The sequence below is a fragment of the Elgaria multicarinata genome, chromosome 10, assembly GCF_023053635.1.
Source record: "Elgaria multicarinata webbii isolate HBS135686 ecotype San Diego chromosome 10, rElgMul1.1.pri, whole genome shotgun sequence".
In the NCBI taxonomy this organism is placed as follows: Eukaryota; Metazoa; Chordata; class Lepidosauria; order Squamata; family Anguidae; genus Elgaria; species Elgaria multicarinata.
Genome location: NC_086180.1, coordinates 28,808,807 through 28,952,985, shown reverse-complemented (window position 1 = coordinate 28,952,985; position 144,179 = coordinate 28,808,807). Strand labels below are relative to the sequence as shown.

At 42.1% G+C, this 144,179-nt stretch overlaps 1 protein-coding gene across 1 annotated transcript; it reads left to right on the top strand.

Annotated features, from left to right (window-relative positions):
- The first annotated feature begins 73,174 nt into the window (after positions 1 to 73,174).
- DKK2 (dickkopf WNT signaling pathway inhibitor 2) lies at positions 73,175 to 139,804 on the top strand. The gene is made up of 4 exons (XM_063135663.1): positions 73,175 to 73,506; positions 136,165 to 136,315; positions 138,509 to 138,649; positions 139,030 to 139,804. The coding sequence occupies exons 1-4, from the start codon at positions 73,240 to 73,242 to the stop codon at positions 139,278 to 139,280; spliced, it is 810 nt and encodes a 269-aa protein (XP_062991733.1). The 5' UTR covers positions 73,175 to 73,239; the 3' UTR covers positions 139,281 to 139,804.
- The last annotated feature ends 4,375 nt before the right edge of the window (positions 139,805 to 144,179 follow it).

The window sequence follows — 144,179 nt, the reverse complement described above, 5'->3', positions numbered from 1 at the left end:
AATATACACAGGGAGGTGAGTGTAAATGGATATTCCTTTGAAATTCCCAAGTGGTGAGAGATTAATCTCTATCATTTATAAGGGGCAGTATTTGCCCACCAGAGTTGTGCTAGACTAGGTATCTACCACCATTGTCAAGCTGTTTGCCTACGAGTGTTGGTGTGTGTTTTTTTACAGGTAAGGCAAAGTCAAGTCACACCTGGTCCTGATACCAAGAAATCCTATTTACATTATGATGTCTTCACGATTTATGGTTTGGGGATTTTGGACCATGTGGGTTTAGGAAAATATCCCTCCAACATCTTGTGGACTTTGTCTCTTTCCTTGGTCGACTTTATAAATATAAGGGCTTGCAACAGCCACTGATATGGGAGAATATTCATCATAGTAAGAGTGATCATTTAAGAACACCCAATAAATGTTTTCCCTTCATCCTGGGGTTTAAAAGATTGATTTGAACTTGGCCTGTGTTGAAGTCAACATGTGGTGTCATTTTTGGTGCATTTGGCTTTACTTTTGGCCATAGGGAGTGGATTCAGTTCAATCCTTCTTTATATCATGCACTGACCATACACAGAAAACATATATATGAATGAGATGATTCATAACACCAGTTCACGGTTCTCAAATCTGTTCCAACAGTCAAATTTACCTCATTTAACAAAATATCTTATCTACACAAAATATGAGTATTAAATCAGCCCTGACTTTGGGTTTTTCAGATTTGCAATGTGTGTTTTTTAATGGATAAGGAAAACTCAACTTTTCCTTGACTTTTCTCAGATCCATATCTGAGAAAAGTGCAAGGAGTTTTCCTTCTGGGTGCTTCCAGACAGAGAGCTCCTAGAGCCACCCATTAAAAATAATTATGCAGCTATCCTATCTTTTCCTCGTTAATGCATTTTTATGGAAATAAAAATAATGGAAGAAGCAACCAGAAAATGTGGGAGGGTGACAAGTGGAAGACAACCACATCTGGGTCCCCTACAAAATTCCATGAATTTTGTCTGGAATGCCCACTTTCCATATTTGCTAGGCACCTTGTTTTAAAATAGATATGGTTTGCCTTACACTCTTGTGTCATCTTTAGCTATTGGTTGATTAAGAACTCTGGATTATGTGGATTTATTTTTGATCCAACCCTATAATTTTATGGAACACCAGGACCTGAATAGATACTTGCAGATTCATCCAAGGCATAGGACTATCTCATAGGATGCTTGACTGCTTTCATAGAATACCAGCATGCCCCTTCTTCAGTGCTGTCTCAAAAACTGCTGCTGAAACCCCCACCCCTCCCTGTTTCAAAAGAGGACAATGGAGAGGAGTGGGGGAACAGAGATCCTGCTGTGCTACATCACTGCATTTGTGTCTCAGCTTCTGTCACTTCTTTCTTAGTTGCTGTAGATTTTAGTTTAGCAAAAAATGGTGCTAAGGTTCCTGAGCCTCTTTGCTTCTGAGAAAACATGCATAGAACATGCTTGGCTTGGTGGGTGGAGAGGGTTGGGGATGCACTCCTGTCGCTTGCTCCTGAGTAAACATGCAAAAAATGGGGCTTAGGTCCCTGTGCCCCTGAATAAACCGATATAGAACTCAGCTGCCTTGCTTGAGGTATGGGGGAGGGGGGAGTGCATTCTTGTTGTTTGCTCCTGACCCTAATAACTCTTAGTTATTAGTTAGGTAGGGTGTTCTTGTTTTTTAAAATAAAAATAAAAATTCTTATGGGGGATTTTAATCTCCTTTTCATTATTTTATTTAATATCTGTTTCAAAAGAGGTTGACCATGAGGCATGTGGAGATCCTATTTGAGAATTGCAAGCCCACCTTGAGCTTGCAGAACTACTTGCACAGGTCTTTGGATCCTAACCTATAGTTCAAAGCAATGCTAAGCTCACAATCACGAACAAAGGGAAAACTAAGGGCTGGTTAACACGTCTTTTCTTCCTAGTGACAAAACCATCCCTGTTAACACACTTTCAAGAAACTTGCATGAGCTGTTCTGGAATGGTGGCAGACCCTGTTGAACAAACAAATGAACAGCAGTGTGCCTTATAGGACAAGAATGCCGCAGATTTATCGATGATCTATTATAGCTTCATAGCAGACTGCTGGACGTTAAGGCAATAGCTCTTGGGATGTTCTTTTTGTAGCTACATTTGATGAAAGGCTAGGCAGCCCAAAATATGTTACGATTCTTGGCCCTAATAAATCATCTGCCACTTTCAAGTCTTCCTTGCATCAGTGTTTGATCGCATCACACTCCTTAGTAGCTTTGAACTGAATGGTGCATAGATACACTGGTCAATAGCAATAGCTGTGATCACATTATGAACTAGAAAGACTGTTGCCATAATTGCGTATGTTATGAGCGGCTATGTCCTCTTGGCAAAGAGATATGGAATAAAATAAAATACTCAATAAAACAAATATTGGTAATAATGTTATGGTTATTGAAATACACTAAAGATAAAGTGCACCTTACAGATAGACAACTTATTGCCTATAGGGTTAGCAATTGCAGAGCAATATCTGCTAACTACTGGGAGCATGAAAAATATCCTAACAGTTTGTTTATTTATTTATTTATTTATTTATTTATGGCATTTCTATATTGCATTTCTATACTGCCCAATAGCCGACGCTCTCTGGGTGGTTCACAATGCACGATTTGAGAAGCTGATGGTAAAACTATCATGTTGAGCAGGGGGTTGGACTCGATGGCCTTATAGGCCCCTTCCAACTCTACTATTCTATGATTCTAGAAGTGTGAAAGAAAAGAAAAATAGACAGAGATCAAATGCACTCTTCCCAACAGAAAAAAAACCCTTTATCGAATATTGTGACTGCAGTCAGTTGTACAATATCATTGAGTTTGTTGAGAATTTTTATTTTTAAAAGAAAAAAAATGTGGATAATATTGCCTGCAGCTGCTAGCTATTGTAGTCATGTACTACTCTATGCACACTGACATTTCTCCATGTCATGGCAGGCACATGTAAGCTCATGCTTGAGGGAGAGCTAAAGCTGCTTCCATTTAGGAGCAGAATCCCTGTGTGAATAGAGCCCTGGGGTTATTTTATTTTGGGTTCATCTGTCCTAGTGTTCAGTTGAAATACTGGGGACTGGAACCAAAGAAAAAGTATTTTGTCTGTCTCCCTCGACTGAAATTTGCTTAGCCGTTTTAAAGATGTAAATACTGAATAACATCAAGTTGGACAATTTGCAATAGAAAGCGATGATATTTCCCTGTCACTCCGTCAGCTAAAAGACACAACCAGGAGTAATAAACGTGTATTAGAGTTACAGTCATCTTACTGCCTGTTGTAACTGTCTGCATGAAGGCAATGTTTCAAGACTCAAATAGGCGATGTTTTGACAAGATGCTATCTTTTATTTTCCTCCTACAAATCTTTATGCTGATTCCTCCTGTATCCTTCCACTCTCTGGGGGACGCTGAGTTCACACACATGTTGCTGGACAAGAGACAAAGGCAATCTGTCACACACGTGTAGAACAGATGCTTGCAAGAGGGGAGGGAAATCAGTTCAATTGCTGTATTACTCATTTCCGTTGTCTTGCTGTCCAGGCAAATGTTGACCCACATGGAACTGGTCTTTGGGATATTTCCACGTCAGAAGCAGACAGACAGCCCACCCAAGAGATCATCACAGTCAATATTTGTGAGCCACAATCTGTTTAATGTTGGGTACCACCTGCTTTTAAAGAGAGATAGTTTAGGAGAAAATGTACAATGTGAATATAATAGGGGGGAAATATCTTAAAAGGCATTGAGCAATCTGTGTGGAGGAGAAATAAAAACCGGCTTCTCATGATAATCTTTCTCAGGTTGTTACTTTTGAAATTGCCATTACTTGGATTCCTGGAGGACTGTGGATTCATTAACAGCTTTCCCTACATAAGGTTGCTTTGGATAATAATAATAATAATAATAATAATAATAATAATAATAATAATAATAACAACAACAACAACAACAACAACAATAATAGTAATAATAATAATAGAAAGGGGAGAGCATCCAAGTCAGGACAGAAAAAAAAGGGAGAAACAGGTTGTCAGGATGCAAAAAATTATTTATTTCAAAGCCCGATGCCTGAAGACCTCCCTTATTATCTGCTTGTCTGTCCAATTTATGAAGATTTAAGGACAGCCTTGTTTAGTGATTTAGACCTGCTGTCAGGCAGATCTGATGGGTATTTGATCAATTTTTTATTGGGGGATAGAATGCCCCAGGTTTCTGAAAAGGTGGCCCACTTTGCCCTCAAAGCAGCAATTCTAAGGAGGAAATTCTTTGACAAATCGAACTGTCTTGATGAGTAATCTTTTACTGTTAGGTTTTATTATTGTTTTAAACTGATGTATATCTTGCTCTTTGTTGTTGTTGTTAATGTGCTTTGTTTATGGATTTTGCTACACAAATAAACTATCTACTTATTTAAAGCCCGATGCGTTTCAGCCTGTGTTCTTTCAAAGGCCTTCCTCAGGGGGTTGATAAGAGATATCTGCAGAAATACGCCTAGCAAGGTGATCGTCTCCTATGATAATCAATGGCGAGTCTGCTGCAGTCAAAGCAGGAGAGTTGTGGCCCCTGATGGGGTATAGGAGCAGTGTGCAGCCTGATATCTGGGTTTTTCCCCATCCCTGATGTAGTGTCAGCTTCCTGTACACTTCTATCTAATGGAGTGACAACGGGAAGGAAACTTCCATTCATTCTCCTGACTCCACTTCTCTACCTGTTCTCTCTCACACTCTGGAATTCTCAGCTCTGGCATGAAATGGCAGTGAAGAATGCAAGCTATCAATGGTCTGTTTAGGCAGGGAAATATTGAGAATGTAAATGTCAGTGGCTATTTTCTAATGCCAGTAGCTTGATTTACAGTTCCCTAGTTCTTGAAGGTGGTTTTCAAAGTGTTTTGGAAACTGTCCTCCAAGAGCTTCTTATGGATAAGAATTCAGCTTTGAAACTTGGCAAGGAGATGTGACTTGTTTTCGCAGCAGGTGGGTTGTTGGTTTTTTTTGCCTGTGTGAGGCTTCAGGTATCAGGGCTCCAGCTATGTCCAGTTAAGTCCTCCCCAACAGCATCATGTGCTTACACAGGGCTCATCTACACCAAGCAGGATATTCCACTATGAAAGTGGTATGAAAGAGGTATATAAAAGGCAGGAGCCACACTACTGCTTTACAGTGATCAATATCACTGCAGGATGTACACTACTGCTTTATAGTGGTAATGAAGTGCACTGACAACTGTTGAAGCCCATGACACATCTACACCATGCAGGATATAACACTATGAGAGAGCTTCGGCTATGGGGTGGTATATAAATGTAATAAATCAAATCAAATCAAATCAAATCAAATCAAATCAAATCATGAAAGTGGTATGAAAGCAGTATATGGAACGTGTCAGTGGGCCCCAACACTGGTCAGTGCATTTCAATACCATTATAAAGCAGCAGTGTGGCTCCTGCATTTTATATACTGCTTTCATACCACTTTCATAGTGGAATATCTGCTTGGTGTAGATGAGCCCACAGTGTGATATCGTCACCTCAGCACTAATGAACTGGGTTTGCTTTTTATTATGAACACATCATAATCATTGCAACACCTCATGAAGTTGTGCTTTATATGCCATTGAGCCATTTTGGGGCAATAAATTGGCCTAAAAATATACTATAAGGTTTGCCAATCATGCAGAATCAAATGGTGGAGCTGTACCGTTTTAGATCAGTTGTGTGTGTGTGTGTGGGAGTCTCAGTCAAGTTTGAATGCTCTCTCATGGGTGAGGGAACTCTGTGCACATAGAACACTAGCGTATCAGTGAGAAGGCTTCTAGGCTAATGTTTACTCGCTTGACATGCTAGTCTTCTAGGTTTAGGGAGCCCTTTTTGATGGGAATTATTTAGTATTGATGCCAGCTGTTAAATAGGCAGTTAGCAGAGAAAAACAAGAAGCAGAACAGAATGAGCATTCACCAGTCCCACATGCACAACAAGACTAAAAAGGAGACTACAGCCTCTTCAATGAAGAAAAGGTAAAAATAATTTGCTCACAATATGTTTGCATATAAAATGCAAGTACAGTATACAAAAAGGCAGGTTGTTCAGTCCATTTGTACTCTAGGAGAGAGCAAGAGCAAACACCAGCAATGGTGGAGGTCAGAGAGAAGGAGGGAGGAAGGAGAGGAGTTAAAGGAAGAAATCACAGGGAATCACACTGTAGGTTATAGAGATCCTGTGGCCTAAATTCCCTGAATTAACTAACTCCCACACTATATCCTACCAGTAACTTGCAGACGAGGTTGCAATATTCCCAGCACTTTTCGTGGGGAAGCATTCAAACATGCAATCCCTTACCTACAGTCTGAAGTGGTGTTGCCTGGAGAAAGCTGGATTGTGTAATACTGCTCTAAGAATCTTATCTTGTTCAAGCAAAACTTGGTTTCGACCAAGGAATACAGATCATCAAATGGATAATTAAAACAGTCACTAACTAACATGGCAAAATGAAATGGAAAGTATTTCTGTAATATGGTAAAAATGCTGAATTGCAGCAACAAATTAGACCTGGAAGTTCAAGTTGTTGCATTTTTCCTTTGAAGGGATTCCATATAGAGAGAGGAGCAATCTAGGCATATAATTCCATCTTCAGGTTTTTAAGGGCCCTTGGGCAAGACACCCACAATGAGCCTCACCATCAGTAAATCTACATTCTCACTTCCGTCTTCACCAGCTGCTCTTGCTCCTTATCCTTTTTCTTATCATTTGTATCACTTCCTTGCTTGACAGGCAGAGAGCCAGGGAGCAAGAGCTTTTGTACACAAGGCATTTATTGTGTGCTCATCATTTCTTACCTGTTGTTGTTTTACAGGTTCTTTAGGTGGTTCTTCTTTTTAAGAGCACTTGCCCAGTTTTTAATTTAGAGTGGGGGGAAATGGAGTATTATTTCTGAAAGCAAAAGAAAATGAATTTTTCTACATGTGCAATGGTGTTGTTCTGCTACAGTACAGTGCCACCTAGAGGTTATGTACTAGAAAATCAGGAAAAGAAAAGCTCTTTGTGTAGAGCTCGGAACTCAATTGTAGATGAAACTGAAAATAGATACAGTGGATTAATGGCTCCAAGTAGGCAGTGGCATCTAATGCTCCACCTTCTCACTACCACTGTTGTCTGGGTCAGAGCAAGAGGAAATGTCAGTTGCAATGGTGAAAAAGAGAAGCAACTGTTACTGAGCCCCTGCTGGGATAGGCCCTTGGCAGGTATCCAACCATTCATACCCTTGATGTCAGCCTTGTATGCGTAAAGCCTTTCTGAAAATATTTGCATGACATAAATGGCTTTATTTGTTAATGAGTTCCTAAGGCTATTGCTTTTTAAAAAATCAAGATTAGTTCCATTGCAAGTCTCTTATTTCCTGTTTTTATTATTCACACTAAATATGGTGGTTTAGGTTAAATTACCCATTTCAAATTTTGGAAAGGCATTCCGGTCTGTGCAATGCAGCGAGTTACTATGTTCTGATCAATCTCTGTAGGTTTAAGCTCTGCAACTGGGGTTGAAGGAGGAACAGGATGGGGGAGTGGAGGCTGTTTGCTTATGTTTTATTAAATGATTAGGCTGTTCTTTGACTACAGCTCCCATCACCCCTGACCATTGCCTATGCTGGTTAGGGCTGCTGGGTGTTGGGAGGACAATAACACCTAGGAGGCCACTGGTTCTCCAGCCCTACTTGATATACTTGAACCTAGTTTGGCCAAGCTTTTCTCAGTCCTGCAAAATCTGTTGCACAGGTTCAAAACCTGGGTGCTCCTGTGCCTATTTTTCCTGCTAAAGAAGAGGTGGCCACCATTGTCAGAACTGAAGTGTTATTTTAATCGACTTGTGTTAATTCCATTTAATTCTTCCTGGAACATTTTCCTGGAAAATTGGGGACTTGCCAAACTCCTCCATACTTTTCTTTGTTCCCTCAAGGAGTGACTATTTTCTTGGGCTTTATGGTGTGTGTGTGTGTGTGTGTGTGTGTGTGTGTGCGCACACACCCTTGAAGAAAGTTTAAAAGAATATCACAATCCATCACCTCACTGGTTGGGCAGATGGGAATATATTAGGGACATCTATTGCCAGGAAATCTGATTCATTTTTTTACTTCCAGGGTGTGTACAACTAGCTTTGCATCTGTGAACCAAACTGCAAACTGTTCCCTGAACTGTGGATATATTTTTTTTGCACATTTTGGGGGGAAGGTTCTGCAATTTGTGAATTTTTTGAGTAATTTGTGCAAATCGTGGCCATATTTGTGCAAATTACACAAATTTGGCCTTAATTTGTGCAAATTGCACTACCTTGAAAAAGAATCTATGAACTGTCACGATTCGCTACAGATTAAGCCTGGTGCCACAGCAAGATCCGAAACAAACTCCAGTGGGCTGAGCCTATGAAATTTCATTCAACTCCACCCTACAGATGAATTTCTCGGACATCCCTAGAATATAGCATCAAAACTGCTGGGTTTTATTTAGACCTATGAATACACAAATTATATTATGTTTAAAAATACTGCAATGGCCTATACTGATAATTGTGTTGTATGTGTTCTACACAGTGAGTTTCTATGTGTGTGTGTGTGTGTGTGTGTGTGTGTGTGTGTGTGTGTTTGCTTTTGGGCATACGTTTTATACACTAGACTAGGGTGACCATATTTTGGAAACCAAAAAGGAGGACAACATGGTCACCCCCAAGGGGGCATGTCCAGAACCAAGGGGCCCACCCGAACATAGCCTTGGTCACATGTCTGATTTTACAGCACACATTTAAGACAAATCTGTTCTACATAACATCTTAATGTTAAAATCACTGAAATAAAGAACAAGTGAGAGATTCAATGTATCTGAAATTCACTCACTCCTACTTTTGTAGGTTTTGCTGTACTTTGAAGCTTTTGCTATACTCTGTGTGTTACATTCTCCCCTTCCCTCAAATATCTTTTCTGACTGTATCTTCACTCATTGCAAGCTGCTGTTGTTGTTAACAAGGTTTACCACTGGCCCCAGATCTGTTTCAAATTTGGTATGGCTAAAGCTCTACCTAAATCTTTTCATGGTGCAAAGTTTCATCTCTTTATCTTTAAAAATGACAATTTAAAAAAATAATAATTTTAAAACCTCAATTTAAAAAAAAATCCTAAAAAATCAATGAATGAACAGATCTGTTTCAAATTTGGTATTACTAAAGCCCTTCCTAAGAGCTACCATTGTGCTAAGTTTCATGTCTTTATCTTAAAAAATGACGGAGTTATAAGCATTTCTGTTAATTCCCATTAGAGCTGTACTTTGAAATCCGGATTTCCCCTCCCACTCCCGGATTTGCCATCAAAACCCCGGACATATACTTAATACTAGACCATTGAGAAAGCCTGTACATCGAAACACATTTGGTTTATTTGGTATTTGGTATTTTGGTATGGTTAGGTTTTATAAAACAACAATATTATATTCTCCCTCATTGGTTTGATGTATATATATATATATTTACAGCACAATAACAGTGCATACTTTCCCATTGTTTTCATGTATATGTTTTAAGTATATAGATAAGCAAATTCATTATTACTTTCTGTTCCAATTATATTTACTTTCACCAGTATGCTGAACCCAGTTGTTTTGTTGTTATATTTCTAAGGGGGTGTTAGAAATCTCCTGTTTTGGTTGGATCCCAAGACTATATCCAACATTTTTTTCAGGTAATGCTTACACTGCCTTCTAGTTACCAATCCAAGTACTGATTCTGGCCTTTAAAGCCCAATACAACCTGCATATTTCAGGGCAAACCATTTCCCATATGAGCCTTCTGCCCCTGACATCCATGCACTGAGAAGCCTGTTCCCATTTCCACATATCCTGCAAGATATTGGTAAGGAGTGTTTGTGCATGGACAGGTGTGTGTGTGTGTGTGTGTGTGTGTGTGTGTGTGTGTGTGTGTCTGTGTGTCTGTGTGTGTGTGTCTGTGTGTAGGATCTACACCTGATTGTGACTCCTGCATGCTTGGGGTTCCTGATTCAGTGAAGACCTTACAGACACTGAGCTGTAAACACATAAGCTCTCCTTGCCAGTAATTCCACTGGGCTGAACGCACAGATGTTGGGAGAGCATCTCGGGGGTGGGGCCAGCAGCATTGTGTCACACTCCACATGTGCTGCATACATATGGAGGGCTTACTTGTGAGCAGCTTGCTCACTGCTTTCAGGAGGAAGGGCGGAAGGAGAAAAGAAATACAAGTTCTGCCTTTTCTAGAAAGGTTTCCAAAGCTTGTGATGTGCTGTTGATAGATTTCTTTTTGTTAAAGTTTTAGTATTACTTATCACCCCCTTTTATTACTGGTTTTATTGCTGCTGTTTATTTCCTTGGTTTTTTAATTGCTTGCTTTTAGATGTTTGTTTTATTTATCTCAGATATACATGTACAAACACACAGTGGGCATGTCTACGCTGGGCGATATCCTGGGGATCATCCCAGGATCGTCCCTGTCCGTCCACATGATGCACAGGGGATCCCAGGAGCAGGGAGGGATCATCCCTCCATTTCCCCGGGGATATCGTCTTACCCTTCCTTCGCAGCTTTTCCCATGGTCCCAGGATGATCCCGAGGACCACGGGTGGTGTGGCCGGTTGTCCCACGTGTCCCGGTTCTTCCCTCTTCCCTGTGAGTAGCGGGGGTCATCTGAAGGAAGAAGCCAGGACGGGAAGAGTCCAGGGCCATCAGTGGTGGGGTGTGGAGCGGGGTTGGGGCAGTCTTCCACACGATGGTGAGACGTACTGCAATTCTATTTAAATTATAATACTAATTTCTAAATGCGCATGTGGGTGATTCACAAATGGCCATCTAGGAAGCTGTTGTGGCTAGGAGAACTCTGTGCGCAGTGGCAGATAAACACTTTGCCATACACCTCACCACACCCCTGTGCCTGATATGTGACAAAATTATGTTTACCACTTGGCAGAATGATACAGAATGCACACATTGGTATGATAACTGGATGGTTGTGTTCACCCTTTGCCGCACTGCTAGGATACTGTTTTTAATTTGGCTCCCCGCTTGTATAAGCCAAACTTTCCATGTTTTGATCCCAGGAATGTTTATCGGGAGCAAAATTCCAAACCCCTGAACATCCCAGGACAAAGTGGCTTGAATGGGGCAAATCATAACTCTACCACATATGTGCCATTAAGCAATGTTATGAGGTTATGCACTTTGAACCCAGATGTTTTCCATCTATAATTCTGTTTCCCATAATGTGACACCATAACTATCAATGCATGTACATGTTTGATGTTAATAATTGGGTTGGTCTCTGGTGTGTGTGCGCACGCATGTGTTTAGGCCCTATTTCTTTGTCATTTAGGACTGCTTTCTGTTGTTATTTTTTAGTAAAAAAAACACACCCCACCCCCAATAGTTAAAAAAGAAATGTGTCCTAAATTAAATGGCATGGGTTTTTTTCCACAGGAAATGACACAAAACATAATAAAAGCATGCCTTTACAGTTACTGGGATCTCTGTATCTCACATTCTGAATGATTTAACACGTTTTCTTGGCTTGTTGACTGTCCTTTGTGTACCACTTTTTATTCTCTCTGGTTGCGATGGTCTTTTATGCTCTCTGGTTGAGATGTTATCCACACGTCTCTCTGTCAGAGTTCTAGTCCTTCAGGATTAAGTCTTATGTCTTGGATTGAGGATGAATTTTCAAACATACAGAAGGATTTTTTTTTCCTGATGGGCTTGGTGGCTCATTGAGTTGGGTTTCCTTCCTATTAAGCTCAAGGCCATGAGATTAAGGCCCATGGACAGCCTTCCATGGGGAAGGGCTATAGCTTAATGGTAGACATATAGGTCCCGGGTTGAATCTCCAGAAAGAACTGGGAAATACCCTGGTTGAATCTCTGGAAAGCCATTGCCATTCAGAATAGCCAATACTAAGCTAAGTAGATCAATTGGCCTGATTCAGTATAAGGCAGCTTCCTATTACATATAGCTGATGGACACAGTGGTTGTCTTTTCTGTTGGACTACCACCAGTGGCAAACAATTTTTCCTAGGGTTCACAGTGCTTTTGGAGAATACCAGCCAAAATCTGTAACCTCTCTAGAGGTGAAACCAGCACTGTTGCATTATGGATGTGTGCATCATCATCATGATCATCATGATGATCATCATCATCATCGAGGCTATGGGTCAGTGTTTCGTATTAGGAAAACTTCACTGTTCTCCAGTGCTTTTCACACTAAACGTGTAAATTATGAAAGGAAAATATTAATGTACCAGATCTTTAATCACCCATGTACACATGTCTGGGAAACATGATTGTGCCATACTTGTTTGTCATAGAAAACAACGTAACAATTGTAAATTCCCATACCAATTGTAAAACATGATGCTGCCTTCTTATGGGAACCTACTGGACAGTATCCATGATATTTGGAACACAGGAAGCTGCTTTATGCCAAGCCAGACCACTGGTCCAACTAGTTCATTATTGTCTATCTACACTGACTGGCAGCAGTTGTCTCAAGCTTCAGCTAGGATGTCGGAGGATTCCAACCAGGGGGTTTAACCTAGCTTTCTGCAGCTTGGCCCCCCAGACTCTGACTTGCCAGCCTGCAGGCTGATCTGACTTCTTCTGTGCAAGTTGGGCCAGTGCATGGACTTCCACAGCCACCACAAACAACCTTCCTTCTCTCTCTGCTGGTGCCTACAGGAAGAGCAGGAGAGTTGTGCACAGTGATGGCGATAGTGGTGATGGCAGGGAGGGAGGGAGGGGAGCTGTGGATACCTTGGGTTCAGCCAGGGTCATTCTCGGCCCTCGCTGGGGATACCAGAGATTGAACCTGAGACATTTCACATGCAAAGCAGGTGATCTACCACTGAGCTACAGACACAATGAGCAGGCATCCATCCCAACCCCATGACCTTGCTGTCTGGAACTGTTCATCTCCTGAGCACAATCCAACCGAACTTAAGGAAAGTCAACCAAACTTAAGCAAATTGAAATACCATTCATTTCAACTGAAGGAATTTATGCTCTCTCACTGAGTGCTCAACATTGTGCATTTTTAAAAAAAATCATTTAGACTTGTTCTTTAACAAGCAAATAAATTAGCCATAGATACCAGCTTTCCATACAGCAAAACTCCCCCCTACCAATTACTATGATAGCACTATTCAGGTTGCTCTGAAGGGGAAAAAAAATCAACTGTATACAGTGCTGGCCCTACCATTAGGGGGGATGAGGTGGTTTCCTCAGGCATTGGATGCTGGGTTTGAGGGAGGCATCAACCCTGTACTTTCTGAACCAACCAACCTATGACAGCTGTGAAGCAGGAATGCATTTGTTAAGGATGTTGCACTTAACAGTTGCAATTTCCTGACATATTCGAGCCTGAGTGAACGTGGAAAGCCATCTTATTAAACCATTTTTGTTGTTGCACATTTAATCTCTAGGTTAGACAATGACTTGGACCATGATCCTTCTGTAGTTGGGATCTGGATACAATCTTGAGACCCTTGATGTAACAACTTGGTCAGTGCAATCCCCCCCCCCCAAAAAAAAAATTCCGCTAGGCAGAATTCACCATCTCCCACTTGCTTATTTTGGTGCAGTTCACAAGGCTCTCACACAAACTTGAGGGGTGGGGTGATATTTAGTCTTTCTCCCATACTTTGGATGTTCCTTCTGCATCTGGAGGGCCCACAGTGGCTGCAGAGACATACTCAGTCCCATTCTCCCATTGTAGTGGAGCTCCTGAGGCTCCAATAGAGACAGAGGGGTGGGTGATGTTTAGGGCTTCTTTAGATAAAAGGGAAATCACTTTGCCTTACTGGGACATTGCTTCCTGCTTTCCTCATGCAATTGTAATGGGCTACATTACATGGCCAGGTGTGGCCATGTGGCCTATAATGGAAAAAATTCCCTCCTCTTGGTGCTCATAGCCATGAATGGGAGAGTGTCCTCTAGTAGGTGCTTTGTAGCACAACTTCCCCTGCACATGGTAGGAAATCCTGAGATATTTCAGCGTAATCCACGTTTTTTTTTAAAGAATGGAATTACCAGGGGAAGACATGCACGAGGTTAATGATGTTGTCAAAAGGATCAATGAATTTCCATGAGTGGCCAGTCATGAGTGTGCCTTATTTCATTTGTGGGAAGAAGCTCTTTGTCTCGTTCCTGTGCTCTGGATCTTCCTACCGCCTTCAGAATTATTTATCTCTAACTGACTGATGGCAGGGCACAGCCATATTTCATTGTCTTGATGTAAAGTCAGAGAAAACAAGGAAGGCTGGGGAGGAATCCCCCATATAGTGCTGGATCCAGGCTTTTGAGGGCCCTTTGACAACACATGCTCCCTCATTGAGCCTACCTTCTAACCACCATTGCCACCAATTGCTATTGCTCCACACCTTCTTTCTCATCATTGCTGCCACTTGCTTGCTTGACAGGCAGAGATCCACTCAATAACTAGGCAGCGGCATCTACTATTACTCCTTCTTGCCACCACTGCTGTTTGGGCCAGAGCCAGAAGTAGGTCAACAAGTAGGTTTCAGTGGTGAAGAGGAAGTATGAGTCCAGGGGTCTCGTGTCAGTGGGCTCCTAATGAGGTGTGGGACTTGGTAGGTGCCAAACTATACCTACCTTTGATGCCATCCCTGCCCCTGTATATATTTATTTATTTATTACATTTTTATACCGCCCAATAGCTGAAGCTTTCTTACATATATCCCTGTATATGTAATCACTCCTCAGGGGCAGCTGTTTTTTTGGCCAATTCTCTAATTCCACAATGTCCATTGTTATAAACAAAAAATAAAATAAGACCCTATAATCACAATAGAAAGCAATCAAATGGAGCAGCACCATGATATCAATTCTACGCTAGGGAAAGCTTGTATGAACAATCGGAGGACAGGGCTCCTGTATCTTTAACAGCTGCATTGAAAAGGGAATTTCAGCAGGTGCCACTTGTATGCATGCAGCACCTGGTAGAATTCCCTCTTCATCACAACAGTTAAAGCTGCAGGAGCCCTGCCCTCTTTTGTACCTGGTCATGCTACGCAGCGCTCCTACATGGCAAGAAGAAAGCAGGTCTATATCGAAGAAATCACCCCACCCCACCCCACCCCACCCCAGTGAAATCTTTTTGCCCTTCCTTCCTCTAAAACCTGCAATGGTGCCTCTGAGGGAGGGATTGTGAGGCCTGCAAGCAAAAAGTAAGTTATTAAAAGAAACAGAAAAGGAACAGAAGGAAGGAGGAGGATGGGGAAAGACGCCTTTAATGGCGAGGAGAAAAAAGGACTGGAAACTTTGATTTAATTTATTGATTTGCTGTTAAGTGATAGAACAGATGTTTTTCATTGTATCCCTGAAGGAAGTTCAGCAGGCGCCAGCAAGCCTTATGGACCAGAGGCCTCTGATAAGAAGGAAAATCAATGTCTGTTCTATCGTTACGAAGTGGAAGTGGCAGGTTATGCTGCCGTAGATCGCTCACGTTTCCTACAGTACTTTGAACAGAGAGGCAATATCACTTTTCCTATGGGGAGAGGACGAAAGCAAGCACGATTTTGCCAATAGAGTAGTGTTCCGTTCCAAAGAAGTGTCAGGGCATGATGCTGAAAAATCTTTCTGGAGGAGCTTTAACATTTACAGTAGTAGGCAGCGTAACGCTGCAGAATGACTTTGCTTTCATACTGAAGGATCCCTGGTGCCTTGAGGAAGGCATATTTTTTTTAATCTTCGTTTGCATCTTTCTTTTGTATCAGCCAACTCTTTGGTTCCCCGAATTATCTCCAATGGAGCTCTAGGACATATATGGCTGTATTGCCAAAGTGTTGGAGCCGGGTCATATTAATGAAACAAGCCTCCCCCACTCCCCTAAACCAAATGCACAAACATTAACCAGACCACTTTTTAATGGAAGTTCAAAGCTCCATCGTATAATGCTAGCACTAAAAAGAGGGTTTCGCAAGCCTTTCTTCACTTTCAGATACACGTTTCTCTTTTCAGACTTCTTGGAACCCACTTGAAGGAGCGTAATTGCAGAACTCAAGCTGTCTGCTGCTGCCAGTGAACGAGATGGTTCTTCAAAGCTCAAAGCGCAGTCAAAGGGGCAAAACACGCTGTCGATTGGAAGGGCTATAGGTAGGTTGCTATATAAAAGAGTGGGGGGGGACTTGATAAGTTCAGACTTTGGGAGACATGCGGAAAACCCCATGGGGGTATCTGTATGTTCTATGAACCCCGAATTGGCTGTGCAGTGGCGCTGCATTGTTTAAATGACGGAGCCGCCACCTCAGGGTTTCACCTTCAAAACTGCACTTTTTCACACTGTCCATTTACCGTGACTTTTCTGATGCCGCCGTGTTGTTGTTTCTCCCACCTGTCAGTGGTGGTTTCAGTTTGGGGGCATTCCTAGGGGTAGTTCCCAGTGCAAGGTAAGCCTGGGGATGCAGGGCATTGGGCGAGGGGGGGGGTTGGCAAGTGGGACGGCTGCTGGATAGCCTCTGCCCCCTCCTGCCATCTAGATTTAGTGTTCCCATCCCACAGTGTCGCTGCTGTGGTTTTTTTGGGGGTGGGGAAGGGAAACCACCTGCAAAGTGGTGTCATACAGACATCCCCAGAGACTCCTTGGCTTGGATTCAGCCTTAGGCATGCTTAGGGTAGAGCCACTGAAATCAATGGGACTAGAAAGATCTATTTAGACAGAGAATCTTAGCACTTTTTGTAGGAGAAACTCTGTTTTTGGTGGGTACGTCGTAGGAATCTGCCTTATACTGAGTCAAACCATTGGTCCATGTAGCCCGGTATTATCAACACTGGCTGGCAGCAATTCCCCAGGGTTTCAGGAAGGAGTTTTTCCAGCACTGGAGCTGCTGAGGATTGAATTTAGGACTTGGTGAAAAGCATTTGCTCTACCAGAGAGCAATTCCCTATGAATAGTCGGTCTCAATTCATACAACAGACATGCTCTCTCTCTCTCTCTCTCTCTCTCTCTCTCTCTCTCTCTCTGTGTGTGTGTGTGTGTGTGTATACATGTATGTGTGAGCACAGCCCTTTATCATACACTTATATCAGTTTTCTCCATGCTGTTTCAACCCCATTGTGAGGAATAGGGGCATGGAGTAAATAAAAGGATCCATACAACACATGGCCCTTCCTTCCCTTCTCTCTCATGGCTTCTCTTGTTTTGTCCACCGAGGGCACAATCCTATCCATATTTAGACAGAAAAAAATCTTGCAATTCACAACATGGGCACTGTAGGACTGCTTTTGTTTTTTTGTCTAAACATGCATAGAATTGCACCCTGAAGTGGCAAAACTATCATTGTTCAGTTCCCATGTTATGTGTTCCCTTTTAGTGTATACACTTCAGATATCCCTATTTATCAGAGACAGTCCCTAGGTACCTGTCCCAGGTAAATCACTTTACATATTCTCTCTCTCTCTCTCTCTCTCTCTCTCTCTCTCTCTCTCTCTCTCTCTCTCTCTCTCTCTCTCTGTGTGTGTGTGTGTGTGTGTCTGTCTGTCTGTCTCTGTCTCTCTGCCTTTTGGGGATATGCTGCTAAAAATCCCATTAGTGCATGTTGCTAGTATTGTCGTTTTCAAGGCTCACCTTCCTCTTCATGCTTTCTAGAAGTTAAATCTCTATGCGGGTAGATGCCCCTTGAGGCCAGTGCATATATAGGCATTTCTGTGCATCTTTATGGCATTGTGCACAGCACGGCCTGCAATTTCAAACAGTGTTGCTGAGATATATTCTGAACCATAGGGCAATTACAAGTATACTTAAACCAACCTCGGATGGGTTCCCAAACTTGGATCCCTAGATGTTGTTGGACTGCATCTCCTGTCACTGCCAGCCATGACATCAATTGTCAGGGATGATGGGGGGTGCAGTCCAACAATGTCTCAAAACCAAAGGTTGACAGTCACTGATCTGAGGAAAAGAGCCACCATCTCTTCGGCCTCTAAATTAGTGGGAGTGTACTGCAGAGCTGTAAATGAATACAACAGGCAGTGCAGAACCTAGAAAACTCTTTGATATAAAATCAGACTGTCGGTCCATCTAGCTCATTATTTATACCAGGGGTGCTGAACCTCAAGCCTGTGGGCCACATCCTGCCTGTCTATGGTGCAGGATTTCCCAGAGGGCCATGTCCCCTTCCCTAGCCCCATTCCCTTTCCCCTAATTGCTACTCGTTTGGTGGTTCCCTTCCCCCACATTCTCAAAGGTTGATATTTGTTAATTTGATTTATACCCTGCCTTTCTACCAAACAGTGGTACTTGTGGCGGCTTCCCAAAACAATTTAAAATAGATTAAAAACAATAAAACACATTACCATACAATAAAAACATACCAATCACAGAACAAAAACCAGCATCCAAACCGAGATCCATTTATAGGCCAAAGGCCTTCTTGAACAAAGCAGTCTTTGCTTGCGGCTAAAGGACAGCAGAGAGGGAATGAATCCCGCCTCCTTTGAGAAGGAGTTCCACAGCCTGGAAGCAGCCACCAAAAAGGCTCTGTCTGATGGCAGCAGGCTTGAACTGACTCTCCTAAGGTTTCATTACTGGTGGTAAGAAATTTACAGTAAAATATACTGGTATTTTTTTGGTATTTTGGCTTCAGCCCCTTTAGCCTTCACCCTATCACTGGAATGCAGCCACTGAAAGCCTTTCCACAACTGAATTTGGCTGCTGGGCTCAATTTTATTTATTTATTTATTTATTTATTTATTTATTACATTTTTATACCGCCCAATAGCCGAAGCTCTCTGGGCGGTTCACAAAAATTAAAATCATCATAAAACAACCAACAAGTTAAAAATACAAATACAAAATACAATATAAAAAGCACAACCAGGATAAAACCACGCAGCAAAATTGATATAAGGTTAAAATACAGAGTTAAAACAGTATAATTTAAATTTAAGTTAAAATTAAGTGTTAAAATACTGAGTGAATAAAAAGGTCTTCAGCTGGCGACGAAAGGAGTACAGTGTAGGCGCCAGGCGGACCTCTCTGGGGAGCTCATTCCACAACCGGGGTGCCACAGCGGAGAAAGCCCTCCTCCTAGTAGCCACCTGCCTCACTTCCTTTGGCAGGGGCTCACGGAGAAGGGCCCCTGTAGATGATCTTAAGGTCCGGGTAGGTACATATGGGAGGAGGCGTTCCTTCAAATAACCTGGCTCAAAGAGTTTCGACATTGCTGATTTATACTAAATGGCAATGCTTTTCAAGGGTTTCAGATAGGAGTCTTCCCTCGCTCTACCTGGTGATACCAGAGATTGAACCTGAGACTTTTTATATGCGATGCATGTGCTCTAGTATTGAGCTACAGCCGTTCTCCATATATAATACTGCAGGGTGTGAAACTTACTAAATGTGAGAATAGTCTCTATTGTCATCTGTGAAGTGTTGGCAAGAACAATAGTGCATAACTAGGAATGCATGGGTATGAAATGTATTGAATAATAATAATAATAATAATAATAATAATAATAATAATACATTTATTTATTTATTTATTTATTACCCACCTCTCCCCTTTGGATCGAGGCGGGGAACAACACTGAATACAAAAAAATACTATAAAATACATAAAACTGATTAAAACATATAAAACTTATACATTATTAAAATAACAGCCAGATATCTTAAAATTCGACTGGATAGGCCTGCTGGAAGAGATCAGTCTTTATAGCTTTTTTAAATTTGGAAAGACTGTTAAGTTGGCAAATCTTTCCCGGCAGGCGATTCCAGTCTGGGAGTGGCAGAAGAGAAGGTCCTCTGGGTAGTTGGACCTGAGAGGTCTGGGGGAAGAGAAGAAATGTTGTCCATAGGCACTGGAAATGGTTAATTTTTGAATCCAGTCCTATATACTTACATATGAGTAAGATCCATTGAACTCAGTGGGTCTTCGTGCAGAATAAAGACATATAGTTCTGCATCATTAAAACAGGCATCCTTACTGCTGAATAGAGACACATAGATTTGTACCATTAAAATAAGCATCCTTACTACTAAATAGAGACACATAGATTTGCACCATTAAAACAAGCCTCCTTACTGCTCAATAGAGACACACAGATTTACAACATTAAAACAGGCATCCTTAACGGTTAACTTTAAAGTGACATAATTAACTCCGACAGCCTGAGAACATTTGCCTCTGCAAAGCTAAATGCAGGATCACTTGAAATGCAAATTCAAGCCATTTGAATTTCATAGAGCTTAAGAAGTTATGGAACACGAAAGAGCTTGGGGAATTACAATAATTAGATTAGCAGCAAAAATCAGAATATGTGATATGTGTAAGAAAGTGAATTCATTAAATAATGTATAAAAACCAAAACAAAGCAATCCAGTTATATGTTGGATTACTGATTCCTTGTCTTTTTCCATATTGACTGCCATCTCATCCCACAATTTCCATGTTACTGATATCTGTACAGAGACAATATTACATGTACAAATATGGGTTTCAAGAAGAAGAAGAAGAAGAAGAAGAAGAAGAAGAAGAAGAAGAAGAAGAAGAAGAAGAAGAAGAAGGCCAAGCCCCACACTAGTGGGTGACTGAGGCCTTACCTAGACCAGGCTTTATCCCGGGGCGAACCCTGGGATCGACCCTGTGCGTCCAGATGACGCACAGGGGATCCCGGGATCAGGGAGGGATCATCCCTACCTTGCCCCAGGATACAGCCCTCCCTTTGGGCCTGCCTTTTCCATGGTCTCAGTCTGAGCCCGAGACCGCGGAGCGTGTGGCCTGTTTCCGCTGGTTTACTTGCGCGGAGCCAGGAGCCACAAACGGGGCGCAGCACTGCTCAGGGGGTATGAGTGTGTGTGGGGGAACGGGGAAAGTAGTTAAAATTGGGGGGGAAATGGAGGGTACGATGCCTCTCTTCCTGAGGTCATCGCGCCTTACTTGTAAACTGAGGAGGGATCTCGCGTTAATCGCAACGTGAGATCTTCCCTCTTCCGACCCGGACTTTCAGGTAGGTGTAGCCAAGGCCTGAGCCTCAATATAGGAAATGAACATGTTGTGTAATGTGCCTTTTGTGGTATTGGAAGAAAAAAAAAGACTCTCCAGATGTGGTTGTATACAGTGAGCTGTTTGTAGGTTCACTGTCTCATGTTATCATACAATTTTTTCTTACCATCTGTACTATGCTGGCAGGATGTGGGATTTTGTCTATGTACACTAGTTGCTGAGGGACATGGCAGGGGGGTGCTATTGCATTCATGTCCTGCTTTTGGGTTTCCTGTGGGCAGCTGGTTGGCCACTTTGTGAACAGAATGCTGGACTAGATAGACTGTTGTCTGAGCCACAGCATGGCTCTTCTTATGTACTTAGTAGCAGATATTCGCAGAGTTGCTTGAGTCCTTGAATAAATGTTAATCTGTTTCCCTCAACTTATCACTGATGCTGCTTCTCACTGTTCTCTCGAGGAGTAACATCACTGAGGAGTGGAGAGAAGCAGCTCTCAGTGGATGTGGGCAGCTCCAGGCAAGTCATGCTGGGAGGTGTGGGCATTTCAGAGATCTTGGGCGATTGCCCACATTGCCGCATGTGACCCCTCCTCCCTGAGATCCCTGAAATGCCCACACCTACCAGCATGCCTTCAGCACACCACAGGTGGCCCTGTACTCTGAGAGGCACTTCCTTGACAGTTGCTGGGAGTTGTAGGTGTCAGAGTAGGATTTGTTTTAAATAGTTTAAAAATAGTTAAAAGTGCAAAAATTGGGAATTGTGGATTTTTTGGGGGGGACATTCTACATGAAGACCTTTCAACATCCCATATTTAAAGCTTGTACCTCATAAGTTATATTTATTTATGTATTTATTATTGCATTTATATCCTGCCCCTTTTTTTCCAAGGAACTCAAGGCGGCATACACAATACTCCTCCTCTGCATTTTATCATCGTAACAACAGCCCTGTGAGGTAGGTTGGGCTGAGAGTCTGTGACTGGCCCAAAGTCACCCAGTGGGTTTCCATGGCTGAGTGGGGACTAGAACCCGGATCTCCCGGCTCCCAGACCAACGCTTACCCCCCCCCTCTAAGTATAAAGTCTCACATTTATCAATGAGGCATATTGCCAAGTAGGTGTGCATAGGATTGTAGCCTCACAGGTCAGTCCAAGCCATTCCCCCCCCCACCACCAAATGGGGCTCATTTCCAAGTCAGTGTGCGTAGGATTACAGCATATATCACCTAATGTCTATTAAATTCAGCACCACACAGCCTTCCCACCAAATACAGGTCTCTTTCTGTGATCTGAAAGAGAAATGGCTTTGCATTAAGAGTTATGATAGAACTACTTTCAAAACTTTGCCTTGATATATAAGGATGGATTTTCTACATTATTTAGCTTAACAAGACACTGCCCACTGATTTAGGCTGCAAACTAGCTAAGAGTAAGTCCTACTGAACACAGTGGAGTTCCATTCAGAGTAAATGTGCACAGAATTGTAATGTTAGTAACTTAAGCAGATAAGTTGGTTTAATGTATAGGAGTAATTTGTTGCTGACTGAGGTGTCAGTATTCAGTTGTGAAGGATTCACTGTGCAAAACCCCAGAGTCCATCCTTACTATCTTTAGAGACCCAGAGAGTTCATGTCTACCATCCCAAAAATGCTGGCAATTTAAGGAAGCTGTACTGAATCAGGTTTCCTCACAGAGGTGCATAAATATATCATCATAAGCATCCTAAAGTCACTAGGCATAAATAAAACACTGCTCACTTAGGCAGCTGACAATAAATGTAAATTTTAACTGCCATCTTTAAATAGGCAATGGCTTTTGGATGCATTCACACGTTCACTTTTCAGCCAAAGCCCTCTGTTTACCTTAAGTGTGTTAACATAGGAAAGGCACACTTCCATCTTTTCTAAAATAATGCATGAAAGGTTATACGCTCACCCAACAAAACCCATGTCTCTGTTCTTTCGGGTGTGGTTCCAGAAATTGCCACCTCTCCTGGGCACCTGTAGGTGCAATGGGAAAGAACATTTTTAGGGAAATGAAAAGCAAAGAGTGCTGGCAAAGAAACAGTCTAGGCAAGCTCTTTCACATAGTGAGAAATGAGTCCAGGCTTGAGGAACATAAGAGCCATGCTGAATCAGACCAAGGGTCCATCTAGTCAATCACTCTGTTCACATAGTGGGCAATGAGCTGTTGACCAGCTTCTGGTGTATATAGCTTTCTGCCTCTGATATTGGAGGTAGTACATAGCCATCAGGACTAGTAGCCATTGATAGCCTTCTCCTCCAGGAGCCCTAAGGCTAGGCCCAGGGTGTCATATGTCAGCTTGTTCAGCTGATATGTAGAACTATCGTAGAGTCAGGTATATAATGCACAATTGCCTAGCTCTTATGCAGAGACATCAATGTAATGGTGAGTTTAGGGTGGCCACGTATGCATTGCCAAAAAAGAAGGAAAGCATCACCCAAAAAAGAGGCCCAAGGAGGATGCCAATTTGCATAAAATTTCCACATGCTAATTCATATGTCTAGGTGCCCATTCAGAAAGAATTACTAGAATTTAAATAGAAATGCAATATATCTCACCAGAGTGGGGGAGTCTGTGCCACCTCAGCTCAGTCTGCTGTCCAGGTGCTAAGTGCTGATGGGCAACGTCAAGGCCCAGCTCTCTCACCTGCATAAGGTTCTGTATCTTTAAACTGGACATGAATAGGACAGCCTTTCAAATAGAGGATGCCTTCATATATAGGAGTGCCCCCTGACAGCCCTTAAAATCGAGGACTGTCCTCTGTAAAGTAGGACACATGGGGTAGAATCCAACTAAAGTGCTACTCAGAGCAGACCCATTAAAATGAATGGGCTTAAATTAGTCAGACTAGTAGTGTGGCAAAAATTTCAATTATTCAATTTTCAGCATTTCGTGGGGGTGGGGAAAAATAAAAACTCTGGTGAAAGAAGCTGGGATTGGTGAGGATTTTGGAGAATTTTCTCCTTGGGGAGGGGGACAGCATTTCCATATACTTTTTTAAGTGTCAGAAGTTTTAAGGGGGTCTTCTTTCTATTTTTTTAAAATGTTTTTATAAAATACCCCCAGTACTTGTATGAGCCCAGGAGTTCTTCCTGAATGCCTAGTGGAGAGAGAGAGGTCACATGGTCTACAATGGGCATTCACGAAGAACTGTTTGGCTCCTCCAAATGCCAGGGTTGTTGTTGTTGTTTAAATAGAAAGAGGACCTCTAAACAACCAGCTACACTTTTAAAAAGTAGGTGGAAATGCTGTCCCACTCCCCAAGGAGAAAATTCTCTGAAATTCTCCCCCCTCCCTGTGAAAGAGGCAGAAAAAACAATTCCTTTTTCACAAGGAGAGAAAATGTTCCCAAAAATATGGGAGCAGGTTTCAGTGTAGCACTAGCTCATGACTAAGTTAAGTCCCATTGATTTCAGTGGCCCCATTCAGACAACACCGTTAACCCTGCTGGTTAAGCAGCAGGTTTAACGGTGTCATCTGACATGTGTTTTCTTTAACCAGGTGCCTCTGCTAACTGCATTGTGGTCGGTTTCACTAACCCTGTTCTGCAGCAGGGTAGTGTCACTAACTTTGGCTTAAGGTGTCTTATGCAATGCATCTGTGGTTAAGGGGCCAAAATCATAGAGCTAGCAGAATAGAGAGGCCTAAATCATGCAACTGCCGGTTCTCTTAGCACAAGGGCTGATGGGATCCGGGGTGGAGCATTTGGAGGACTCAGGTATTCATCTAACTGCTTTGTGGATAGCGTGTGGTTAAGGAAACTGGGAACCAGACAGGGTTAATGGTGTTGTGTGCAAGCGTACAGCTTGTGGTTAGTGCTAACCACAAAGAAGCATGGTTAAGCTAACCACGGAGCGCTCAGTGTCGTCTGAACGGGCCCAATGTGTGCCCTAAGTCGGACATTAGTTGGATTCTACCATGGCCACCTTAGGTGTATGTGCTCATTCCCACAGTGGGGCCTAATCCCTTCCATGTGAAAAGGCTTTTACCAGGCTACATGGCTCATCCAACCCTAAGTGGCTGTGTACCCTTAGTTCCCTGTATTCCCTGAAGCAGAAATACAACAAAAAGAGACAGCAGTCATTTAGCTAACCTCCCACTGGGTGTCAGTGTTTACTGCACACAAATGAAAGTAAATTAAAGTCTACAGTCTTACATGGAAATATAACCCCCCTCCCCACAAGATTCTACCACCAAGCATTAGGGAATACCAACCAGTGTATCAGATTAAATGCTTCACAATCATGGCCAAAGATCCCATGATTTTGTATCAAAGTTCACCAAGGACCGATTCTTAAGACCTCCTTCTCTTCCCCATGAGGTGATTTTTTTTGTGGGGGGGAGGGAGCCATGGAGAATGGTTTTGTGAATGGGACCAACAGTCATACAGCACCTGTTTCAGTAAGCCAAATTCCAGGTGCAGTCTTGCACTGAATAAAATGCCTTCAGATGTAATATCTCTGGGACATTGATAGCCTTGTTAATCTGAACAATAAAGGCAACATTAACAGAGATTTTGCTGGGTGTATGATGAAAGAAGATCTGATGTGCTGTAAATTGGACCCAGTTACAGCACTGTGGATTTAAAAGTTTCCTTTTCTCGTGGAGAACTAGAAGTGGCCATGTGAACGAATCCCAACTTCGATATTGTAAAGGATTTATTCTGAATGGCTCCTTTCGAAGGTATGTTTGCACAGGGCTGTGCATTCCTCTTTGGATATGACTTCAATCTGTTTTGATGTAGCTGCTTTTGGTCTCAGTAATGAAGCCCCAACACTGATAGTTCAAAAGCGAACACAACTCTGCAGACGTTTGTTACATGCCTTTGAAACTGAGCACTGAGATGATGCTTCCCAGCTTGAGGAGGCTCCATGCTGTGTTGAGTTAACCCAGTATGTGCAGCAATGTTGTGTGACAGTGAATTAGCTCTTTGGGTGTGCTTGCACTAGGAAACCAATTCTCAGTGCACCATACTTCATAGTGTACTAGTGGGCCAAAAGTGTTGCTCATCCACAATCTTATGCACAGCTTTTACATGGAGATAATTGCAGAGTTTGTATGCTTTACTGGATTGGAGATATAATCTGCTATGTCATTCCACGCAGAGTTGGAAAAACTCAAATGTGCATAATATTGGCTCCCTTTGTTGATATTAATGTGGAACCCAGTGCAGGCAAGGGAACACTGTGCAAGTATTAGAATTCTCCTGTCAATTATATCCCAAATTGTTTGATAGGGATGATTATGCACCAATATACTGCTGTGGACCAAAAATGAATTGCCATTCATGCCTAGAAACCCAAAGCAAAGTGAAAAAATAGCTGTGTAAAAGTAACTTCTAATTTTACATTTTTCCCCATTGTGAATTTTGACAGCATAATCCTATGCACTTATTCCATAGTTAGTGTGTTTGGAATTGCAACCTAAATCAAATTTCAGAGCAAAATCGTATTCTCCCGCTTCCAACGACATTCACATCTCAAATGGTTCAAATCAAAGTAGACTTTTTTCTTCGTCATTTTGTTGCTGTTGTTCTTTGAAGAAGAGGATGCCAGAAGTTTACATGCCATTGTGCAAAGTTTTTGTTATGTTTAGCAGCCTTTTCCAACCTGGTGCATTGGAAAAGACTGGGAATGATGCAGTTCAACAAATCTGAAGGACACCAGGTTGGAGAAGGATGGTGCATTGCCGACCAAACTGACATCAGTTTAAAAGAGTTTGTCAGAGTCAAAATTGCAGCTGGAGCCCCGTTAAAGGAGCATGCCAACTGAGGTGTGAAATTCACATAAGCATTTGCCTCTTGGATCTGGGCGGGGGTGGGCGGGGGCTCTCTTTCTGAATACATACTGTTCTGAGTTCTGCACTTAACTGACAATTTGGTTTTTAAAGTGAAACACAGAGGAAAACTCGGCTTACGCTGCCCCAGCTGTATTCACTTTGCTGAAAGTAGTAAAATCCCATCACTCCTATATGCACCAGTTTATTCTTGTCAGTAACATAAATAGCCAAGACTACAAAAACAACAACACTAAAAGCAGATGTCTTAGGCATGACAGTCTCAACTTCGGGTTGGGCTGAGCTCAAGTGCAATGTACATTTTTATGGTGTTTTGAGACAAATTCATAAAAACGTGATTAGCTCACATTTTCAGAAGGCTGGCAAGCGCCATTTATTTTGTGTGTGGGGTGCGTGTTGTGTTTGTTGTTTTCAATTTTCAGTTGTTCCAGTTGTATCACACCTCTTTGTAAATTACAGAAATTATAATATAGTTTGTTGATCACATTGATTTTCTGCCAAGGAGGTCACAGTGGCATACGTGGGATGTATCTTTACAATGATCATCTAAGGTTGGCTAGGCTGTGAAAATGCCCCTGGGCCAAGATCACTCAGTTATGTCTGCGGCTGAGCAGCAGAGCCAGCTGAAGATGCTTTGCCAGCTGCAATGGAGCAGCGAATGCCAACCTCCACCCCACCCCCAGTCAAAATAACCAGGGTTTGTTGGCACCGGAGACAGAAAATCACACCAGCAACTCTCCTCCTCCCTAGCAGTAAAGATACAGTAAAAATAAATGAAAAAAACTAAGCATTTTCTCTCTTTTCATGACATCAAAAATCTGCCCAAGGTGGCTACTTCACGCTGTCAAACGATAGGACCGGCCCTGGTGAGTAGCAGGGATTTGAATCCAGATCTCCCCAGTGTTTACAACACTCTATTCACTCCAAGGAGCACTTCAGAAAGTTATGAAGCATGAATGTCTCCAATATTTAAATATTTTCTCAGTTTTGTTTCTTATGCCTCTAGCTCTTTCATTTCCTGTTAATACAATAATGGCAAGAAACACAACACACCTTACTAACACCTTCTGAATAATACATGTGTAATACATTTCCTTCATATAATTCCTTTTGTATAATTCCCCCTACAATTAAGAAAGATAATGTTTGACCTCTGCCCACATAGGCATCCACCCCAGCCAGTACAACCATTGCTGTATGTCTGGGTTCCATTTCCTTTTCCTGAATTGCAATGCTAAGGATTTAAGTTAAAAAAATAAAACCAGGTTTCTTAACTACAGGGAGCACCTCCACGCATACAGCAGGTGCTCCTCTTCAGACGATTGCCCTCCATTTGTCCAGGGTGACAGATCTGACAGTGGAGGGATGTGTGGGGCTGGAATGCTCCCTCGTGGTTTGGTTGAATCCGTCTCCTTCTGCTACCCTCACACTGGCCTAGAGGGACAGTGCAGGGGAGTCATTCAGAAATGGGAAAATCTGCAGCAAAAGTGGTAGGGTGTGAGGTGGAAGAGAGGTGGAAAGGGAAGCCTGTCCCCCACACACCCCGCCAAATTACTTCTTACTCTGCCTACTGAATTGACAGGCCGTTATCTAGCATGTGTCTGTTTGATTCTCTCGCTCCTCCTCCCTCCCTACACACACACACCATCCCTAAGTGCCATGTTGCATCTTTTTAAATTAACTATTCAAAAAAAGCCTTATGGGAAGGCCGACTTTGGAAATCCCTTGAATTACTTAGTTTATGAATCATGCCAACATTTGGTTTGAGTTGTTTTAAGTCAGTTGATGAAAACTACCCAATAAAGGAAGGACTTTAAAATGTCTGACACATTTCTCATCATTCGGTTGTGAGTGGGGCCCCTTTAGATGTTATCCTTGCCTCATGGGAGACACTGTTCTGTGACTGGCTCCCGCACAGCTGGGATGATGTTTTATTAACTCAGCCACATAGTTGGATGGGAGGTGATGGTCTGGAAATGTCCATAGAATCTGCACAGCGGGTGCTCATTCTGTGGTTGGGACCCATGTGACCTACCTCACCATGTGGCTGGGTCATCCCCAGCTGTGAGGATGACACTCGGGAGAAGGAGGCTCTGTTTCCAAGGTTTATGTTTCTTGAATTTTAACGTTAAAAAGATGTTAGAAATAAGTAAAAATAGATGCTATACAAAACAAAAAGAAAACATCTAATAAATGCTTAAATGAATGCCAGTACTTCTTGCCTAACTTTTTTTCTGGTTATTTACAAATGCTTATGAAAATGAAAAAAAATCAACTTAAATGACAGATCTATTGAGCAATGACAATCCATCATTTTGTTCAGAACAAAATGAGGTATTGTTATTGCTCAATAGAAGTGTAATTTAACTTGATTTTTCATTTGCATAGGCACCTGAAATAGGGCAATTTAGTCATAAGCATATTATACCATAGTTTATACACTTCTACAGTTAGTAACTGTTTTCCCCCTCTCATATTTTGCTAGTAGAGTTTTGCTAGCAAACCCATGGATCCTCTACTCCTTACTTAACCTGGACATAGGTACAATCCCACCATACATGTAAGAAAGTGCCATTTACTTGATTCCATAGCAAATACTGGTAATAATCCAATTCACTTTCTGAATTCTTGTTGGGGTATAATAGTACTAACTATGTATAACATTTCTCTTTGGAACTATTATCTAATGAATATCTAGGGGATTCTGAAAACGTAACTTTCATTAGTTTACTGAGAACCTTGCTCCCAATTTACTTTTTATTTAAGATCTTTTGGTTCAAACCCCATAAACATCCTACAGACTTCAGAAAGAAGTCCCTTGTGATTAAGGCTGCAATCCTAAATACACTTAGGCCTGATCTACACCAAGCAGGATATTGCACTATAAGAGTGGTATAAGGTATGTGTCAATGGGCCCAACAGGTGTCAGTACTGCTATAAAGCAGTAGTGTAACTCCTGCCTTTTATATACCACTTTCATACTGCAGTATCCTGCTTGGTGTAGATTAGGCCTTAAAGTCAATGGCCAGATCTACACCAAGCAGGATAAAGCACTTTGAAAACATTTTGAAAACTGTATATGGAGCGTGTCATGGGCCTTAACAGTTGTCAAAACTGTTATAAACCATTTTAAAGTAGTAGTGTAGATCCTGCCTAGGTCTTACATCTGAGTAGACATGCATAGAATGTAACCAGCTTTCAAATAAGATAAATATAATGTGGATATGTCAACATTTCTTTGTATCCCTATATGCAATTTCTAATTCACAAGTACCAGAAAACAGTAAGTATCTCAGTAAACAATGCCATTCTTAATTTACTTTATATAGGGTGACCATATGAAAAGGAGGACAGGGCTCCTGTATCTTTAACAGTTGCATAGAAAAGGGAATTTCAGCAGGTGTCATTTGTACATATGGAGATCCTGGTGAAATTCCCTCTTCATCACAACAGTTAAAGGTGCAGGAGCTATACTAGAGTGACCAGATTTAACAGAGGGCAACTCACCTGCAACTTTAACTGTTGTGATGAAGAGGAAATTTCACCAAGTTCCCCATATATACAAATGACACCTGCTGAAATTTCCTTTTCAATACAACTGTTAAAGATACAGGAGCCCTGTCCTCCTTTTCATATGGTCACCCTACTTTATATGCTGAGACACTGTATTTTATTAAAAATAAAAATCAACATTCCCTTGTGGTAGGTAACAAATGTTATCTGTAGTTATCCTATGCTTTAATTACTACATTCTGGATTTCACTTCTCTCTAGTATTACCTGATGCTTTAAAAACAAAACAGAAAACTACAACATGCCTCCTGTTGGTCTACAATCCATTGCAAAATATTTACTGACCCTTCCATCTATTGGCACATAAATAAATAGTACACATGCTTAATAATTTGTAATGTTAGGTCAGTGCTGCCAACACCCCTTCCCTCCGCCCAAGTATATCTTGCTGTATCAAATTATTCTTTATTCCAGAGGACTTATAATTCCACATGAATTTATTTATGTAAAAATAAATTCATGGCATGGCCTGAGTGCACATGATGCAGCTATCTGGTTCTGGTCTAGACCTGGTTAGTGCCTGGGGAGGAGGCCATCCAGAAATTCCATGTAGACCACCTTGTGTTCCATGATAAACTAAGGGCATGATAGAAACAGACTTTGGGGAACTTTGAGAATATTATCATGAACAAGTATTTTTCCTTGGGTTGGTTTATTGCTACTGTGTTTCTAGATGATTTATGTAATTATAAAGTTCCTGAGATATGTTTCGATTTGAGTCCTAAATTTTGAGAGAGATTATTTACTGCAATATCTTTACCAGTTGTAGATCAAATGTACAATTGAGGTTATTCATATCTACTATAGGATTGGTCCCCAGCTTTTTTTTCTTTTTCTTTTTTCCACTTGTGGAGAAGACATATCTGGACCTTTTCTTTCCAGCACCTAAATTTGAAGTGATTCCTATAATTATTTTGGGAGTGAGTTTAATGATCTCCTGTAGACAAGTTAGTAGAAATTAAATGGAGCCATTGACCCAGTTCACCTGATAAGATAGCCCACCATTGCTTAATTTACTTATGGGGTGGGGGTGGAGGGTTGCATCACGCCAGGAGGGAAGAGAAAAGGCATCTTCCACATTTCTGCCCTGCCAGCATGTGCTGGGCAGTGCTTTGGATATTTTACAGACTCTGGCATTGGTGCTTCTCTGCTAAAACTGGTAGGATTGTAGCCTTAATGTATCTTAATGTATATATAATATATTTTCCTGCAATTTGCACTGGGAGCTTCTCTTCCAATATAAAAAAACAGCTTCACAGTGTACTCTTAGACATGACAACTCAGATGTAAAACTCATTGAGCTTAATGAGGGTTACTTCTAGATAAGCGGATTTAAGATTGAAGCCTAAAGAGGACCTATTTTTTAGTGGCGGCTACTGGCTCTAATGTCAATGCAGAGGTGAATCAGCTCCAGATTTCAGTCAGAACCAGTCATAACTCTAAAAGTGTGGAGCAACCTGGACAACTCCTTTAGAGTACTGACTGATTCTAACTGAAACCCGGAGAAGATTCACTGCCCAAGTGACATTGGAGCCCCCACTGCAGTTTTTGTCAAGACTTCAGCAGAAGAGGAATGGGTTAACCTCCCTCTTTCCTGCTTGCCTCAACCCTCGCTGTCTTCCCAACAGCTGCTGTTTGCATTCATTCTCAGTACCTTCCCCAGGAGCTGCTATTTGAATTTTTTAAAATGTACATGTTAAAGGCAAATTTGCATTTAATGTCATGGCTATTTTGGCCTTTTCACTCAATTGTTCAGCCCACTGTTACACAGTTATCTATGTGGAACCATGAAAACTTTATAAACCTTCTGCATAACTGAGGTTTCCATGTCTGAACAACTTGTAAATTCAGACCACACAGAATCTGATCAAAATAAAAAGTAAACAGCTATCAAGGTTCTTTCTTTATTTGGAGCATTTTCATCCCATTCCTTAGCCAAAAAGGCTTCTAGATCATCTTACAAACTAGAGCTGTGCACAAATGGCCTCTTAAAATCCTCCACCCTATTTGTGGGTAGAGAAATGGGGGGGGGGGAAATTCACTGAATTTCTCCAGGGGGAGGAGAAATTCTGCAATAGTTTCTCACAGGTAGGCATCACCATTGCCAAGGGTTGTAGAACAGCTCCTTTCATTTTTTCCTAAAAGTTTTTGGCTTTTTGCACTTCCACTGCACGCCACAGCACCATCAACTGTGTTTGCAGCCTGGCCCCCATTTTGCACCCTCCACAATGCCCCATATGCTTAGCATAAGCATCACTCTAGGGCATTGAGGGGAGGCAATGCAGCCACCACAAAAATAGTAGTGAAGAAAATAGCGTTTATAGCATCAGCGTTTACATATTCCTCTATTCATCTATCATTTATTCATTATAAAAAGGAAAGATTGTTTTTTAAGTGCAAAACTGTTCTAGCGAAGGGGGGAGTTTATTGGTGACATCACAGGGGGCAGCCAATCAGCAGCATGCACAGCCAGCATTTGCATTTGGCCCTTCCAGAGCACAAAGTGTTAGATGTATCTTCTGTCCACCCCATGTGTCAAGATAATAATCTACAAACAGTTCCCATTCTTTAAAAGGAAAATGTCTGACCTTTCAGCCTGTTTAGAAACATCTGCACTAATCATAAACATTTGTGCCCGTTTAATACCCATTAAGAAAAGATGCATCTCGGATCATATTTCACCTGTAATTGCCACAAATATAACAAATATTTAAGTAGTAAACAATTTCAAACTATTCAATGGAACTAGCCCGCCTACTCACTACTTCTTTCCCTTTCTGTTCCCAGGAAGAAAACAAAGCTGTATCACTGATTGCATTTTCCTCATTGTCCCAAGGTCATTCAGAAGACATTCACCTTGGCCTGTGGTTAGGAACAAATGATTTAATATTGGGCTACAATACCCTAGCAGAAGTGGTAGGAATCACAGAATGAAAGTGTGGTACAAATGAAATTCCATTCCTGTCTCCTGGAGGGAACAGAAATTCCATCATCCTGGAGCCTGCTCCCTTGTATACTCCCACCACCACCAGGTTTAGAAAACCCCATTAGAATCCACATTCCACAAAGATATCAAAGTGATATTAATACATTCTTCACATGACTGGGCGAAAGGGCAATAGGCTAGAGGAACAATCGTATTTATTGTCTTTCCAAAAGGAGACACAAGATAATAACATAGATATAACATGGGAAATGTTATCTGAAAATATGGATGAATATTGTGGCTCTAGCCTGGTAGGTTGTGACTGGATCATTAGACAACAAAGTTCAAGTCACACAGAGGGCATAGCTGGCTACATGAGGCCACAGTGGCAGATTTAGCATGGTTACCTGTTTCCAAGAAGTACCATGAAAAGGGAACGTCTAAAACCAGAGGGTGAAGATCTGTGTATGAACTGTTATGACTTCCCTACATTCTTATTCTTCGAATTCAGTGATTTAGAACAACTCAGTTATAATTACTTGCATATAGACACTTGTCCTTTTACTACAAAAGTCTCTCTCCCCACCCCAATATCTGTGATCTTTTTCTTCAACCAAAAATTGTCAACTTGGTTGGATAGGGCAAGCATCAAGGTTGTTCTTTTTAAAACAGAGACCACAGCATTCATGTTCGTGTGTGTGTGTGTGTGTGTGTGCGCGTGCGCGTGTGCAAAAACATACAATTCAAAACCGCAAAAACATACAAAAACAAACCCAGGCTAATTGCATATTGCTAAATGCGTGGGAGAAGAGAAAAGTCTTGACTGGTGCTGAAAAGATAACAATATCGGCGCCAGGCAGGCCTTTTCAGGGAGCTTGTTCCATAATTTGGGGGCCACCACAGAAAACACCCCCTCTCTTGTTGCCATCCTCCAGGGTTCATTATTTACTGGCTCCCCCAAAAAATAATTAAAAAAGAAAGTGTGGTAGGTCAGTCATATTTCCTCTGATATCTCTGAAATTGGGACAGCTTGTACAATTATCGAAGAAGATTCTTCATACGAAACTTCATCATTAGAACAAATCATATCATTGCTACAAGGATTCAGATTTCCATGATTTGATAATGAAAGAACACGAAAAAGTGGTCATACCTTAACTATATATTCACCCCATGGCTGTATGACAAGAAAGGGTGGGCAGAATAATGGGAGGGCAAGAATATAACTGAGCATCACTTAGGGGATGAAAAATAAACAACAAAATGGAGAGAAAAGGGGTAGCAATAGAAATAAAGAAGAAAAGTTTCTGAATAGAAAAAACATACAGAACGTAGAGCTATAAGGAAATGGTATTAGTTTAGCTTCAGGAACAATAAAAATGTTCAAATGTGCAATGATAAAACAACAACAATGCTAAATGTAATTATAGCCAATAGTTACACAAGTCTGCAAAACAAAACAAAAGTCAGTATAAAAGGATGTTTTTAGTTTTCATTTCTTACTTTCTTTTCTCCCCTCCTCTCTTTCTTTTTTGCTTTTCTTTTGGTTCTTTGAAGGGGCAGCTGTCCTAACCTGTCTTAGCTCAGCATGGCTCTCACAGTGGTGGTACTGTCTGGAAAGGTTGGAACACATTTGGCACAACAAGGTCACATCTATTAAGGCAATGTAGGTGCTTCACATGCAAGTCAAGGGCTGTCAGGACCCTGGTCAGATCACTGTCTGAAATTCACACACAAAGAACACTTATCTCAGCAACATGCAGAGGCCTTCTAAAGCTTTATGAATGGCTGGCAGGTCTGAACGTGCTTTAACTGAAAGATATCAACTGTAGCTAGTTATAAGAATTGGAAGTTGGGAAGTATCTTGTCCCTCTAGCCTTCTTCTGAATATCAACCCATTAGTTCATCTGACAAGCAATGTGTCTTCTGTTAAGAAAGAATTCAATTCAAGAATCCTGTCAGTGGCTTTTCCCTTATAAGCCAAATGCTCTGTGAATCTTAAATTACATTTTCCCTTGTTCTGGATTTCTTCATTTTAAGAAACAATTGCCCTGAAATTTAATTCAAATGTATGTCAGTCAGGCAAAAAATACCCATTAAAATATGTGTAGCCATTTAATCTAATTATTCTTCCCTAGTAGAGCTATAATACCACTCTCTAATTCATATTTTTATTTAAACAATATGTTGACTTTAAAAAAAGAACTAAAGAAAGAGCAGTAGTTGCATATTCATGCATTTTAAATTCCCTTTTGAAAATATGCCATGTCAAGAACCTTATTGTTGCCATCAACAGCAATTGCAGAGGGAGATGAGGTGGAAAGAAGGGCAAATCCAACAATCCTGTTGAAGACCACTTCCTTTTTTCCTCTTCCTTTGCCATCCCTTTTTCATTGTGTGTCATGTCTTTTTAGATGATAAGCTGGTGGGATTGTCTTGTTTAATGGCTGTTCCTAATAGTGCTGTGCCGAAGAATTATCTTATGAAAATTTCGACCGTTCTCATTCAATTCGATAGAAAAAAAAAACGCATTTGAAAAGAAATTCAAAGGAGAAGAAATTTTGGAGAAATTCTCATGGGTTTGTTTCAGGATTCTTGTACTTCTGCCCCCTGCTCTTCCTTCTTATGGTTCTCTGTCTTTCAACCAGAATTGGACTGAACACCTCTTCAAATAGAGGACTGTCCTCTATTTGATGCACTTTAAATAGAGCATTGTCCTCTGTAAACATTTGGCCACCCTAGAGCTTGACTGATGGTAATCGATGCAGCCAGCTTCATGGTGGCAGGATGTCTGACAGACTTAAAACTGCACTTGACTGGCTCCTTCTCAAGAAACCAGAGGTCATTATGATTCCTCAAGCACTTAGCACTCCATCTCCAATATTCCCTATAAGCTGTGGAATGGATAGTTGCCTAGATTAACTCTAGGCTAGGGACGTCCTTAACTTGGAAATCCGGTCCTTTGGGGCCTCAACAGACTTCTGCTGCCCACCTGAGTCAGCTTGTATTTGTGGGCTAAGCTGCAGGTTTTTCCTGAAATCCAGGAACTTTCTCCATATGTTTTTTTATTTGTGCAAATAGAGATTCTCACAAATTTTGGCTGCAATTTGGGTAATTTGGTTTTAGGTCATCTCTGGGAGCTTTAGCTCCTCCTCAGAGGAGGATTCCTCCAGCAAGGGCACTACAATGCACTGTGATCCTGTTATGCCACAGATCCCGCTACTCATCGCTACACTGATCCTGCTACCTAGGGCTACACTGATTGTGCCCCCCCACCCTGTGAGTCACAATTATCTGGTGGGCACATAATCAGGCCCAAGGAAGGCAACAAATCCCCTGCCAAAGAAGCTAAACAACCAAATTGGCCAAGGTGTTAGAGGTGGGGGGCTTCCCTTGCGTCTCTCCTCCATCTCAGCATTTTGTTCCAATGGGGTGACCCACTTTGAGGTTTCTCCCTTCAGGGGTCACCACCACCAGGAAGTTGCTGTTCTGCTTCTGGCATGGCAAATAATACAGGCCTTTCCCTAGAGTCACCCCCCAAGGGGCTCATGTTCTCAATCAATCTGAGGGAGGGTTTCTCCTCTTTAAGTCTTTCTATTTAAATTATAGTAATTATTTCTGAGTTTGCCTCTATACATATAAATAAGCATGTGCACATTATATGCAAATCCACATCCTCTTTTGTCTTCTTTTTTTGGGATTTGTATGTGTGTGGGGAAGATGTGTTTTTTTTATTTTGGGCTGCCCTAATTAGATGCCTGAAAGAATCTTCTTGTGACATTTACAAAGTGTTTGTCCTCATATTATCAGTAGAAGGCACATAAATGTAAACGACTGGTGGCCATCTGACTCGGCTTTGTTTTTGAAGCCCTGGAAGTTCTTTGAAAAGCTCTCGAAGTAGTGATGTTTCTGAACTTTTATTTCAGTGTTTAGCTATCTGTCATCCAGAAGTGCAATGTTTACTTAAATGCTACAAGTTCAGTGTTGCAAATTAACAAGCACTGTCGTAAATTAGACGCTTTGGCTTTAAACTGTTGCGTTGAATGTTATAATTAAGAACAGCTCCACAAATGTTTTGCTCTCTGGGACTAGATTTACAGAAGTATCTATATTTTTAAAACACCCAAGTCCCCAGAGAAATGGAAGATGTGTACAATGCTAAACCACAAAGTGTATTCCCCCCGCCATATAGGGAGGGGGAAAATGCCAAAACAATTTGAAGTGCCTGAAGAAAAAAGGTCATTGTTACACATCTGTTGACCTGAGTTTCTCTTTGGATTTCTGAGAAAAAGATCATCTTGGAAAAACCGTTATTAATGAATGTTTAATGTGTACTCAGGCAAGCACACTGATCAGTTCTCTTGAAGGATCCAGGAATAGTTGCACTCAGTGGCCCAGATAGCCTATTAAGATCCTCATTGTTACCAGCATTGAGAGATGAATGGAAATGCTCACCTTCACGTACTTTGGATATCTCATGTACAGCTGGTTGACCACTGTGTGAAGAGAATGCTGGACTAGATGGACTGAGCCAGCATGGTTCTTCTTGTGTTCTCATGAGTGCTGCTGCCACTTGTTGCTGCAGCATTTGACAGAGCAGGGGCGTGGCCCAGTGGAGCTCTTGGAGGGCTCTCCAGAGTGCCTGCCTTATTCCTCACTCTGAGGTACAGTATTATTATTATTATTATTATTATTATTATTATTATTATTATTATCATCGCTTTCTCGCTCATGGCGGTTTTTCTAGATGGTCATGATGGGCATTGCCAAGTCATGCTGTCTTTTACAGATTCAGGAATTTCCTGACCACTGAGCATGTTTTAAATATGGCTGTTTTCTGGATATTGGTGTAGATGTATTTTGATAGGCCCAATTTCTGAAGGTTTTCTGTATAGTTTTTTGATGTGATGCCAGTGACTGATGTGACTAACAGAATAATTGTGACCTTTTCCTGTTGTGATAGTTCTTTGACCTCCATGGCCAGTGTTGTATATTTTTATCTCTTTTCCTCTTCCTTTTCAACAACATTTTTGTCATTCGGTATTGCTATGTTGATGAGGTACGGGTGTTTTTCTTTTTTGTCTATGAACATTATGTCTGGTCAGTTGCAAGGTATTGTTTTGTCAGTATGAATTGTTCTGTCCAAGAATATTTTATGATCAGAATTTTCCAAGATTGTTTCGGGTGAGTATGTATAGTATAGTGTAGGTTGATTATTTATTATTATTATTATTATTATTATTATTATTATTATTATTATTATTATTTCCCACCTTTTCCCCAGTACTAGGACTCAAGGTGGTTTACAATGGTCTTTCCATAGAGCAAGGTATTATGAGTGAGGTGGTTTGGCCACAATGGCAGCGAATCCAGTTTAAATTTACTTTAAACAGCATTTGCTGCCATTGCACCAAAACAATGGCACTATAGGTGTTCTTGCTGGCCTCCTCATCACCCACAATGCCTCACTCTGATGGAGTCCTTCCTCAGAGTGTGGCACTTATAGGCAAGATCACCTGTGTTGCTGGAACAAAAAGAATTTGTCCCAGTTGAATTTTAAGATGCCTTTTTAAAATAATGTGCTGCTTTTAATAATGTATTAGTTTTAAATGTTTTAATTAGTTTTATGTATTTTAAAGTGTTTCCATTTGTGTTATACCCCACCTCGATCCAAAGGGAGAAGCGGGTAACTATTATTATTATTATTATTATTATTATTATTATTATTATTATTAATATAATCTGGGGAGGGCACAGGAGGAGGAAGGAGTTCCTCCCACCTCCGGTAGCCCAGTGTCTTTCACTGTCCCTTGCTGGATAGGTGCGTTCTTGATTGAATATTCTCATTTGTGAGAGTAAGGCCGTAGCTAGACCTAAGGTTTATCCCAGGATCATCCCGGGTTCATCCCTGCCTGAGTGCTGGATGCCCTGTGTGGCACTTAGATGAACAGGTTTGACTCCAGGACAGTCCTGGGATAAACCTTAGGTCTAGCTATGTCCTAATTCTAATTTATGGGCTCTACCTCCACATAATAACAATGAAATAAATAATGTTTAAGATATAATAATTATCTAACTAAACATGATGAAGCCATCAAATGTGGCTTACTATGTGGCCAAACATAGGGATCTTCTGTGAACATGTCAGCTTTAAACATGGCAGATCTTTCATTTAATTGCACTTCCACAGGGCAAAATCAAGTATTTCCTAGGAAAGACCAACGCCATCTTCTCAATTGTTGTAATTACATTCAAATGATATATTTAGCTCATGCACTTTTACAAGACAAATTCTCCTTGTGGCAACTTTACCTTTAAAGTGCTCATTTGTCTGTAAGTTCAACTGTTTAGCCCTGAAAATAGTTACAAATGTATTGTACGACAAAGAAGCAGTTGCACATGTAAACTCTGTTCCAACTGTACTTTCTCTCATTAGCTGAAAAAGGCCCCACGGGTAGGCAAGAATTAACTAGTACCAGTGTTCAGAGCCTTAACGAAAGAGAACAAAATGAATGAGTAGTGGAACAAAAGTTTGCTCACACATAACATTTTAGCAATCCCCTGAAGGCAGAACTACAGAATGTCTGAACGGCCACTGGTCCATCTTATCCAGGTTTCAAGCAGAAGTTTTCCCCAGCCCTATCAGGAGATGCTAGGAAATGGGACCTTTTCCATACAATGCATACACTCTGCCTCAGAGCTACTACAAGCACTTCTGACAACCTTACATTTAATGGGTTATGGGAGGTTGTTTAACCCATGCACAGCCCCTGCTGCTGCCCAGGTTGCACAATACGACTAACCACAGCTGGGTGTTGAATATTCAAATCCTGCCTGGCATGCATGGTCACATACTACAACCCACCGTGGCTTAAACCATGGTTGTTTTGATTGTGTGAACAGAACCAAGTCAGATTGTGGAAAGGGTTCAGCCCACAAAGGAATCTCAGTATGCTTTGATCAATACAGATGACCAAGTTATTTTCTCAGTAGAGATAACTAAGTAGTGGGAAATATTTACATTTGGTGAGTCGGTCTTCTGTTTTGAGCTGATGTCACAGAAGACTCTATGTTTTTGTCTTAGCATTTCACCCACACTTATCACCATGGTGTCCTGGGAGCCTTGAAGATATTGCATAAAATAAGCACGGATATTCTTTTCTTCTTCTTCTTTACTTGCAAATTATGTGTTAGGGGTTTGGGACTGTGGATATTTTTAACTTTTATTTGTAGTAGTTAAATTTAATGGATGGTAAAATCCATGGTCATTCTCAGCTCCTGAAGAAATGAGTTCCATACTCAGTTTCTCCAATTACTGCACTTCAAGTTAGCTATAAATTCTTAGGGTGAAATTCCTGGTTTTGGTGGAGGAGGCTGCAGAAAGGAGCCTCACTGAAAAGATAGCATTGAGCGTATGAGCCAAGCATATTAAATTTAATGTAAAAATGTTTCAATGGATGTTCTGCGCTTCCTACATTTTTTGGGGTGGGGGGACCGGTTGCATTGACACTATGGAAGAAGTCAGATCACAGTGGAGGGTCATGACAGGGGGCTGCTAAAACTTTTGCCGCTCTGAGAAACATGGCAGGCAGCTTGGACTATCCAAGCAGGATAAAAGTTTCCTGTAAAAAATGAAAATGGTTATCAGCAGGAGGGGAAAAAATCTGTATCAGTGTTAGTAAAATGGCCAAATTTAGATTCAGATAACAATTATGTCCTATTCAGGCATTTGCCTCCATGCATTCTAGAACGCCTGGCGGAAGGAGTAGGACTTTGTGCATTGTCACCATTCTAACTTCTTCATCCCTGCCATCTATAGTGCCAGATCTTCACAGAATCTTCACCTGTTTGACTGAATGCACTTACAGTTTGCCATGTGACTGAGAAACCCAACCATGCAGGGTTTCTCAGTTGCAAAGAAGATTCAGCTACATGCATAAAGATTCTACTTTAGATCCTCCACAGGGAAGCTCAGAGGACAGCAACAAGGGAGAGGGCCTTCTCAGTGGTGGCCCCCCAATTATGGAATGATCTCCCTGACAAGGCCCACCTGGCACCAACATTGTTATCTTTTTGGTGTCAGGTCAAGTCTTTTCTCCCAGGCATTTAGCAGCATTTGTTGAGTTTTTAATCGACCCCAGATCTATTTTTAGGTTTGGCTGAGAGCTCAAAGTTGTTTTTAAATGTATGATTTCTTTGTATGCTATCTGTTTTATCTTTTTATGTTTTTAAATTTCGTATATTGATTCTTAATGTTTTTATCTTTTGTAAACCACCCAGAGAGCTTTGGCTGTGGGGCGGTATAGAACTCATCGTCATCTAAATGTTTGGGTAATCACAATACTGAATTCCATGTATCGATTAAAAATAATCAACCAAACTTTGCCTGCAGGTCTCTCATTATTATAACAACTGGTATAATGTTATTTTATCATAGTTGATTTCTTTTCTTTCCCTGAGAATTCACTTTGGCTTTAGAGGAGGCCATTTCAAACCAAGAATAATGGGGAATAATTTGGAAAACTAATTCATGTGGCCGGATTCAGATTGGGACCATAGAGCTCAGGGGAGGGGTTTTTAAATGTTTTTTCTTGAAATCCCCCCACCATGTGTGTGGCAGTTAAAAGGGGAGGGGGAGCTTCCATACACCAGTGAAGACTGTTTTCTTCTTCAATGCCCCCTGTCAGGGAGAAGGAATTTCAGCATTCTTGATCACAGAAAGAGCTTCCACAGATACAGAAGGCTCTCCACAAAGTTATCATCCACATGTAGAGGGTGAGGAAAGTGATGGTGTGTAAGGGTGGGGCTAAGACACTCCTCTTCCTTGCGTGTTGTCTTCATTTTCCTAGCACCTGAATAGGGCTTTAGACAAGAACAGAAGAGTAACAGAGAACTCATGAATCCACCCATGTACAACTGAGTCCAGTGCCACCTAGTGATTAAAACATATTATGACAGTATCCACACACCAGCTATATCAATCTACATCTGATCTTTCCCCACCAATAGAATATGCTACTCCAGCAATTTCCCTAACGGTTGATCCTGGTGGACCCATTGCTATCTCAAATTCAACATGTGCAGAGTGTCCAGGCTGGAGACAGAAGACCGTTGAAGGCAGATAATATCGTTGCTCGTAATACGAACCGCCCAGAGAGCTTAGGCTGTGGGGCGGTACATAAATGTAATAAAATAAATAAATAAATAAATAAATAAATAAATAAATAAATAAATGTCAGGGGTGAGGAACCTCAGGCCCAGTGTTCTAATTTGCCCATTCTGGGTTCCTATTGTCCATGCCCCCTTCCCTAGCCCCACCCGTTTTCTTCCAGCCACCATTCAATTTGTGGTTTCTCATCTTTTGCAGGTTTTCCCCTATTCTAAAAGGCCGAAGTGCTTTTCCAAAGTTACTGGCAGTGAGACAGTTAAGCTACAATATGATGATAGTTCTTGCATTTTAGCACCACCCCTTTACCTTTGGCTCTGGCCTCACCCATCACTGGGAAGCTTCTGTGGAATTGAATTTGGTCCTCAGGACTGGGGCTGAAAGAAGTCCCCTAGTCCTGTAGAATGTTTTGGACATTCATCCAACTTTGCCTGTGATAAACAGGTCCTTGTACTGTTTGTTCTGAGGTGTCTTTGGGACTAAAGAAATGTGTCTGCCTATGCACTATGGGATGAGAATCCCTTTCTAGTTCAACTATGGAAAACTCTGGTCTGTCTCCAGCTTTATTAATGCTTTCTTCTAAGAAACCAAGTGAGGTTGTGTTCAGAACTCTCTGCTTCTGCTTGTCTCTCTGCTTCTCTCTCTGCCAGAGACAAGGAAGAATAGAATTTAGCACCTAATCAATTTGAAAAGGCCCATTGTGAAGTCATCCTCTTTGGAGTGGAGCTGACCTGAGGACCACTGGCTGATGAAGAATGGAAAGCTAAATTATATTGCAGCTTGGGGGCAGAACTTACCCCTTATGCTTAAGTTATCAAGACAAGCCTGGTTTAAGACAGCTGGCAAATGAGAAACATGCATACCACGTTGTGGTGGGTGTAGTACACTATCCTTTGTGAGGCTTCAAAGATAACAATCCATTCCCAGCCCACAAAAAGCATGATTAGAAAATAGAACACAAATTTCACTAAGGCGCTCACTTGTTATTCCAGAAGCTGAGTCTTGGGCACACAAAATGGCCACTCTGGAGATCCTCTTGAAATGATTTGTGACCCTTCTGCTGATAGTAATAGCTGTGTTCAAACAATTGTATCTTGGCACTGTGCTCCCTCCATGTTGTGAGAAAACAAAACAGGAAATCTTAAATTTGCCAGTTTCCCATTCCATCCATATGTGAAAATTGTGATTTCCAGCTTCAGAACTACCCAGGATATTAAACCGCGTTTTGAAATGAGTTTAATATCTTGGTTTGTTCTGGAATTGATGGTAAACATAGTTTCTCAGTTTGGACAAACCAGGAAACTATGGTTAATTAAGCCCTGTTCAGGAGTGTGTGTTTGTTTCCCCCACTTCCCCCTGGTCCTTTCCTTTCTAAAACCCTTTTGTCTGTGAGTGTGTTCTTTCTGTTTATCTTTCTTCTTCTTTATAACCCTCCCAAAAATACAAAAAATATATATCTATCCCCTCTCCGTCTCCCTCTCTTTCTCTTTCTCTTTGACAATTTGTGTGTTTGCTTTGCTTATATGGTGTGCACCAGCATAAATAAACATGAGGGCAAAGCACCACACAACAACAACATCACATCCCAATTTCTCCCCAAAATAAAATGATTATAATGAAATATGGCATTAGTCCTTTCTCGTCATGAAAAGGCAGCTGCGTTTTGTACATGCTGCTGCCATCATGAGTGAATCCTCTGTGGCTCATCATTGTCATTGTCATTATTATTATTAGTATTCTTGTTATTCTTATTCTTATTACTATTATTGGCTGGGCTTACCCTGGAGTAAGTGAACTCTGAGGGACCCTGAAAGGATCATCTATTCAACGGCATCTCAGTTTGATGAGTGTATCTTGAAAAACAAAAATGTTATAGCACTTTGAAATGAGTGGATGGCATGAAAAAAATTAAGTTTTAAGAAAGTATTGCGACACAAGCATGGCACTGCAAGGTCTGACTTTTTTTCCACATGATAAGCTATGTGCTGTACGCTCACCCAGTTTCATATTTCTGTCTTGAAGTTCCCAGTATTCCTTTTCGAAGTGGTTAACCTGAGAGGAACTGTAGATAATAACACATACAAACGAGGAAGATTCTGATTTAGGTTTAACTTTAAAAATTCCCCCCAAATCAGGGGATGATCTCATTTCCTTCAAAGTGGCCATGCCTAAGGCCCTATGTGGAAGCTATCATGGTGCCCAGTTACATGTGTTTATCTTCAAAAATGATAGAGATAAATGCATTTCTGTAAATGGGGAGAAATCTTTAAAAATTCCCCAAATATCAGGGGATGATCCCATTTCCTTCAAAGTGGCCATGACTAAGGATATATTTAGAAGCTATCATGGTGCCCATTTTCATGTTTCTATCTTGAAAACTAAAAACGTTACAGGCATTTAACTTTTCAATGTAAGTGTATGGGGGGAAATCCGGAGCTCCAGATCTCGCTCCTGATTTGGATCCGAATCAGTTCGGGAGAGGTCTGGATCTATCCAAAGTGGTTTGGACCCGGTTCAGAAGGTCTGGATCAGGATCCAGAGCGGATCGGGGGTCCCTACACAGCCCTACCTCCAGCTATTAGGGTATTTAAAACTAAAGCTGCAATCCTATGCACACTTAAACGGGAATAAGCTTGACTGAATTCAATGGGCTGCTATTCTGAGCAGACAAACATCTGATTGTGCTACCATTCATTGGCTCAATACTGTATGGTATTTTCTTATGGACTGAGGTAACCAATTGATATAGATATTAAAAATGTTCAAGCAGTGTAAGAGGCAGTGTAGTGTAGTGGTTATAATGTTGGACTGAGACTCAGGACATCTGTGTTCTATTCCCCACTTGGCTATGAAGCTGACTGGGTGACTTTGGGCCAGTCACTGACTGTCAGTCTAACCTTCCTCACAGGGTTGTTGTGAGGATAAAATGGAGAGGAGAACCATTTAAGTTGCTTTAGTCAGGATATAAATGCAATAATAAATACATAAATATTATAATGCTGTATTATTTTATGGGTATCTAACTGTATAGGATATGTGCTGTCCATGTGTTTAGAGACTGGAGTAATTTATGGAAACCACAGCTTGGAATCAGAACTTAAAATTATGGCTACATCTTAAGTTTTGTTTAACAACATCTAGATCTTTTGAAGCCCTTTTCTGAGCTCTAGAAGAGCCAAAAGAGCTAATGTTTCTTACTGCAGATTAGCTATTCAGTGCCCAATAGATAACAGTCACTCTCAAACCCATAACAAAAAAGTATTACAAGCTTCTTCTTTTTTTAAGGAACACACACACACACACACACACACACACACACACACACACTTACTTCCAGGAGGCATGGCCTGCCCCACTGATCTGAAATTATGTTTGACAAATGAATAAAGAGAGACAAAGGACAAGTGCTTTTGAAAATAAACCCGGAAAATTTAGAAGAGAAAGATCAAAGCTCAAGAAATATATCCATTGCACAAGCATCAGGAGTTTGTGTTCTCTTTTCAGAACATGAGCATATGTGGCAACGTGCGGTTAGAACTTTTAAGAAAAACAGAGGACTTTTTTCCAAATGGAAGCCAATCACACAAGGTTCATTCTGAAGAAACACAGACACATTGGGGTCAAACTACATGTGATACTCAGTTGCTTGTAGTCTTTCTGTCTTTTCTTTTTTAAAATAAATAAATAAATAAATAAATATAATCCGTTTGTAAAGGCTGCACTCTGCAATAGATCAGTCTAGGCAGGAAGGGTTTCTTAACCCCTTTCCCTCCACCTGATCTTTTGCTAAAAATTACCTCTCCTTTTTGACCATGGTAGTAAATTTATTGGCATCTGTACCAGAAGAAGCAGATTCTGCATCTCTCTCTCTCTCTCTTCCCCTCTCTCCCTCTCTGTGTAGATTTTAGCTTGATTTCCTGCTGCAGTCTCTACAGCTGTGTTTTTTATAAATAAATAAATAAATAAATAAATAAATAAATAAATAAATAAAAAAATAGAAAATGGCACCCTGGGGCAAAATTACAGGTGCCCAAATGTCTGCTGTGTAGCATTATTGCTCTGTTAGAATGAGGGGGCAAAAAGATATGCAAGCCCCTAATGAAATACAGAAGCCCTGCCTTGTGACCCCCACTCCATTTTAGCATGTTATGCACCCCACTTCTTCAGTATAACTTTCTCAAACAGGAGCTAAGGGGAGTGATGATTTTATTTATTTATTTATTTATTTATTACATTTTTATACCGCCCAATAGCTGAAGCTCTCTGAGCAGTTCTATTCTAATGGAGGTGGGCATCCATGTGATTGTGTATCTATGATTCAGGCTCATAACAGCCTTTGCATGGTGGAGAGAAGTGCTGTGTGCTTCAGGGCTTTTCTAAATAAGACATTTATAATGTGTTCATAATTTCCTACTCACAGTTGTTTACAGGTTCTTTAGATGATGTCTTGACCCTCCAATTTCACTTCTGTGTCTAACCAGCACTTCTGGTGAGTTGTTTTTTTTAAGAGCAAGGAAAATGTGGTATTTCATTGTGAAAGTGAAAGAAACCACCTTTTTCATTTGTGTATCTGTGCTACAATGCTATTCCACAGTGCCACCTAGAGGTAATTCAATGGAAAAGCAGGAAATGAAACACTCTCCATCTGGTGCTCATATCTCAATTCTGCAACAACGAAACTGAAAGTAGGTACAGTGAAGTAACAACCTTGTGTAGAAAAGCTCTCAGTCTTTTTTATCCCTATTGTAGCTAAGTGGTTAGGAAGCTGTCATTAAATGGAGGGCAAAACTAGATGTGACAAATGAAATTAATATGCAGGTTTTGTTAGTTAAATTGCAGCCATATGGAAGCCTGAGCAGCCAAAGGAGCATGGATGTGTGTGTTGGCCCGGTCCACATGTCATGGATATCCAGGGTTTAAACATACCCTGGGTAGTCCTGAACAAGTGGGAATGAGCATTGAGCTAAGTAACCGAGGGATGCTCCATCCCTGGTTTCTTGTCTGTGATATCTGAATCTGGGATTGTAAGTTGCTGAGGGAGGAATAACCCATACTTGTAACCCAAGAACATGCCTTTCCCAACAAACCATGGGTTGTTGCAATGTGAGAACAAGGTCATTCTTTCCCTCTCCTGGTCCTGACAAGCATCACCCCTCTGAAGCTGCTATTTGCCAATAAGAGCTTCCCATGAAATGTAAATATAACAGCTTTAGCGAGGAGATTTTTGGTGGGACTGTGACAGAGAGAAACAATTAAACTTCCCCACCTCACAGTGCACAGCCCACCAGATAATCCTCAAGAGGGAAGGGGGAGGTCATATGGAATGGCCCAGTGGTTTTTACTTTGGACAATCAAGCTGGAGGAGGAAGCAATGGCTCAGTAATGCTAATATTAGCTACAGATGTTAACCATTAGATATGTGCTAAGGCTAGCAGTCCTCTTACATGATGCAAGGATGCTTTCAGGGCCGATTTCAAGGGTAAGCATGATTGAGCACCTGCCAAGGTGTCACTGAGAAGTGGCCCTTGGACTTGCTCCTCACCACCGTTCACCTGCCTCTCCCTTTGTCTGTCTGTCTGTCTGTCTGGCAAGTAAGTGGTAGTAATGATGAGAAAGTGGATGAGGAGCAAGACCAGCTGATGATAATGGCGGTGAGAAGGTGGACTCACTGAGGGAGAAGGTCAACTGAGGGTGTCTTGCTCAAGGATCCTCAAAAACCTGGATCCAACCCTGGAGACATTCCTCAAATCCCATACATAACTATTTCAGTGTTCATAGGATCTGACCATCAGCTCCTCTTAGACCACTAAGTAGGTGAATCGTCTTTTTCAGTGCTATTTATGCATGAGTACAATTTCTAAGTAGTCAGCAGTAGGGCCACAGGGGGAGGATGGGAGTTCTTAAACCTTGCCAGTGTCACTCAATGCAAACCTTAAAGTAACCATTAGTACGGAAATTACAAAAAGATGTTCCTACAAGCACAGGGAGATAGTGCCAAAATCACACAGTCAGCAAAGCACATGACTGTAATAGATTTTGACACGAGGGCTACTCAACCATGGCTTCTCCAATCAGGGAGAAGTAAGAATGGGAAACTTTTGCCTGCTTCTGGAGATGTTCACTCTATTCTACGTCAAAAAGGGACTGGGAGCCCCACACTGCTGACATATTTATGGCTCTTCATCCCCACATGTGTGGATATTGGCCCATAAAGGGAGACTGTGTGTGTGTGTGTACAATTAATCTGGCTTCTGGTAAACAAACAAATAGGGATTCCTGTGGTTTTATCCCTTGGCTGTGATCCACAGGGGCAGTGGTCAATGAGGGGATTTTATCTGTTATGTCATGGATTGTTGTCGCTCCCCCGCATATATATGATTGCATTCACTATGGAGACAAGCAGGAGTTGGAGGAGAAATTAATTATGTTAATAGTGTGAGATATGGAAAGTGTTGAACCATTAAGGATGCCCTTTCCAGTTAAAATGGCCTGCTTAGAGTCCAGCTATAATAAGTTATACAACTTAAGGGAATTGGTGCATTTAGATATCAGTTCCCATACACTTTTAAGAGAAAGGATTCTCTCTCTCTCTCTCTCTCTCTCTCTCTCTCTCTCTCTCTCTCTCATCTGGCTCCGTGGGCTCATTACCCTTGCAGGAGCCATTTCCATTGGGCTAAGTGACATGCAGAGGAAAAGAAAGCATGGCAGAACAGAGTTGTTAACATCATTTTTAAAGGCTTCCCTTGAGGTGGGGGGAGGGTCATTTGACCTGAAATGCAGCAAGAACATTTCCAAGTGTGAATTAATGGAGTCATTTTCATTCAGCCTTGAACTTTTTACCAATACAGCTGTTGGGGTTTTGTACAGCAGATCTCTGAGGCAGCCTCATTTCCCAATGGGGTTAGTCCCTGCCAGGTTGGTAGCAGGTGAAGCAGGGTCCAGGTCAAGGGTAGGCATGATTGGGCATCTGCTGAGGACCCACAGCCCAGCAGCTCCTCCTTTTCACCATTGCAAACCATTTGTGAACCTGCCTCTCACTCTGGTGGTGAGAAGGAAGAGCAGTAAATGCCACGGCCCACTTGCACACTGGCTCTTTGCCTCTCAAGCAAACAAGTGTAGTAATGATGAGAAAGACAATGAGGAGCAGTAGTGGCTAGTGGCAATGATGGTGAGAAGGTAGACTCATTGAGGGAAGGGTCCCATAGTGGCCTGCGAAAAAAAACTGGAGTTGCCACTGTGATGAGGTAAAGGGTAGAAGGGACCAATGGAATGGACCAATGATATAACTGCCTAATACTGAGTTGTATCATTGGACCACCTAGCCCAATATTGTCCATTGTGATTGGCAGCAATGCTCCAAGTTCTCAGGTGAAATTGATCTGTTTACTAGAGATGCTTGGAACAGGACTTGGGACCTCCTGCATGCAAGTGGAGGCTCTACCATTGAGTCATGGGGCCTCCAGGATATGGGCTGGGTGAGGTTCTAGGGCTACCAGTTGGCCACGCCTGCGCTAGACAATATCCTACTTGAAATTAGTGGGCCCATACACACAACAGAGGAATATATGTAAGCAACAAATGAAGTCTCAATTCCCAATACATGGCAGTTTGCCTAGCGTTAAAAGCAGATATACGTAAGCTTTGCTTGTTTGGTACTTTCCTTGATGAGAAATTAGTCCACAATACCATGGGAATCTCAAGTCTGGGAAATAGCGTTTTACGCTGGAAATGTAATATTTGACATTTAAGGGAAATGCACATGGAAAACAAATGCTCGAAGCCCAGACACACGCCATGCTGATTATTATCATATTGGACTAGTCATCTACAGTTTGTTTATTTTAGGGGGAAGGTACAGAGATCCAGTCACATGTTATTGTCGCACAGCAAAGCCAGAGCGGAATAAATTCAATGTGTCTAAAATTGAGTGAAAACCACACTGGCCAACAATAGCAGCAGAAAAGAATTAGATGTGATCTGGGGCAGCAGAATGGTACAACTGACTACCTTACAGAAGCGCCCTAATGGTGGTTTCATAGTCAGGGGCAAAATGGTTCTTAAGTGGGAGACATGAATCCACATTTTCTCCAGGTGTAGACTGCATTTATACATATCGTTTGAGCTAGGTAGATAATGGCTCTAAATTTCCTGTCTGGGCTTTAAAGACTATTCTGCGGAGCTTCATCAAGGCTATTGAATCAGTCCTGTAAATGTTCAGCTTTTATTGAAACCCCAAGGGTCTAGTCCTCAAGGCCATAGAGAAAAGCTGAAATGCATTAACTGCCATGGTTTTAAGTTCCTTGTTTATTCATTTATTTGTTTAAAGTATTTTTCCCTCCACCCTTCAGCCAGAAAGGCTCCCAGGGCAGCATACAGATCGATAAAAATAAGACAGCCGCTGCCCTTGGGGTTGGAATATAAAAAGACATGGCACAGAAGGAAGAGGGGAGGGTGAAAGAAAGGAAAACAACAAAACTCAGCCACCATTTCTTAATAGTAAAAGGATTTTAAAAGTCCTTCTCATAATTCTGAGGCAGATTTAACTGTTTTGAACATCTGAAGACAGCTAGATTCAATGTACCATTCCTGCCCCCCCACTTGACAAAAATCCTGAATATGAAATGTTGTAGAAACTAAAAACAGAACTGCTCCCAATCAGTAGAAAGCAAAAGCTGCGGCCTGGTTCAGACAACATGCCAAACCATGCTGCTTAACTACAAAATGGTTAAGGTAATGTGGTTAAGCAGCATGGTTTAGCGTGTTGTCTGAACCAGGCCTGTGGGGGTGGGAGAGGAGTGCAGCGCCCTCCACACGCACATGGTTTACCGTCTTGCACTTCTTTTGCCTCACCTTCATGCCCCGTTTGCTGTTAAGATTGGGCACCGTCTTCCCTTGCCAATTTCATCAGAGCCGTTTCATGTTCAAACACAAGGAACTCAGAAGCAGATGTGCTTTAATGTTCAAAATCCTTAAATAGGCCCTTGATATTATGAGATGGGCTTTGAAATTGGCAGAGCAGGTGTTTTTGTTTATTAGAGATGGATGGCCACCGCTGCTGACCAGGTAGGCTTCGCCTCATTTGGCCTGAAAGTCCATGCTAATTAAGTGTGCATGGAATCATGCATGGCTATCAATGGCTACTAGCCCTGATGGTTGTGTGCTATCTCCAGTATTTGAGGCAGTAAGCCTGTGTGCACCAGTTGCTGGGGAACATGGGTGGGAGGGTACTATTGCACCATGTCCTGCTTGTTCATCCCTGGCTGATGGCTGGTTGGCCACTGTATGAACAGAGTGCTGGACTCCAGCATGGCACTTATGTTCTTATGTTCTTAATATGGCGTTCTGGATGACAATGCATTTGTAAAGCAGCCAGAAGTGAGGAATGAATTATGTGAACAAGTTCTAAATAGTATTAAATTGTTTGTCCTTCCTAGAAGTATAGCCAGGAGTGTTTGGAATTTGGGCTCTTGCTAAACACTGTCCCCAGCAATCCAAGCCTTTGCTGTTAATAGATATATTTTAGGAAAGCAATATACCAGTAGGCAATTAAGGTAGAAAAGCACACACCTTGAGTTAAACAGATAGATAGAGCTATTTTGGTGGAAAGGCAAGATACAAAATAAATAAATAAATGGAGACATGGGGTTGGATTCGGATTTCATCTTATACAAGCAGAAGGCATTTTGAGTGATGTCGTACTCTGTCTGGAGGAAGATGACCTGGAGCCTCCTGACCCAAGCATCACAGTGGAGCTACCTATGTCTGAAAGATCCTGGGCCTGTGGGGGACCGTTGACCCTAATCTTCAAGACCTAGCTAGCCCCCTGCAGACTCAGTGGCAGATGCTGAACTTTTAAAATGTATTATTACATTTCCATATTGCCCAATAGCCAAAGCTCTCTTTATATTGCCCAATCACCAAATACCGCTCAAAGCTTTCCCATAGTCAATGCCCAATAGCCAAAGTTGAACAGTCACCTAGCCATTGGTAAAGAGTGGCCTGCAGGGCTATTGCTCCAAATCTTTTGCTCCATACTCCAATTTGTGAATGGGGAGCAAAGCACGGGGTCTGCCAATCAACTGTGCCGATCGGCCAGGAAGAGAAGATGTGCCTCTTTATTTTTTAATTAATTAAGCAATGGCAAGTTGACAGCTGAACTACTGCTCCCAGCTCACCACAAGTGAAACCTCAATTGATCCCGGGGAATGGGAATGACATCATATATCACTTCTTTTCTGGAGACATTAGACAGAAAAAAGAAATTGCTATCCTCATGTTTGTTGTTTGCATCTCCCTCTCCCAGTGTTTTAAATTGTAAATAACCTTGGGTACCTAGGCAGAAAGCTCAGTATAAAAATGCAGTAAAACCATGAAAGAATAAATAAATTTCAGCAGCACTTTTACAGCATGTAGAGATTGTTAATTCTGCATGATTGGAGTTCAAGTATTTTTAGTCACTTCTAAATAAGGATTCAGGTGCTTTTTATGCTGCAATTTATTGTTCTGTTGCTTTCTTGTCAATTTGAGCTTCTGAAGAAAAAGGTATCTTTCTTTCCAGGTGTATGAAGTCAATGGCCCCTGATCCAAGTCATTAATGACGGTAGTCAATATCCTGGACTCTACAAAAGAGACTGGGAGGGGTTCTATGAAGAAGGTCTGCTTAGTTGTATCGGGCTGTTTGGGTACAGCAGTTCATTTAAGAATGACAGAACATAAGAAGAGCCATGCTGGATCAAATCAAGGGTCCATCTAGTCCAGCATTCTATTCACACAGTGGCCGACCAGCTGTTGACTAGGGACCCACAAGCAGGACACGATGCAACAGCACCCTCTCACCCACCCACGTTCCCCTGCAACTGGTGTATATTAGCTTACTGCCTCTGGTTTCACTTAGCCATCAGGACTATTAGCCATTGATAGCCATCTCCTCCAGGAATTTATCCAACCCCTTTTAAAGCCATCCAATTTGGCGGCCATCACCACATCCTGTGGTACTGAATTTCATAGTTTATGTATATGTTGTGTGAAGAAGTACTTCCTTTTATCTGTCCTGAATCTCCCACCAATCAGCTTCATGGGATGACCCCGGGTTCTAGATTATCTTTTTTTTTTTTAAAAAAAAAATCATTAGCATGTACTACTGATTTTTCCCAGTTTACTGTTTTGTTTTATAAAATTGCTAGTCTGATTAACCATAGTCTTTGACATTTGCTCAGATGCTATAACTCGGAATCTCTTTTTCCCTTGCTTGTCACAAACATTTCAATTACCATTTTTTAAGGAAGCTGTTTGTATTTCCTCCCTAGTTTTCACTTCCAAACAAGGAATGCGTTACATTGTGAAAAGCATATAAAGATTGAGAGAGAGAGAGAGAGAGAGAGAGAATGAACTGAGAACAAGGGAGAGCATGTACTAATTTATTTACCTCCATATACAGATATGTTGATGCACTATGAATCTTTGTGTTAGGTCTTTCATGGTAACATCCAACATGATGTATTTTAAGGGGTGTTTCTGGGCCGACCCTATCATTAGGCAGAGTGAGGCAGCAGTCTCATGCAGAGGATGCTGGAAAGTAGCAGCAAGGCATTGGAGGGGAGACCTGTGTCCCATGTAGTCTACTGTGCACCTCCTTGGTGCACAGCTAGTACCAAATGTCAGGAACTGCTGACCGCTGTCCATGTGGAGAAGCACATGATTCAACCTCCTTATGAAGTGTGGTGACGTTTTGAACTGCAGGTGGCTTTCTCAGCAAAGAACTTTCCAGACCTGCCTCTGCCCATCCAGGCTGGCCATTGAATCCTTCTGAGGAGGAAAAGAGTATAATGGGTTATCTACTACAGCCAGTGGAGGTTGGTGGCTCCAATGTAGGTGGGGCAGTGAATCCACTCTAGGATTCGTACCTTGAATAGAGCTCTCACTGATTCTGATGGGAACCCAGAGTGGACTCAATGCCACCAGCTTCTACTGGTTAAAGATGACACCTGCTTGAGCAGTAAGGTCTACTTGAGCTTTGATGTGTCTTGTGTTTCCGGTCTTGCCCTTTGGTCCTGGCTTGTTCTCTTGACCTGCCTTCTAGCTTGCCCTCTGATCCTGACTTAGGGTGGCCATTTGTCTTACTTTATAGAGGACTGTCTTATATTTGAAGGGTTGTTAGAGAACAGTCCTCTGTTGGAAGGTATCCTCTGATTGAAGGGCTGTCCAGTCCAGTCCAAGTTAAATATAAAGACAAAAAATAACCATCAGGGAGAGCATCAAGGGCCTTGAAGTTGTCCATCCAGAGTTAGCACCAGGGCAGCAGACTGAGCAGGTACACATGTCACCTGGTCACAATCTTCCTACTAAGGTGAAATGTAGTGTATTTCCATTTCAATTATAGCAATATTCTTTCAATTTGCATCCCTACATATAAATTAGCATATGCAAATCTGTGTCCTCTTCTTTCCTCTCTTTTTTTTGGGGGGGGGGGGTGATGTGCAAGTAGCCACCACATCTTGGTTGTTCTTCAGTCTTGACTCCTGGTTCCCAGATCTTGGCACACACCAGACTGCTGTCCATGGTCCAGCTCTAAGAATCACTCAATCATCTGGCCACCATGTTCTAAACTAGCTGAGATTTCTGAGTAGTTTTCAAGGGCAGCCCCATGTACAACAGATGGAATATAAAACTAATACCCAAGTTAATTCTATTCTCTGTTTTCATAAGTAATCCACTAAATCATGGGTGGGGAAACATGTGGCCCTCCAGATGTTGTCAGACAGCAACATCTTTCAGCCCTAGCTGGAATAGCCAGTAGTATGGGATGATGAAAACTCCAGCCCAACAAGGGCCACACATTCCCCCATCCCCACACTAGATGGTACTTCTGCACACAGTGTCCAGATATTTCAGTAGGCTGGCCTGGGACTTGGGACATGATGGCTTTTAACGGAAAAAACACAACCTCTGTATTTTAAGGAAAGGCAAAGAGCTACAGTAATGATGGACTGGTCACTCATTAGGCATCTCACAATTGGCTGTATCCAATGTTAGTCCCATTGATTTCAATGGGTCTGCTCTAAGTAGGACTAGCATTAAGAACGTAAGAAGAGCCATGCTAGATCAGAACAAGGGTCGATCCAAACCAACGCTCTGTTCACATAGCGGCCAAACAGCTGTTGCCAGGGACCCACAACCAGGACATGTTACAACAGTACAAATCCAACTACAAAATATTGTTAAATTGTATAATTTAAGTTGTGTGTGTTGTTTTCATTTGTTGTAAAAGAAAGAATTGTTTTGTTTAACAAGACCAGAAAGCCTCCTTTCCATCTGATATTAACGTCTGATGGCGGCTTAAGATCACACAATAAAAGTCAGGGTGGGCTCCATCAGAAAAAGTTGCCTTTCACAGAACATTTGCTATTGATATGTTGGGAAAGTGGCAGACGAGGTTGGGGTGGGGTGGGGAGTGCTTGCATGATCCATTAATAAGAAACAGTTTGGCACACTAGATTACTAAAGCATGGCTAATCTTGAAGCCAAAAACCCACGCATTCTTCATTTTGTTTCCCAGCCCTTTGGAGCTGGTATATGCATACAGTACAGAGGAACTGGCTAATTAAAGCTTTGAAAGTAAATTTAGTGTTTAGAAATTCTGAAATGTATTTAAAAGCACAACAGATTGGATTCAGAGATGCTGATCTTTCAAATGGCAGGGCGGAAATATGAAGGCACTTGTCTCTGTCACCTGGAATTATGCTTGTAGGAAATATTACAGTGTGGTGTGTGTTCTCATACATGCTACCCACTTCTCAACTCCTTTCCATCTTGTCCTACGGTATATTCCTTCTATCTACTGAAACTTCAGCTATCATTCAAAATGCCTTACCTTGCCTTCGACTTGCCTGACCACGGGGGCCCGTTGCAGGTATGGAGGGGGAATAAGAGGACACGCCAGCAAGCTCCAGAATTGGTGCGTCTTGTGTTGTCCCCAAAGTACTAAAATGTTGGGTGGGATCAGGGAGCTGAAAATAAATTATTTTCAGGGTTTGAAGACAATGGTGATGATACTATGGAAAACTGGTGGAAACCGAGTGGTGGCATGGGACGATTTCTTCATCTATATATTTTAAAGTTGACATATATAAAGATGTAAATTTTTGCAATTCTCCCCTTTAAAATAGACCATTCCCCATGCTGACATACTGCTTAATTCCAGTGATGAACTGCAAACGTATGCTTTTAAAATTATGCTTCCGTGCTCCCGTCATTACCATGCTGCTGAAGTTTGGCAGGTATTTGGCAGTTCGGGGGCAGGGGTGGTGCAATATTCCCTCCTCCGACCCTTGGGAGTAGAGATGTGCAGTTTTTCTAAAATCGGTTCCATCTGCATTTCGTGGATTGTCAGATGCCTTTCATTCCATCGTCAATTCATTGCTGGATCCCACCCCCCAATCCCCAAATTTGTGTAAATTCACACTTGTATGAATGCGCAGATCTCTCAAAAATGCACATTTTCACACTTTCACCTATGGGGTAAATGCATATTTTGGGCCTTTTTTTTTTTTTTAAATGTATTTTTCTACATCTAAATATATGTAACATCCTGGAAGGTAAATCTGTGGAATTCATGTGACTTGGGAAAAGCTACTCTGCTGCAAAATTCCTGTGCCACATTCATAGAAATCCAAACTAATTTGATTTATTACAGATTTTGTGACATTTCTACCTGGAAGTTGCCCCCTCCCCCTGGTGTAAAACTTTAGTTGCGTGCTTCCCTTCCCCCAGTGTCCCCCCTAAAAAGATTATATTACTAAAGGTGAAATTCTACATCGCCCAGCATGCCCCAGCCAGGACTTTTTTTCTGTCCAAACATGCATAGGAGTGCACCCTAAATGGCTTTGTTTGCCATCAGAAATTGATTCCATGAAACAGCCTTTAAAGGTTTCCAAAAGAACTGGTTTAGTCAGTAGTAGCAAAAACTACGAAGTCCATTGACACCGTAAGACTAACAAATTCATCAAGGCATAAGGTTCTGTGGATTAAAGCCCTCTAGCATGGATGCCATGGGACTTGGGTCATTGGAGTTAAGAACATAGAATCATAGAATTGCAGAGTTGGAAGGGGCCTACAAGGCCATCGAGTCCAACCCCCTGCTCAATGCAGGAATCCACATAAGAAGAGCCATGCTGGATCAAGGGTCCATCTAGTCCAGCATTGTGTTCACATAGTAGCTAGCTAACCAGCTGTTGACCCGGAACCACAAGCAGGACACGAGTGCAACATCACCCTCCCACCCATGTTCCTTGGCAACTAGTGCACATGGGCTTTCAGCTTCTGCTACTGGAGGTAGCTACCTGCTACAGAAGGCTATCAATGAAAAGTTTTTCTTCTGAAAACATTTGACATCAAGGGATTTGATATTTTAAAAAATGAGGTCTGCTTGCTTCTCCCTTATTTCCAGCAGTCCTACAGGCAGATACAGGTGAAACCTGAAACCACCACATCACCTGGTAGAGCTGAATTTGAATACCTGCAAGCTTTCCTCCCCCATTTTATCTTATGACTCTGGCCAAGCATGCTTCCAGAGTGGAGGGCTCCTAGCATAATGACTTAGGAGGCCTTGTGCAGCTATTTGGGCTTTTCCTTCTTAATGGATTATCTGCCATAAGAGAGAAGGTGGAAAAACCAGTGGAGAAATATTGGAGGATTACAAGTTGAAGATGTCATTGTCTAGACTGCCTCCCCCTAAAATTCCATGAATGAGGCAGGGCAATGGCAACACGAAAGCACTCCATGATGCCAACAAAATGACTTCAACAGCAAGTCAGTCTTTCCCCCTTCTCCAATTCTTCCCCACTCCACCACTTGTTGTAACATCCTGCCTGAGGATGAGATCTCAAAAGTTTGCACGTTTTTGACAACCTTTGTACTTGCTAATAAAGGTATTATACTCCAAAGGACCTGAAATAAATACATCCTCTGTGCAAAATTGGATTGAGGCACTTGGGGGAAATATGATTCCCCCAGGCAAGACTCATCTGTATGTCATCAGGCATTCTGAACTGAGCTTGGATCCAGACCTGTAGGTGTGGTGGAACATGAAAAAGCATGATTCCGTTATGGCCATTGGAAATACAAATTCAGAATGGATGGAATCAGTGGGTGGTATCCAGTGCTGTGCGACTGCAAGGACGTTCATGAACAGGGGATTTCCCCCCTTTCTCTCCACTGCATCCCTTCCCAAACCTGTTTTTCCTGAAAAGTCTCTCTGGAGATTCAGGTCTTAGGGAAAGACATGGGAGAGTGTGGTAAATCAGGTAAAAAATGTGGTGGAGGCAGCTTGTCCAAGTATATTACTTTTGCACACTGTTGAATACCATCTGCAATAGTTAACCATTTCCATTTATTTTTAAATTTTGGTGATAGGTCTAATAAAATTCTTTTAAATTAATGCAGTGATTAGCAGTCAAACTGAAACGATCAAGCATTAAGTTATGTAAATATAACTATAAGGTTCCTAATGTCCTATATGGAAATTAATGCAAGTAACTCATTTTGCTTTCCTTCAAAATTTTAGTGGTCTACTAGTCTCATAGATTCTCTGGCAGATTTCCTATTTCTAACATTTTTTTTGTATTGTTCATTTTTATGTCTTTTTTTTTAAAGCTGGTTACACCAAAAATTCCCTCTTGACCAGCTTTATTATAGGATTTTTTTTTCATTTAACTTGCCAGAGTTTATGCTCCCTTCTGTTTTCCTCATTTGGAATTGACTTCCAGTTTTTTTTTTTTAATTTGCTCTAAAACTTCTAGTAACACTTCAATTTGCTCCTAAACCACATCTTTCTAGACTGACGTAAATTGGTCCCTCTCTCCCCGCTCATATGGGCCATTTCCCCAAACAGGCAATTCAGCCAGCCTTCCCTGATGTCCCATTCATTTTATTTTTTGAGAGGACTGTGAAGAGCCATAAGCAAGAAAACACAGAAAGATGTACTTGGGGGGGGGGGGAGCACACAGAAAAATGTGGGGAAAGGCGTAGAGAGTAGAAAGGGGAAAAACAAGTGAGCTATTGCAATAATATTGTTTTCTCAGGACCTAAATCACTGCCTTTAAGGTTTGGGCAGGAGACCTGGCGTTCATTAGGCAGATCATATTGGTCTAACATGTGATAGGCACCGAAGAAAGTCTTGGGCTCTTGGGTCCTTCTCTATTCACACTGAACTTTTAATATAAATTGAACTTTTAATGTAAATTGTAACGTTTCCATAACCATTATTATTCATAATTCCCTAATACTTAATAATTTTATGTGAAAATGCTCTCCTAATATAATCCATCTGTCCTGGAAAATAAAAGAGATTTGACACCAACTAAAGCCTTCTCCAACCTGGCTCCTTCCAGATGTATTGAACTTCAGCTCCCAAGATTCCTGAGCATTTGTGATACTGGCTGATGCTGATGTGAGTTGAAGTCCAAAATGCCTGGTGGGTACCTAATTGGGGGAAGACTGGAATTGGGTAGGGACTACAAGCAACATATTTATTTATTTATTTATTTATTTGATCTCCTGTGTTTCTGCAAACAAATGGCACTCAAGGCTAACACAGCTGACACATGGTGGCTAACAATAAAAAGCTGGGTTAAAATCAAAAATCTTAATTACTTGCATCAGAGCTTGTTGGCTGTATTGATGCCAGGCGGATGAATAACACAATTTGATGCATGTTTACTTGGGATCATGGCCCACTGAGTTCAGTGGGACATCCTGCTAAGTAAGTGCACATGGCCCGAAATCCACAAGCCAGTTCATTCACTTGAATATCAGGCAGGGCTAACACCATGATCCTAACTGATTCACAAATATTTCCAGGTTAGTGTTTAGGACTGAGGTGTCTTCATGGCTAGCTGGCTTGTAGCACAGACCATCAACAAGCTTGAGGACAAGCATGTCAGCTTAAATTGTTTGTGGAATGCGCTGCACTGATGATTATGTTGCACATTTGTCAACGTATTACTCCTCTTTGTAGAGTGACATCATGAAGCGCTGCCTTTAACATTAAGGAGCAATGTCCCTATTCTATTATGTAGAACTGCTTTGATACATAATGCAATTTCTTTTATGTGGGATGAGCATAGTTGGTGGTGTCCTTCTGCAAATTAGTCAGAAATTCCTGGGTCCTCACCAAGAATGATGGTGAGAGTCCAATGCTGACTAAATTGTCCTAATCATGCCATTTTTGCAAAGTGGAAATTTCTAATAACAACATTTATGTCCGCTACTGAGTAACGCATATCATGAGAAGAATCAGGAAATAACCATCCTCTTCGTAGCAGCTTCATAGCCTGAAGGATGAGTAACATGGCAACTTTATAAAATGTTGCACAACTGTTGGACAGTGATTGACTAACATTGCAATCCTATGCATGTTTACTAAGAAAGAAGTGTGATGTGACTTACTCAGAAGTAAGTGCTTACAGGACAGCAGCTCACAGGATTTGAAACATCATTAGTTAGGGGAGACATTTTGAACAAGGTAGAATAAAATTCTGTACACGGATATTGATGGGAAATGTCCTGTCATGTGTGCAGTAGGAAAAATAGAGGGAGTAAAAGTAGCTTCAATAGGACCATATTTGCATTCTTTCATTTTCTACCTGTTGCAAGGAACAAATTGAAAGAACCCATGGAGTTGTTTGAACTTTCATTAGATGGCCTTTCTAGGGCTGTTGATAACTCTGCTTCTCACAATATCTGTAGAACTAAGCTAGGGTGACCATATGAAAAGGAGGACAGGGCTCCTGTAGCTTTAGCAGTTGCATAGAAAAGGGAATTTCAGCAGGTGTAATTTGTATATATGGGAAACCTGGTGAAATTTCCTCTTCATCACAACAGTTAAAGCTGCAGGTGCCCTGCCCTCTTTTACATTTGTTCACTCTAGTATAGCTCCTGCAGCTTTAAATGCTGTGATGAAGAGGTAATTTCACCAGGTTCTCCATATGTACAAATGACACCTGCTGAAATTCCCTTTTCAATTCAACTGTTGAAGATACAGAAGCCCTGTCCTCCTTTTCATATGGTCATCCTAACTAAGCAGTGTGAGTCCTTGTGGTAACCTGGTCTAAATCTAGAGAGAAAATGGCACGGTGGAGGTGGTGCCTACACTGACCACTGGCTAAGCAGATCGTATGTGGTGTATGTTGAACTTTTCTCAAATTGTGTTTCAATTTGCTAGTCATATACGTAAAAGTATCCTTGGGTTTTTTTTGTAGAAGTAACCATGACTTCGTACTCTTCACACACACTGTTCAGTCTGCTCTTATTATGGACAACCAGGGAATGTCTTTATGATCCCTAATATATTTTCCAATAGGTAATTAAATAAACTGCCAAGGAAGGCCTGTGGGGGGAATACAGAAAGGGATGATCTCTTACTATATTTGGCTTATAAGAATTGCTGCATGGGGTGGCAGAAATTCATTGCAGCTGGACAGGAGAGCTGTAAAAAGCCTCTGCATTACTGAACAATACACCTTTATTTTTTGTATAAGGTCTTTCATTCAGTCATTGTCTCTAAAGCTTCACCTAAAATTAAAAACAGGCTTCCTTTTTAAGAGCAGGTAATGTTGTTTATTTAAAGTGGGGGGACCATGCAGGATCTGAAAATGACCTCATGCTCTTGCAAATTAAGGCTGTTTGCATTTCAGTTATTTGTGTTACAAAAGGTACGACAAGTGAAATTAGTCTGAGTGTACACATGTAGAAAAAGAAGGCATTACAGTCTGGAGGTGGTGCAATAAACTAGTGCTGTGCAAAAAATAAATTTAAAAAATCTGATGTTTTTTTCTACCATTCTTATTCAATTTGATGGAAAAGAAATTGCTTACAAAAAGAAATTCAAAGGAGAAGAAATTTCGGAGAAATTCTCATGGATTTGGTTCAGGGTTCTTGTGCTTACCTTACTGATGAGATGGCTGAGGAGTGTGTGCGGGTGTCCTGTTTTTCATTGTACAACCATTTCTATGGCAGCTTGTTGCTTCCTACACTTCAATTCATTTTATAGAATGGCCACCTTCCCTCTCTTCCCCCACAATGCTCTGGAACGAGCATACCAGCTAGGTATGGGACATTGTGGAGGATGGAAAATGGGGGCCAGGCTGCTACCACAGTTGCTGCTGTTGTGGCTTTCCTTCCCCCTCCCCAAATGAACCCTTCTGAAAGGAGCTGTGCTACAACCCCAGCCAATGATAAGCCCCACCTGTGAGAAACTGTTGGGAGGATTTCTTCTCCCTCTAGAAGAATTCGGTGAAATTGCCTTCCCAATTTTTCCACCCACAAATAGGATGGAGAATTGTGAGAGGCCATTTGACCTTCAATAAATAGAGGGTAGTCTCCAACACTAGAGTTCATGATGCTTTGGTAGTGAAAAGCAGTGCTTATACAATGTAACAAGCACTTGCTACACCAATGGGAATAGGCAATGATTTGCCACCAAAGTTGCCCCCGTTACCCTGGTGAGCACTAGATATATTGAGCAAGGACTGGTTTATACTAGCCCAACATCATTAATAATGTGCTGCTTTTAATAATGTATTAGTTTTATATGTTTTAATCAATTATATGTATTTTATGGTGTTTGCATGTGTGTTGTATCCTGCCTCAATCCAGCGGGAGAGGCGGGTAACAAATAAATAAAATTATTATTATTATTATTATTATTATTATTATTATTATTATTGCTAGGCCTTAGCACACCTGGATACTTTCCAGTGTGTTGACCTTCAGCCTACATATGAAGTATACTGGTGTTGTTGTTTTTTATGTCCCATGTTAAAACAACAACAACAGCAGCAATTCCTTGTAAGATGAAATCTACCATATCAAGGAGAAGATTGTGCTGAACTCTTCTCCCTAATGTGCTACTTTTTTACACTCAAGTTATTTACATGGAGGATAATTCCAATGTGGCATTTCTCATCTTCAGCCTGAAGTGATAACAGTCCAGAATATAACCACCTCACTCTACCACCTTAGTTTAACTTGGGCCTGGTCAACATATTGAGGTGGTTGCACAGGGATTCAAACCCAGGTCCTTGCAGCCTACCTTAAATTCATTCTCCACAATACACTGGCTCTTGATATTATCTGTGCTAAGCTCCAAGAGACCTCCCTTTCCCATCTTCTCTGTTTAGCAGCGGAGCTTGCATCTGGCTAGGATTTCCTGGTAAAGTGTTCTGCTGTTTCTGCATAGCGGGAAATAATGTCAGTGTTTGTTCTGATCAAATCTTGCTATTGCTCCTTCAGAAATACTTAGAAAGCAATAGTTTGAAAAGTCATTTTTACATATGGTACAGCATTATTCAATGGAATTCACCCTCTAGGGCAGGAAATCCTTTCTAGAGAAAAGGGGATCTTAAGGCTCAAGGACTCTAGCAAAGCTATTTAATTCACTGCATAATTTAGATCCCGTTGAAGAAGAATGTTGGTGCCAATGGGCAGGTGATTAAAAATTGTGAATGGAGATAACAGCAGGCATTCCCCTGCTCCCCCTCCCAATTGAATCCCATCCACCTAGACTTACAGGTGTGGGGCTTTGGGGAGGCCCCATGGACCAGCCAAAGTTGGCCCATGCCCCAGAGGTTCCTGTGGTGTTACCCCACAATTGATATTGTATATGTCTGGCTTAGGCTGTAGCTAGACCTAAGGTTTATCCCATGATCATCCCGGTTTTGTCCCTGCCTGAGTGCTGGATGCCCTGTGTGGCATTAGATGAACAAATTTGACCCCAGGACAATCCTGGGATAAACCTTAGGTCTAGCTACAGCCTTAGTATGTCTGGTAAGTATGGAACGTTAGAACTGAGTGGGTGTGGTTTATGATGTAATAGGTGAGGGGGAAAGGAGTATATAAGGAGAATGTTGGGAGTTTGTGAGGGGGATATGGATGTGTGTGAGTGAGAGAGTTGTTTATTTGTCGAGTAAGAAGAGTTTGGATTCTAGGGATTTAGGATTGGTGTAAAAAGTGTGAGGTGGTTGGTGTGTGGAGAGTTTGTATTAGGCGGGATTGAAAGTATTATATTTTTATTTAAAGCTTTTAAATAATAAACTTATTATTATTTTGTTAGCTACTAAATACCATGTGTCAGCTTGGCATTATTTACCTGCCTTACAGTTATTAAACACCCACACTAGAGTATTCCCACAGTATATTTAGAGCAGATCCTATATTAAACCTGTTTCCCTCATAGCTATGGGAAAAGTTTTAATTAACCCTCCCTCAAGTTTTCAAGTGGTAGTGCTAGGCCTGAAAAAAGCTTTATGCAATGGGCCTAGTGTAAGGTTCTGTTACGTCGCAGTTCCCTATCTCTGGCCTTAGATAGACCAGGCTATATCCCAGGGTGAACCCTGGGATCATCCCTGTGCATCCACATAATGCAAAGGGGATCCTGGGGCCCCGGGATTCAGCCCTACACTTTGGGCCTGCTTTTCTGCGGTCTCAGGCTGAGCCTGAGACTGCTGAGCGTGTGGCCCATTTCCGCGAGTTTACCCAGCTCCACGCGATTACCCGCACAGAGCCGGGAGCTGCACACGGGGCGCAGCACTCCTCAGGAGCGCTGCACCCATCGGGGTAGGGTGGGGGGAGCGGGGAAATGAAATGAAATTTTTAAAAACACTTACCTTTGCACACGGCCATTTGTGCGCTCCTCTCCCTTTAAGATTTTTTTTTTTAATGGAGGGCACGACACCTCTCTTCCTGAGGTCGTCGTGCCTTACATTTAAACAAGGGTGAGATCTAGCATTAATCACAATGCGAGGTCTCCCCTCCTTTCCCCTGGACTTTCAGGTAGGTCTAGCTAAGGCCTCTGTCCCATAGGATTATAGCCCAAGAGATGTCAATGACAACTGCACCTATAGTGCAATGCAAATAGATGTCCTAGTCCAGCAATCCTTATCCTATTATTCAGAAAGGAAGTCAGGCACATGGAACAAAACCTGCAGGGCATCCTGACTGACACACACACACACACACACACACACACACACACACGCAAATCAGTGTTTTTCTGTCTTCAGTGCTTGGAAACCCACATGGAGGAATTCCCTGCAGTTCGGCAGAGAAATCTTCAGAGTAGTTCCCACTGCGGTCAGAAACCCCTTTCTCCTTGCCCTTCTGTGCTGAGCATGATGTAAGCAAGAAGGCACAGTTGTCCATTCTGAGGTAATGAAGACTTGATCTTGATATCATGGATCTACAAGCAGTTCTCTGAATATGTCTGTGTGTGTTGATGTCATTGTTTAAATGCTGTGAGCCACGTTATCCTCCCCCCAAATCATGATATCAATAGGAATATAAATAAACAAAGAAGGAGAAAAATGCTCTTACAATGACTTAAGGGATACCCAAAACCACTCATCTGGAAAACGAAAAGACAGGCTTGCTTCTTCACTCCTTCTGGAGAAGATTACTTGTCAAGCAGCAGCAGCCCAGACCTCCAAATCCTGGCAGATACAACAAGGCATTCTAAGTCCTCCCTGCTCCCCCATAAAAGAAATACCACAAACACCACCACCATTATAAGAACTGTATTGTAAAATGTCTTGCTGCCTTTCTGTGTCTATCAATTGGTAATTCCATATTTTGATACAGCTGCTTCTGGGATGTACAGGTGTTGTTGTAAGTTTATTGCCCCTGGTGACCTATGGGAACCTGGTAGTCTACACATGCAATAGCCTGAAGTGGTAGAATCCTGAGGAGATAGAATGGACTACACTGTTCAGACTGTGCAAGGTGTGGGTGTCACCTTTGTATGCTCGCTCCTGTAAAATCCCCCTGAAAGTAAAAGAAAAGCAAAGCTAGCATATCAGGGAGAAAGGTTCTAGCTCAGTCTTCTCCCTTTTGCACTAGCATTATTATTATTATTATTATTATTATTATTATTATTATTATTATTATTATTTGCATTTTTATACTGCCCATCAGCCAAAGCTCCCTAGGTGGTTCACAAAAGTAGCTTTCTACTTGTAGACTTGCTCTCAATTGCCTCTCCAGGGGGGCGGGGGGCATGACTCAAACTAATGGATGGAAATGGCAAGGAAGCGGATGTGAGTGAAACAAAAACTTTCCAACAGTATAAGCTATTTATTTGCCAGTGGAGCACACAACCTTGCGAGACAGTGTGCTCTCCTTGGCTGGAGGTATCGAAGCAGAGAGTGGATGGCCATCGGCCAGGGATGCTATAGCTGCATCTGGCTCTGAGAAAGGGGTTGGGTTTGATGAAGGGGTTCTAGTAGGAGGACAGGGCTCCTGCGTCTTTAACAGTTGTACAGAAAAGGGCATTTCAGCAGGTGTCATTTTCATCACAACAGTTAAAGCTGCAAGAGCCCTGCCTTCTCAACCAGATACAAAAGAGGACAGGGCTCCTACAGATTTAACTGTTGTGATGAAGAGGGAATTTCACCAAATGCTGCACGCATACAAATGACATTCCCTGTTCTATGCAACTGTTAAAGTCACAGGAGCCCTGTCCTCCTTTTCCATATGGTTACCCTAGTTCTACTCCTACTCAGCCATGAAGCTCACTTTGGGCCAGTCACTGATACTCAGCCTAACCTACCTCATGGGGTTGTTGTGAGTATAAATGGAGACAAGGAGGAGTATACAAGCCACCTTGGGTTCCTTGCAAGAGGGGGGGAAAAGGCAGGATATATATGTAATAATAAATTGATCCTTGGCCTGTTCTACACTAAATATCTGACTACTGTGCAGTCTGGTGCCTTCCAGTGTAACTTCTGGCCAGTGAGCATAATATTCCTGGCAACAGTTTTAATTAAGGTTTTATTTATTTATTGCATTTTATTTGATGAAAGTAATTTAAGGAATTAGAGTTTTCAGTTGGAAATGTAAAACTACTTGCATTTATCTTTTAATTGCTTCACATTGACTTATGCCTATGTGTGATGGTGTAGTGAAGAGGGAACATGAGGGATCAAAGCTCCAGGACCCTTTTCAGAACAGGACTGGTTATGTCATCTGCCATCTGTTGGAGCACTATGGGAAATTGATGACAAAACAGCTCTGCCAATGACTGAGTCTTCCAAGTTTTGCTATTGTTGGTGACAGATTAGCATCAACATAAAAAGTCAGAAAATGAGAAAAATAATCGAATAGGGGCTGAATACTTCTTCCTTTTTCTTTGATGGACTTCCTACTTCATGCTAGGAGTTTAAATGGTAACACTTTTGTGAACCGCTCAGAGAGCTTCGGTTATTGGGTGGTATAAAAATGCAATAAATAAATAATAAAATAAATAAACACTTCTTTGCAGTCTTGTAAAAGCTAAATGTTGCATGTCAACTGGCTCAAGATCTTTGGTTAAAGCTCACTGCGTTTGACAAGTTGAACCTATACTGTCAGATGTAAGTATTACTGAGATGAATGGAGCTTACTCCTGGGTAACCAAGCACATGATTGCAGTCATGCTGATCCATCAGCCCATCATTGTCTACTCATCAACAACAACCCAAGTAAAAGATGTCAAGTCTGGGATTGGCTGGAGGGTGGGAAAGGGTAGGCTGGGTGAGATTGGTAGTTACCCCCACCCCACTTTTCCATCTGCTACTGTTTTGTGTGGGGTGGGGTGGAGGAAGCAGCTATAACTGGATCTACTGTTAGATCTCTGGGTGATTATGAATGGATTTTTGCTTGAAACCAGTCTGAGCCCTCTTCAGTCTGAACCTTATGTAAAATTGGCAGGGTGATTGCATGATAAAAGCCTAGTCTGGAACCACTCAGAAAAGAGAGAGGATAAATGTTCAATTCCAGAGAAGTATAAATATTTAGACAGTAAAATTCTCAGGGCAAAAGCCTGCCCTCATGGTAAAATGTCATGCTTACTGATGGTGCCATATAAACAAAGAAACCCCCCCACGAATGGCCAGAATTCTAAAGCTCCCGGTAAGGATTGCATACTCTAGTGCTCATTCTTGGAAGTCAGACTGTGATCATAAATACACTATAGCCAGGCTGATATGTGTTAAATCAGCAGCTCTGTTGAAATCCACGGCTCTATTAGCCGCTTGCAGCTAGGGTTGAGGAACCGTCCAAAAGCCAAAAGGAGGACTTCAGCAGCGGAATCATAAACCTTGGAAATAAGTTCCAGTGATCTCAATAGGACTTACTTCCAAGTAAGTGCTTTACACTAGGGTTGGGCAGTCAATCGGTCTGGCTCAATTGATAGATCTCTGGCTGATTAACATTAGAGCAGCAAGGTTTTCTGTCTTCCAACTGCTGGAACAAAATTCCTCTCCTTCCTCCCTCATCCTAAATTATACTGTGGAAATGAAGAAAGCTTGGGATAAGCAGGAGTGGATTTTTGTGTGAAAGGGATGTCTGTGTGTGATCCCTGTTCAGTTATGGTCGTCATCATCATCATCATCATCCCTGGGCTGCGAATTCTTTCACTCTGAAGTTTATATGCTTTTTGCACCGCATTCCATTGGTGGATCTCTGGAATCCAGTAAAAAAAGAAAGTAGATTCTGCAAGCCTGAATTCTGCCCACCCTGTTTTACCCCCTTTCTTTCACTTGCAAGGACTTGCAGCCAGGTCCAATGCATTTCTACTCAGAAGCAAGTCCGGCTCAGATCCCAGGTACATGCCACATAGTGGGAATGCAGCTTGTAAATTTCTGTGTGGGCTCCCCAACTGACTACTTCTATTGGGATCTAAGGGAACTGATTTCCTGAGGAAATGGGCACAATCCAGAGACAGAGGAGGCAAGTTTCTCAGGACCTTTGAGCCATTTTGAAATCACTGCTGGTAGTGAATAATGTGTGTATGTTGGTGGTAGTGGGGAAGCACCATCACACCTGGGAATTTTTGCACGCCATGCTGCTAAAACCCCATTCTGACATGCATTTGAGCACTAAAAGAACAGCCTGATGCATGCTGACACCTGCACATTGTTTACTCACCAGCACCAGGAAAAGAAGCCAAGCCAAGTCTGCGATGGGCTGGGAGTGGGAAAAGAGGCTAAATGAGATCAACTGGCCCCTCCTCTCAGCCTGTAGCCAGTTGGGAGAGGCATCAAAAACAATTTGGGAGGGGGTGCAGGGGAAAAGTCAGCAGGGTATGAAGCATGCAGACAAGGGATAAAATCCAACATAAGTCCCACTTAGGGTTGACCCGTTGAAATGAATGAATGAGACTTAACTTAGTCAAGACTAACCTAAGCCCCATTCCTTTCAATGGGTCAACCCTAAGTGAGATTGATTTATGTTAGATTTTAACCATAGTGTGTATGGGCTTTGAGAACTCAGGAAACACTTCCTGCATCTGATGAAGTGGATTGTAGATTTATACCATAATACATTTATTTGTCTTTAAGGGACCGTAGGACTACTTCTATTGCCTAATATGGCTGTTCTTCTTGGAAGTATTTTAATGCTCACTCTCCCCCTGCTCCATTTCCCCTTATTTGGAGGATGATCAGTATTGCAGTATACTTATGTTTAACAGTATGTTAAACATAAAAAATATAGGCATGAGACACCTTATATTATAATGACACCATCCTATAGCAACTAAAATAATGCAGACAGATCCGACCATGGATGATCCTCTTACTTCGACCCACTGGTTTGTGTCCAATCTTAGTCCTACTTAGAGGAGACGTAAATGAGTTGCACTAACTTAAGTTAGTGCAACCCATTTACGTCTGAGCCCACTGGTTTTCTTGGGACTCTTTCACCAAGTAATCCTGCTGGGTAGAGGTTTGCATTGTGGTAGATTATTTTTCTGCCCTGAGCAATTTTCTGTACAACAATCCTATAGCTCCCAGCATTCCCCATCCAGTGGGAATACTGGGAGCTGTAGAACTTTTTTCTGTCTAAACGTACATAGGATTGTGCCCTAAGGACAGTATTTGGGCGTAAGGTCAGGAGCTACAACAAGCTGCACAGAGCCCATGTTCCCCGTATGCCTTGGGGCTATGGGATCACGACCAAAACAGTGTACCTCTGTATTTAAGCTGGTTATCTATACCCAAATAAAGGAGGGCATTTTCCCTAGCAAGGTTTAATGCTATGCCTTCTAGGGTAATGGAGGGCAGATTTCGGAAAGTTCCACTATCAGTTAGATACTGCCCCTGTAACAACAAGGAGGTGGAATCTATCCCCCATGTATCATTCAACTGCAGCTTCTATCAGGAGGCAAGAAAAGCCCTTATCCATCCTTTCACACAACGATTACCTGGACGATCGTCTGTGACCCTTATGTCGGTCCTTTTACAGGCTCAAGATAAACATACCACCGAACAAGTTGCTAAATTTCTTAATCAGGCAATCCTTACCAGATCAGTTATGGTGACAGGACTTCCTTCTAGTACAGAACTTTAAGGAGGCTTCATGCAATCATACTCTGTTTTAATTCCATGTATTTTAAATATTTATTATGTGTTTTCATATGTTTTATTGGTCTGTTGACTGTAATAAAAGGAATTGAGTAAGGCTGATTTGCAATCCCTGCCTCGGCATGGAAGAGAGGGCCTCTGAGCACATGCAGATCGCCCGGCAGAAGGGACAGTTCCCACATTTCTGAGGAAATGAAGTACCGCGAAAGCATCTTTGAGATGTGTTTTTGCTGCTTCTTAAGAGCAGATCCATACAAACCAGTTAAGGCGGAATCTTAGCACATTTTGAAGTTCAACCCAGTCTAGATGGCAGAATGTGTGGATTCAAACAGAAACATACATGATGGCGGGCTCCATTCCAAGTACCTGGGGCTAAATCTGGCTGCACCCTAAGGGCCAAAACAGGCATTACTTTAAATTGTATGGAGAGCAGTCTCTTTTTACTCTAGAGGAGGCACAGGGCCCCACATCCTGATCTTTTAAAGCCTCACCCTCATGTTAGGGTTCCTGCACCTCCTCTAGAGTAAAAATGAAATGAAAGAAATGATGTAGCTGCTAAACACAGATTTCAAGTCATGTCTGTTTTGGCCGTAATATAGATCCAGAAGCCTCTCTGACTTCCCTGGCCAATTCCAAGGGAGGGGTGGTGGTGGACAGCCCCCTCAGTCGCTTGTAAATGCATGCATACACACCCACAGAACAAAAGAGTTCAGTGGCATCTGACAGACGAACAGATTAGGCAGAGGCAGAGGAAGCTTTAGTGGGCCACAGCAAGCTTCCCCAGGTTCAGGGAGGCTTTCGGTAGGTGGGTTAGAATTGGCAAGCTCAGTTGTGAATAGACCAGCAAAAAACAAGGCATTGTATTGCCTCGCTGTTGTTGTGAATTGTTCTAGGGTTTATCATTAATGTTGTGCAGAAATGACAGAGTTTATTGTTTGTATCTTTTTTCTGGGCTGGGCTGGTTTGGCGAACAGACCAGATAGCATCTATCTATCTATCTCGTATAGTGTAAGTCGGAGGAAGCGGCTCTGGTTCAGGGAAACTTACGCCACAATAAATCTGTTGGTTTTCCGGACACCACAAGGTTCTTGATTGTTTCTGATTTCAGCACAACTGGAAAAACCAAGAAAACAAGCAATTTTCCATTGACTTCAATGGGATTTTTGTTGTGTGTTTTGGATTCCGGTGCTGAGCATTGTGTGTGTGTGAGAGAGGGAGAGGGTGGGTGGGGGAAGAGAAAGAACAGATAAACCACACTCCGTTCAATGGAACTAGATGCTGTGAAAAACGTTCGCCGGCTTTCGGTCTTGAGTCGAGGGAACAAGCGCCCTGTGCTGCCACGTGTGGAAAGGGCTGTGAATGAGAGCAAGGCGCTCTGCCTATGCTCAGGGGCACATTCTCCCAGCGCCGTTCTTGGGCCTTCAGACGGGTTCGGGAGGGGATTCCCCTGGGGGATCGGGGAGGAGGAGGAAGGTGCCGGGTGGGCCTGGGAGGAGAAGTGGGGAGTGGGCGCGGGAATGAGTCAGCTTCCCTCGCCGTCACTCCGCGGCTTCGGGGGGCGGAGGAAACGCGAGCTCCACGGGGATGGGGGTGGGGGGAAGCTATAAAAGCGTCGGGGGCCGAAGGAGCGCGGAGGAGAGCCAGGCTGCCGGAGGAGGACCGAGGGACGGGGTGGCTGCTTCAGCGTCTGCCTGGCTGGCCGCTGGCTCTTCCGTCCAGGCTCCTGGCTCGCCCCCCGTCGGGATGTCCGGGACCAGCTAATTGGAGCGGGCGGCGATCCAGGCGGCACCCAGACGGGCGGACCGAGGGAGCCGTTTCGCTCGCCGCGCCCGGAGCGGCTCTGCTCGGCGTCTGTCCCGCGGGCGAGAGGCGTCGTGGCCTGGGGCCCCGATCCGGGACTGCCTGCCTGCCTCTTCTCCTGAAGCCCCCGCAGAGCTCCGGGGTTGGGGAGGCTCCCTGCCCGGGCGCAGCCGCCGCCGCCGCCCGGACGGGCTGGCCCGGCTGCCTCCTGGCCGCAGCCTGCCCAGAGCCCGCAGCGAAGGAGGCAGCAGCGGCGGCGGCTCGCCAAAGGCCATCCTGGAGGCTTTGAGTCGCATCCCTGCCTTTGCCAGCGGCCGGCCGCGCTTCCGGAGCCACGCAGGAGCCGCCGCAGCGCCGCTGCCGCCGCCGCCCGGGCTTTCCCTTCCCATGCCTCGGTTCGGGGTCCCCGCCGGAAGCGCCGGGTCTCGCCCTCGCCACTAGCCCCGCGCGGCCGCCCCGTCTCCTCGCCGGGCACGACGCAGCCTTCACTGCCGGGCAGAGGGGAGATGATCATGCTGAGCGGGAGACACTTCTCCCCCCGCCCTCTGCTCTTGCTCGCCGCGGTCCTGGTCGTGGAGAGCTCCCAGCTAGACGGCACCAAAGTGAACTCCATCAAGTCCACGCTCATGGGCGAGGCGCCGACGCAGGCCACCGCCAACAGGTCCACCACCTTCCACCAGGGACTGGCGCTGGGCAGCAGCAGCAGCAGCAAGAAAGGCAAAATCCTGGGCCAGGGCGGGAAAGGGCTGAAGCATTACCACCGTCAGGGCGAGGTAGGATGGTGCCTTTCTGTCTTTCTGTCTTTCTTTCTTTCTTTCTTTCTTTCTGTCTTTCTTTCTTTCTTTCTTTCCACTCTTCCCTCCCTCCTCCTCTCCTCTGTCTTTCTACATCCCTCCCTCCCTCCCTCCCTGCCCCATCTCTCTCCTTCCTCCCTCTCTTCATTCTTTCTTCCTTTCTGTCTCTTTCTCTGTTCTCCCATCCTCCTTCTTCATTCTTCTTTTCCTTCGTTCTATCCTCCCTCTCCCTCTCTCTCTCTCTCTCTTTCTTCTTCCTCTCTCTTCTCTTCCCTTCCTTCTCCCTCTTTTTCTCTTCCTTCCTTCCTTTCTTCCATCCTGTCTCTCTCTTCCTCCTTCTCCCTCTCTCTTCTCTTCCCTTCCTTCTCTCTCTCACTCTCTCATTCTCTTCCTTCGTTTCTTCTGTCCTTTCTCTCTCTCTCTTCCCTCCCCCTTCCTTCCTCCTTCTCCCTCTCTTCCACTTCTCCTTCTCCTCCTCTCTCTTCCTTGCTTCCATCTTTTCTGTCTGTCTGTCTTTCCTCCCCCTCCATCCCTTCCACAACTCATTTATACAGTTATTTTCTTTTTGTCACCGATATCAGCAAAGACCTGTACACATTCTTCAGGAAATTGTAATGATAGCTCTCATTTGGATACATCAAGATTGCTTTTCAGGACCAGGCTTAAGTCCCGTATTTGTTTGTTACCAGTATTTAGAGGCATACTGCCTCTGAACAGGGAGGCTTGTTTGTGAGAAAATCCCTACATGGCAATAACACACATGCACACGCAGCATGAATGGTAGCAAAAAGGAGTAATGAGTCCCTGTGTGTACAGTTTCTACAAGCATAGTGTTGGCATTTTACACAGTAGTAGTAACAGTGTTGGTTGTTGTGTCGTAGTCAGCATGATGATCATTTTCGTCATCTTGCTATTTGTTGTGTAGAATAAGTGGATCCAGTTGGAAGAGAAGGTGCAAAAACATCAAGTTCTGAATAAAACCGCAATATTGGCGGCAAATTAAAAGCTCTGGGAAGATCATAGCCGGGATTTTCTTCCAAGTAAGCCTGTGATCCTAAGCACACTTAATTGAAATCAATGGGACTGACTTCCAAGTGCTTTGTGTGTTACCAATTAGTGGAACAGTTGTTGCTGTTGCGCTTGTGGACGAGTGCGGTAATGCTAAATCTCAAAGGAGAGGTCAGCAACTGGAAGCTCTAGGAACCAAATCCAGCACCTGGAGGTGTATGAGCTCCTCTTCCTGCCCCATGAGGAAGGAGTGGCTGTGAAAATGTGGAGGGGGGGGGATCATTTCAAATCCACTTATGGGGGTGGCAGAGAGGAGCAGCTCCACCCCCCCCATTCCCCCCTCAAATTACTCCCCCCAACACAGAGAGTTGCTGACATTGACTCAAATGGAAAAGCAGCTGCAGAGAGCGGGAAAAATTGGGACTGGACAATGGAGCTGGGCAACTAAGGGTTGACTTCAGCCTTCCTCAACTTGGTACCCTCCAGATTTGTTTGACTCCCATTATCCCCAGCCAGTATGTTGGCTGCTAGGTGAACAGAGTTGTAGTCCAACACATCGGGAAGGCACAAGGTTGGAGAAGTTGGGCTTATTCCTTTGAAAGAGACCGAAGCTGCTATTAGCCACACTGGGCTAATAAAGAGAGAAACCATGCAAGTTCCTCACATTCCCCCCACATCCCCCAAGCAGGACTAATCATAGCTTTAAGGGCTGCAGTTTAAGGGAAGGATCCAACAGTCTGCAGCTACTAGTGGTATCTACTTAACTCAAGTCTTGGTTTCTGTTAGTGCATTGAAAATAGCGCTAGCAGCCAGACACCATCCTATCCTTCTCTCAGTCAGGAAAATGGTGAGTTGGACACCACCTCCCTAAGCACTACTCCCCTGGTGCAATTTGCACCCACCGTCTTTCCCTCACAGCTACTTTTAGGTTGTTCCTGTTCTCGTTTAAAAAACTACTGAGATCTGATCTTGGATCTCCCGCAACATGCTTATTAGGCCATTAGATGTTGGCAATAATCAATGACCTTTTCTTTGCTCATACCTTCGGTGACTCCACAAATCTGGGATCAGATCTCCCCAAAACATTGGGGACTGAGAACTGGGAAAGGGGAAGGAGCTGGTAATGGGATGGTGATCCGTCCAGTTTGTTTGTCAAGATAATGAATGTCTCCTTGCCTCCTCTTCCCCCTTCTGGCTACTCAGGAGTTGGTTAGGAATATGGCATCTTTCTTTAGCCATGCAATATAGGCTGGGGGAGTTGTGTCCTTCTCCTTCCGGCTTGATTGGAATGATTTAGGTATACTGCATCCCAGGAGAAGTAAAGGCCATAGTAGAAAGTGATGCATTGTTTGTCCTGAAAGTATGTTTTTGTGTGTATGGGGGTGGGGAGAGATGGAGGAAATACCTTTCTGATTGTCCTACCCTCAGACACCCTTAGGCTGCTAAGGTGCAGCAGTTTGGTATGAGCAACACCCAGGCAGGTGATGCTGCAAATGAATTGCTAAAATTCAATCAACATTGAAAGTTTAACCCACCCACTTACCAAAATAAAGGGGGGGTCTTGCTTATTCCACCGCAAGCTCCTTGGTGGTCCCCTGCCTTTGTCTCCTTGTCCTATTTCCATCTCCATGCCTTATACCATGCTGCCCCATGTGGCTGGAACAATCTCCTCTATATTCAGCAAATGACTTCTGAATACATGAAGTTGTGTTATAGCAAGCCAGTCTGTTGAGCTATGCAGCCCAATATTGTCTTCTCTGATTTTCAGTGGGATTCTGGAGTCTCAGACAGTAGAGATCCTACTAGTAGGATCCTGCTATTCTACTACTAGGATAGCAAGACATCTTGTTGTTCAAGAAATCTGTAAAATGTTTCTCTTCCATCACGTTCTTCCTCAGGGATGGCGTTTTAGCAAAGCTGTTTCTGAAGTCCCATCCTTACTTCCTCCTCCAGCACGCTGGTGATCCATGCCCACTATTCATTGGGCAATGTCTAACCTCCTCCTGATGGTCACTTGCCTATCTAATGTAGACTGTTAAGTTTTCTGGGTGTGAGGAACACAGACACTTGTATTAGCCTTCGTCAACTTGGTGCCACCAGAAGTATTGACCTACAATGGCCATGCTGGATGGGGATAATTGGAGTTGTAGTCCATCACCTCTGGAGTGCACCCAGTCAGGTAAGGCTGATTTATATGTTCTGTTCACTGCCCACACAGTCTTGATGTCAGATTTCCAGCCGTGGTAGCAGTTATCATACAAATCATTGCTAGAGCCAGCTTTGAATTTCCGTCTGTCTGCTTATTCACTAACATTTCACTCTCTCTATGTCTCTGGTTGGGATGCCATTGACTACAACGGTAAAGGGCCCCATAATGCATTATGAGCTATGAGTAATTCAATGAAGTTCTGAGGCTGTATTTTAAAACTCCACGTTGCTAAAAATGTGGATGATGGCATAAGTTTTGTGTTCAAGTAATAACCAATGGTACCTTTACTTTAAAAACAAAACAAAACGTGGAATTTTATTTTGACATTGTTAAAATGCAAGCTTTAAAAAGGAAGAGCACATAAAACAATAATACCGCAGAATACCAACGAAGGGGGAAGGGAAACCCAGTGATAGCAGCCCTTAGTATTTCATGGGTAATTAGAGTAAAACCATCTGTGGAGAAGCTGGTTAACTATCGAGAGAGTTTGGATCTGTAAGTTATGTAGCTGAATCGTAGCGAGAATATAGAGAGAGAATTTGTATGTGTATTTGATTGCAGTATGATTAGAAATTTGAAGGACTTGCACATAGGAGATAAATGGAAACCATGGTGCTGTAACATTTTTTTAAAAAATGGTATTCTTTGCTTGTTGAATGCACATTTGTACATAATCATGTTTTCCCATATTTTATCAATTTATGACTTTGCAGCTGTAGACAATTTCTCATGAAGGTCTTTATGCAGGAATTCGGGGTCATTAGGTACAAAATGATAAAGTGTGCTAACGGCCAAACTCTATGTTACAGTTTCCCATGCAGTTCTGGCTCAAGTGCAGGGTTGCCATTGTTTTCATAAATTGCCCCTGTTCCAGCTTGGGACTTTAGCATGGTGGTACAGGGACTTCAGCCATCACCCCACCCCATGGTCCCAGTCTGGATTGGGCCTCCCGTGTGGACAATGTGTAAAACAAGGCCCCTACACTCAAGCATGTCAGAAGGATTCAGCCCCATCTTCTCCTTGACATGCAATATTTGTCTGCTGAAGGGAGGAGAGAAGGAAAGCATTTAGACCAGGTTTCCCCAACCTGGCATCCTCCAGATGTGTTGGATGACAACTTCCATCTGCCCCAACTATTATGGCCATTCTGGATGGGGATGATGGGAGTTTTAGTCCAACAACCTGGGGGGTGCCAGGTTGGGGAAGATGATTTAGACATTAACCTGCAGCTGGAAGTCATACAGTCCAGAAATACTTTTACCGTTTGTTTTGCTTCTGCTGTACTGACACTTAGCAGTGATACACGATATCCATTTCATTATTTCTTGTTAGCATGATGAAGAGAGCAATCCGATGGCCTCTAGATGGTGTTTTGGGGGTGGGGGCGTAGGAGCTATGACCTTGGTGGGAGAAATCCAACAGGGAATCCCCTGCCTCAGCTACCATGGAAGCACCATGATGGCTCCTTTCCTATGCTCCGAATTCAGCTCCTTTTCCCAAGCTCTGACCTCGGGAAAAGGATGAGGAGGGAGTGTAATGCCAGTGGGCAGCGTATGTGTGTGTGTGTGATGGGGAGAGGAGAGGGTGTGGATCAACAGGCCTCTTAGGTTTTGTTCTCACCCCAGGCCAGGTAGGAGAATTAGATGAGCTCTGAGAGCTGTCTAATGTTAAATGCAGTTTGGGAGGAATGGGAGTCCAAAAAAGAAAAAAGAAAAGAAAAAGGCCCTGTCATTTCTCCCGCCCAGACTGGCTCTTGCCGGCAGGGCTTAGGATGGATGGAGGACTGAGATTGGAGCCCTCCATCTAAGATGGAGCATCGATTCAGTAGGATTGTGCCAGTACATATTTACTTAGGCCATTTACTTGAAAATAAATTCCACAGAAACCATTAGGTCATGTTTCCAAGAAGTCATTGTTTTAAGGATCAGAAGCAAAAGGTGTCCCCAGGGTTGTTCACAACTAGAAGGAGATCTATATGGGGCACGTAATAACTGGAAACTCATTGTCACCAATGGAATTACAGGACATAGGTTCTATGGAAGGAGGAGAGAAGGCTTGGCAAAAACCATTATTAGGAGAAAACAGATTTAAGACCTTAATACACTGCGAGTGAAAGCCAGGGGAGTGAATGGGCAGAAGGAAATTATGTTCTTCATGGTTTTAATTTTTGTGAACTGCCCAGAGAGCTTCAGCTATTGGGCGGTATAAAAATGTAATAAAGAAATAAAGAAATAAATAAGGAAATAATTTGAGGAAGTGTCTGTTACGTATTGATATTCCGTGGAGTCACTCCTGGAATAACCTGAGCTAGCAGTCCTTCAGATTGTGGTCAACACATTTAGGGTAGCCACTTATGAATCCACTCCCCCTCCAAAGAAGACAAAAGAAGATACCAATTTCCCCTAATTTGGAGAACTTTGACCATGTGACCTATGTGCCTTGCTGTCCAGATGCTGTCGATGGGCACCTTCAAGGCCCAGATCTTCATTCAGATAGTTCTGGATCTTTACAATACACTTGGACTGGACAGCCTTTCAGAGAGAGGATGCCTTCAAAATGGAGGACAGTCCTCTGGCAGTGCTGCAAATAGAGGACTGTCCACTGATGCAAATAGTGGTCTGTCCTCTGTAAAAGAGGACACATGGTCATACATTTTGAGACTGCAGTGCAAGTATCTTCAGTCAATGCTTCCTTTGAGCCTCTTTGAAATTAAAATGATTTTGACTGGGCTTCTCCAGAAGGCAGCCTTTGGCCAACACTTTACTTCAATGACATTCATAATTTCAAAGCTGGAGATCTATTGTCTTTCAGAATATTCTCTTCATATATCCTGAATAATTAGCTCATACCATTTTAATAATTTTGTTTTAAATAACCCTTTATTAGATTAGCCGTTCTCCTTGTCTTGTTTAGACTATAAAAGCTTGTTTTGAGGAACACAAGACATTGTTTGTGAAAATAACGAGGTTTCCTATTTTTTCTTTCTCCCTCCCATCCGTTTCTTCTTCTTCTTCTTAGCCTTTATGGCATTTTATGGGTATGAGTATTTTATGGATATAATTACAGTTTGAAGGTTGATTGCCTGCTTTTAAAGTGAGGGATTGCTTTTGGAAAAAAAAGTTAGAGCCCAAATCCACACATCAAACTCAATAAAGCTTTGCTTGCTTTTAGAAAGCTACAAAAAGGGTTTCCGTTCATACATTAATGGAGTGCAGTTGGAATGATTCTGGTCTAAGTGTTAAAAAATGAACTCAGCCTGCCTAAAAGAATCCTATACAATGTGTGTTTGGTTAGGATGATGAATCAATTAGTCTTCCAAACACTTCATAGGTAAATTTTGGGTTTGTCCAGACCATCGATTTTTATGCTACTGATATTCACACAAGGCTGGAGCACAATCTACAGGGCATTCCAGTATCTATAGGAGTTTGCATTTCTGCTCCACGTATGTGTGGGGGCCATTCATTTCTTACCCTGTTCGGGAGGCCACTTAAGAATTGCCAACAAAGAGGACAAGCCTCGCTAAAAAAGAGGACAAAAGAGGAACCTGATTTGCATAGGATTTCCACATGCTAATTTATATGTATAGATGCAAATTTAGAAAGAATTATTATAATCCAACTAGAAATACACTACATCTCATCATAGTGTAGAAGATGGCGACCAGGGCTAGATCTACCCTACTTCTTTATAGTGGTATTGAAGTGCACTGATAACTGTTAGGGCACAGGACACGTTCCATATACCCCTTTCAGGGTGTTTCTGGATCCATCGCTCCAAATGACAGCCCAGATAGATGCGATGGCCAGGAGTGCCTACTATCAGTTTTGGCTGATATGCCAGCTGTGTCCCGTCCTAGAGTCAGAAGACCTAAAGATGGTACTGCACGCGCTGGTAACTTCGAGGCTCAACTTCTGCAAGGCGCTCTACATAGGGCTACCTTTGTGCCTACTCCAGAAACTTCAATTAGTCCAAAATACGGCAGCCAGGCTGGTCACCGGTACACCTAGGGGTGACCACATTACACCAGTTTTAAAATCTCTTCACTGGCTGCTAATTAGTTTCCTGACGAAGCATAAAGAGTTGGTTATTACCTTTAAAGCCCTACATGGTTTGGGTCCAGGCTACTCCTGTACAATCCGCCCCGCACACTCAGGTCCTCTGGGAAGAATCTACTTCAGTCAACCAAAACTAGGCGGATGGGTATTACCCATCACCATGTACATGTACACCATGTACATCACCATGTACACCATGTACCCAGCACCATGTACATTGATGGTGCTATATAAATAATAATAATAATAATAATAATAATAATAATACCCAGAGGACCTTCTCTTCTGCTGCTCCCAGACTGTGGAATGGCCTGCTGGAGGAGATTCATCAACTTGAAAGTCTTTTAGCATTTAAAAAAAGCTATTAAGGGTAAATCTACATAGAGTCTTCGGGGCGCTAGCAGTGCGCCCCGAAATCGATGATGTAGACAGTACCTTAAGCGTTCCAAGAAGAGGAGGAGGAGGAGGAGGCGGCCCCGCATCACCCCTCACGGGGACGGGGTGAAGAGTTGCTGGGCCCGGCGGCTTCACCGGGGAATCGGCTGCGTCCTTGGCGCCGCCCACCTGCCCGCCGGCCTCCTGTTGCCATCGAAAGAGCCACCCGGGTCATAGAGCTCGGCGGAAAAAGCCGAGTGGCTCTTTCGCCGGCAACAGGAGGCCGGCAGGCAGGTGGGCAGCGCCAAGGACACAGCTGATTCCCTGGTGAAGCCGCCGGGCCCGGCAACTCTTCACCCCGTCCCTGCGAGGGGCGATGCGGGGCCTCCTCCTCCTCCTCCTCCGCCTCTTCTTGGAATGCTTAAGGTACTGTCTACATCATCGATTTCGGGGCGCACTGCAGGTGCACTCCAGGCGCCCCGAAGACTCTGTGTAGATTTGCCCTAAGACTGATCTCTTCTGGCAGTCTTATCCAGTGAAATTTTAGAATGTTTTTAGGATGTTTTAATCATGTATGCTATGTTTTTAGTAAGTTTTATTTATATTCACTGTTGTTCCCCACCTTGATCTAATTATTATTATTATTTCTTGCTTTTTGTTCCACATTATCCAAAATTCCACAACAAATGTCATTGTGTTGTATATGCTATGAGGTATAAATGTGCAAGAGGGATATGTAGCGCTACTATCATGGAATCGTAATGATTTGACTCAAGTTGTAGATCTGGATCCAGTGCTGTGCCTGTTTAGTCCGCTGTCCAGGTATTTACTGTTCACGGACAACCATTCTTACCATTTTTTTCTTTAAATTGGAATTGGGCAGGATAGCCCTGGTAATTAGAGGACTGTGTAAAAGAGACATCCTATGAGCCATCCAAGAAACACATCTTTCCCATTGTGTGAATATGGGACATGGAGCTGCAGTCAATTCTGGCTCTCTGGTAAATGCATCTGTCTGATCCAAGCATTTTTCAAATATCTGTTTGTCATATTCATACATTGCTTTTTCTTTTTTTAAGTGCATGCCTAAGATTTGGAGTGTGTGATTTAGATTTATATAAACAAACAAATGATCTCATTTTTAGAAAACAAACACACAACTGTTTTGCACAATCGTCTAGAGTTTGGACAGAAGTCTTGCGCTGTCCCATTTTTTTCTCCAGTGTGCTGCCCTCATCATCTTCGTGATCAGGGCCTTTTTCATTTCTTAAAATTTAAAGAGGATTTACATGCTGAAATGCACCTGTGAACCCATTCACCTTTTCAACTCTGCCTCCAAATTTCTTTTAGCAGCTGTTAAACTTGGCTACTTCACAACTCTGTCTCAGTGACCTTCCTCTTTCTTCCCCCCCCCCCCATGCAGTCTGTATCAAATATATTGGGATGTGTATGAGTATAAGGATGCATGCAAAGGCAGCATCTGTGGCTATATATCTATAGATTATAGTTATAGACTATTGTTAGGGCTGTTTCTGAATCACCAAAAGAGGGCGCACCAATTTGCTTAACATTTGCATGTGCTCATTTATATGTATAGATGCAAATTTAGAAAGAAATATTACAGTTCAGATAGAAATACAGAACATCCCACAATAGTTTCAAAGCTTGTGACCAGGCGCCTCTTTTGTCCAAGTGCCAACTGTTGATGGGCATAATTTCTTAGTGTCCATTATCTTTTAACTGCAATTGAACAGGACAGCCCTTCAAATAGAGGATCCTGTCAAATAGAACATGGTCCTCTGGCAGCCTTTCAAATAGAGGACTGTCTTCTATAAAAGAGGACACTTGGCCACCTGCTCACCCCTTGGCCTTTTGCCTGTGGTGTTTCTCAGGACTCTATTTTGTGCCCTATGTTCTTTAACATCTAAGTGAGGCCTCTGGGGGAGATCACTCGGAGTTTTTGGCTTTGGTTCTCATCACTATCCTGATGATATCCAGCTATATCTTTCTTTCTTTTTCATCTGATGCCAAGGTGGTTAGGGAAGTCCTAAACTCTTGCATGGATGCAATGAGGTATTGGATGCCAGTGAAGAAACTGAGGCTCAGTCTAAATATAATGGAGGTCGTATTGATCAGTAGACCACCGAATCCAGGTTTGGGCGTGCAACATGTTTTTAGATAGGGTAGATTTCTCCCTCTGAAAGTCCAGCACAGGTACTCAGCTTTAGTGTGGTCTTGGATCTAGTGCTGTTCCTGGAAGGTCAGGTGGCAATGGTGGCCAGGGCTGGCTTTGCCCAGCTTTGTCTGGTATGCTAGTTTCATGCTTTCTTGGGGAAGGAAGATCTGGTCACAGTGATTCATGCCATAACCCACCTCTCATTTAGATGACTGTAATGCATGGGACTGTTCCTGAAAAGTTTTTGGAAGCTACAGCTAGTGCAAAATATTAGACTCCTCTTATGGGTATGCTTTGTAGACCACATCACACTGATCTTGGACCAACTTCACTGGCTTCCTGTTTGTTTCCTGCTGCAGTTGAGGGTGCTAGTTTATCACTTACAAAGCCATACATCATTTGTGGTCAAGGTATCTGAAGGACCACCTCCTTCCATATGAACCAGTCTCTAATTTACAATCATCATCAGAGGGGCTGTTATATGCCCCACCATGCAGGGCAAGTAGTTTGGCAGGTACGTGAGACAGAGCCTTTTCAATGGCAGCACCCCAATTGTAAAACATTCTCCCAAAGGAGGTGAGTTGGCTCCTTCCTTATTTTACCTTAGACAGGCAGAAAAGCCTTTTTGTTCTGTTTAAGGCAAAGGTTTCATACTGTTTTTGTTGCTCTTCAATTTTAATTTTAATACTGCTCTTATGGGATGAGGGGGTTTTGGTCCTGTTGTTCCTTGATTTTATATGAATTTTTTTATTGTAGAATGCCCTGGGTGCCTGATACATGAAGAGTGCAATTTAGAAATAAATAAATAAATAAATAAATTTATCCCTATGGCCCCATTCAGACGACATGCTAAACCATGCTGCTTAACCACAAAATGCTTAACGGAATGCTTAACTGTGGTTAACAGTGTCGTCTGACATATGTTTTCCCCAGCCATTTGCCCCATTAACCACATTGTGGTTAGGCTCACTAACCATGTTGTGCAACATGGTTAGCGGCACTAACCATGGCTAAAAGTATCGTCTGACACGTGTCTGTGGTTAAAGGTTTAAGGGGTTAAGGCATAGAGCTTCCAGTACACAGTTGCCTAACTAGGTGGAGCCGCTCTAGCCAGCGGGCTCTATGGCTGCCCTGGACTGTTGATTGATACGCTTGCTGCAGTTGCCCTTTTGTGTTTCGCATTAGTTTTTTGGAGCAATGTTTGCTCTTTTTAGCAGAGCATGCTTACAGTAGAGCTTTTTAACCCCGCTTGCAATTTCCCCATACAAAGCATCCATTTCTCCTACCTCGTTGAAGCGTCATTACACCCCTTGGGTTCTGATTACCGTGCAGCCATCCCCTGTGATGACTGTAGAGGTATAGCAGGCATGGCAATGCAGAAAGCAAAGGAACTGCTCACTAAATGGGGCCATGCATGTATGTAATTGCTGATTTCATTGGTGCCTGCACTTAAATGATGGCTGTAACTTCCAGGGCTCCTAGCACTAGGACTGCGGGGATACAAGGTGGATAGGTGACCATGTGAAAAGGAGGACATGCGGAATGCTTGCAACCTAGGGAATTTCAGCAGCTGTCATTTCTATATATGGAGGACCTGGTGAAATTCCCTCTTCATCACAACAGTTAAAGTGCAGGAGCTATACTAGAGTGACCAGATTTAAAAAAGGGCAGGGCACCTGCAGCTTTAACTGTTGTGATGAAGAGGAAATTTCACCAGGTTCTCCATATATACAAATGACACCTGCTGAAATTCCCCTTTCAATATAACTGTTAAAGATACAGGAGCCCTGTCCTCCTTTTCATATGGTCATCCTAAGGGTGGATAACTTGGAGGAATCAGGTGCTCCACTAAACACTTTGTGGTTAGCGTGTGGTTAAGGAAAACTTAACCAAAAAAAGGGTTAAAAGTGTTGTCTGCAAGCATTCCGCATGTGGTTAGCGTTAACCACAGCTGAACATGGTTAAGCTAACCACAAAGCCCAGAGTTTCGTCTGAACCAGGAAAGGGAAAGGAAAGGAACCTCTTGTGCAAGCACTGAGTCATTGCTGACTCTTGGAGGGATGCCAGCTTTTTGCTGACGTTTTCTTGGCAGGCCTTATAGCGGGGTGGTTTGCCGTTGCCTTCTCCGGCCATTATTACCTTTCCCCCAGCTAGCTGGGTACTCATTTTACCGACCTCGGGAGGATGGAAGGCTGAGTCAACCCGAGCCAGCTGCCTGAAACCAGCTTCCGCTGGGATCGAACTCAGGCTGGGGGAGAGTTTCGGCTGCAGAAACTTACTGCTCTGCGCCACACGAGGCTCCTCGTCTGAACCAGGCTTATCTTTATCTATATATAAAACAAAAGAGCCTATAATCCTGAGGAGAAATACACTCACTCTGCACAAAGATTAGTGCCTAGATGGCAACAGAGTTAGCTATAGTACCAATCTTGAAATAGGATTAAAGAGAGTCAGATGTTCTAGGTTGGGCCGATCTTCAACAAGGGACAGCAATGACCTATCTCTGAGTGTTCCTATACAAAGTAATGTCAGATTCTCTTCAGAGTGACTCTACATTAAGGGGAAAACCCACACTCTTACCATTTTTTCTTCTTCTCCCGGGGTCTTTCTGTATTGACTATGGCTCCTTTAGATGGCGACCATTGGTGACCACATGATTTGTCATTGAAAACTTCCCCTCTTGGCAAAGCTCCATTAAGTTAAACGCAACAGCACCATCTAGTGGTCAGAGATATCCCACAATAGTTTTAAACAGTGCATTATCTCTCATCTTTTTTAAAGTGAAGTCACCTAGGGAATGCCTGGGAGACATCCTGGAGGTTGATAGCGTTATATAAAAGACCCACAAACTTCCGTGAGTGGCCAATCATGAGTGTGCAGTAAATCACTCATTTAGAGAAGCTCTCAGTCAGCCAAAACAGTTTATTGCATCAACCAAAGACAATGCATTTCCCTCTGGAGGTAGAAATTTACATACACAACTAAAACCCATTTTAAAAGGACCAGAAGTATGTACATTGATTACTGAAACAAAACATGTCTGTTTTCTTCATCATCTTAACTCTAAGATTCTCAACATCTTTTGTAATCAGAGCAGTCCTATATGCAAGAAAATAACTCATTTTCTAGAACTCTGTAAAGCAGGGGTGCACAACTCAGAGCACATGCACTACAGGGGGCCCACTGCTGTTGTGTGGTCCCCCAAGAACCCTGGCTGCCACCAAAATAAATATGGTGCTGCAGTGGTCCTGGTGGCAGTAAAGCAGCAACACTGAAACTGTGTATGAGTGTATGTAAGTCTGAAGGGTGTGCACTGACCACAAGTTTTGGTTTGGAGCCCAAATCAGCTTCAACCAATGTAGAGGTTTGTATATGTGTCTGAATCAGAATCTCGATTCAGAAATCCAGATTTTCATGTCTCCCATTGACTATATTTGGAAATAAAAAACAATAATTATAGATAACTTTCTCAGAATTGGACAACATTTGCAGACATATTGGTCCCTTATGAGGCAACTAAAGCCTGCCAAATATCAGACAAATAGGTGCAGGGGGTGGAGGTTTGTGCTACATGCTTTTTTTTTTTTTAAGGAACTGCTGATAACTTTTTATTTCCTGGCAAAATTGGCTGAAATTTTCAGGGATAGCTGTCCCTTCTGAGGGGACCATGCATTCCAAGTTTCAGATAAACAGGTACAGGGAGCTCTGTGTTTGAGAAGCATTTACAGTTTGGAGGTTTCATGAGAAAAGAGAGAGAGAGAGAGATGTGCTTATCGCTTTACGTTTTTTGTGGGCAATTGTTATGAAAATGACATACAGCATAGAACTGGCCCTACAAAATTTCAGACAGATAGGTGCAATGTTTTTTGTGGAAGGGGAGTGTTCAAATTGGGGGTGGAGTGATTGGTTGGTGGAGTAACTTACTTCCCCTTACCCCCTCCATGGTTGTGTGTTGTTGTTGTTGTTGTTGTTGTTGACAGTTTGTCTAAACATGACAGAATGCTGAACAGAGTACTGGACTAGATGGACCCTTGGTCTGATGCAGCATGGAACTTCTTATGTTCTTATGACATATGTCATTGAGCTGTCCCTAGGCAAGAAACCTGCAACATTTTAGAAGGATAGGTGAACAGGCTAAGGAGTTATGATGAATGAAAAATAGTATAAGACTTTTTTTTCTGCCCAGTGCTTTTTTTGGCACTGAAGTCAGAGGAAGTGCAATAGGACAGGGGTGGATAATGGATGTGGAGCATACAGTGGCTGAGGCAGAAGGACGTGGACATCCAAAATTTTCCATGCAAGCATCCAAAGCTACACCCACCCAGGTCCCACAGACTCCATCAAACCTCTTTTGACATGCCTGCTTCTGGGACACAGAACTAGCAAAGAGCACTAAACTGGATCAATCTTGGGACATATTACTTCAGCATCCCTCCCTGCAAGGCACTGGGGTTGGAGAGGCCTGGCAAAACCATTCACTGTGATTAGAAGCTGCCTGTCACAAAACTGCACCCCTTCCTCTCCCTCCCTGCCTTACATGGATAGTTTGGGGAGAAATATATCAGTCTTTGGAGATACACTGTCCGTGTCTCTGTGTTTCTCTGAATCTTCAGGAGTGTTTAGATTTGATCTGGTCTGCTTCAGAGGAGCCCTGCTTTGATTCAGAAATCTCCTGAAACTGTCCGAATCAGCCCAATTCAGTTCACAATTCAGTCAAGTACGCCCTGGCAAGTGTGAGTGTATGTGAGCGTGAGTCTTAAATGTGCATGAATGTGAACCTTCATGCACATGTATGACCGATGACCCCACAGCTGATGGCCCAAAAGATTATGACCTCTGTTGTAAAGTCTACTTGTTTGGGTGTTAAAAAATAAATGCACTCTCTGCTTTCCATTTTTATAGCTCTGGCGGTATAATGCACCATATTGTTGACTTCATTTGTCCCCCATCCAGGAAAGCCAAGGGCATAGTTTGGAAATGTAGTGTGGTAAAACCCCTCTTCACACTTTTGCGCTATACCTTATAATGTCATTTATTTATTGCAAATTTATACCACCCTTCCTCCAAGGATGTTAAATTAAAGTAGCCAGTTCTCTAGCCATTTATAAAGGATATACTTTATCCTCACAACAATCCTGTGAGGTAGGTGAGGCTGAGGTACTCACCCGTGATCAGCCAATAAACTTCATGTCTGAGTGGGAATTCAAACTCAAGTCCAACACTTTGACCACTGCACCATACTGCCTTTCCAGATAGTTTTGATGGTGTGAGAGAGACTTGTCCTGCTTCTAACCTTTCCAGAATGTCTTTGGAACTGACAGATGCTGTTTCCTCCATGTCTTCTGTAATGCATAAAGGACTTAACAATGAAACAATAGCAACAACAGGTATGTTCCCTTCTCTGTGGGCAGGTATGGGGAACAATGGGGTCATGAGGACACATAAGACGCTAAATATAGGCCAGAAATAGGTTAATTGCAGGGGAAAAGATGATGACTATAGAAAAATAGATGGATGGTGTTAAAAGGGGGAAAGAAAAGAAAAGAAGAATGGAACATGGCTCTTTAAGGGCTCATCTACACCAAGCACAATATTCCACTATGAAAGCGGTATATGAAAGGCAGGAGCCACACTACTGCTGCATAGAGATATTGAAGTGCACTGACAGCTGTTGGGGCCCATTGACACATACCCCATGCCGCTTTCATACCGCTTCCATAGTGTTACATCCTGCTTGGTGTAGATGTGTCATGGGCCCCAACAGTTGTCAGTGCACTTCAGTACCACTATAAAGTGGACCTTAAGATTATCCACAGGGGTCCTTCTCTGTGAGCCCCTGCCAAAGGAAGTGAGGCAGGTGGATACTAAGAGGAGGGCTTTCTCTGCTGTGGCACCCGACTGTGGAATGAGCTCCCCAGAGAGGTTCGGCTGGCGCCTACACTGTATTTGTTCCGTCGCCAGCTGAAGACCTTTTTATTTTCTCAGTATTTTAACACCTATTAACTTAAATTTAAACTTTGCTATTTTGATTCCATATTTTAACCTATATCAATTTTTGCTGTGTGGTTTTATCCTGGTTGTGCTTTTTATATTGTATATTGAATTTGTGTTTTTAGATTGTTGGTTGTTTTTATGCTCTTCATGATTTTAATTTTTGTGAACCACCCAGAGAGCTATTGGGCAGTATAAAAATGTAATAAAATAAATAAATAAATAAATAAAGCAGTAGTGTAGATCCTGCAGTGCACTTCAATACCGCTATAACGCAGTAGTGTGGCTCCTGCCTTTTATGTACCACTTTCATAGTGGAATATCCTGCTTGGTGTAGATGAGCCCTAAGGAGTTATGTAATCTGTGAACTTGTTATGTTTATTGATCAGTAGATGGTCTTAATTTAGTATTTTAAAATTATTTATATGTATCTCAAAGTTTCAAAAAGGCTGTGTGGGGTAAAGAATTTAAATCCAAACCAGAACATTTCTCTTTTGAAAGGTCCTTTGGTCATTTGTATACCAAATGTTCCTGAGCAGGAGGTTACTATTAAAATGGAGACTGTAACATCCTTGGAAAGAAGCGCTAGGTGGGGTTTCATACCAGTGGACAAATAAAACTGCATAACACTGAATAATTGACCACAGTATCCCAAGGGCACAGCCAAAATGGGCCTTCTTGAATGTCAAACATGTAACCACAGAATCTTAAATAATTAGCAATCCAGAGAATACCAAATCCTTAACCACGGGACCTAGGCCAAAAATTAACTAGGCAAGCCAGAAGCAATTACAGTTCTAGATGAGCAGTGAGAGTTGTTTGCCATTATGCTTTGCTTTATAAAAATCTAGGTGTTTATTATGTAACTTTCTTGCTTACCATTGGCATGCTTAGTGTGTGTGTGTGTGTGTGTGTGTGGTGTGTGTGTGTGTGTGTGTTCGTTCTTGTCATATGGAGTGCTATTTGATTTATCATATTTTTAATATGCAAACTTGAAAGGGGGGAAAATACCATAACGCATTTTATTATCTCTACTATAATAAGCACCAGCCTCTATAGTCAAGATCAGAGCCCTACTTGGATGAGGCATGTACAAAAACCATTAGGATAAGATGATCCTTGATTGGCTGGCCTTGTAATTCAAACCAGTCATGCAGTGAAAGGACTGAAAGATTGGCGTGATAATGAATTCCCTTTTAAAATGGCAGTCCATTTTTAGAATGCATGCCATAATGGAAGTGGTGTGTTGGGTGGGAACACAACACGGCCTTCAGGCTTCAATTGCGTACTGTGATAGTTTTGCGACAGTTTCCCCAATCACATTAGGGTTACAATTTTGGTTCGCCATTCAAATCAGTTGTGTAGGCTCCAACCCAATGGACTCTGTGAAGGCATCCCTAAGGTGGCCACCTGTCAATCTCTGCCCTTCCTGCACTCATCGGGAAGGTCTGAAGGGAGATTGTCCTGGTTATGGGCTTTTCATAGGCTTTTGATTGGCCACTGTGAGAACAGAATAAGATGGGCTTTTGGTCTGTTCTAGATGAGATCACCTTAAATTCTGATGTACCATGCACACCATTGACTGTGGGGAAAAAAGACATGTTTCTGCCTGTGGAAGAGATTCATACAGCCTGATGTACCTTCAGCAAGGCTCTTGCAAATGCTGCTTGTGCAAAAGATGACAGCTATTTTATATATGGAAGCCTGTTTCCACATGAGGAAAATACCTTCTGCATCCCAAACTAGTTCTACACTACTGCTTTATAGTGGTATTGAAGTACACATTATCTGAAATACCGCAACAAATGTTGTGTTGATTTGATACAAGGTGTAGATTTGACCCCAGTGTTAGGTCAACATGAAGTGATATATAAATGTATTAAATAATAATTAACATAATGTCAATGACAGTGCCCTACAATCTCAGCATCTAGACTGAGGCAGCCTGAAAATCTCTTTGGGGAATCTGGGCATCTGAGCCAATGCAACCAGACCTTTAAAAAAGAAACTTCTCATTGGGCTGTTGTTTGGAAACATGGTTTCCCTTAAAAAGAACGGAGAATGTCATGCTGTAATTCTGCTTTAGGGCTGTATTTCTTGACAAATGGAATGAATGTCGAAATGACGATGCCTTACAAGACAAGTCTCTATGCTACTAAAGTAGAAAGGCCCACAACTCAAACCAGACGAAGGTCACCCAAAGGCTAATCTGCTTTCATTTGGTATTCTGTGCATTCGTCAAAACATTGCATGAGCATCAAATTTGGGGTTGCCACGTTGGCGCCTTGACGTGGTTAACAAATGTCTCTGCTCTGCCACAATTAAGAGAGGAGTGGGGTGTCCCCCACCCCCCTACTGCTTTTGCAATGGAGCCCTCTCTGCCCCCAAGGCAGACACTTCAGTACAATAGGCAGAGCAATTTCTATTCCAGATAGCCTCTGAAATGCTCACAGGAAGGAGCCGGTCTGTACTATAGAAGGATTGGCTGAAATGGTCAAAATGAGATGGTCAATGTGAGTGGCTGCAGAGTGCACATGTAGATGTTCTGTACTGTCATAGGAGATTGTGACGTCCACCCATCCTTTTGCCCAGGCTTTCCCCTATTATCCCTTCACACCTAGGATAATCAGCCTAAGGAGCGGGATGTCCCTGCCAGATCAGCCATACCCACTGTTAATCTTTTACCCAGCCACAATTCATGCCAAGTTTTTCACTGTTACTGTTTCTTCTAATTTGGGGAAGTGTGTGCTGGCTATTATGTGTTCACATATGAGGTAGTGCAAACCAAGCCGGCACATGGATTTAACTCAGAAAAATAAAATTAAAATTTATTATTTACAAGATGTTGTTAATTAGCCTAAGCTGCCTCACTACTCCTCTCAACCATCCCTCCCCCATCCAAGGTGGTGCTGTGCTGAATTTCAAACCCAACCTCCCAACCTAACTGTCAAAACAGCAAAAAACAAAGAAAACAAAAAACCCAAAACCTCCTTGTGACATCACTCCCTCCCCTCCCCCAAGTAGACTAAAACAGCCAATCACACACAAGCCCCATCATGCCCTAGCTAACCTTTTCTTATCTGTACATAATTTCCTGCAAAACTAAATACATTGATATTAATACAATAAAACAGATTAACATAACAAGTAGGGGATTTTGTCACTTAAATCTCTAGTTGAGAGCTGCTTCCAGCATGGACACCCAATAAATTGTTATTGTTGTTGTTGTTGTTTAGGGTGACCATATTTGGGAAACCAAAAAAGATGACACCTAGTGTGTGTGGGGGAGAAGCAGCTTTCTGAGTCATGCAGAAAGTACGTTATTCCCCCGCCACCTTCAAGAACCCGATTGGTGTGGAGGAGGGGAAAGGATTTCATTCTGCACCACCACCATCCACTCCAATTGGGGCCTTTTCTATAATGTCCACGAATGACCCACTTTCCCCTTTAAGACCTCAATTGGAGCTCGGGGTGGGGGAATGATGTGCCTCAAGAAAGCATGTCATTCACTCCTGCCATGCTAATGGCAGCCTTAAAGAGGAAGGTGTGTCATTCCAGGACATTATTGGAAATTATAGAAAATCCCCCCTGACACTATGGAAAGAACAAAAACCAGGACAAATCCGGGGAAATCCTGACAGTTGGTCACCCTATTGTTGTTGTTATTGCTGCTGCAGGGTGTCCTGGGGTGCATCACCAGTCTTGCGCATACAGGCGCCACATGTTGAAACTTGGCGGGTGGTTTCTTTCAATCACCACATAGCCTGTGGGCTTCATAGTATACAATAGGGTTGTGAGGGCAACAATATTATGGGAGAGAACAAGAAGTATCTGTCTGGAGGCATTTCCTCAGGGAGATGAAAGTGCTTTGATAGCACCATTGCTGCATATGGTGCACACACCTTTGCCCTGTTCATAGTGTTCAAAGACCTGCAGCACCTGTTCAACCAGAGACACAAGACATTAGTTCAATGATGGCTCTATCATACTACTTCCAGCTCTCCAAAACTATTGTCTCCAGCTGGAAAAGAATCCCTTCTTGATAAATGTTCTCTAGAAAATTGGTATGACAATTGTGAACCCACTCCTGATGTTGAGAAGCACGTCAACTCCCGTAATTGTTTAGAGCACATGTAGGCATCCATAGCTTGTGGGCCATGTGCAGCTTCCAGTTGACTGGTCTGCATCTGTGGTTGCTACTGAAATCAGGATGAACAGAGACAATCGAGTAGCAGTGCTCTCTATGGTTGTCTCCCTGAGCACAGCTGCTAGAGTGTCATGTAACAGATCCTTTAGTATTCATGCTCAACAGGTTGACTATAGAAACATCGTTGGTAGAGCATCTGTGATTGGCCTGATTACTAACCTTCCTAATGGGGGTGAGTTGATTTTCATGGAAATCTTGGGGACTGGGGTGGGGGCAGAGGGAAAACATAACTGCCTCATGACACCCCCCTCCATAGAAACATGGTATCTACCAAGGTATCCCTGAAGAAATGAGTGTTTATGGGGAGGAGAGAAATTTGTGTGTTGTATAAAAAGTTGTTTCAAAAAAAGAAAATTTATGCCATGGGGGACGTTGTGCATAACTGAGATGAGGAGGCTTGGTACAAGACATGAAGCAGGCATGGCAGGCAGATGGCTCTCCAAGGAGACAAAGAACCCTGCAAGTATTAGAATGTCAATTCATAAATATATCCACAAGTAAACTAGTCGATTTCATTATATTGCTGTTGTAGGATAAGATTATTAGTTATGTGTGAACATATGGAAGGAGGCCTTCAGGTGTAGAGAAATCCCAGATGTCTTGCAAAAAATAAGTCCCCCTTTTTTTGGCACAAATATTTATTTAGTGTGTTGGAAGCTCTTCAGCCAGTCAGGGAGTAGAGGTGACACCACATGACTTCGGTAACCAATAGGAAACCCCCAGTTTTGAGCCACAGATAGATGACATACAACAGTTTACTATTCACCCATGGGCCAAATTCTTTCACATCCAAGGAATGTGAGCCAATAACACATAAAACAGTAGAGATCAAGATCTGGTCATGAAGGATCTAGGGAGTCCATTTGCAACAAATATAATTTACAGAGAAATAGTTCAATTAAGCTAGTGCTATTTGAAGCGAGCCTCTGCTGGGCTGTATTTAGGATATGCATTTTATATGGAAACCATGGGTTTTTCTGAAGTGGCTTCCATTGTCCTCCAGAAGGAGCAACAAAGCAAAACTGGCCCTCAGTTCTACAGTTCCCAGAGCAAAATCTTGCGATAGATTTTACCTCATGTGCATCTTGTTAAGGGTAATGTGTTCACTGAAGCACAACAGCTGTCTGTCAAAAATGAGGTTCAAAATTCACTTGATATTAAACGTTTCATTGGAAGGGCTATGCTTCTTAACTCCGTAAAAAAATGTTTTTGCAATTGTTTGAATTAATATAGCACTCCGAAAATGCTTTTTAGGAGTGCTTGTAAAATTCTGGGCTTGTTCCCCCCCCCTACCCTTTTGCTATCTTCCAGAACCTTCCTTGTAAGGAAATGGCTTTTAAACCAGAAGAATCCTCTTGAATTTTTTTTCCAAGGGGGTCTTCGCCACAGCAGCTGCAACAAATTGAAAGTCAACTTCAGTCTCAATTCAAGCTCCAGATTTAAAAGCAGGAATTACCAAGTCAACGTGACCATTATAACCTGCATGACAACTTGCTAGGAAAGTGGATCCTGTAATAGAGCATTTACTAGCAATACACAACAGCAAGCATTCTTTATCAAACTGACCTTGAGTTCTGATATCTAGAAGAAGGTTGGGGGGGGGGGGGGAAGTCTCAGTTGAATTTGATGTTCTTAGACCTTTTTTTTGGAACCTGTCCTTCTTTAAGACGTCCATAGGGCAATAGGTCTGATAATGCCTCCTTCAGAAATGCTCCCATACCTTTTAGAACAAAAAGTACACAGTGGGCCCATTGAGAAGACACCTTAAATCATGGCTTTATCCATGGTGAATAAAGCTTTTTGCCTTAGTCACTGTGGTTAAAGCCGTGGTTTAAGGTGTCTTCTGAACAGGGCTACTAGTGCAAGTGAGCAGAGGTTCTATTACAGGTTTCAACTGGAGGGTTAGTGGGGAAGGCAGGATATATTCTCAGCATGGTATAAGGTCTTGCTTGTGAATATATCCAAGGTTAAATTGCAAAACACACCTTTCTTTTCTCTCTCTGTCTCTTTTTAAAGAAGCACATTTATTATGATTACATTTTTATACGCCGAAATCTCACCATTGTGGAGGAGACTGTGACTCATTGGCCCCATGTGCCTGCCCTGTCTGTTGTCCAGGTGCTAACTGTGGATGGACAACTTCAAGGCCCCTGCTAGGGATGTTGCAGGTGCCCGACTGGGTCTGGGAGTCCAATAGGGTGACCATATGAAAAGGAGGACAAGGCTCTTGTATCTTTAACAGTTGTATTGAAAAGGAAATTTCAGCAGGTGTCATTTGTATATATGGAGAACCTGGTGAAATTTCCTCTTCATCACAACAGTTAAAGCTGCAGGTGCCCTGCCCTCTTTTAAATCTGGTCACTCTAGTATAGCTCCTGCCACTTTAACTGTTGTGATAAAGAGGGAATTTCACCAGGTTCTCCATATATACAAACGACACCTGCTGAAATTTTCTTTTCTATGCAACTGTTCAAGATACAGGAGCCCTGTCCTACTTTTCATATGGTCACCCTAGAGTCCAATGGACTTCCCTGCATCCACCCCCCAGGACCCAGATCACTTGGCCATGGTGCGTTTGCAGGCCTGCTCTTCGAATGACTCGCGGCTCAGCAAGTGAGGGTGGGCAGCGGTGGTGGCTTAGCAGGCATCTAATGGAGCTGGATGCAGGTAAGTCCATCCATCCTTAATCCCTGCTGCTTTTCCTTCTCGTTTAATCTTTTTTTATTATTTCCAAACATCAGTAAATAAAAAACACTAACAAAACAAACACATCCACAAAAATAAGACAAAACAAAATCAAACAAGCAAACAAAACACCAAATAAAATGTTCTTCCAATATTCTCCTCAGCAAAAATATATAATAATATTGTCATTATTATTGTTTTTCTTTATCACTGTCAAATCCAAATCTCTAATTTTCTACACTATCATTTTCTACACTATTGGTTGAATCCACAGATATACAAGTCATTTTTTTCTCGTCCCTTCATAAAGTTTACAAAAGGTTCCCATTCAGTTATAAATCTTACAGTTGATTTTTCCCTCATTATTGCCGTGAGTTTCGCCTTCTCCGCTAGCTCGAACATCTTCAGTCGCTGCTTTTCCTTCTGAGGGTTCTTTCTCTTTAAACCAGACTTGGGCCCTTTCTACACCATACAGATGTAGAGGGAGGGGGGTCGATCCTGGACTTACCTCCTTCCGGGATCATTCTATGTGTCCAAATGGCCAGCATGATGTCCAGGATGGGAGGAGGGACATTGCGCGAGTCGAGGCGGCCATTTTTTTAAAGCTACAGGAGCTGGAGCATGCTTGCGCTCCAGCAAAAGGTAAATGAAAAACAACAACAACACTGCACCCCCAATTTCTCCTGGCCTGGCTCCTTCCCTCTACTGAGCCCCATTACTCATGGGGAGGAGGGAAGAAGCTGGGATGGGCGGCCACACACCTCCCACGGTCTCGGGATGATCCCAAGACCACAGGAGGAATCAGGTTTTCCCAAGGATTATTTATTCCTGGGAAAACGTGTGCTGATCCCCCCTGCTCCTGGGAGTCCTTGCGTGTCATTTGGATTCACAGGGATTCGGCCGTGACCAGCCTGCATTTTCAGGCTGGTGTAGAAACAGCCTTGGAGTAGAAAACCATTCAGATAGAGGATGCCTTCAAACAGAGGACTGTCTTCTGTAAAGTAGCAGACATGGCAATCCTAACCCCAGCCTTGATTCTGTTCATACCCTCCATACCCTCCACAGCCCCCTGATCATAGGCAAAAAGTTTCACTTTAAGGTTGAAATCACATGTATCTGGTGGCACTTGCTGTCTTAAGACTCATCACTGTGCCTTTTTGGGCCCCTTTCCAAAACCTTTTGACCTCATTGTGACCTGCTTTTAATGTTCCGATACAACATTCTGAAAATGTGCTGTTACTATAATGCAGCCATAAGGTTTGTATGTGTCCCCACCCCCACCCCAACATTCCCTTCAACTATGCTCTGGAATGCACATCCTTCTCCTCTTCATATAACTCCTTGCAGAATTATTTTAATGCCCCCTCTGCAATTTTGCTATAGAAACTGCAGTCCTCTGTCTACTGATTCCAGACAATTGCCCAATGGAGGACCGTAGCCATCGTTCGGTAGCTAGAAGGTCAGCAGCACACTGACGCTCTGAAAGACAATTGCTGCAAAGGGTGCATTTCATCTGCATGAAGTATCTCTTTCGCCAGCAACCCATAAGCCTTTCTTCCTATGCTGATCTAATGCTTTCTATATAAAACTGGACAGGGATGCAAGGATGTAACAAGCAGAGTTGTGGCTTTTCTTTTTCTTTAATGAATCCCTTCCTGGCCTCGCCGATGTTAAAAAGACAAACTGGAGCCTCATGTGTTCCGCAGCTGGAAGAGCGGTGCCAATTCAGACAGGCAGCTCCCGGCGTCTGGTTTGATTTTAGCCTTCCAGAAGCTCCGGCACTGTGTTGCTCTCCAGAGAAGCATCTAAGTGGTTTGCTTTTGACCAGGAATAGGGTACTAGTGGTGCAAGTGGTGTATGAGGTGGGACTTCCTAATTCAGGATGAGTCGAGCCTTTTGAATATGAGATGCACACTTACGATGGCCAGATTTCTGGTTTTGATTTTCACTCCTTTGTTGCATTGTATCTCTCTGGCTCACCTTTCAGCAATCAGCCTTTTGGCTGCCTGATAGGAAGGGCAGGAGGTTAGCAATAAAAGGCAGAGTTTGAGATGTTATTTTCATAGAAAAGAACTACTGTCGGATGAGCCTGGTATTTTATATATTCTATAAAGACATTTGGGCCTCACTCATTTACTGACTCAGGGGGTATCAAAATCATTTTGAGTACTTCCCCCGACAGACAGAAAGCTGAAATTTGGCATGTGTGTTTCCCAAGACACGGTGATTTCTTACAAAGGTCTAAAAGGGAACATTTTTACATCTAACAGTTAAACATGCAATATGAAGTTTCCATCATAGTAATGGGCAGCACTCCAGCAGACAGGAAGGCAATCCTCACATGAGATACGATGGAGGAAGGCTGGAATTTCTCCTTCAGATAGTGAAATCAGCCTTTCTTTGTTGGGAGGGGGGTACCTGCAGTGGCAGCCAGGAATGTATGTCTGAAAACAGGGCAAGCCATGCTTATGATAGAATGGAGGGATGTACCAATTCTTCCTTTTTACCTGCTTGAACCATCATCACATTGAAGAAGATGATTGGGAGTGCATTTAGATTCTTTTGCACCTCTATCCATCAACCCTAACATAAAGGAAGCACAACACAAAGTTTTCAGTAGATGGTACATTACTCTGCACGGCTTAGCTTAATACAGCTGAATTGTTGGAAGGGTGTGGTCAGATTGCATCATACTTTCATCTTTGGTGGGAATGTTGAACAGTGTAGTTGTTTTGGAACCTAGTTGCTGCTTGCTGCTTGAAATTTCTTTATGTTAGACAACTGGCAAGTCCTATGCTTTTTGTACCTAATGATCCTGGATTCCTCAATAAAAAAATCTTCTTAAGCAAGGGTATACAGCTGCAAAGTCATGTATAGTGTGTAATTGGAAGTCCCCAAAGCAACCAACTAAAGAGCAGTGGGTTGGTAAAATCTGGGAGAGTATGACTATGGCCCTTTCTACACCTAAGGGTTATCCCAGGAAAATGGAGGGATCGCCCCTGCCTGCTCCCGGGATCCCCTGTGTGGCATTTGGATGCACAGGAACGATCCTGGGATGATTCTGGGATATAGGGCTGGTGTAGACATGCCCTAAGTATAAACGTACACAGCAAGTGCAGCAAACAAGGAATCCTAAGTTTAAGGAAGGTATTATGGCACTGTGGTTTTATTTCCTGTATTGAAGGTCTTCAAACTTTTCGTCACATTCCAACGAAGTACAGTTGCCTGTATTTTACACACATATGCACAAAACAACACAAGTTAGCACAAGCTTTTTTATATGTTGTATAAATCGTATTTTTATTCTTTCATTAGATGCTTTTTTATTTCATTTATATTCTATCTTTTATTGCATTTATATCCCCCCTTTTTTCCTCCAAGGAACCCAAGGCGGTATACATGATCCTCACAACAACAACAACCCTGTGAGGTAGGTTGGGCTAAAACTCTGTGCCTGGCCCAAAGTCACCCAGTAAGCTTCTATGGCCAAGTGGGGACTAGAAAACCCAGATCTCCTGGCTCCCAGTCCAAACACTCAAACCACTACTCTGCAATGGCTCTCACCACACTGAGCTCCTACTTAGGCTGTTTTACTGTAGATGTTCCATAAGCATATCAGTTATAGACTAAGAATTATAATTAATGAATTCCTTCATTTCTTTAGTGATCTTGATTTATTATTATTATTATTATTATGTATATTTTTCTTGTTGTTGCTACCTTTATTTTGTTGACTTTATTTTGAAATGAAATAAAATTTTAGGATTTTTTTTAAAAAACGCCCCAATTGAAAACTTAAAAATCTCAACATATCCATGGAAACTAGCACTGTCCTACTATAGGAGCAGCTGCAACTTCCCAACACGTGTACTGTATATAGTAAGCGAGATTTTATTGCTGCTTTGAGATGTAGGAATTTAACCTTTCTTTTTCTTTCTTTTTTAAAGCAAAGGGGGAACTGAATTAAAGAAATCTTTTCCTCTGCTCTTTATGTATATACGCAACTCGCTTTGAAGTCACTCTGTGTTTTGTATGCATAATGGCTGAAAAATCAGTTCCTAAGGCAGAATGGACTTTTGTGGAATGTACATCCGAATAAATATTAGAGGCTTTCAAAAAAGAAAGAAAAAAGAAGAAGAAAGTGTTCATTCAGGTTATGTGTTTATCTTGGAAACATTTGCACTGAAAAAAGATTGGATTGGAGTTGCAACCAAAAATCACTTAATCCTATAATAAATATGGGGTTCCTTCACAGGCCAAAGATCTGAGGGATTTTGAGTGAAGCCAAATGTGTTTGGTAAGACTCATGACATTTCTAAAGGACATTTTTTAGATCTGAAGAGATATTTCATCATCACATCCTTAGATCTGATGAGCTATTTCGCTCTATCTCTCCTAAGAGTTGTCTTTCACTATGAGTGGGTTCATACATAATTAGAAGCCACTGTGGGGCTTGTAACATCACAGACACCTTTAAATAGAGGATCGTCTTCTGTCAGCTCTCCAAAAATAGAGAACTATCCTCTGTAAAGTAGGATACTTGGCCATCCTAACATGAAGCTCAGGTTGTGTGGTGGGCAGCATGCATGCCCCTGCTCTTGACATAAGTGCTTTCCTATACCAAGATGTGTTTTCTGAATAAGACTATTGGGATTTCACTGGGTTAGGAGAACTCTCACATCTTCATGAAGATCTCCCATCCTGGGAATTACCTTCTGGACATGATCGTAGAATCATAGAATAGTAGAGTTGGAAGGGGTCTATAAGGCTATCGAGTCCAATCCCCTGCAGGACACCTTAAAGCATCCCTGACAGATGGTTGTCCAGCTGCCTCTTGAATGCCTCTAGTGTGGGAGAGACCACAACCTCCTTAAGTAACTGGTTCCATTGTTGTACTGCTTTAACAGTCAGGATGTTTTTCCTGATGTCCAGCTGGAATCTGACTTCCTGTAACTTGAGCCCGTTATTCCGAGTCCTGCACTCTGGGATGATCAAGAAGAGATCGTGGCCCTCCTCTGTGTGACAACCTTTTAAGTATCATGTCTCCCCTCAATCTTCTCTTCTCCAGGCTAAACATGCCCAGTTGTTTCAGTCTCTCTTCATATGGCTTTGTTTCCAGACCCCTGATCATCCTGGTTGCCCTCCTCTGAACATGCTCCAGCTTGTCTGCATCTTTCTTGAAGTGTGGTGCCCAGAAGTGGATGCAATACTCTAGATGAGGCCTAACCAGAATGTGCAGAAGCCAGTGTGGTGTAATGGTTAGAGTGTTGGAATGGGACTTGGAAGATCTAGGTTCTCATCCCCACTCAGCCATGAAACTCACTGGGCGACTTTGGGCTAGTCACTGACTCTGAACCTCACAGGGTTGTTGTGAGGATAAAATGGAGATGAGGAGAATTATGTAAGCCCACTTGAGTTCCTTGCAAAAGGAAAAAAGGAGGGATAGAAATGTCATACATACATATGTAGATACATACATACGATAATATATAGGCTTCAATATGCTCCACGTCTCAACTCATGTTGTGGTACAGGTGTATGTTAAGCACGGAATAATGCAGATCTTTAGACACAGAGTTAGGTGGGAGGAGTCTCTGCTGTGTTTTAATGAGTGGGTGGGTGGGTGGACTTGGTAGATGTGCTTTGCTACACAGTTAGAATCTGATCCATACATTAATATTAGCCTCTTCAGGCATTACTTGAAAGTACTGAGTAGACCCCAACGTCACTAGCACCACATCAGTCTATCCCAGGCTGAAGTTGTTCCCACTGTAAGTGTGGCCACGTGTGGGCAGAGCTACATGGTGCATGTGACACTGAAGGCAGGACTATTTGATGCAGCCCAGTCCCAATTTGCACAGTGAGCTGAATCCTTTTAGTAATGCCTGAATAGGAGCTTTGTGCTGTGGTATTCTCTTAACAATACAATTGTGTGAGCAGAGCATTATTATTATTATTATTAATATAGCACCAACAATGTACTTGGTGCTGTACAAAATATACAAATAAAACAGTGATACCCTGCCTAGAGGCTTACAATCTAAAATCACATTAAAATCTTCATAAAACATATGAAGGGGGGGAAGGGGTTCACAAAGCAGAAATAAGAGAATAATCATAGTAATAAGAACAGTAGATCAAGCTAAAATACCAAAAGCTATTGAAAACAAATGAGTTTTCAAACACGTTTTAAAATCTAGAATGGGCGAAGCCGGGCAAGAGCGATAGAAACCCTTGGGCGAGAGAGCAACATAACATTTGAAGAACGGAGGGTACGAGGGGGATGGTAAAGTGAAATGAGAGAGGAAAGATGAGAAAGCATTGTTCAAAGAGGCTCTTGATGGGTGGGAGGAAGGGGAGACAATGATTTCAACCACACCAATAAAGAGCACTCCCGAAAGAGAGGCATGTTTGAAATTGCCACTCCTACCTTGGGAGCAGCAGCCTTCTGACAGCAGCTTGTCCCACGCATCAATTCCACTCACCTGGTTGCATTTTCAAATGGCTACTGTGCATTATAACTTCAGCCAACAGGGTAGGGAAATCAGCTTTCATATCAGGTCAGATTAGCTACTGTTGCTGGATATTTATTTTATTGTCTTCCTCGGTAGTATGCAACCTGGCTCATTGGTTTGAATAATCCAGAGCTCATTTCTTTCTAAGGCTGGAGAAAGCGAACGGAGACAACTTTAGCTCACTAATCCATGATACAAAAAAAGGGGGGGGTTGACCAATGGAATTTATTGGTCTGCACTGGCCCACCTGGCACCAACATTGTCATCTTCTTGGCCCCAGGGAATTGATGGCATATGATAAGCCATTTAATGCATCAGTTGAATTAACTGTTTGTGGTCAGCACTGATGTTATAGTTGTTCTATGAGGCGGTTGCATTTGAGTGGATAATTGTTTTAGCTGTTTCAAATTGTATATGCTTTAATTTTGTTGTGAGTCGCCTTGAGAGGTATCTAAGGATGATGATGATGATGATGATGATGATGATGACGACGACGACGTATTTCTTCAGGCAACATGTAATTCATTTACTGAATACTACACTGTAAGCTGAAAGCTATTATGGTGGCCACTGGTTTAGGTGGCTTCAAAGGCGGATTAGATAACTTTATGGAGGAGAGCTCTGCCAATGGTTATAAGCCATAATGGGCCTTATGGAACTTCCATTTTTCAGATGCAGAATACTAATAAATAACAACAGCAAGGGAGGGCATAGGAAACATCAGGGCCAGTTCCAGTTGGACTGTCCCACCTTCCTTGGGAGAAGAGAGGGTAACCAGGGCCATTCCACCAGTCCTGCTGAAAGTCTCCTTAACTTTTCCCTTCTTCCCTCCCTATCCCCTTTTTTGTCGTGTGTCATGTCTGTTTTAGATAAATATTGCCTTCACTCATGCCTCCTGGGCTTCTCATTGGAGCATCTGCTCGACCACTGTGGGAAGTAAGATGCTGCAATAGATGGACCTTTGGTCATCTGATCCAGAAGATGCACTGTGTTTTATCCCTGTTCTCTCCTTGAAGTTCACTTTGGTCGGGATTACATGAGTTGACAGGCCAAGTGTTGTTTGGCATGGAGTGTGGGGTGCTGCCTTGAAGCCAGGAGGCTGGACTCAATGGCCTGAGTCCTCTTCCAGGCCTATGAATATACTGTGGGAGCTTGCATGCAGGAAGTTTAAGAATGCTAATAAAAGGTTACTATGGATTTGAAGTAGACCCTTGTCCACTTTGATGTTGAATCAGAACAGCCTGGTTTCCTATGCCGGCTGAAAGCAAGTGCTTGCATATGGTCTGAAGAAATATTCATTCTCTTCATTCCCTCCCACAGCTGCAGTTTCCTGTTACAAGTTGTGATTTAATAAATATATTTAATAACAGAAAATCATTTTCTCCTATGCCCCTCCCCTTCCAGCTGGGGCCACGATAAATACATATGTTAATTTTCTTTTTCTTCTTCTTTGTTTTAAACAAGAAAATAATAATCACCATTCCCCCTAGATCCCCTCTCCACCCCCTCTACCTCCCAGCTGCAGCTTCCAGCCTCATGGCATTTTTCCTTCTAGCTTTTATTTAGAGAAATACTTCACTGAAAAAACCCAAACTCTCTTCCAGAGGTGGCCGCTGTTGCCTGAAAGTGCTTCCAAAAGGGTCTGACTCTGAGTGGTTGTGAGGAGTAACCATCTTTAGTAAATACCCCTTGAGGGGGAGTGTTTCAGAATGGGAGGCGGTTTTAGAAGTTGTCCGCTGGTGAGATTGACAATAATAGTGTTGCAAATTGTAACAAATGTGACAAAACCCACATCTTCAACCTCCTTTGATGATCATAACTTGTGGTTTCTGTCACCCACATATACACATCCCTGCTATATTGCTTTGAAGCCATTATGCTTTGGGTTCCTCTTTCCCAAAATACAAAGAAGAACCTATCCGCTTACGGTATTGGTTGACCTCCGTGTGTGTCTACTAAACTGGTTTATCCAGCACCCTTTGATCTGACAGCAAATTTTCTGTCAACTAAAACGTTTTCGGTGGCTAATCTCTGGAAGGTGTTTTGTTATTACTTCTTCTGACCAAAAGATATCCATATTGGTTCAACTATGTGAAATATATTTCTGTATTTGAATTTATTACCCAAGAGTTTGTGGTAAAAACATTACAAACATAAAGTACTCATTAAAATGCCATTATTGTTCAATTAAATTATCTTAAACCATAACAAATGTTAACATCCATCAACTACTGGCTTAAAATCCATTATTCAAAGACAGGCCTAGATATACCAATAAACAGAGTAAAGTAGCTATCTCAGACTACCCCAGATGGTAGGTTTTAGACACCATTATGTGGAAGCAAAGTCAGCAATTATTTAAATCATTATTACATTTTTACTACTGGATATGGGTAACATATGGATTTTGTGCCTTATTTTTCATAATGACTCAGACTGGTTCTGCCCGTAGAGGCCCCAAATAGAAATATCTCTCAACAGTTCTTAAAAAACAGTAGGCTTTTTCCACAGAGGAGCAGTTCCACAATTGTGGTGCAGCCACCAAGAATTGTGACCACATGGTGTTCATTCAACAACACCAAAACCACTTCACTATAGGAGACCATTAGGAAAAGCAGGACCTAGTAATGGAAAATGAAGGGATAATTTCAACAGACTGCAAAAAGATTGGTTACCCATATGTGATGGAACCCATATGTGATGGAGAATGAGAGAACCCTTTCTTTCCCTCTGAATAACTACCCAACCAGCACACTTGCTCTGCATCCAGGGTTCCAGGATCCACATGGTATGTGGGACCCATGCATGTACAATCAGACTCAGACATCCCCAGTTCATGAGATTGATGTCCCAAATAAGATCTTCTCAAGTGTTCTACAACCACTGCACAGCCCATCTGAATGGAAATTGCCAACCACTGGTGGTCCACGGAGCACAATTTAAGAACTTCTGGTGTAACTGATTAATCAGTTAAAAATGGCAGCTCTTGCAACAAAGTCAGAGATATGACACTCTAGTTCATAAACAATTCAGAAAAGAGGACTCCTAACGTTCTGCTGAAACCTTGTATATGACTTAAGATTTTGATTGGTTTAAATCACCCTGGGATACGATTTTATGAAGGGCAATATAGAAATAAAATAAAACGTGAGAAGTGAGCCGGACTTGCAGGGTTGGATCCAAAGTTCCCATGAGTAAAACTTTACTCAAGTGATGCTCCTGTTGGAGGAAGTGGCGGCAGGGAGGGGGATTACTCCACCTCCATGTAGCTCCTTGTGCCCCCTGAAAATGTGCTTCAGAGGGTTGTGGGACCCTCTAGAATAGTATGGAATGAAGTGCAGTGAAAATTGCCCACCATTCCTAGAGTGGAAGGCTCCACTAGGTCTAAAGGAAGAAGCTCTTCCATTCACAGAAGGGACACCCCGGATCCAACCCGCAGTTGAGCCATTATTTTACATTTGTATCTTGGTTGGTGTGTCTCAGGATTTTAGTTAAAAACAAAGAAGATCACACACTTGGTTTATAGGACTGCAGCCTTCATCTCCCATTCAAATCAATAAGATTTTAAAGATGCAGCCTTACGCATGCATTCTGGCAGGGGAATGCTGGAAGTTTTACATTTTTCTCTCTCTCTGACCATGGATAGGATTGTATCCTAAAAGTGCTGAAGGTTCACTTGATTTTGCTCTTTAAAAAAACAGAGAGAGAGAGAAGTGCTGCAAAATATTAATGAAAATGATGCCAGTTAGTAACATATTAATGCCTTTAGTAAAGTCTCATCTTTGAGAAAAATGAAAATAATTACTGTTCTAGAAAGATATGGCTGTTTTAGTCAGAAAAATTACTCTGCTTGGCATATCTAACGTTTAAATAGTTTGTTGTGTTAACCAATGAATGTTTCAACAATACTTTTTGTGGATTCTTATATGCGTCTTATTAAAAGGCGGCAAGCAATTACTGCCTTCCAAAATTTAATTTACAACATATAACAAATTGCTACGTGGAAGACTGGGCACACAGAAGAAGATAGCCCTGCTCTTTCAAAATCACAGTGAATCATCTCGGTTCTGGGTGATCCTTGTAATGTGGGTTTTAAAATCCTTTTCCAGCCTTTGCACATTTTCCTAGTGTCGGCTAGGGGGCGCACATGCTGAAACTAGCAGAGAAAACACAAGCTGAAACAAATACAATAAGCAAAGGAAAAGGTGGTCATATTCTTAAAGAAACTAGGTATCTATTCTTAAGAATTCTGTAGAACGGCAGAACTCAAAGAACAAAATAGGTTTAAGGAAACTGATTAGAAACAATGGCCTCATCTACACCAAGCAGCATATTGCAGTATGAAAGTGGTATATAAAAGGCTGGAGCCACACTACTTAATAGTGGTATTGAAGTGCACTGACAACTGTTGGGGCCCATTGACACATACCATATACCGCTTTCATAGTGCTATATCCTGCTTGGTGTGGCTCCTGCCTTTTATATACCACTTTCACAGTGCAATATCCTGCTTGGTGTAGATGAGGATGTAGTGCCAAATTCAAGTGGAGCTATGCCTGTAGAAATAAAATTGTGTATCCGTAGAAAATATATTTAATCATAAAACATATAGATAAAATTTAAACAGAATGGTCCACAAACATGCAATGTTGCAACAAACAAATAATCCCAAATGCGTTTTAACTCCAAGGTCTTCATCAGTGGGAAAAGAATTTTTATACAGATTTTTAAAAACCCTTTTTTATGCCCCAAATACATGAATTTCCAATAGGACCAAAAATTGGCTCCTATAAATCTTCAAAGATATAACAGAAAAGGCTTGATGTTCCCCTCCTGTCTTCAAGAAACTCAACTCACAAATTGTATCTGGAACATAAACAAGTTCTTTAGTTCATGCAGGCTTGTAAAAAGCATCGCCTTCAAAAGTATATGCATGATGGAGAACTGAGTTCTGACAGCCCGCAAATAAAGGATTGTCCTCTATAAAGTAGGTTATGTTGTATCATCCTATCACTTGGAATCTCTTCTGCTTAAATATTATTAGTTATCAGAACAAGGCAGCAGGCAGTTACAGAGAGTTTCCATGGATTGTACTCATGTACTAACCCATTGCTTTCCTAAGAAATCTGTGGGCCTGTAAATCAAAATTATGTCCTCCAGTTTGCAAACGTTTTCCATCAACAATTTTGAACTAAAACCCACATCTAAATAAATAATAATTGGCATTGCTGGGGGACAAAAAGAAAGAAAAGGAAAGCCTGTACCCCCAACACAGGCAAAGCCATTCCATAGGTTGTTGTTTTTTTCTTCAAAAAAAGTTTAATGAAACGCTGTTTCATTTGGAAATTGGATCCAGATTCTTTGCTTGCTGAGAGTTCTAGAAGTGCTGTGTCAAATTCAGGGACAGCCTTCGCAGAGAGCAGTTGCCTCAAGGTGATGGTTTGTGTACCCTACAGGCCAAAACGTGGCCCTGAAAAATAAATAAACACCACCACTTGTTTGTGAGTGCCTATCAGCGGAGCCTTGACAAAATGTCCTGTGAGGAGACAAAGGGTGATTGTCTTCCAGCTACTACAGAATTCTATAATTTAGCACAGATTTATTCTGCTGCGCATGCTTTTGAAATCAAACTTTTCATTTTGTTGAAGAATGGTGTGGGGGAAAGCTTATCATGCTCTTATTGCAGAAAGAAAGAAATAATGAGGAAAAGGGGGAAGCAGAGAAAAAGAAAGGGGAGATGTGTGCAATGAGGTTTTCATGAAATTGTATGTCCCGTTATCCATTTCCCTCCAATTCGTATTTCCTTTGCTATTGTAATTTCTCTTAAATCTGATGTTTATGATGAAAAGCATTTGCCTCCACATGATTCAGTCTAAGTGACTTCTTGGCATCTCATCAAGTCTACTGTAAGGAGAGAAAATGCAGCCTATCCCCTTGAGACTGTAAAAATACAGGCAGTTGATGATAATGGAGATCATGGGCCATGGTGAGGCAATTTCAAGTCCCATTGACGTAAATGGGAGAGTAATGTATGTGCCCTGTCTTTGTAAAAGATTGCCTGCAGAATCCCAGAATATCTGGAAGAGTCGTGTTGGCATCTTAGTTGGCTTATTGCAGGAAATCCAGAGCTAGTGCAATGCCAACAGATGGCTGCCAGCTTCAGCATGAAGATCTCCAATGAGGGAGAGCCCATCTCCACCAGGGAATTAACAGCCCAATCTTATACCTACTTACCTGGGAGTAAGACTGATTGAACTCAATAGGACTTACTCCCCACAAAGAGGTTCAGCACCTTGGATAGCTGCTTTAGTATTTTGGTGGTTCTGACTGAAAGACAGAGTGGATTCACAGCCTCATGGAAATCAGAGCTACCAGCCTACACTAGTTAAATCCCATTGAGTTCAATGGAGCACACTCCCAGGAAAGCAGGCATAGAATTTGCAGTAGTGTGGCCTCTTATGTATCACCAAAAATGTGGAAATATATCCTCAAAAAAGAAAGCAAAAAAGGACACATATTTGCATAAAATTGGCATTTGCTAATTTATATATAGCTGAAAATTTAGACATAACTAATATAATTTAAATAGAAAACAGTGCATCTTACCATAGTGGGGGAAGACTATGTGCCTGCTTATTATTGATTAATTGATTGATTTGATTTGTACCCCACCTATCTCCCAAGGAAGTGGTATCTCAAAACAAGACACATGACCACCCTCAACTGCAGTTTCTATAGCCCAACATATAACTCTTATATGCTAGGATGTTGTCAGTGTGAGGAAAGAGGAGTAATCTCTGTGCGTGACTTTGGGAGGTGGTTTTTTGTTTTTTTAATGTTTAATCATATGACATGTTGAACAAAACCAGCTGAAAGGCCAAAGAGCTATGATCATGCCATATATGTAAATATTCACTCTCTGCTTTTCATGATGGATGGTCTGTAAATTAAACATCAGAGTTGTAATTTGCCATCAGCTCTTGTTTTACCAACACTCAAATATTTGTTGGAACTGTGGCTTTGCCGTTTACAACACTTGACATAGGAGGAAAAAAGGGTCCTTTTGAAAGGACAGTACAGTATAAACTGAAAAGCAAGGGACCTAAACTGGTTTGTTTTGGTTTTGCAAAAATACCTCCCAGAAACTCCAGGAAAGTCAATGGGTCTTTAAAGTCTTTTTAAAAATTATTTTTACCATAGCCAGAGCAGGACAGCTTTGGGGAGGAGACATAGCTCTGGGTAGGGATGTTAGAGAAATCCATTGTGTGTGGGGGGGGAGAGTTCTAATAGTTTTCCTAGGTTCAACCCCTCTGGACTTCATTTTGGTTCCCACTATGGCCCCTGACCCAGTCTGCAGTGAGCCAGACTAATTTGCAGATTTTCCAGGGCATTTTGTGCATATGTTTTCCCCATAAAGTCTATGGTTGGAGGCTATGGTGATATCATGCCAGAAATTCTTAAGCACACCCACGCTCACTCCAGGTTTGAGGAGGCTCATGGCATGGAGCCCTCTATTTGCCCCATTCCTCTGATGCTGGTATCCAGCTGTGGTCATACCAGCAGTGACAGCAAATATCTACAGGCCGCCTCTTTCAATTACCCACAATGCCTCCAAGCAAACCTACATCAGAGGATGGTGGCCCAAAGATCCAGCCACCTAACTTGGGAGTCCCAGGACAGGCGAGTCTTTGGGGCTTGGCAGGTCGTCAAAGGTGCCAAGAGTTGATCCTTCTTTTTCCTTTTCCAATAATGAAGAAAAAGACACATGGATTGCTGAGCTGACACAGATTATTCTTCACTGAATTTCTTTATTGTACATTTTAATCCTACGAGCGAAGATTGGTCTTTTAAAAGAAGGGCTGCAGAGCAGTTCCATGGGAGGGGAGGGGCTGAATTTCCCGACTCCAGGCCCTCCACAGGCAAGACAATGTCAGTGAGTGTGGCTGTGCCCACTGACATCATCACTCCACCCACCCCATTTCAGCATTTCTCCATGCTGAGAGAGCCACAGAGTTCTCTGCATCTTGGAGCACAGAGACGGGGACTTGGCTGACACTTGGAGGAGCAGCTACTCCTTCCAGCACTGGCATGTAAGGATTGTGTAAAATCTATTCCTTCTGCATGGGTGTATTGTCAGGGGCCTTTCATTCTGTCATCCGTTCATCCGGCTGAATTTCTGAATTCGTGCAAATTCACACTTGTGCAAATTCACACTTGTGCAAATTCACACTTGCACAAATTTGCACATCCAAAAATGTGAAAATCCTTCCCAAATGCACAAATCCCCTGTAAAAGGAACATTTTCATGCTGTAGCCTATGGGAGAAATGTGCATTTTCAGCTATTTCTTTTTTTAATTCACATATTTTTCTATTATTAAATTTGTGAAAAATTCCTGAAAGTTAGAAAAACCTCTGCATTTAGCCCAACTGGGGAAAAGCTGGTATACTGCAGAATCCATTTGTCAGATTCATAAAACTCTGAACTTATTTAATTCCATTGCAGATTTCTCTGACATCCTTACCAGGTCCCAGCATTGGGGAAAGCGGTGTGTAGGAGAATCCCCACTCTTTTCTCTGAACCCAGTGGAGATTACTTCTGTGGGACGAAGTTGGGAAACCCCAGGAGGCTCCACAAGCCAGTTTATGGAGCCTGGTAGATCAAACTAGGGCCTATGATTTTGTACAACATAGGCCCTGTACATTGATGGTGCTATATAAATAAATAAATAAATAATAATAATAATAATAATAATAATAATAATAATAATAATAATACTTGGGGACAGTAGGAACATAGGAAGCTGCCTTATACTGAGTTAGACCTTTGTTCCATCTAGCCCAGTTTTGTCAACACTGACTGGCAGCGGTTCTCCAGGGCTTCAGGAAGGATTCTTTCCTACCTGGAGATACCAGGGATCAAACCTGGGACCTTCAGCATACAAAGCACGTGCTCTAACATTGAGCCACAGCCTCTTCCGATCATTCCAACAGCATTCACACAGGTGGTGTGAATGTTGCTAATGTTTCTAGCACAGCTGAAGTACTGTTTGGAGTACGGGGAAATGTTGGGAATGGCATGTCTCTTCTGCAGAACTAGAGGCCAGTTTAAGTTAATGTGGAGGTACAGAAGGAAGTCCTGACCTTTAACAGGGACACGTTAAAGTGCTTTTGCCAGCCAGCTAGTTTTCTCCTGTCTCACCTACTTAAATTTTCAGAAAGGCTTTTTATGTACGGAATGTGCTCCGGATCATACTTGTTCCCGAGCCTTCCTGACAGCTTTCAGAGATTGCCAGTGACTCCCAGAAGATATGTAATTCTAGAAACAGCAGCCTGATGCTAAACATCCCCACCTGTTCTCCATTATCTTCCTTCAAAAGAAAACAATGTTTGGCTAAAGTTACAAACTAATGGAACCCATTTTCACTAAATAGGTACATTTGGTCATATGTAATTTGGTAGCTCATAAAAGGCAGAGGGTGGGGAGAGAATTACATAGAAAAATGGCTTTGAACGGAGAGAAGAAAATGAAATGATTGCCCCCACGCACACCCAACCCCACTACCAAGGCTATGATCCTCATCCCACTTACCTGGAGCAAAAACCGTATTGAAGTCAATGGGAATGACTTCCAAATATACATGTATTTGGGAGAATGATGAAACCACTCAAATGTGTATTTAATAATATGCTGAACAGGGATGGACAATTGTATTTATCCAGGAACCATATCAGTGATTTTAAATTGTACACACTTGCACAGATGGATAAGAGGCTGTGTTCCTCCCACCCAGCTTCGCCACTTCTATTCACTTCAAGCTCTACCAGTTGCTGGGGAACATGGGTGGGAGGGTGCTGTTGCACCATGTCCTGCTTGTTGGTCCTTGGCTGATGGCTGGTTGGCCACTGTGTGAACAAGAGCGCTTGGCTAGATGGACCCTTGGTCTGATCCAGCAGGGCTCTTCTTGTGTTCTTATGCTCTCCTTCAATATGTTGAGCAAACCATAGAGGAAACACTATGAGGGATGGCAGGAGGGCCTTGTTTCCCTTTTGCATTTCCTGGGAAAAGCTCCTCCAGCAAGAACTCATGGATAACAAGGCCATTGAGGTGGGTCATTTTAGGGTAGCCACTTGTCATTAGCTAAAAAAAGAGGAAAAAGAGATGCCCGTTTGCATAAAAATTGCATATGCTGATTTATATGTATAGATGCATATTTATTTATTTATTTATTACATTTTTATACCGCCCAATAGCTGAAGATCTCTGGGCGGTTCACAAAATCATCATTATAATTTAAATAGAAATATGGTACCTTTATTTATTTATTGCATTTCTGTACTGCCCAATAGCTGAAGCTCTTGGGGCAGTTCTCAAAAATTTAAACTATCAAATAAAACTCATAGCATAAAACAAACCACAATATTAAAAAATGCAATATAAAAGTACAATATAAAAGCACAACCAGGATAAAACTGATACATCTCACCATAGTGGGAAAGACTATGACCAGGTGACCTCCTCTCCTTGCTCAGTCTGCTGTCCAGGTGCTGTTGAGGGGCAACTTCAAAGCCCACTTCTTCCCTCGGATATTTCTTTATCTTTAAACTGGATTTGGACTGGACAGCCCTTCAAACAGAGGATACCTTCAAAATAGACTGTCCTCTGACAGCACTTCAAATAGAGATTAGCCTCTGAAAGCCCTTGAAATAGAGAACTATTTCAATGGATTAGTATTGTTGTGAATATCTGCCTGGGCCCACGGGGGCAGTGGATCCCTCCATGTCTGGCCCTCACAGGCCCAGGTGGACTCACCCAGTGCTAGGAGGGACCCATACCCATGTGTTCATGAGTCTTCAAGGGTGCTTAGGCGGGGTCTGCCCTGATTTCCATTACAATGCCATTAGAGTAGAGGGAGAAAATATGCAATTTCCCCAGCCTTGGGGAAATTGTGTGGTCCCCCCTCATGCTGAAGGGGGACTTAGCAGGGCCTTTAAGTTTCCCAGCAGTGGGGGTGGGGGGAGAACATGTGATTTCCCCAAGGCTGCCATTGGAGGGAGAAAATATGCAATTTCCCCAGCTTTGGGAAAATTGCATGTTTCTCTGTCCCCCCCCCCCCAAGCCAATAGTGGCCTTAGAGGCCTCCTTAACACAAGGTAGCTAATGGTATGGCTGGAGAAATTGCAGTTTCTGGAGGCCCCAGAAAACATGCTTTGTCAAGGGCTTTGGAGGCTCATTTGGCCCAACCCATTGAAGCAAGGGCTCAGTGAGCTTGTGGGGCTTAGTGAGCTCATGGGGCTGGCCCAGGTTGAGTTCACCAAAGCCTACAATTGATGGCCATCATAAATAGATGCCATCCATTGTCCATTTTGGTTAATTAAAATGTTCCCATTGATTTCAACCCCTCCATGAGTACTGTCGCCTCTGAACAGAACCCTGTGAATAATCATTTCTAGTAAATCAGTGCTTCCAGTTTGGAAAACTGGTTCCTATACTTGACAGTTGTATTCTTCACCACTTTTTGAGCCCATAAGGTGTTATTCACATGAATGAGCTTGACTTGAACCATTAGAAACTCATTAACAGTCCTATGGTAGCCAATGCAATTACATTAGGTATGGACCGTGACTTCTTAGCTTTTTCCAGTTCAAAGTAAGTTAATGTCATTGTTTTGATTTTGGCAGGAGAAAGTCTTTTGTCGGTCAACTACAACATTTCCATTCATTTGCATCACCTTAATCCTCCCAGGACAGATAATATAAGTGCTGGGCTGAACACACAGAATAATTTATTTTCCAGACTTTCTGCAAGTATCAAACAGCTGTGAATAGCTTTACTATTATTCAGAAACCAAACTTCGAGTCTAATAGATTCCCCTTAAAACAGTTGTTTGTTCTTTTGAACTTTCCCAAAGATATTCTTAAAGCGTATTTGATAGTACTGATATGGATATACTGTGCATTCCTCAATGCATGTGTAACCGATGAACACTTCATGGTCTGCATGTGCACAGGATAAAACTGGACTGGAAGGAAATGGTCAACTAGGCATTTTCTTTACATCAGTTGGCTTGGTTGTAATGGATTTAGATAGGGCTGCAATCTTGCACTACAGAACCACATATGGGACACACTTTCATGGTAACTGGGGAACTATTCCAGGGAAAGCATATGATGATGCCCTCCATACTGCCAATGCTGCAGCCTATGGCTGACATGATATGATAGAGGTGTACAAAATGATGCATGGTGTGGAGAATGTGGATGAGGACACATTTCTCTCCCTGTCTCCTAATCCTAGAAACTGAGGTCATCCCATGAAGATGATTGGTAGGACAGATAAAAATAACCACTTCTTCACACAGCCCAAAGTTAAACTATGGAGTCCCCTACCATAAGATGTAGTAATGGCCACCAATTTAGATGGCTTTAAAAGGGGGTTGGATTAATTCCTGGAGGAGAAGGTTATCAATGGCTACTAGTCCTGATGGCTCTATGCCACCTTCAGTATCAGAGGCAGTATGCCTATGTACACCAGTTGCTGGGGAACATGGGCAGGAGGAGCTTTTGCACTCATGTCCTGCTTGTGGGTCTCCTGTTGCTGGCCACTGTGTGAACAGAATGCTGGATTAGATGAACCCTTGACCGGATCCAGCAGGCTCTTCCTGCATTCTTATGTTCTTATAATCCTATGCATGTTTAGACAGAAAAAAGTCCTACAACTTTCAGTATTCTCCAGCCAGCATGAGGAATGCTGTGAGTTGTAGGACTTTTTTTCTGTCTAAACGTACATAGGATTGTGCCTTTAATGGATTTACAAGAGCCTCCTCTTTAGATGACAAATGTATACTACTTCATTTGCCTCAAAACGTAGTGAGGCAGCTGTACTGGGTTTGAGGACCGTCCTGCTTATCTTGAGTGCAGGGCATGCACTACTATTCCAAAGTCCTGCCCTGATGGCCCCACTGATTCCAGGACACTATGTCTGCATTTTGGGAAGTAGCTCTGTTTGTTGAATCCAGGTGAGTGGAACTTGCTCATCTTATCACTACCCAAACTCAGAACACCTAACTTGTGGGGTCAGTCACAATATGGAGGCACTGAATGGTCCCATGCAATTTCGTGTCATTTCTTGTCTTAGCTTACTCTTGTGTTAAAAGCAGTGTGTTTTGAGGAGCTTACCTTGAGCATCAAAGACTATTGATGACCTTTCAGGTAGTCCCCTCCCCAACAATGAAGCAAATGTGAATTCTGTCCCTGCCTTCAAAGCAATCAGCATTTCTCTTGCAGTGTAGCTCATACAACCTGAGACAGATGTCGTACAATATAACAAATCATTACTAATGAATCATGATATCTGACACTCAGTGCCGAAGAAGGATTTACGGACGTGCTTCTCAGCAGCAGCAGTTTCCTGTATTAGGAAGTCTGACTTCGTAAGCGGCCATCCCCCATTCCATTCAAGTATCCCAAGGGTGTCAGATCTGGAATTAGCAGAGTTTGGGAGGAAGCTATCAGCCACACTTCTGCCTTGGGCACTGAAAGTGAGAAGTCAATGTTTCTCTGGGGCTTACGTTCCTCAACAGTTTTCAGAGCTGGCAGGGGAGTTCATAATCAGTTGCGTCAACTTTTAAGACCTTTTGCCTTTTTTTGTAATTCGGAAATAACAGCCATTGGAGGAAGGGCTGGAAGGAGACTTGGAATTTGGTCACTGGCTTCTTCCCCCATATGGTGAGGATTTTAATTTTTTTTTTTTTTGCATCAAATAACTTACATTCTCTTTATATTGCAATTTTAGATAAGCCATGTGGGTTTCAGCTCAGTTATTCTGCTGATCTCATTCCTTTGCTACATTGGTTTATTTGGTAATTTTTGTCACTTTTGGCTTGACAGAACGTACAAAAATAGATATGTGCATTATAATATCCACTATCTTAGCTATGTTGTAACATTGCCTAGTTCCTCGCTATTGACAGATTTTAGTAACTATTTTATATACACAGAGAGGGGGGAGGGTTTGGGGGAGCTGGTAATTCAAATGAAAGGATAATATAAGCTTGGATCTCGAGTTCCATGAGTGATATGGGGCATTCTTGGGTCTCATCCTCCCCTTCCTGTAGAAATAAGGACAATCTTCACCCACATCCACACACTGAGATCAGCATTGGAAGGCCCTACTTGTGTGCCCACCTGTAAGAGCAATTAGGCTGGTGAGCACAATGGGTAGAGCCTTCTCAGTAGTGGCCCCCAGCTCGTGGAACACTGTTCCAATTGTTGTCCATCAGGCCACACGATTATAAACTTTCAGGTGGGCCTAAAGACTCACCTGCTTACTATGGCCTATAATAGATTTAGGATTTTACTGGTGTCACTGTCTATATAGTGCTATTCTGGTTTAAATGTTAAGTTTTTCCATTTTTTTTCTGTTTTATTGTGTTTTGTGGTTTTTTTTGTTTTGTTTCAGTGTATAATGCCTTGGGAGAGAGTTTACCCTAAAAGGCAGGTTATAGTTTTTTTTTAAATTAATATAATTTTGCTGCAGTAACATGTTGAAGGAACATTGTGGATCAGAGTTTCACAAGTAGATGGGCCACTCCCAAAATTAGGAGATTCGGAGAAAAGTGCCATCAGTATGCTGGTGACACTTCATTCTATATCTCTATTACATCTGAATGAGGAGAGGTCCTGGACCTGCACTATTGGTTTGGATGGGGTCCAATAAACTAAGACTGAATATGGGTAAAATGGTGGTCTGGTGGGTAGACTGTTCCTGGGTCCAACACTTAAGACGTTTGCTTGATGGAGTTGCAGGATCAGGTACATAACTTGTGGGGAAAGTTATTGAATCATTGTTGTCTATGGAGGCCCAAGTGGCTGCAGTGACAAAGCATGCCTATTACCAGTGTCAGCTGGTGCACCAGCTGCAGCTGTTCCTGGACTCGAATAGCCTGTCTATGGAGACTCAAGTATTGGTAAACTCATGTCTCAACTTCTGTAATGTGCTCTATGGTGTGTGTGTGTGCTTATGTGTGGTCCAGAAGTTGCAGTTAGTGCAGAATGCAGCAGACATATTATTCAGTGATGGATCTTGCCACTGTCATCTAACGCCACTGCACTGAGTGACAATCTGATACTGGGCCAGCCAGGTTTCAGTTTTTGGTATTAACACATAAGGCTCTCAACAACGTGAGACCAAGAGACCTATGGGAATGCCTTCCCCCATGTAGACCTGTCCAGATGCTGCAATCAGCAACCTGGTTGTGTCACATCCTGCAGATGTCCATCTGGTTACAACCAGGAGGAAAGGGGCTATTCAGGGCTGGTGCCCTCCCCTAGAAATAAAACATGTGCCAATGCTGATGCAGTTCAGGGGCATGTTGATGTCATTTTTTGTTTTATTCACCTCCATTTTGGAAATGTAATGTCATGCTTGTCATTTTGATTTTCTGTTTCTTTATTTTCTGATGGCCATTTGTCATATTTTATTGTGTTTTTGTTGTGTACATTTCTATTTTTTATATTAGGGTTCTAGACTTGTACCCTACCTGGAAGGCGGAGGGGGGGGGGAAGCACCAAGGATGTGACCGAGAGTGGGGCCAACATGCTTGTTAACATCCTTCCCACAATTCTAATTGAGTGTGGGGTGGGTAGGGTGGGGAGCTGGACTGGAATGTGAGGTGGCAGCCATTTAATATTTTATCTCTGTTGATTGCAAAAATCGCCAATGTAGATCCATGCTAGGATGGCCAGGTGCCCTACTTTACAGAAGACAGTCCTCTGTTTTGGAGAGCTGGTAGAGGACATTCCTCTATTTGAAGAGCTGTCCAGTCCAAGTCCAATTTCAAGAAAAAGAACCATAAGAAAAAAGAACAGGGGCCTTGAATTTACAGATCACCTGGACAGCAGACCGAGAGACACATAGGTCACCTGCTCATAATTTCCCCCACTATGGTGAGACATACTGTATAGATTTTGCCAGGTTATGAAATTGATAGCAACTTTTGTCCTCTTTTTTGGTGATTTGTAAGTGGCTAGCCTAATTCAAAATATCCAAAATATAATCAGAAGAAGATAAATGCGTCTACTTAAATATCAAACTCCTAATGCACACTATGTTGAGAATTGATTTAGTTTTTTAGAGTGAAGAAAGCCCCAAAGTGTATGCCTAATATTTAGCACTGACAATGGGTGGACGTAACATCTGATATGTTTTGTGCTCTGTTAAAAGCTTGTTTCTTGTAACAAAATAAGAAAACAAATCAACAGCTGTCAAAAAGGTCATGCAAAATTTGTTGTTTCCCAGAGGCATTAGCAAACATCACATTAGAATGAAATTAGATCACATTAAACTTTCTTTGGTTAAAAATAAATACATATAGTTCTTCTAAGTTCTTGTTAGAGGGATGGCAAGTGCACACAATGGGGAGAAAGGATAGTTGGGCAACCCACTGGACAAGAAGGGTAACCAATGTGAACAAAGAAAAGGAAAAAAACAATTAAAACTTTAATAAACATTTATTCTACAAAGAAACAGCCCACAATCTAATATACTCAACCAGGGAATTTTGTCCGTTTCTTAAATAAAAGAAAGAAGAAAAGACCAAAAAATGACTTAATCTTGACTAGTTTCCAAGACATCGGAGAGGAAAGATGAGGTTCCTAAATGAAACATTCAAAGAATATTCTTTCAAGAAGGGCAGGATGCTGAAAAAGATCAAAAGGCTTTATTGTAAAGCAGAGCGGGAGAGAAGCCGCAAAGAGAGAACCAGTGCAGTGGAGGTCAGAATATGTCATTTTTTTTATGGGCAAACATTTCTGCATTTTAATTTATTGAATGTATTTGAAAGGTCTGCACCAAAGTATCCTGGTGCCTAAGGATGAGAAAAAGAGGCGACTAGCTCTGGTGCTATGAAATGTCAAAAGAGGTTTCTTTATTTTTCTTATCTGAAATAGGGGTGTGCACGGACCCCCCGCTCCGCCCATACTCCGCTCCTCTTTGCCGCGAAGCTTCGGCTCCGAATCAGAGCTCCACAGTGGAGGGGAGTGGTGCCAGGTAAGGCTGGGAGAGGAGGACGGGGGGGGTTACCGGGCTCTGCCGCCGTCGCCGCCCGTGCGGTGATGGCGGCAGAGCCCGGTAAGGGACCAAGGGGGAGGGGGGCCTTGCCTGCCTCCGTCCGCGGTCCGTCGGCTTCTTCAATTGAGCCCACGGTTCAGCCAGGAAGTCTGGGCCTCAAGTGCGGCCTAGACTTCCTGGTTGAACCGCGGGCTCAATTGAAGAAGCTGAGGGACCGCGGACGGAGGCAGGTAAGGGAGAGGAGGGGGGGTTTACCAGGCCCTGCCGCTGTTGCCGCATGGGCGACAGTGGCAAGGCCCGGTAAACCCCACTTACCTTTCAGGCGGAGCTCCGGATCAAGGCGAAGGATCCGCCTTCACCTCGATCCTCTTCACCATGCTCTGCCGGCCCCCCAATCCTCTTTGCCTCCGCCTTAAGGGGAGGCGAAGCACCGCGCTCCGCTTCTAATTCACCAGTCCGATTAGAAGCGGAGCACATCCCTAATCTGAAATATAAAAATAATAATAATAAAAACTTTCAACCAAACTTGTACAAGGCTTAACGTTTCGGATCTGGAGATTCTTTGTCAGGAGCTATAAGACATTCAAGTAAAATATATATAAAATCATATTACATTGTAAACAAGTTCATCCAACTTAAAATTAAATAAAAGGAAACAACACTCAGTCTAATAAAATATATGGATCTTTACACTAAGTTTTTACTGGACTAATCTACTCATGACATAATCAACTCAACCGGTTGTATTAGAGGAAAAGCTCATAGCTTATTGAGTTTGTGTTTTTTATTATTACAGCAAGTGTAGTTATTTATATTAACTCAGCACCCTCCTCCACTCTCTAAATCTGTTCCTGGATATATAGTCATAAATAACTTCTTTTATTTATCTTTAAACACTCTCATCTTCAATATAGTTATGTTTTAGGACACCATTTCTTATCTAAACCGTTTTTTTTTTTTTTTTGTCTCTACCCCTTCATAAAAAAGAACTAACTTGTACAACAAAATGAATTGCTTTTTGAAGTAAATGATGAGCAATAAAACCTAAAATGATACCCCAATAAAATCAAGAAAAGACACATTGAAATTTAGTAAAAAGGAACTTAGTTATCTGGGTGGGACCATCTACCCCCAGTATGGTCAACAGTGACTAGGAACAGCTTTCCCGGGCTTCAGAAGGACTTTTTTCAGCCCTACCTGGAAATGCCGGGATTAAACTTGGGACCTTCTAGATGCAAAACATTTTTATTTATTTATTTATTTATTTATTACATTTTTATACCGCCCAATAGCCGAAGCTCTCTGGGCGGTTCACAAAAATTAAAACCATCATAAAACAACCAACATGTGCTTTACCCACTAAGTTGTGTCTCTTCAATCATCGTCATCATCATCCCATACTTGTTTTCCCATTATTAAAGTTGCATCCCAGAAAAGTGGTGTATGTAATGTGAGTAGGAACTAAATTGATTTATAAATGGTTGAATTGGGGGGGGGGGGGAATCAGTTCTGGGTGAGACCAGCAGGGGAAGGAAGCTAAGGAGTGTCGGACTACTTTCAGTTTTGTATATCGTTTGATAGCAGCACACTGCCATGTAAAGTTTGCTCCTTTTTATTCAGACATGGTGCTTAATTTTATAATCTTGAAAATTCTACAATTTACATATGAGTAATCTGTGGGGTTTATCCTTCCAACAACTCTGTGAAGTAGCTTAGGCTTAGAAGGGGAAGACCCATAGCTGGGGGGTGGAGCCCATGCTTTGTTTATCAGAGGTCACAGGCTCAATCGTTGGCAATTCCAGGTAGGTGGACAAAAAACCCTGTCTGAATCCCTGTTGAGCGTCTGCCAGTCAGTGTAGAGAATACTAAGCTAGAGGGACAAATGGCTGACAATATAAGGAAGGTTCCCATGAGAGCCTGGAGCTGGACCAAAGTCATTGCGATTTACCAGGGATCTAAACTCAGGTCTCATGGGTTCAAGGTTAACACCTCCAGTATATTGGCTACTAAACACTACACCAATAAGAAGGTGTTATTTCACTCATGAAAAGTGTTTATGGTCAGTCTTTGGCACAGAACTGCATTGGAAGAGAGTTCTACAGTTGACCATCTCTCTATATGATCCCATGCAAACTTGGATCATGGACCCTACAGCCAGAATACCCCACTGTGATCATGCTGAAATCAGCCCCTCTGTGGCTTTGGCCTCACCATATTTTCATGGACCCACCTTGTGACGTCATATGTGGATCTGCAAGTCATCCTCCTTGGCAACTGTATCAGATGATGCTGTGTTTTTTTTTTAATCATCAAGGGAGGATTCCTAACTGATTTGAAAGATTATGATGGAATATAGATGAGAAGGCTTCTAGCTCTTTATAGACCATACCCAACTTCTTGAAAAAATACCCCCAAAGGATTGGGTGTGATGACCATTGATCTACATTACTGATTGTGGAAACAATGAGTGGGAAGGTCTGATTTGAGATTAAACTGGAATAACAAAATCTGGACTTAATCTATACCAAGCAGGATATTGCACTATCAAAGCGGTATATAAAAGGCAGAAACCATACTACTGCTTTATAGTGGTATTGAAGTTCACTGACAACTGTTGGGGCCCACTGACACATACTGAATACTGCTTTCATACTGCTTTCATAGTGCAATATCCTGCATGGTGTAGATTAGTCTCCTGAAAGCTTTCTACAAAAGTTGCAGATGTAATCATCGATTCCCTGGCTATAACTCAACAGAAAAGTGAGTTTTAATCATGCGTGCAGTCTAACGGTAAAGAATTTTGTCAGGCTAACTTGCCCTGTTCTGTGCAGAACAGTAAGATTAACTGCCTGATCATATACTGCAGTCCAACCTTCTCCAACCTGGTGTCTTCGAGATGTATTGGGCTGAAATGGCCATGCTGGCTGGGGATGATGGGAATTGAAGCTCAACATATCTGGAGGATGTCAGGTGGGAATAAGCTGCTGTAATCTATGATGGCTGCTGAAGTCTACGATAGCTACTGCTGCTAGAGTGTGAGGGTCCATGCAGTCTTGCTGTGCTCCTTTTGGATAGGCCTCATTGACTTCAGTTGGTTTGAGAGTGGCACTGCGGAGTCCTTGTGATGTCTTTGGCACTAATTCCCCCCACCCCCTAATTCTACTAGTACTTTATGACTGTTGCTCTGTAGCACTGTTCTACTGCAGTTGCAAAAGAGTACACTGGTCCTCATTCACTGGTGAATTTGTTGTGTTTTAGAGAAGGGACCATCAGACTAAAACTAGGGCATTCTAACAATGGTCTGGGACCATGAATGGAATCCATCTGTAAAGAGAATAAGTTCTATTATTTACTCATTATTGTGTGGAAAGTCCACTGAGCTTTTAGAAAGGTATTCAAGGTGAACAACTTGTAGCCCTCTAGATGTTGTTGGACTACAAGTCCCATCACTCTGACTATGATAGCATTCAGAGGGCCGGAAGTTATCCACCTGTGACTAGTTCACCATCCTGGCTCTCTAAGGGCCAAACTAAACATTTGGGAAAGCAACCACAGCAGAGCTACTCATGCTAGTTTCTCCTACTCTCTGGCAAGTGTGCACGGCCCCAATTTATATCAGGACCATGTTGCTTTGGGAGGGGGGATTAAACCTTTCCTTCCTTACTCATTTGTGTGTGTGAGTGAGTGAAATTATACCCCCTCCAGGGATTTAATAAAAGAAAAGCAGTCATTATTGGAGTCAATGGGAGATCTTTCCCCCATTTTTAATCTCCCCCTCCAATGTGTGTGCATCTATATGTGTAATTTTGCAAAAAATGGACAACAGTGATAGTAGTGAAGAGGGAAAGTTGCATACACTGACTTGGACAACACCGTGCCCCAAACATGGAACCGGCACTAACTAGGGAGGTTTTTTTTAATTATTATTCTGACATTTAGGGTGTAGAGAGCCACTGGTCTTCCATTTTTGTAAACAGATCATTTAAAAAACACAGACAAACAACTAGAAAGATCTGACTCTGGACGAGGTGATAAATAACCAGAGAGAGATGAAACTAAAAAGCAAATTAACAGACAGGGGCTGGGAAGGAGATAGCAGAGATAAAAGACAAGCAAGAGCCTTTTTGGAAAAGGAAAAAAAAAAGGCTGGATGGGGTAAGTACATAAACAAGCTTTGCCTTTCAAGGAGCCTTTGGTGAGGCACTCTGAGAAGACACAAAATAAATGATTAAGTCATCTTTTCACAGTGGTTTTTTTTTTTATGGCTTTCAGAATGTTGTTTAATGGGACTGTTGGTTATGATGCTTCTGCCAACGTGCATCGCTCAGACATACTCTGGCAATGCATGTATGTGTGTGTATGTATTAGGGGTGTTGGAGAAACCTGCATCAGATTCATATGACTTTGGAGTTCTATGCACCCAATCTGCGGAGTCTGCAGTGGACTGGCGTTTTCTGAGTTGCACAGATTCCACAGACTGACAGACTGTTTTTTGTTTGTTAGTTTGCTTTCCAGAATTGTACACAAATTTAGATGTAAGCAATTATGAAAAATGGGGGGGGGGACAAAAATGCACATTTCCCCCCATAGGTGAAAGCATATGAACTTAAGAAGTGCCATGCTGGATCAGACCGAGGGTCCATCTAGTCCAGCAACAGCACCCTCCCACCCATGTTCCCCAACAACTGGTGCACACAGGCTTACTGCCTCAGGTACTGGAGGTAGCACATAATCATCAGGGCTAGTAGCCACCGAAAATGTGGGTTTCTGCATTTGCACAAATACACATTGTCAGAAGTTAGTAACTTCCAGAAGTTAACATACAGGTCACATTTTCCCTGCTGTGGTGAGACAGATTGTATCCTTATTCAAATGATAGTAGTTATTTCTACATTTGTTTCTATACATATCAATTGGGGTATACAAATTTGTGCAAATCTGTGTTCTGCTTTGTTGGTTGTCTTTATGGGTGATGTATTTCCTCCTTTTTGGATGGATGGTACTTTTAAGAAGGAGGTATTCTTAGCTGATGTTAGTATCAGTTATTGCAATGTTACTTGTACCTGAATATCCAAATGCAAAATACACAGCATTGCATCAAATACAAATTGTGCATGCATGCATATTTGACTCTAGTCCTCCTGAAAACATAAGAAAGTGGCTCTTAAAAATTGCAACTGGGTATTTATAATTTCAGTCAGTATAGAGTGACTTAAACCAAGTATCTTAAGCAAATTTCCTTGTGAATAAAGTGTTATGATGCTGTATGCTTAAAACTATGGATTTATTTCCCTATTGAAGACTGAAAACTAATACTGAAAATTTATCTGTACGGTATACATAACACAAAAGTTTGTGTTCTACACTAGTATCTTCTTTTGTCAGAGTTTGGGACCTAAAAGGTGGGGGGCAACATGAATTAGGCAAATTCAAATTGAAATATGTGGGGTCCAGCGATCAAGCCAAAACCAGTCAGGTTATGAGAAGGCAGGTCAGGGTGGATCAAGTTAAGCAAGGCAAGTTGGATCCAGTCAAGAAGCTCAGCTCAAAGTCAGGCTGAGGTAAATCACTGTAAGGCAAGGCAAGTCATTGTAAGTCAGTTCACTACTGGTATAGTCACAGCAAGTTCTGGTAAACATCTATCAGGACCCTGGATAGCTCATAGAGGCCTCTGATATCTGAGCTGAAGAAATATGTTGTCTCAGCAAAACAATAGGGTCATCTGAAGCCTCAGAAAGGCTGGCAGAGTCTAACCTTTAGTAACTGTCTACAATTACTAAAGGGCCTATTACTGATTTTGTGCCCACATAGTCCTGAATAGCTGTCTAGCAGGTAAATCTACAGGAGAACCATCCCAGGGGTCTGGGGAAGATGGAAGAGCCATGTTCACAGGCTGGAACAGTATAGAAGGGAGTGGTAAGTATATAAGCAGGGTGGCCTATGAGTATATAAGGGAGTAGTAAGTATATAAGCAGGGTGGCTGAGTACCAGATCTGAATATGCTCCAGGGCAATTCTGGGACCAAATGCAGAGGACATGACACTTAAAGTGTTAATTTTCAACAACCCATTGAATAAATTGATCTCCATGTTGCTTTTCTCTCATTTTTCTCTTGATGGCCCTTTAGAATTAGGTCAAAGTAGCAGTTACAGGCATTCAGGTAATTATCACATTCTGCTAATAAGTGTTAGACCAACCATAATGGTTTCCATTCAGTTACTGATCCACAAAAAGTGTATGTAGTTTCTATATCCCCAAAACAGGAAACAACTGCAGTTTATCAGGAACAATGTAGCTTTATGAAAGTAATAAATGCCCACAAGACACAAAACTGAGATCATCAGGCTCATTTTCATGTGTTACTTTTACTTAATCAACATATTAACTCCTGTCTTTAGAGGTCCTTAAGCACCACCTGCTCTTCCTTTTAATAAGACACAAAGTTATTTTATTCTTTAAAAAACCAACAACTCCACTTAAGCAAATTAACTAGTATGTTGTATTCAACACAGAGGGTAGTATCCTGTTCTGCCTGTGACTTTGTAGAAGGAGCTGACTTGCATAATGGGACTTTTGTACTTCTAAAAATAATCCTCCCAGAAATTTAATGGAATATGATGGGGCATTTACAGTAGTTGTCTAAATTGGTCTAGTATTTTATTGAAACTATTTTTAACTGTCTAAATTGTTATAAACTTCGTATGTTTACATTTTAATGCTGCATTCTATGATGTGTTGTTATGCTGTATTTTGTTATCTTTGAATTGTTGTAAACTGCCCAGACAGCTTCAGCTATTGGGCAGTGTAGAGATGATGATGATGATGATGATGATGATGATGATGATAATGATAAGCCAAAACAAGGGGAAATGTTTGTTTCCAGAATGGAGCAGGTTAGTGGAGCTCATAGAAGGGAGCGCCATTGCCCTGTCCCAACCCAAAACAAGCATTTCTGCTCATTTCCAGGGTTATATTTACAACCACAAAATCTCTATTGCACAAGTGGTTGCTCCCAAGAGCTCAACAGAATCATCAGAGGCAGAGTGTCCTTGTTGGATGCTGCCCAATAAGTATTCAGATTCTACTAAAGAGAGGCTGAAATAATAAACTAAAGTATAGAGTTTGTCGCACAAAGTAAACATGAACACAACAGTCTCCCAAAGCTTTACCACATGGCCTGCAAGAGCATATAGGTAGTCTTCCCTTGAGGTTTTCTTCTTCTTTTGAAACTGAATATGTAACTTGAATAAATTATGCAAATCAGGCACATTCACATCTATTTGCTTAATCTTACATAATTAAACTTCTGCTCATGATGGGAAAGATAAAGACCTTGACAACCACCACTGCAAATCCTGTCCTGTCCCCCTTCTGGGTTTTTAGGACAGATCTATATGCTCACCTGATCAAGCATTATTTGAAGAGTATTTTTCTGCACTTCTCCCAGATATATAAGGTAGCATGTTACCTGGATTCTCCACAAGTATGCCCATATAATTCCTATGGTATCTTCATTTTCTCCTCGTTTCACGAGGAAGTATTCTCCCATTGTATTTAATGGGGCTTACTCCCTGGGAACTATAAGTACCATTGTGTTCAATCTGACATATTCCTGGATAACCATGTATAAGGTTGTAACTGAACACCCTTTTCTTTTACCAAAACTATAAACATAGTCCAATACAACTTTCTAGTGGAGGTTAGGATAGCTTGAGGTTGTTGTTGTAAACAATGCAAGATTATTCTATTTTGTACATGTACTTGCCCTGAGATTTTAGGGTAGAGTACCATGGAAAGCAAATGACAACATCCCTATAGTTTGCTGCTTTTTCCTTCTTAGCCAAAATCTTTTTTGCTCCTTCAGTGATGAAATGGGGCCCATTTCAAAGAATTTCACATGATCATTTACCCATTTAAAGATCTCCCCCCCCTCTCTGTCACAAGCCCTATTTAGGCATTATAAAATCATAAATGTGAAGGGATATGGGGGTGTGCAAGCCATGTATGACCCTCCACCCTCACCCTTCCCATGTTGAACTAGAAGGCTGAAGAAAGACTGTCCTCACATTTGGCTGAACATGGATTACAGTCATCCACACAATTGGCACCCCTAATTTCATGGAGTAAATGTAGTTAGGAGAAATATCCAATATACATTGCAATTCTTGTCCCTCATGCATACAGCTAGCTTCAAGTTAACATAAGATCCACAGTCTAATCCATGAGAAATACTTCACACAAGCCATATGTATCTAACGTTCTGGCTGGAAGAATGTGCGCATTCACTCTGAATTCGCTGTTATATAGTAATGTGTTATTTCACTGAAAGACATTTATGTTGTATTATGTATGTTGCAAACACACACTGTGTTAGAACAAGGGAGAGAGGTCTCCAACATCTGATTGTTTTAAAGTAGAGAAAGATATGAAGTAAATGCTTTTCAAGGGGTCTCTGTGGAGTCTTTCTCTCATTTTGTGCCATGGCATGTACTTCTTGGAACGTTCCTCAAGGAATATATTGTGCCAGCCAAGTCATGAAGACGCCTGGACATAAAATGCAGAAAAAGCCTCCAAAAATAGTATCTGAAGTTGTGCTTGTAATACCAAGGGCTTTGACTGAAGCGTAAGGATACCCAAGGGAAATAATAAAGTCGAAAGGAAAAGCCAGAAGTCCTGGATGTAAGCAACAGTCAGTCTGTGGTAAAATGAACCGACCTATTTTCCATTTTCAAACACTCACAAAAACAACACTGGGATTTGTTGGAAAAGATCTTTGTGGAGCTCAAAAGCTTATATGTTCCCACTAGCAGAACTTGTAACAGAACTGGTTTCCCAACACATCTTTCTCACAAATATCTTTTTCCACAAGAGTTTTATCTTTCCATAGATATTTCCAAAACATTTTTATGCCAAGTGACCCAAGAGAAAAGAAAGATCTGCCGCAGGGAACATTCTTGAAGTGTCAACTACAGCTGGCCATCTTTCTAATTCGGGTAATATGGCATCACTCCCTTGCCATCCTTCCCTTCCCATTTTCCATTTTCACTTGTCACAAATCTACTCGTCATTTCCCCAGCGAAACAGAATGAGGTGGAGGACAAGAAAATCAAGACAGAGACCACTTCCTGTCAAAGGGAAGATAGTTGTGTTTTTACTACAAATAGTACCAGAAACTGTAATTTTGGACTTCATAATTTGCTCTGATTGTTATAATAGAGATTCCGTCATGTTCTCTACTAAGAAGACAGACACAGTATCATAGGAATTAGCTTAATCTATTTACTTGGGTATAAAATACAACAGAGGCCAGGAACCTGTAACTACTATCAGCCATCTTAACAATAACAGCCAACAATCATCAGGAGTTTTTCTTCCCACACTGCCTCTGGGAGGCAGATGGCCTCTCCTACCAATATTAGCTCTTCATTCACCACAGTCTCTTTTATGCCCTTTACCACAAACATAGACTCATAGAATAGTAGAGTTGGAAGGGGGCCTATGAGGCTAACATGTCAGACCCCCTGCTCAATGCATGAATCTACATTAAAGCATACCTGGCAGATGGATGTCCAGCTGAATCTTGAATGCCTATAGTGTGGTACAGGTAGTTGGTCCCATTGTCACACTACTCTAACAGTCAGGAAGTTTTTTCCTGATGTCCAGCCGGAATTTGGCTTCCTGTAACTTGAGCCCATTTATCCATGTCCTGTGCTCTGGGATGATCAAGAAGAGATCCTGGCCCTCCTCTGTGTGACAACCTTTCAAGTACTTGCAGAGTGCTATCATGTTTTCCCTCACTCTTCTCAGGGCTATGTATGCCCACTTCTTTCAGTCTCTCCTCATAGAGCTTTGTTTCCAGACCCCTGAGCATCCTCATTGCCCTCCTCTGAACCCCCTCCAGCTTCTCTGCATCTTTCTTGAAGTGTGCTGATGTGCTGTATAGCAATTTGATTTCAAATTGTCAAACACATACAATGAGAGATGGAGACAAAAGGAAACAGCCATGGAGCCGGTGTAAAATGTGAGGATAAAAAATCACCTCACTGTCAGTTTCAAAGCCAGTTTTCTAACTTGGTTATTTTTTGTTTTGTTTTCCGCTTCGATCACTTTCAATTGCATGTCAGTACTTTTTCAGTTGCTCACTTAATTCAATCCACCAACTTCTATTTGCATGCAGATGTTTGCATTCATTGTAGCAAAAGATGATGGGTGCCTACACGTAAGGGTGCATAAACATAATGGCTTGGATCCAAAGGTGCTTTTGTGAGTGGGAAAGCATTTCTGCTTGCCCAAAGCAGCATCCCTAAACTTTGACTATTCCCCTTCCATGGGAGCCCAATCCTCTTCTGCCTGGTCATATGTTGTCCAAATAGTCCTTCCATCCTCAAAAGTGGCTTTTTTAAAGGCTCAAGGGAAGCAACAAGGCGAAGGACCTTAAGATCATCTACAGGAGCCTTTCTCTGTGAGCCTCTGCCAAAGGAAGTGAGGCAGGTGGCTACTAGGAAGAGGGCTTTCTCCACTGTGGCACCCCGGTTGTGAAATGAGCTCCCCAGAGAGGTCCGCCTGGCGCCTACACTGTACTCCTTTCGTCGCCAGCTGAAGACCTTTTTATTCTCTCAGTATTTTAACACTTAATTTTAACTTAAATTTAAATTTTACTGTTTTAACTCTGTATTTTAATTTTATATCAATTTTGCTGCGTGGTTTTTATCCTGGTTGTGCTTTTTTATACTGTATTTTGTATTTGTGCTTTTAATCTGTTGGTTGTTTTATTATGGTTTTAATTTTTGTGAACCGCACAGAGAGCTTAGGCTATTGGGCGGTATAGAAATGTAATAAATAAATAAATAAATAAATAAGTGGCTGGGAAAGCCCTGTTGTACAAGCATAGTTCTGCTCAGTCTTCTTTGGTCCAATCCACAGAGTCTCACCAATTCACATTTCACACGAGGCCACTTTGCATAATGGCTTTTGTAATGTTATAACTTTGTAAGCACTCGGACTTCTTGCATTTGCCTGTTTGTCTTTATTATTTTACACTGGATATCATGGAACTTAGTGAGGTTAGAGGAAATGCTGTGGTATAAGTGGGTTAAAATATTATGAGAGAATGTATTGGATTTGGCATGAAAGGGGTGCAGTATGGAAAGAATGCAGGCCTCGCTAGAAAACATCATTCTTGATGATGCAAACATGACAGCAACAAACCTTTCCTGATCCAGAACAAATGTGCAGGAGGTTTGTAAATGTTGTGATACCAATACGATTGTTGGAACTTTCTGAACCCAGTGCATAGTTGGTCTATGGAACTCACTACTACAGGTTGGTAACCAACTTTGCTAGCTTTAAATGAGGCTTAGACATAGTCATGGAGGATAAGGCTGTCAATGGCTACTAGTTATGATTGCTATACTACCTTCAGGATCAATGGCAGCATGTCTCTGAATAGGGGACAACCATAGGAGAGGGTTATTGCCCTTATATCCTGCTTGTGGGCTTCCCAGAGGCATTTAGATGGCCTCTGTGAGAAACAAGATGGTGAACAGGACAGGCCTTTGGTCTGATCCAGCAAGGCTCTTCATATTCTTCTGTAGTAGAATCCAATTGCCAGAACTTTCTTTTGTGCGTGTGTGGATTTCAGTGGCAAGTATTTATAACATTCAAGAATTTTAAAGACCACAACGAAACTTAAAGGAACAAGCCAAACGATTGATTTGCTAATATATGCCTAATAATAAATTTGATGAAACCACAGAGAGGGCTCTTCCCAGTACTTTGACACTGCATGATGTTGGTTGTGTGAACCCAGAAGAAGGGAATAGAGCAGGTCTGGCTAATTTATGGTTAGGAGAAAAACCAATACAAAGAACACTGTTGCATGATTTATAGCTTTTGATGGCTGGCCTGTTATTTATGGACCGATTTCTTCTGCTGCTAATATCAAGACACTTCATAAGATTCAGAAAAATTGTATCTCAGAAATTAATTTATTCCCAGTAGTTTGAGACACCACCAAAAAACAGCTGGTTCTCTTAAATTCAGCATTTAGAGGCAGATTGTTGGAATATAGACCAAACTCCACCCTGTGTGAGTTTTCTTGTTGTAAAAAAGATAAGGTCATGAAGTGACACAAAACCAATGAACTTCTTGAATGGAAAGTTGAGGTTATTTTCTGATTTTTCTTGCTGTCTCACACCAAGATTTTTTTTAAAGAAACTGCAAGCAAACAAAATTAGATCACTTACTTATATTAAAATGCTCCATTTTGCACATTTAAACTTGATTCTTCTGTGCATCTTTTACACTCCCTAGTAGCATTTTCTGCTCTCTTCAAATTAAGACGTGCCCTACTGGGATTCTTAAATGCATGATGGTTCTCATGCCAAGTTTTCTAGATCAAAGAGCCACTGCAATAAATTCAGATAATTGTTTCAACTTTATGTTTTGCAAAACGTGGCTCCTTCATGGAGGGAATGATTTATGTGAGAATATTATGATGCATTTCTATCTATAGGGTAAATGCTAGAACTGAACTGATTATTAAGACAGAGATTCTTTTCTATCCAATGTGATAGCCTTTAAATACAAGCTAAGAATGCTATGTTCTTGCAGTTTGTCATGGGAAAAATTTGCTTCCTTTTTATGATTTTTGTTTACTGGAAGGCTCCTGCAAGTAATTCAGTTGGGGAAAATTCTGAAATAGGAAACATTTATAAAAATTACTTCACACTTTACATTTCCCCCTCCAACCACTCCTCCTCATAAAACTGTAATATGTATACATGGAATAAAATATCTTAGAGATGCACTCCCAGAGAATGGGAATGGTCAAATCTATTTGTACTCATGGTAGCAAAACACCATATGGTGTCAGTTAGGGTGACCACATGGGAAGGAGGATAGGGCTCCTGTATCTTTAACAGTTGTATAGAAAAGGGAATTTCAGCAGGTGTTGTATGTAAGCATGCAGCACTCTTCATCACAACAGTTAAAGCTGCAGGAGCCCTGCCCTCCTGATCAGATACAAAAGAGGGCAGGAGTCCTGCAGCTTTAGCTGTTGTGATGAAAAGGGAATTTCACCAGGTGCTGCATGCATACAAATGACACCTGCTGAAATTTCTTTTTCTGTGGAACTGTTAAAGATGCAGGAGCCCTGTCCTCCTTTCCATATGGTCACCCTACTCAGGAGGTAATTTCACTCTATGTCAGGTAGTTAGATGATCTGTTCCTGGATTCATTAGATTCCTACATCGTTTTTTCTGCCTGCTTGCAAATACTTCCCATGGTAGAATTTTGATACAGGAGTGGCAAAAGTTCTAATGTGTAAAGCGGAGGGCTTTCTCCGCTGTGGCACCCCGGTTGTGGAACGAGCTCCCCAGAGAGGTCCGCTTGGCGCCTACACTGTACTGCTTTCGTCGCCAGCTGAAGACCTTTTTATTCACTCAGTATTTTAACACTTAATTTTAACTTAAATTTAAATTTTACTGTTTTAACTCTGTATTTTAACTCTATATTTTAACTCTATATCAACTTTGCTGTGTGGTTTTATCCTGGTTGCGCTTTTTATACTGTATTTCGTAATTGTGTTTTAAACTGTTGGGTGTTTTACTGTGGTTTTAATTTTTGTGAACCGCCCAGAGAGCTTCGGCTATTGGGCGGTATAAAAATGTAATAAATAAATAAATAAATAAATAAATAAATAAATCTGTGGTGAGCAAGAATCCACCTCACAGATTAGGATATCTCTGTGAGTGGATCAGCACTGGTTGTGTTCAACCAGGGCCAGATCTACACCAAGCAGGATACAACGGTTTGAAAACAGTAGATGTAATGTGTCCTGGGCCTGAACAGTTGTCAAAACTGCTATAAACCATTATAAATCAGTAGTGTAGATCCTGCCCAGGTCACGTATAATGTTCAGAAAGGAGAGTCTGATGAACTATGGCCTTTGAAATGATATGCATGCCATACAAAAATTGGGAGTTCCTTTAATTACTCCAGCTATTAAATGATGATTTGTGGAAAACTGTCAGCTGGTTTCAGGATCAGCTTCACTGGTGGAAGTGGACTTCTTCACCCCTTCTTCACACAACAGCCTCTCCAGCCCACTGAAAATGCCACACAGAGTGTCAGGAGGTCCTGCTGAATAGGGTGGAGGGCTCCCAAAATCAGGCAGAGGGACTTTCTACAAGTGAGGTTCTTCCTGTCGAGGCAAGCAGATCCTGGATCCACTCTGTTTGTGGATTCCAGCATTACATGGTTTAGTCACTAGGTGGCACTGGAGTTAGCTGTATCTGGGTGGAGTCAGACATTTCCTGAGTTTGTTGCTGGTGTGTTCTCTGACGCCATTTAATTCAAAAGCAACAGGGGAAGTATGTTGGCTGTTGAAAATCCTAAGTGGCGTATGGTGTACAGATTTGATAGATATTGTTTTTAAATCCAATTCCTTGGCAATAATTGTCATAAGACATATCCAAGGTTCATAGTGTCTAAATTAATGCAAAATCAATATTCATCTTATGATGTGATTTTCTATGCACAAAACTCTTGCGTAACCTGCTTTTCTGAGGATAACTGCTTGGCTTGTAAAAAGCATGGAACAGTTTATAGGACCATGGCCAGTGTAATCTTTTCTGTATTTTTTAATTGATTGGTAAACAAAGCAAAATTGTTTGCATAAATATTTGAGTCAAATTGTGCTGAAAAGCAAACTTTAAATACCAACAAGTATATGGGCCTTTTGTGGGGTTAGGGGGAAGCTTTAAAATGCCAAGACTTTTCTTTTCTTTTTTCCTTCCTTCCTACTTTTCTTTTCTTTTTTCAGCCAATGCCTTTTCTGAGTAGCGTGCTAACCTCTTGAGTTCAGATGATAAGGGATAACTAATACTTTAGAAACTAGTGTGGTGAAAGTCTTGAATTAATTAATATGAGATAACATAATATACATTTGCTTATGCAATTTAAAAGTTAATTTAATAAGATCTAATCAGCTACAAAAGTATCCAGAAATTCGAACTACCAAGCATCCAGTAGTAGAATCAGAGGACAGGATTTTTAATGGCTGTTCAGGAAACGTTGTCCTTCGCGTTAACTGGTATGCCAATGTTAGATCAATGTTCTTTTAACCCAAGGACGAAAACCAAACAGCCCTTAAGCACGACTCCACCATTCCAGCGACAGAGGGTTCAAAAGCGCTTTATTGATTAGTAATCAAGGCCTGGTCTCTTCAAAGGGAGCAATCAGACAAAAGACATAGGGAATATGGTACAGTATTTGAGCTTTCAAGGGGCAGGGCCCAGTAGCAGCATTAACCAATCAGAACATAAAACTGGGGCATAGCTAATTATGCTAAACAGTTCTGTAAACAATACCTTTGGCCTGACAGTAAGTTATAGAAGTTAACTTCGACACAGCAGCACTTGGAGCCAGTGGCTCTTGTTTATATTAGATAAGAAGGATACAAGGATGCACACAAGGAGACATTCTCATACAGGGCATCATGACATTTTGCTTGGTGTGCAATGGAGACTTTACAGTTTCCTGTTAAAAATGGAGGTGGTTATGCTAACACCAAGACTGTGTGTGTGTGTGTGTGTGTGTGTGTGTGTGTGTGCACGCGCGCGAACATAGGTGTGTGCACCAAAGTGATGGGGAATTACATTTGACTGGTGTTCAATAATCCAACAATTATATTGGATTATATAACTCTCCCACACTAGAGGCATTCAAGAGGTAGCTGGACAACCATCTGTCAGGGATGCTTTAGGGCGTATTCCTGCATTGAGCAGGGGGTTGGACTCGATGGCCTTGTAGGCCCCTTCCAACTCTGCTATTCTATGATTCTATGATTTTATTTATTTATTTATTTATTTACAACATTTATATTCCTTGCTGCATATCAAACACATTCTGGAGACATGAAGGCAAAAGAATAAAACACTTTATTAAAAACTGTGGGTGGTCATTCAAGGAAGGCTTCCTGAAATAAAGATGTTTTCAGGAGGCACCAAAAACAACGCAATGTAGGCACCTGCCTGACCTCCAGAGGCAGGGAGTTCCATAGAAAGGGGGCCACCACACTGAAGGCTCTTTGCCAGGTGGACTCCAATTGGTCCATATGTCTATGTGGAACCACCAGGAGCAATGACTGATCATGATTATACAGTCCTAAATCCAGAACTTTGGTTGTCATTCAGTCTTTCCCATCTGAAAGCCATTCAAGTTTCACATCTAAAATTACCCTTGGCTGTACTTCTGTTTCACCCATGTGTTTTATTTCATCATTGGAAAGGCATTGACTAATAATTATTGTGTTCTTTTCCTCTCTCCCCCCAACCCTCTCAGGCTTATCCTTGCACCAATGACAAGGAGTGTGAAGTTGGGAAATACTGCCACAGTCCACATCAAGCTACATCTGCCTGCATGATTTGTAGGAGGAAAAAGAAACGTTGCCACAGAGATGGCATGTGCTGTCCTGGAAACCGCTGCAACAATGGTATCTGCACTCCTTTCATGCTTTATATATATCCTCAAAAAAGTTATTCTAGAATTGCCCAATCAAGAAGAAGGGGACTCTAAAATACTGCTTTTAAATTATATATTGTTTTAACTTGGTTCATGGTTTAATTTGTTTTCAGCTGTTTATATTTATTTTTTTCCACTGTATGTTTTTATCTGTAACCCTGAAATCCTAATGATATAGGGCGGGATACAAATGTTTTAAATAAATAATAAAAAGATTTTGAGGACATATATAGACCTGGTTTTCACATAACACTAAGCCATGATGCAGTTTGTTGAGTACTGGCTTCTCATTATGTCTGAATTCATACTCGCTAACAAACCATAATTTGTTAACCAGCCACAAAACCAAATGAAACACATGGCTTGTTACTGGCTTATGATGTCTGCTTGTTTAAACCATGGCTTGTTGTGATGTCTGAAACCGGGACCCTGGCTTACCCCTGGCTTGTTTGTGCTGCTGCCTGCCCTGAAACAGAGGTACCCAATAAGAATGGTCTGAAAATGAAACTGCTCTGAAGTTTGGCAAAATGGGTGGGAGAGTAACAAACAAGAAACAGAAATATGCACGTACACGAACACACACAGGTTTCTCTGTGGCTGCAGAAACACATATCTCTTAGCCATGGTTTATTTAACCATGGTTTGTTGCTTTAGCTAGGAACCGTCTTGCGGATGAGCAAGCAAACAGTGGCTTGTTTTCCGTATTTCTATGTCAGAGCGATTTCATTTTGAAATACACACACACATGCACATATACATAGAACGGGGAGAGTGAGAGAGAGACACTTGGGCCTCACTCAGACTATCCAAAAAAAAAAAAAGGGGGGGGGAAGGAACTTCTTTCCACATGATCTGGAAAGCTGAAATCTAGTAATATGCAAGCCCGCTTCATCTGTTATGTCTAGGGGCTCTCACCTGATTAGCATGGATGCCTGTAGGGAAGTAGCCAGGGGAAGCTGGTGCCCCCAATTTTGGTGGGGCAGAAATTCCGTTTGGGGTTTAAGGGATAGGTTTAGCACCTTGGATAGCTCTATTGGGCTTCTGGCTGGTTGTAACTAAAGCCTAGAATGGAATCTCTGTCCACCGCAATTGGAGCCCCCAGCCTCCCCTGGAAGAAGCCTACGTTTGAGCAATTGCAAGGGGCACACTGGTGCAATACATTATTCCATGTGAAATCATGAGTAGTTCTTCCCTGAGGATGACCACGCCAATGCATGGATGTCTGTAAGCAGGACCAGGCAGTATGCTAGGAGTGGGGTCAGGATCATGGCTTCTTTTATCAGTAAACCCACAATGCTGCTTCCATGCCAGTAATGCATGAAAAGGGCTACAGACCGTGCGGGATCAAGGTTTTTTCAGGGCCCTGAAAAATGTATCTAAGTTATAGTGATTCCCCCAAATTTGCATCCATAGATGTAAGTTAGCATATGCAAATTTTATGCAAATCTTGATGGCTAGAAGATTTCTTTGTTCTTCATGAGTGATGTGCTTCCTCTTTTTGGTGATGAGTGAGTGGCCACCCTCCTTCATTTACCAGCATAGTGCTACTGATCTTTTGAGTGACACAGCATGATTCAGCAGAAATCTCTGAACTTGAAATTGTTCCTTTGTGTTAATCACTGGGATGTAGCAATGACAAACTTCTGATGTATTGCAGAATGTACAGGCAAAATTTAGGCTTCCCTTTGCCATTTGGACTTCAACAAAAGGCTTGTGTCATGGTGAGCCAGAAGTTTCCTTTTGAAATGATAAAACTGGTGTTGTGGAATGTCTCACTGAGATGTTCAGGCTGGGCCTCTCCAGGCTGTGAGTAAAGTTTCCTGCATTAAATCAATCCATCCTCTTCCTCCTCCTTGCATGTAGAAAATCAGCATACTATGGAATTCTTTATCTTGACATCTAGTTTTCTGATTGGAGGGACAACTCTGAATGGAAGAACCAGAGCATTCAGTCATATGAAATCACATCGGAAGTCTGCCATACTGGCTTGGGAATGCTGGAGGTGTAGGACTTTTTTCTGTGCAAATATGCATAGGATTGCACCCTAAGTAAATGAATAGATTCTTGCTTGGCATAATTCCATGAAAATTAACCTTGGCCATATTATTCTTCAAAGACCTCTCCTGTTTTTACCTATCCTGACTCACTTTATTCACTTATACAGGTATCTGTATACCAGTGACTGAGAGCATCCTCACTCCCCACATCCCGGCTCTGGAAGTACCTCGCAACAAGAAAAATAATCATTATCCCACCAAGGACTTGGGCTGGCAGAATCTAGGGAAAGGAGTGACACACATAAAAGGTAGGACTGTACTCTCCATAAACAATCTTGAGGTCGTCTTCTGAAAGGGAGTGCCTTTTGCTCTAAAATGCTTTGCACTGCACAATTTTGGACCAAAATGCACATTCCCCCTGGCCTAATTAATCCATAAAAATGTGTCCTTGTTAAAAAAAATGACATGCTTTAAATTGCATTTCCCCCAAAAAAGGACTCATTTTGAGAATGCATCAAGAATGTGTAACTTTTTTCTGAAAATTCTGCTGGTGTTTGAGGTTGCAAGTGGGCATTTTCATCCTTTTTTTTTTAATGTGAAGTAAATCCGAGATTTTGAAAGCTGACACCTCACCCCTTTTCCTTGATCTTCCCTGTGTACCACTAACTATTGTGATTGCTTTCTCTAGGTCATGAAGGAGACCCCTGCTTAAGGTCTTCTGACTGCACAGAGGGGTTCTGTTGTGCTCGCCATTTCTGGACCAAAATCTGTAAGCCTGTGCTTCACCAAGGGGAGGTCTGCACCAAGCAACGCAAGAAAGGGTCCCACGGCTTGGAGATTTTCCAGCGCTGTGACTGTGCCAAAGGGCTGTCATGCAAAATCTGGAAAGATGCCACCTACTCTTCGAAAGCAAGGCTTCACGTGTGCCAAAAGATCTGATGGCAGATTGGGACACTGTCACTACCGGGCCGTGGAGAACCTGTGTGTTGTATATGCTGCAGCATGGTGGAACACAAGGATTGTAAATAAGAACTGAATGGGCCAAGTATATCCACTGTGGCAGAAAGAAGGATAATCCCCAAACGAATCATATTCCTGCCCTGGAAGTGAATGCGATGGCAGCTGGCCTTTCTTCGTGATGTGGTGTCGTTCTGCCAGGTTGGGGCCAAACGATTGTGGAAAGCATTTAACTATGCTCTACTTCTGGTGACTCACCCACATTAGTTGTGGTTCGGCTTCCCCCATTATGATTGTAAAATAATGCTATAGGATGTATTTACAACACAAAGCAGTGCTTTGCCGAAGAAAGACATTTCTATTGACACATTCTTGGGTATGGAGCAAAAATATCCTTGCGAGCTGAAACTATTAGAGATAAAGGGGAACGTTATTGTGTATGCCTTTACCCTTTAATAAGCCAAGGCTCTGACTTGAATGACATTGAGCAAGAGTGTTACATTTTGGAGGCACAGATGTTGACTTGAATGAAGGCATTTAAAGAGTGAAGGCACATGAGGCAGCCATCTTGCTGAAGCTAAGCAGGTCTGGATCTGGTTAGTGCTTGGAGGGGAGACCTGCTGGCAGCCCCACATAGCCGCCTTGAGTTCCGTGATGAAAGAAAGGTGGGGTATAAATGTAATTAAAAATATATAGTTTCATATGTTGATATAAGCATTTGGACTACAACACCCAAATAATTTTGTCTTCATTTACCACAGCCAATGGCTTCTGTTTGTCTCAGTTTACTGTGCTAGCACATAGGGGGCTAACAGATAAAGCATGGATGCATCCAGAATGGAACAATATACTGAGCTGCTAGTTGTAAATATGAGGGTACTGAGGATTGTATTGTGAAGCTTTGCCTCTAGGAGAGGTATCCAGGATCCACTGACTGCATACTATCAAATAGCAGTTTCAACAGGGCTTTTAAACGAGATCTTTCATGCTCTAGACAGAGACACTAAATGGAAGCATCATATGCCACCGGCACGGAAAAATAACCCTGAAAATAAAATAAAAGGTGCCAAGGTGGACATGGAGATGTGATATATTAGTAGTAAATGACACCGCTTGATGAAATATAACATCTTGGACCGGCGAATGCATGTTTTTGTTTCTAATGCATGTTTGGAATGTGGATGGCAAAATCTGCTACTGGATTCCCATTGATTGCCGTGAAGAAGAATGTTCGTTACGACCACAGCAGTATTAATGGACTGACAAAAATGAATGACTTCTGCTATCTATTTTTTCTCTCTCCTATCCACACCCCTCCATCCACTCTCTTACTATATTCACTTCTTTCTTCTTCTTCTTCTTCTTTTTTTTTTTTTGGTTTTCAAGTGTGTTATTTGTGCAAGCATAAGAAGAGGAAATGGAGGTGTAGAATTGCTCTCCAGGTAATAGGATTGATTGGCAGAGAGAATGATGCTCCTTTTTCCTTTGTGTTTGTTTTACCTTTGTGCCACTCTATGAAGGGGGGGGGGTTCAGACAATGGGTTTTTCCTGCTGCAATGTGCCATTTACAATCACAGCGTGATCATATCCATGTGGAAATCAAGCTTCTGAAGCACTCTAATGAAAATAGGTTCTGCGGCTAGCACGCTTCCACAAGCCACATTTCCCTGGCTTTCTGAAGTTGCCTTACAATAGTGTATCATGAGAATTATGGTTCACGTGATACAAATATCTGTAAATCAAAATCTCACAGTAAATACAAGCCTTGTGCCACATTTTCTCTATCTCTGTGTTTAAAAACAACCACAACTCTCATCTATTTGGAATTAAGAAGAATGATTTGTTATAACATTACTGAACCACAGGATTGGAAGGTACATAAAGACGACCAAGGAGCACGTGTCAGTGCTACAAATAGAGACTGGTTTTGAATCACTCCAACTGTTATGGCTTTCTCCCAAAGAAGCCAAGAAACTGTATTTTAGTGTGGTTTTTAAGCAATCTCCCAGGCTCAGCTTTAGTGAGCATTGACGGAATTCCAAGAAAGCCATGAAAATGAAATTGTTTAATACATATCTGAGGGATGTAGGAAGTTGCCTTATCCTGTGTCAGACCATTGGTCCATCTAGTCCAGTACTGCTGACACTGCCAGCCAATGGCCCGCAAGGGTTTCAGGCAGGATTTATTCCTAGCCCTACCTGGAGTTGCTGGGGATTGAACCTGTGACATCCTGCATGCAAAGCATCTGCTCTACCACTAAGCTACGGCCCTTTCTTAGTCCAGCCCTTTGACCTCAGGCAGGATTCACTGTAGTCAAATACACACACACACACACCCCATTCATGGCTAGCACTAGGGGGGCAAACTAGGTGCACCATGCACCTTCGTGTTATGAAGCTCAGAGAGCTATTTTTCTTTTTAAATGAAATGTAATCTTGGAAGATCGCAGAGAAGCCATGGAGGTAGAAGATGCTATACCTTTCTTTGCGAACCATTCTTCTTCTCTTCCATCCCAACAATGTTCCAAGTGTGGATGTACTTTGGTACGCATGCCACTGGAAGCCCATGGTAGAGAAGCAGCTTGGGGAGGATTTTAAGTAAGGGAAAGGAGTAACTGCTCTCTTGCTCTCTCCACAAATACGCACAGGCAGCCATTACTTTAAATCTGTGCTTGAAACAGTACAGTGTCTACCAACTAGATCTTTCCCCATTTTTTCCCCACAGTAAGTGCAGAGGGACTGATCCAGACCTTAAAAGCTACCCTGACCCCGCCCCCCGCACGCACAGTAAGGTCCTGATCCAGATATGAGTCCCTGCACCTACTCTAGAGAAAAATGTGGGGGGGGGAGATATAGCTGCAAGGCACAGATTCAACTAAGATCAGTTTTGGCCTGCACACACACACCATACTAAATTGCAGCTTCCTGGTATTGCTTTTCAGTAACACACACACACACACACACACACACCAACTTGTCAGGTCTTGATTCACTGCTAGCATTTATATGCAACGTGTAGTTCTTAAATGACAACATGTCACTAGCTGAGAACAGGAGCAAACTGCTTGACTTGTTAAGTCTGTTTTTCTAAATGGTAATATTATACAGAGGACCTATTCAAACCTTTTTAAGAAGCAAAGGCTTCATATTGACTCTCACTGGGATGTATTTGAGGGATTGATACAGGGAGCGTACCCCAGTGTACTTCAGTGCAATGAAAGCAGGATGAAGTGCTCAAGTGCATCATTTCAAGAAGGTATTTTCATTTCCGACCATCTGATACTAAAACGGACAGGAGCTCAAATCCGAAATCCTTTTGCCTCTGTGAGAGTACAGGAAGGGGTCTGTGTCCCCTCAGTTTCTCCAACAGCTCTAAAGTACAGTTTTCCACTGATTTAAACATTATCCAATGGCTTCTGCATGCCCTTCCCCTTATTTTCCCGCAAGATCTAGTACGGGAAGTAATTTATTTACTGGAAATGTTTAATGAGATGTATTTTCTTATAGAAGATATTTCATACAGAAAGCTTTGTAGCAAACTATACTTGCAACTTGTTGACTTTGTAATTTAGAAAGAAATGTATAATAAGATTAAATATATTAAAATGTTCCTTTCCCCAAATTTGTCTTTGTGTTCTTTGAGCATTTCCTTATCGATGGTGCAGGAAAAAGGAGCTGCAAAGGGATGGTGATTAACTGAATCAAAAGTTCACTGGAAGTACCAAAAGTGCTCTGTCAACATCCAGTGTCCACTGGAAACACCAAGTGTTGAGTGAGGATTGATGACAGTGAGATTTTTCAGAGATGTCTGACCACCCATCTCTGAGAAATATTTGGATAGCATCTCCATCTCTCTCTCTCTCTCTCTCTCTCTCTCTCTCTCTCTCCTTTACTTACTTTATGATTATTTATTTGTATCTATTTCTTATTTATTTGAGATACAAATAAATAATCAAATGGTCAAGGTGGATAATACATTTTTTTTAAAAAATGAACTTACATTTGTATCTTTCTCATCCTCACCCATCCAAATTGTCACTGCTCAACTTGTTTGGTAAAGACTGGAGGACGTTTTCTGAGATCCTCGTATCTCAAGTTCATCGGGTATGTCCATGAAATGATCCATGCCTTAAACATCATACACCTCCAGTCTCATTAGCTGAAACTCTTACATTAGTATATAGGTAACTAATAATCACATTCTGTAAAACTGCATTAAGCAAAACTAGAAAATGGCTAACATTGGTCATTCCTTTAACAACAACAACCGCATGATCATCAAGAAAAAAGAAAAAGCTGCCCTATGGTCATATAGGCATATCTACAAACAAGAGGTTATGGGTGGTGTTTTCTATTCTGCAATAGCATGAACTTGGCTTCCCACTGATTTACTTGCTTCAAAGCTAGTGATGATATCCTCATGCTCTTTGCCATGTATGATGAGCAACTGGCTCTGCAATGTAAAAGTCAGGATCCAACCAGCTGCTTCATCAATCAGATAAAACAGATTAAAAACAGCAGGCTGGGAAACTGTCATCACCAATGCTTAAAATATCAGCTCATTAAAATGCCCCAGTCACATCCAGATTGGATTATGCAATGCAGCGTTCATGGGCTGCTTCTGTAAAGTATCCAGAAATTGCAGCTGGTGCAAAACGCAGTGGTGTGCGGCCTGCTTTTCAGAGTGTATAACTGCTGTCCAATATTATTGAATATACACTGGCTACTACCACTTCATTCATTTCCAAGCACAATTCAAAGTGCTGGTTATTACCTAAATTGTATAGAACCAGGATCTTTCGAAGGACTGTGTAACATATGCCTGTTATTCTAATGTATATGCTTATGTTGTTAAGGGCCACCTGGGTAAGATGGGGTTAAT

Excerpts from the sequence above, each read along its gene's own strand:
- DKK2 (XM_063135663.1), top strand. The coding sequence starts at position 73,240 with ATGATCATGCTGAGCGGGAGACACTTCTCCCCCCGCCCTCTGCTCTTG. Across the intron at positions 136,316-138,508 it reads TGGAAACCGCTGCAACAATG|GTATCTGTATACCAGTGACT; the intron begins GTATCTGCACTC and ends TCACTTATACAG. Across the intron at positions 138,650-139,029 it reads AGGAGTGACACACATAAAAG|GTCATGAAGGAGACCCCTGC; the intron begins GTAGGACTGTAC and ends TGCTTTCTCTAG.